The sequence below is a fragment of the Anomaloglossus baeobatrachus genome, chromosome 4, assembly GCF_048569485.1.
Source record: "Anomaloglossus baeobatrachus isolate aAnoBae1 chromosome 4, aAnoBae1.hap1, whole genome shotgun sequence".
NCBI classification, from domain to species: Eukaryota; Metazoa; Chordata; class Amphibia; order Anura; family Aromobatidae; genus Anomaloglossus; species Anomaloglossus baeobatrachus.
The window spans coordinates 214,494,672-214,638,850 of record NC_134356.1 but is presented as its reverse complement, the minus strand read 5'-3'; positions in this window follow the sequence as shown (position 1 = coordinate 214,638,850).

Below are 144,179 nucleotides of genomic sequence, written 5' to 3'. Positions count from 1 at the left end.
ACTCAATCTCTTATAGCTCGTCCAAATCTTCTCCCCCATCTGATAGGTGAGGCATCCTGGATAACGCATCGGCGTTGGCGTTCTTGCGACCAGCCTGATACTTGATGGTGAAATCATAGTTTGTTAACCAGGCCACCCAATGTTGCTCCAGTGAACCCAACTTTGCCGTATGCAGGTGGGTAAGAGGGTTATTGTCTGTGAAGACGGTCAACTTTGCAGCTGCCAGATAATGTTTAAACCGTACGGTGACAGCCCAGACCAATGCTAGTAACTCTAACTTGAATGAGCTGTAGTTCTCAGGGTTTCTCTCAGTAGGACGGAGCTTCCTGCTTGCATAGGCAATCACTCGTTCTTTGCCGTTCTGCACGTGAGATAGCACAACTCTCAATACCACCTTGCTGGCATCAGTATACAGCACAAAGGGTAAGTTGTAGTCAGGATATGCCAGAATCTCGTCACCAGTCAGGGCCCACTTCATCTGTCTGAAGGAGTTCTCTATTCCTTCACTCCATTCAAATGGAGGACCAGAAGTTTTGCCCTTCTTGGCCTGGCCTACCAGGAGTTCTTGCAAAGGCGCTGCCATCTTCGTATAGCTCTTTATTAATCTCCTGTAGTATCTTACCAAGCCCAGGAACTGACGTACCTCTTTGACGGTGGTCGGTCTTGGCCAGATCTTGATGACTGTAATCTTTTCTGGGTCTGGTGCCACTCCTTCTGCGCTGACCACATGTCAGAGATACTGAACCCTGGGTTTTAACAGATGACACTTTGATGGTTTCAACTTCATTCCGTACTTTGATAATACTTCAAATACCTCAGCTAGATGTTCCAAGTGTTCTTCGTAGGTTTTCTAATACACAATAAATAATATCATGTAGGTAAAGCGGGACTGTCTTGAAGTTGCAATGTCCCAGGCAGAATTCCATCAAACTTTGGAACGTTCCGGGTGCATTACAGAGTCTAAACGGCATGCTATTGAACTCACACAGGCCCATTGGTGTGGTGAATGCAGTTTTCTCCCGATCCTCTTCTGCTACAGAGACTTGCCAATAGCCACTGGTGAGATCTAGGGTGGAAGAGTAGTTAGCACTGCAGCCTTCAGTGCAGCCAGGGATTCTTCTATGCGGGGTAGTGGATAGGCATCCTTATGTGTTATTTGATTGATTTGCCTATAGTCCACACACATCCTCATGGTGCCATCCTTCTTTTTGACTAAAACCAGCACAGTTGCCCATGGGGCTACAATTATCACTAATAACCCCAGCCTCCTTCATGTTCCTCAACATCTCCTTGGCATGTGGCCCCCCTGACCTGGTCAGGCACCACTGAGTACTGCACCTATGCTGGGGGCAGTGCAATACAGGTAATCCAGAAGGCTGACTGAGGTGTGACTACACAGGCGCATAGTAATCAGGTCTCACACATCTACCTTTGAGTGGACCCCTGGGGAATCCAGGAGGAGGCGTGGCCTACATCTCCACTCAAGGGGTGTGGTAGAGAGCCTGGTTGCTAGGTTGCGTAGGCAGACAGAATAGGAAGGAGGGAGCCGAGTCTGAAGTGGAGTTAAGGGAGAGCAGACGCAAAGAGGAGACCTGAGGCTGCCACTAGTCAGACAACGTACGCGCAGTGACTACCGATGGGGGAGATTGGTCACCTGGTAGTGCCACCTGAAATCCACCCTAGGCTAGAGAGAGCAAAGGGGTAGCAGAGTAAGGGGACTGCCAGGGAGGTACCAGGCCCGCAAGGGTAACAGGTCCCAGTGCAGAGATTTATTCAATTTTCTCCTGCCAAACCTGCCGGTGGGGGCACTTCAGACCCACGCCACAACACCACAGAGTCCGCAGCCACGTAGCAAAGAGAGGGCCCATCGTCCACAGGAGGCAAGCAGCCGGAGTGACCTGGTCCAGGCTACAAGCAAACGGGCCAAAAGAAGGGGAGAGAGGCATCAGCAACTTCCCTGGGTGACCCCAGCAGGGCTTCAAGTAGGGGTCACTCCAAAACACACAGGGCTAGGAAGGCGAGTTGGTAGTCACCCTCATCAGCCAGCCGGAAGGATATCTGGTTCCAGCCTGGTTCAACCCAGCTACGCCCGGGTTACTCACCCTACCATCAACTGTGAGTAAAAACCCTGAAAGACTGCCTGGACCGTGTTTGAGTCATTCTGCGCCTTGTGGTTCCACCCACTCAAAACGGGCCCTGGGGCCAGCCCTACTCTCGGAGGGCCACACCATCTAACTGCACCTACCAACAACCCCAGGCGTCCCTTAACCTGCAGTGGCGGTCCCCTGACCGCAATACCGAGAGTGGCGTCACGAAAATCCTAAAGAAAAGGTTCCCTACCTGTGACCAGACCATCCCACGTGGAGTCCCTGAAGGTAATGCACCGACACAACACCTGTGGGGCTTCACAGGCACACTGATAATGAATAGGTGGTATAGGTCTGTATCTTTCCTTAATAGGGGGATGATTTTCTGTGGGTATGTGATGGTGTACCCCTTTTATCCTCCCAAAATCTAATGGATGCTTGCTGAAAACTTGTTCATATTCCTGCACTACCTAGTAAACCTTGTGTTTCTGGTGTGAAGGGTTGGAATCAGTAACTACATGTAGTGCCTGACACCAACCCTCTAACTGCTTTTGGGAACTGTCAACTTCTGCCTGTACTGATGGGATCAGGGACACCACTGTCTGGATGGAGTCATCTGTAACAGTGAACAATTGGGCAATGGTAGCATACCTGGGCAATTTAGTTTCATCCTCCCCACAATTTAACACTCGCACTGGTACTCTTCCTTTGCAAACATCAACAACTTTCCCTGGCTGTCAGGACTGTAGACCACTTCTCTGAATATATAGGCTCCACCATTGCCTGGTAATCTTGCCCTTTGAGGCCTATTGCCGCCCAACACTATATCATGATTTCACTTCTTGGGGGTATCATAATGGGACCAGAGTCTATTACCCGTACGTTACTAATTTCCTCACCAGATAGGTTTACCTGTTGTCTCAGCAGGAGGGCTCTGATTTCTCTTTGCAGCACCCTCTGCTGCCCAGCGCCGGCAGTTGCTGAAATCTGTTGGAGTAAGAACAACACTTCCCCCAGACAATTTTCAATCACATTTGTACCCAAAATCATCTGTGGATTCTTATCATTGGCATTAGTTTCGACTACAATCAATCCTTGGCCCTTTAATTCTATCCTCCCTACTTTTATGGTTACCTCCTTAAACCCAATCTGAGTCACTAGTAGTCCATTAACAGCTTAAGTAGTGAGGCCCGAGTCCGGATCGGTGAGCTCAGTATCAGACCAAAACCTCTTGTAGAGTACATATGAGATGGTTGTTACCTGCGAGCCGGTGTCCAACAATACAGATGTGGGGATTCCGTCCAGGGTGATGGACAGAACTGATCATCCTCCCACATACCTGTCGCACCAGTCAGATGGGCCTTGTTATCTTATTCCTGGTGGTTGGCCCTTGGCCCCAGGGGTTGTCGGTTTAAAGGACAAACTCGTGCAAAATGGTCGGCCTTGTTGCAACGACGGCAGATGGGTTGTCCAGATGAGTCGTAGCAATCGCTGCTCCTTCCTCTGGAAGATGGGATCCTCCTTCCTTGCATCAATGGGATGTCCTCAGGGCAGTCGGCCAACTGGATCTTTTCCACCGGCTTGGGTTTTGGCTTGAGCTGCATCACTGTTAGGATCATAGCCACATCCTTGCTCAGCTGTTGCACTTGGGAACACAAGTCACTTGAAGCACCAGGGGGCGCAACCTGTCCATTAGCCGCTACCACAGTTAAGGTGGAGAGCTCAACTCTCATAGGTGAGGTACTGGCTTGGCAGGACTGAGGGGCAGAGTCTGTGGTTGCAGGGGATTTCAGGGCTTGTATGGTATTGGGGTCTTTTAGAACAACAAAGTACACATCTGGGTGTTCCAGGGCCCACAGGCGCAGCTGTTTACGGTCCTCCACTGATTGTAACCCCTGCTGGAACTGTTCAATCAACATCTTGTTCCCTTCTGGAGCACTAATGGGGTCTACATGTTTCAAGGTCCGCAGTGCTGCTTGTAATCGTAAAGCATAGTCTCTGATACTGTCCTTTGGCCTCTGTCTGCAGTTGTAAAATCCCATTCTCAGCTCTGCTTTTGTATGGGTTTCAAAAGCAATTTTCAACTTTTCAAAGATGGTAGTCACTGATTCCTGGTCCACGTCTGACCAAGTCTTTACTTCCAGCTTTGCTGCACTCGTTAACTGTCCTAGCACAACAGACGCTCTTTTCTTGCCAGTCATTGCATACATGTCCAATACGGTGCATATTTTCTTTTTAAACCCGAGTAAGGCATCCGGTTTGCCATCTTACTGGGGCAGCCACGCTGCTCCTGGGACATACGGCAGGGTGATCGGCATGATCAGTGCCACTGCTCCGGGCGCTGCCGCTTCCACGGCCAGACCAGGCCCCGCTGCATCCCCGTCACCTTGCGCCTGCATATTTCCATCCCCCTTGGTTTTTCTTACCATTTTCTGCCGGGACTGGATCACTTCGGGAGCTTCCGGATCAGGTCACTGCCCCCTTCAGTCCGCGCTTGCCAGAGTCATGGGTGGGATCCCCTTTCACGCCTTTTTCGCCACTGCTGTGACGCAGTCAGTTTTTCACACACAAAAATGTAGCAGTTTCACATATCATAAACACAGTCCATAAGGCGCATGTCACTCGGTGTAAATTGGTCTAGTCCAATCCTGTTTGTGACGCCAAAAGGCTGACGCACCCCAGGGCTATGGGGTACTCGGTCCCGGTCAGTATATTCACTGGGACATTTCCTTGAGTGGCCGTTGCACGGTTCCGTGACCCTTAGGGTCACTTGAAAGGGGTTATGTACATGGGAATGATAATAAAGTTTTTGTCGTGACGCCACTTGTAGGTTGCGGCTATTTAGATGGAGCCACACAGTTTCTCACTACTGGGGCTGATGTTAATGGCAGCCTGGATGTTGGGCCCTCCCTCCGCAAGTAGGACCAGGCCCCAGGGGATAGATGATGGTATTGGGGTGCGGAAAGAAGGTAGGTCACACAAGGGATTGCAGCGTAACTGGTTTCTTTACTCACAGCGTTCTTATGGCTGGCAACCCAATGAAGATTGGTCCTCACCGCTGGTCTCCTTAGTTCCAGTGCCGTTGTGGTGACCTGGTGGCTGTCTTCCCCTGCACCTGTCTCTGGTTGGTGGGTCCCTGTGGCTTGGAGCGTCTGGGGGTCCCCTCCTGGTCGTCTTTCAATCTTAGTCCATATTACAGGTCGCTTGAACCATGTGGGGTTGGTTTCTCTGTTCCTGTTTCCCGGTTTTCCTGTTGCTACTGTGTCCCGAACTTTACGGTCGGTGAGGTCCTGGATGGTCCCCTCATTGTGCAGATTTTATCAGGTCTGCTTGGAACGTTTTCCTGACCTGGGGCTCTGTACCCCGTCGGTGCTATGGTTCCGGGAGTACTCCGCCGTACTCCACTGGCAACCATACGCCTGAGCCTACAGGTCACCACTACTCTCTCCCATCAGTGCGGTTACTTCCGTCTTCTCTCACTTCCATTTACTGACTGCCTGACCCCTCCCCCCTGGTTGTCGTCTAGGGGACTGGATCGATTCCACCCCTAAGTGGCCATCCATTGGGTCCAACCCTAGCCTGTCACCAGTCTTTGGGAGCGAGAAAAACAGGGATTAAAATGAATATTTTGGTGTAAAGCCTGCTTTACACCTTACAATTTCGCATTTGATATCGTATGCGATCGTAACCGCCCCTACCGTATGTGCGGCACGTTCAATTTGTTGAATGTGCCGCACATACGAGTAACCCCCGTCACACGTACTTACCCATCCATACAACCTCGATGTGGGCGGCGATAGTCCACTTTCTGGAGTGGGAGGGACGTTCGGCGTCACAGCGACTTCACACGGCAGCCGGCCAATAAAAGCAGAGGGGCGGAGCTGAGCGGGACGTAAACATCCCGCCCACCTCCTTCCTTCCGCATTACCGGCTGGGAGCCGCAGGACGCAGGTAAGATCTATTCATCATTTCCGGGGTGTCAAACACTGCGATGTGTGCTACCCCGGGTACGATGAACAATCTGACGTTCAATTCATGAGAAATGAACGACGTGCGTGCGATGAACGTTTTACCGTTCAATCGCAATCGCACGTAGCTGTTACACACTGCAATGTACCTTACGATGCCGGATGTGCGTCACTTACGACATGACCCCGCCGACACATCGTAAGATATATTGTAGTGTGTAAAGCGGGCTTTACCGGCACTGGTCTTCTGGATCCCTAAGGGTAGGCCCTGCATCCTTGATAGGATGCAGTTCGCTGGAGCTCCTGATGGCTTCAGGGGCGCTACAACTGCAGAAACTTGCATAACTGAAAATATGTACCATACATCTGAATAGAGGTTTTTTGTAGTTTGTGTATGGACTTGTGCAAACCTAATTCAGATGACTAAGCTATATTAACTTTGAAACCAATTTGCCATGTGAGAATTAATATCCATCAACAGTGAGAACAAATGCAATACACTGAATAGGCAAAGGCATGTTTACTAGGGGAGAAAGTACTATACCGCTTTATAAAGCACCAGAGTGATTGGATCATGAGTATTTCGGCACCAGTTCACAAGGATAAAAATATCAAAGTACTGGAGAGAGTTCAAAGACGAGCAAACAAATGAATGCCAAGTAAAAAAAGATCAGTTATGAAAATAGAGTATCAAAGCTAATAAAGCAAAACCCCTGCTTAAGATTAAATAAACTACAATTTCACTGCAAAGTTGAAATGGACAACTTCACTGTCTTAATAAAGTTATAGTACGTGTTCTAACAGGGTTCGGTATTGTTTCAGAGAGTGGGAAATCTTAATGGGGTTGAGGATATTGATGGCCTATTCATACTCCAGATAGACCATTGTCATCAAAATCAGATTGGTGCAGGTGTTATAACCTCCTTGAACAACCGCTAGAAGATCTGTCAGCAGATTGGATGACGTTTAAATATTCAATATTGCCAGAAAATTGTTACTTCAACCAGATAGCTTTTTTTTCACAAGGATATCAGGAAAAATGTACCATAAAATGTATTGTTCAATTTCTCCTGAGTACGCAGGTAACTTATTTGTGGAAATCAATTGTTTGGGTGCACAGCAGGGCTCAGAAAGGAAAGAGCGCCATTTGACTTTTTTAAAGCAAAAGTAGCCGGAATCATTAGTATATGCCATGTCACATTTGGAGACCCCCTGAAGTGCTTAAACAGTGGAGCTCTCCCACCAATAACCCCATTTTGGAAGCTAGACCCTTCAATGAATTTATTTAATGTTTGGTGATCCACCTTGAACCCTAAGGGGCTTCACAGAAACTTATAATGTTGAGCTGGGAAAATAAAAAAATATAGTTTTACCACCAAATTGTTACTTCAACCAGATAGAATTATTTCACACCAGTATCAGGAAAAAATGCACCATAAAATTTATTATGCAATTTGTTCTGAGTACGCTGATATGTGGTGGAAATCAACTGTTTGGGTGCACGGCAGGGCTCGGAAGGGAAGGAGCGTCATTTGACTGCAAAATTGACTGGAATCATGTCGCCCCTGATGTGCCTAAACAGTGGAGCTCCACCACAAGTGACCTCATTTTGAAAACTAGACATCTCATAGAATTTATCTAGATGGTTGGTGAGCACCTGCACCCCCAAGGGCTTCAAAGAATTTTAGAACGTTGAGCTGTAAAAATGAAAAAAAATACATTTTTAACCTCAAAAATGTTGCGTTCACGCCAACTTTTTCAAATTCACTAGGGTAACAGGAAATAATGAACCATACAATTTGTTGTGCAATTTCTTCTGAGTATACCAGTACCGTATATGTGGTCATAAACTACTTTTGAGGTACAGTACAAAGTGAAGAAGGGAAGGAGTGCCATATTGGAACGTAGATTTAGTTGGGATGGTGTGGTGGTGCCATGTCACAATGGCAGAGCCACTAAAGTGCCAAAATAGCATAAACTCCCCACAAGTGACCCTATTTTACAAACTGTACCCCTCAGTGAATTCATCTAAGGGTGCAGTGAGCATATTAACACTACAGGTGTGTCACAAACTTTAATATTAATGGGCGGCAAACAAAAAATAATTACATTTTTACCATTAAAATGTTATTTTAACCCTAGATTATACATTTTCACAAGGGGAATAGGTACAAAAGGTCCCATAATGTGTTATACAATTTCTTCTGAATGTGGTAATACTTCACATATGACTGTATAGTACTATTTGGCTGCACCACAGTGCTCATAAGGGAGGGTGAACCATTTGATTTAAAGAGCACAGATTTTCCTAGAATAATTTGCAGACTCCATTTGCAGAGGCCCTAAGTTCTAGAACAGAAGAAATACCCCTCAAGTGACCAAATTTTGGAAATTACACCCGTCTGGGAATTCATCTATGGGTGTAGTGATGTTTTAGTCACTGGAAAACATACATGGTGTCAAACACAGTGAATGTTGCAGAATTAAAAATTGCAAATAAGTTCTTGTGTCCAGTACATTTTAGTGTCCTTACATTGTGCCCAGCTATTGCTTCTGTAAACCTTGCCCCCGTACATTAAAGCGGGCTCTCCTCACTACAACAATACCAGAGAATGAATGCTAACTGTGGTTTAGGGACATTGTGGGGCTCAGAAGAGAGAGGCGTATTTGGAATTGGGAGCGCAGATTTTGCTGGATTTCTTTTTTTTATAAAGGGAGCCATAGTGTTTTTTGAGAGTATTGGGCTAGCAGTGATGTGGAAGCCCCCTATATTTCTATTAACCAATTACGGACCTGAATGGGACTTGTGTTTTTGTGGGTTGAGTTGAATACTATTTGGTGACGATTTTGGTACTGTTCATTTTCGATCCGTTCACAGTTATCTTGTGCTATATGCTGAGCGCTTACATCAGGGTTTCCATCTACATCTCCGAAATACTTGATTCAGGTGAAACCCACAACAGACCCAATCACTAATGAGGCAGCAGAGTTAGGGGTACTTTGCACACTACGACATCGCTGTCGACATCGGAGTATGTGAATCGTTTTTACTATGATTAATGAGCGCAAGAGCGTTGAAATCGTATGATCGGTGTAGCGTCGGTCATTTCCATAATTTCGGAAGGACCGATGTTACGATGTTTTTCCTCATTCCTGTGGCAGCACACATCGCTGTGTGTGAAGCCGCAGGAGCGAGGAACCTGCATCCCAGCTGCCATGAGGAAGGAAGGAGGTGGGCGGGATGTTTACGTCCCGCTCATCTCCGCCCCCCTGCTTCTATTGGCTGCGTGCCGTGTGACATCGCTGTGACACCGCACGACCCGCCCCCTTAGGAAGGAGGCGGTTCGCCGGCCAGAGCGACGTCGCAGGGCAGGTAAGTGCATGTGAAGCTGACGTAGTGATAATGTTCACTATGGCAGCTATCACAAGATATCGCAGCTGCGACGAGGGTGGGGACTATCGCCCTCGGCATCGCTACCATCGGCTTGCGATGTCGTAGTGTGCAAAGTACCCCTTACTCCGAACTCCATTTGGCCTCTGCTCAGCGGTGTCCGTGACATGCCCACGGGGCAAGGGGTTGCACTCGTCAACGGGCCGGCGGTGATGTTACAGTGGCCTTGCCCGACTTCGTGGCCCCAAGGTGTCAATAAAGATGCAGGGGATGGGGATGCTGGGAGTAGTTGCCACCTGTGGTATGCTGCTATGAGGGGAATCGCCGTTGCGGGATGTCGCTTGCTTCTGGGGGTGATGGTGTGACGCAGCTCTGGTGTTTCAGCTTCCCATAGGTAGAGCTATGGCCCCAGGGAGGATGATGAGTGTGGTAGTCTATAGCTGCGGAGCACAGGGGCGACGGCGATGCCAATGACAGAGACGACATAGGGGCTGCAGTTCACGTTCTATACCCACTGTGTTTGTACTGCCAAACGCAGCGCTTTGGATGCAGCGAAAACATGCTGTGTCCAAAATGCAGGTATTCCTGATTGTGGGAATGTACCCGTACACATATGCCCGATGCAAGCGCTCAGCATAGAGCGCAGGATAAATATGAGCCACGCCGTACCATGATCTTTTAGAGGCATAATGAACAAATCAATAGGTCTTGAAAAATAGGCTTTATTTATTTATTTTTTTACACAGTTCACTATGCAGTATAGGTGATTAGGCGGCTTTATTACTTGGCTCAGTACAATTACTGCGATATCAGATTTATATCTTTTTTTTAGATTTGGCAATTATCACACTAAAAACGCTTTTTACAAAAGAAATGTTTTCTGCATCACCGAATTTTGACGGCTATTATTTCTTTTTATTTTTCTACCAATAGAGTATTATGAGAGTTTGTTTTTTGTGGGATGAAATTAAGTTTATATTGGTACCATTTTTGGCCTTATAATACATTTTTTATCTCTTTCTATTCCACTTTTTGTTAGGCAGAATCAAAAAAAATAGCAACTCAGTAGTAGTTATGGGTTTTTTTTCACCGTGTTATAAAAGACAGTTTTATTCTTCAGGTCAGTACGATTACAGCGATACCAAATTGATAATGTTTTTTCACGTTTTGCAACTTTTACACCATAAAAACTATTTTATAGGAAAAAAACTCTGTTTTTGCATTGCTGCATTTTGAGAGCTATAACTTTTGTATTTTTCTGCTGATGGAGCTCTATGGCAGCTTTTTTTTTTGCAGGACAAGATGACATTTTCAGTGGTACCATTTTTGTTTATATATGACTATTTGATCGCATTTTATTCCACTTTTTTGTCATCTATATGATGAAAAGACAATTTTGGCAATGTTTTTTATTTAATTTTTTACAGTGTTCACTAAAGGGATAATGCACAATTCTTCTTTTTAACAAAGAAAAAAACCTGCTGCAACCGGAGAGGACGCAGACCTAATGTAACCATTGGCTAAAATTTCAGCAATATATCAATATACCACCTGATGTCCACACCAGGTGGGGTGGAGCCAGGCGGTTGGCCCCACCCACCGAGGAGTTCACAGTCCTGGAGGCAGGAAAGGACAGTTGTTGAGTTAAGGAGAGTGAAAGTGAAGGAGTAAGAAAGTAGTAGTGGAGAAGCAGTCTGACCGTGTCCGGGTATGTGGCCCAGGCACATACAGCAAGGTTGGCAGACGGTGGTGACCGTCTGCAGGAGGGGCCGATCGACGTGGAACTGTAGGACCGGGGATGGGCGGTGGCCCGCCGGTACGAACCGGGGAGCGAAGAGAAGCCAGCACCATTCGGCAGAGCCTACGGACCCCGACCAGGCTTGGAGTCACCGTAAAACCGGTCAAATCCGTTAGCGATGGGAACCTCCGGGGTTTCCCAGCAGCAAAGACTCAATTGAAGGCAACCGCTCAACCGTGAAGGGAACTACAGTCACCGCCAAGGCTACAGTTCCCAGGGCCAGAGCCTGCGGGCAAAAGGGGCTCCCTCGGCATCTATCTACGCTGGGGAGCGGAATACCGGTGGGAAGCCATCGGGGCCGAAAACACACTACAGGTGCAGGGAAAGGCAGTCACCGCCAACCTACCGGGAGTGATCACCGCAGCCGTCTGCGGAACCCGTCCATCCAGCCGTTTGTTTTACCAGAGACTCCATGTACGTTACTGGCTGAGTGAGTACCACAGTGCCGTCTGGCACCGCGCTGCCCCCGCGACCCTGTACCTCACCAAACCCGGCCATCCACTATCCAGTTACCCTCACCAGACCCCGGGACCACCCAAAACACCCCCCTACCCACGGAGGGGAGAGAAACATCTCGGCTGCTCCCTGTCATCGCTCCCGGGATCCCCGTCCAGAGCAGCGGTGGTGTCCCAACATCACCACAAACCGTGAGTGGCATTACAAACCGACTTCCCCAATCCCAAAAACTACCCCCTTTCACTCACGGGCGAGGAGCGCCGCTCGAGTCCCCGGATCCGGCCCACCGCTCGAGCCACCGAGCAGCGAGCAGCGAGCAGCAGGCTGCAGCAGCGCCGAACCCGAGCGCCAGCGAGAGCGCAGCAGCGACAGCCCCCCTCCCCGCCCGCGACACTAACAATAGGGATATTTCCACACCACAAAAGCTGAGAAAAAGGAGCACAAATAGGGTCTTACCAGATATAAATTTGCAATATGTACAATATTACACTCACCTAATAGGGTTGTAAAAGTCACAACCTGTAATACTTATTCTATATTCTGAGGATTTCGATAGCGTAGGGCAATGACAATCAGAGACGAGTTCCGGGTACAAGATGTTTTATAGTATGTCACCACGGTAGAAACAGAACAAACACAACAATACAATAACACATACAATACTTTCCGGAATAGACGCGCAGGGGACTCCCGGGACCACGCACCGGACTCCCCCAGGGAGACCACCGGAGCGAACCCCTATACAGGGACTGTCCGGCAATCTACCCCGGAAGGCCTAAATGCGCAGCGGCCGGGATAAGGAGCAAGCGGTAAAGTCAATGAGTGTCCGTACGGAAATGTTTATCCAGGATGGTTACGAACCAAAAGAGAACCAGGCGGAGTGCTGACCGAAGATGGTAAACGGAAACCGGGCACAGCCTTAAGAGCCGGGTACAGTCCTGAGACAATCGGTAGGTAGTCCTTTAGGGGAATCCCGAGGCAATCCGGAATAAGCAGCAAACACAGCAGGAGCACACAGCAGGCAGTATACTCAGGCACTGAACTGGGCTGGGAGGCGGCCTTTTAAGCTGCTGGACAGGAAGTAGGGCAACAGAACGGTAACCTCCATGTTAACCGAGGGCAAGGGCAGTCAAAAGAGAACTGGAAAACCTGGAAACCTGACATTACTCCCCCCCCCAGAGACGGCCTCAGGACGGATCAGGGCCAGGTTTGTCCGGGTACCGGCGATGAAACTGAGCAATCTTCCGGGGTGCCCGAATGTTACCCACCGGTTCCCAGGAATCGTCCTCGGGGGCGTACCCCTGCCAACGTACCAGATACTGAAGTCGACGACGATGGAGCCGGGAGTCAATAATGTCCTCAACCACGAACTGCTCCTCGCCGTCGACCATCACAGGCGGAGGAGGAGGCACAATACGACCATGAAAAGTATTAGGGGAAACGGGTTTGAGGAGAGACACATGAAAAACCGGGTGTACCTTTAGATGGTGCGGTAACCGTAGCCGACAGGCCACAGGGCTCACGATCCCGGTGATTTTGAACGGACCGATGAATTTTTGTCCCAGTTTCTGCGAAGGAACACCCAATCTCAGGTTTTTGGTGGATAACCATACAGAGTCCCCTACCTTGTACATGGGTGCCGGTTTCCGGTGAGTGTCCGCCGACCTCTTGTAACGCTCCTGGGCCGTAGCTACGGTGTTCCTTAGAACCTCCAGATTTTGTCGTAGTTCTGTCACTCTGTCCTCCACCGCTGGTACCGAAACCGCAACCGGTGACCTAGGCAAAATAGTCGGATGGTAACCCAGGTTAGCGAAAAAGGGCGTTACCTTAGTGGAGCTGCTCTGAGTGTTGTTGTAGGAGAACTCCGCCAACGGAAGCATCTTCAACCAATCGTCTTGGAGATGGCTGACATAACAGCGAAGATATTGTTCCAGGGTTTGATTCGTCCGTTCGGTTTGTCCATTTGTCTGAGGATGGTATGCAGAAGACAAACAGACATCAATCTGGAGTGCCGTACAAAACCCCTTCCAGAATCTCGACGTGAACTGCACGCCCCGATCGGAGATGATCTCATCCGGTACCCCATGCAATCGGAATACGTTCTGGACAACCAAATCCACTGTCTCTGCGGCTGAGGGAAGACCGGTACACGGAATGAAGTGAGCAGCTTTAGTCAATCGATCCACCACCACTAAAATGGTATTATGCCCGCCTGAGACCGGCAACTCCACAATAAAATCCATGGAGATAGACCCCCAAGGGCGAGATGGCACGGGTAACGGTTGGAGGAGTCCCGTAGGAGCCACACGAGGGACCTTGCACCGGGCACAAACCACACATGAGTGGACATAGTCCTTCACGTCCTTTAAACAGGTAGGCCACCAGAAAAACCGGCTCAGAAATTCCTGCGTCTTCTGTACCCCCCTATGACCGGCCAACACGGAGTCATGAACCAACTTGAGAACCCGAAGTCTTACGGCCTCCGGGACATAAATGCGTCGTTCTCTTAACCACACACCATTCCGAAGAACAAGAGTTACATCATTCGGGGGGGCAGCAAGAAATACATCACCATCATAGGCCAGCTTGATGTCCTTCCACAAGTCCTGGTCCTGGATTACTCCAACGAAATTGGCATCTGTTAACACGGTCTGCGACGGGGTTCCAGGCACGGAGTCCACGGCAGGGATTCGGGACAAGGCATCGGCTTTCCCATTACGTGAACCTGGACGGTATGTAACAACAAAATTGAATTGGTTAAGAAATAGGCTCCAACGGGCTTGTCGTGGAGACAGGCACCTGGCAGACTTGAGAAACTCCAGATTACGGTGATCTGTGAGTACTATCACTTGCTGCGCGGCTCCCTGTAAGTGGTGTCTCCATTCCTTGAAGGCGGCAATAATCGCCAATAATTCCTTATCCGCAATGTCGTAGTTCCTTTCCGCAGGGGACAACCTGCGGGAGAAGAAGGCACACGGATGCAGGAGACTCTTGTCCCCGGTCCTTTGAGAAAGAATGGCCCCTAATGCGTAGTCGGAAGCGTCGACCTCCACGATGAAGGGAAGTGCGGGATTCGGATGCACTAGTATGGGTGCTGAGGTAAAACATCCCTTGAGACGATGGAACGCTTCCTGAGCCTGGGCGGACCATACAAACTTCTGTCCTTTCTTAGTCAACAGGGTGATGGGACGAACAATCTCTGAAAAGTTACGGATAAAGCGTCGGTAAAAGTTGGCAAAACCGACAAAGCGTTGTACCTCTTTGATGTTTCCCGGTTCCGGCCAGTCGAGAATGGCTTGTATCTTGCTAGATTCCATGTTCAGTCCCTGAGGAGAGATGACATAACCTAAGAATTGTATTTGTGAGCAGTGGAACTCACATTTCTCCAGTTTAATGTACAGGTGGTTGTCCCTCAGCCGGGTAAGTACGGTCTTGACGTGCTCCTGGTGTTCCTGGAGAGAATCAGAAAAGATTAGAATATCATCCAGATAGATCACCATGAATTGGTCCATGATATCCCTGAAAATATCATTAACTAGATGTTGAAATGCCGCAGGAGCGTTACAAAGTCCAAAAGGCATCACTAAATACTCAAAATGTCCGTACCGACATCGGAACGCGGTCTTCCACTCGTCTCCGGGACGTATACGAAGCAGATTATATGCCCCACGGAGGTCCAATTTGGTGAATATCTTTGCCTGTTGGACTCTCTCCAATAGCTCCGGAATCAACGGTAACGGATACCGGTTCCGGATGGTTATTTTATTCAGTTCCCGGTAGTCAATACAGGGTCTCAGAGTCCCCTCCTTCTTTTTCACAAAAAAGATGGGTGCCCCTGCGGGCGAGGTAGACGGGCGAATAAATCCCTTGGCCAGGCTTTCATCAATATACTCCTTTAGGGCTTCTAGCTCAGGTGCCGCCAACGGGTAAACATGACCAAACGGGATTTCTGCCCCTGGGAGTAAGTCTATGGGGCAATCATACGGTCTATGCGGAGGAAGCCGATCGGCCTTTCTTTTGTCACATATGTCAGCGAAGTCACGATAAACCGAGGGTAAAACGGGTACCTGTACCGTGCCTTCTGCATGTGGTGTTACCGGAACCGGAACAGTTGGACAAATGGCCGGATCACTCTGCGGTGGGAAGGATATCTCCTTAGTTTCCCAATTGATGACCGGATTTGTAGACCGTAGCCACGGAATACCTAGAATAATCGGAAAATGTGGAGAAGAGATCATCATGAAAACAAGAGTCTCCTGCTGACCTGGTTTCATCACGCATTCTAGCGGTACTGTTTCCCGATCCACTGGTCCAGATGTTAACGGAGATCCGTCTACCGTCTCCATGGTAACCGGTAAGGATCTTTGCTGAGTCCGGATACCGTGTTTACTAGCAAAAGAAAAGTCCATGAAATTTCCCCCTGCCCCAGAGTCTATCATTGCAGAGGTAGGAATTAGCTGTCCCTCCCACCGGATCTGAATGGGGAGTGAACAATGGGTATATTTCCCTTCTGAGTCCTTCGGTGAGGTAGACATTACCGTCAAGGGAAATACCGCATCCAAGTGTCCACTTGCCTCAGAGATATCAGACTCTGCGTCCGTGTTATCACACTCTGCCATGGCTGCCAATACCTTATTTGGGCGATTCGGACGTTTCGGGCAGTCGATTAAAAAATGGTCCGATTGACCGCAGTAGAAACACAAACGCTCACGGAGCCGGTGTTCACGACGTTCGTTGGTCTCTCGCTTTTGTAGAGAGTCCACTTGCATAGGAACGTCCTCAGCCTCCCGTGGCGTCCTGAAAGCCGGTTCTCTGGAAGGAAATGTATTATTATTTATACGGTTTATAGCTGCCCATTTTTCCTGTCTACGTTCCGTTAAACGGGTATCTATGCGCACACAGTGCTGGAGAAACAGGTCAAAATCCCCTGGGGATTCGGAACGGGCTAACTCGTCCTTGATGGTACCGGACAAACCCTTTCTGAAAACGGACAATAATGCATTGTTTCCCCAGTCGGTGTCTACCACTAACCTCCTGAACTCAGTGGCGTATTCAATGACAGAGCGCTTTCCCTGACGTAAGGAAAGGAGAGCAGATTCAGCGGTAGCACGGCGATTCGGATCATCAAACATCTGCGCCATTGCGTTCAGAAAGTCATCTAGGTGATTTAAACGGATGTCCCGGTTTTCTATCATCGGATTAGCCCAAGCCAGTGCTCGTGAGGTTAATAACATGATGATACATAACACCTTTGACCGGTCAGAACGGTAATATTCAGCATGTACATCGAAAAACAGTATGCATTGGTTAATAAATCCACGGAACTGACTACGATCACCATTAAAACGGAATGGGGGTAACCTAGGCATACCGGCAGCTGGTACGGACGTAGTGGGGACGGCTTCCTGAGCCTCCACTCTGACTTGCAAATCCTGTATAGCCGGACCCAGTACCTGGTGATCATGGCCCAGCTGTGCCTCCACATCTCTAAGCTTAGTCTGCACCACCTCCATCTCCTGCTGCAGGGAGTTAATCATGGAGAACAGCTGATCTACTCGTGTCTCAGTCATTGCCCCAGCGAAATCCTCTAATGGCCTGAGTATAATGTAATACTTATTCTATATTCTGAGGATTTCGATAGCGTAGGGCAATGACAATCAGAGACGAGTTCCGGGTACAAGATGTTTTATAGTATGTCACCACGGTAGAAACAGAACAAACACAACAATACAATAACACATACAATACTTTCCGGAATAGACGCGCAGGGGACTCCCGGGACCACGCACCGGACTCCCCCAGGGAGACCACCGGAGCGAACCCCTATACAGGGACTGTCCGGCAATCTACCCCGGAAGGCCTAAATGCGCAGCGGCCGGGATAAGGAGCAAGCGGTAAAGTCAATGAGTGTCCGTACGGAAATGTTTATCCAGGATGGTTACGAACCAAAAGAGAACCAGGCGGAGTGCTGACCGAAGATGGTAAACGGAAACCGGGCACAGCCTTAAGAGCCGGGTACAGTCCTGAGACAATCGGTAGGTAGTCCTTTAGGGGAATCCCGAGGCAATCCGGAATAAGCAGCAAACACAGCAGGAGCACACAGCAGGCAGTATACTCAGGCACTGAACTGGGCTGGGAGGCGGCCTTTTAAGCTGCTGGACAGGAAGTAGGGCAACAGAACGGTAACCTCCATGTTAACCGAGGGCAAGGGCAGTCAAAAGAGAACTGGAAAACCTGGAAACCTGACACAACCCCTATAAAGGCTTGAAAAGAAATGGCAGCTGCCACAGCCCCATGGGGTTTAATAGACATTGCTGGAGAGGAAAAGCGGGGTTAATGCTGTGCTGCCGCCAAATGAAGAGATTGTTGATTATTAATAATTTTCTTTATTTCATAGGTCTACGCATTTCAGGGCTTAAGTCCCCTTCTTCAGGACCAAAAGGAGGAATCAACAATACATGAACACACAGAGATTGACAGTCATATATACAGTGCCTACAAGTAGTATTCAACCCCCTGCAGATTTAGCAGGTTTACACATTCGGAATTAACTTGGCATTGTGACATTTGGACTGTAGATCAGCCTGGAAGTGTGAAATGCACTGCAGCAAAAAAGAATGTTATTTCTTTTTCTTTTTTTTTTTAAATTGTGAAAAGTTTATTCAGAGGGTCATTTATTATTCAACCCCTCAAACCACCAGAATTCTGTTTGGTTCCCCTAAAGTATTAAGAAGTATTTCAGGCACAAAGAACAATGAGCTTCACATGTTTGGATTAATTATCTCTTTTTCCAGCCTTTTCTGACTAATTAAGACCCTCCCGAAACTTGTGAACAGCACTCATACTTGGTCAATATGGGAAAGACAAAAGAGCATTCCAAGGCCATCAGAGACAAGATCGTGGAGGGTCACAAGGCTGGCAAGGGGTACAAAACCCTTTCCAAGGAGTTGGGCCTACCTGTCTCCACTGTTGGGAGCATCATCCGGAAGTGGAAGGCTTATGGAACTACTGTTAGCCTTCCACGGCCTGGACAGCCTTTGAAAGTTTCCACCCGTGCCGAGGCCAGGCTTGTCCGAAGAGTCAAGGCTAACCCAAGGACAACAAGGAAGGAGCTCCGGGAAGATCTCATGGCAGTGGGGACATTGGTTTCAGTCAATACCATAAGTAACGTACTCCACCGCAATGGTCTCCGTTCCAGACGAGCCCGTAAGGTACCTTTACTTTCAAAGCGTCATGCCAAGGCTCGTCTACAGTTTGCTCATGATCACTTGGAGGACTCTGAGACAGACTGGTTCAAGGTTCTCTGGTCTGATGAGACCAAGATCGAGATCTTTGGTGCCAACCACACACGTAACGTTTGGAGACTGGATGGCACTGCATACGACCCCAAGAATACCATCCCTACAGTCAAGCATGGTGGTGGCAGCATCATGCTGTGGGGCTGTTTCTCAGCCAAGGGGCCTGGTTATCTGGTCCGCATCCATGGGAAGATGGATAGCACGGCCTACCTGGAGATTTTGGCCAAGAACCTCCGCTCCTCCATCAAGGATCTTAAGATGGGTCATCATTTCATCTTCCAACAAGACAACGACCCAAAGCACACAGCCAAGAAAACCAAGGCCTGGTTCAAGAGGGAAAAAATCAAGGTGTTGCAGTGGCCTAGTCAGTCTCCTGACCTTAACCCAATTGAAAACTTGTGGAAGGAGCTCAAGATTAAAGTCCACATGAGACACCCAAAGAACCTAGATAACTTGGAGAAGATCTGCATGGAGGAGTGGGTCAAGATAACTCCAGAGACCTGTGCCGGCCTGATCAGGTCTTATAAAAGACGATTATTAGCTGTAATTGCAAACAAGGGTTATTCCACAAAATATTAAACCTAGGGGTTGAATAATAATTGACCCACACTTTTATGTTGAAAATGTATTAAAATTTAACTGAGCAACATAACTTGTTGGTTTGTAAGATTTATGCATCTGTTAATAAATCCTGCTCTTGTTTGAAGTTTGCAGGCTCTAACTTATTTGCATCTTATCAAACCTGCAAAATCTGCAGGGGGTTGAATACTACTTGTAGGCACTGTACTTGTGATGGAAAAGAAAGGCTGCCTACTGAAAGTTCAAAAAAATCAGCGGGCAATCATGGCGCAGTAATTTACAACATTCAGAATTAACAACCAGAAAAAGACATCATATACTGTAAGGTAGGTAAATCAGTTTTTATCCAGGGACTACCTAAATTCCTATATATAAAAGCACATCTTTATTTCATATTCTTTTAAAAACAAAGTCACAAACAATCCCACACCGTGAACACATAACCCGATAGGACCAGGACCACAAAGAGTGTTAGTCAAATATAGATACTTGAATAAAGATATTTCATATCTATATGATATATGGGATAATAAACCAATATTCATTAATAATAGATTCTAGGAGGACCCTCGCTAGTTCTCTTCGCTACCTAGAAATGGAGATATAACTGATGTTACACGCACCCTAAATGTAAATTGGTGCCCCCATTGCCCGGCGGCTGTCCCTCGGTATCTATCCCTATATCTCCCTCCTTATTGATCAGGATACATAGGATGATAAATATGATACCAGAAAAAAATAGTACTTATCTCAGACGTTTTCAAGAGAGCTAGTTCGGGTCCCATCCTCAATGGTGCTGCCTGGTGATCCGTGACCTGCCTCCTTGCACTAAGTTTACTTCTCTGTTGGTCCCGGTAGTATGGAACTTGCTCCTCACTATGGCTAAGTGTGGTAGCTTGCTCTCAGGGTTCACGCTTGGGATTTTCTGGACCGTTTTGAGTGGAAAGTCCTATCCCCCTCGTTGCGCTAGTACCCCGATTTTGGAGCAGGTGGAGAGTGGATTTTGAAGGCTCCGTTCTCATCGGGTAAATTGTCAGGTTGCCTGATGCTACTCCCTGACCTAGGGTCCGCGTACCCCATTGTGCCCTGGTCCCAGCCTGGTGATGGTGCAAGGCCGCCGGCTGTCCTCCTCGACAGTTCCGTGCCCCTTTCAACGATCCCCGGCGACCGGGGGTCCAGCTCCTCTAGGCCCAGACCACCATCTGCCACCTAGATATCTTCCTAGGAGTCCTACTCCTGACCTCCTCTCCCTTTCACTTCCAAACTACAACTCTCTTCTCCTGACACTTCTGACATCCCTTCTCCAACCCCCCAGGTGGGCGACTCTATTCCACTCAAGCCGTCCACTGGTGTGTTTGGTGGGTGTGTGCAGAGTGTTCCTAGGGTTTTGATTAGCTGATGTAGGCAACACCATATAGTTGGTGACCCATAACCAAGAAGGAAGTGGATACTGCATGGGAGAGCAGATTGTGCAATACCCTGTGACAACCTGATAGTCCAGGGGCATCACACCATTATCTATCATGCAATAATACATTGTGCTATAATATATTGTGTCATGTGTGTGTATTAGATAATGCAGTACAACTGTAACGCCTGCCTGGAACTACATACTCAGACTGGCTGTAACGGATGAAAGCCGTTAACAAAGCAGGACCCCGAGAACCTTGAAACCCCTTAACCCCTATACATGGATTTAGAATTACACAGGGCCCCAGAGATCACTACCTGTGGAAAGCTGCAGTCCAGATGAGAATAGTTGTCAGGCAGGGTCAAACCAGTAGGGACAAAATCAGGTAGGCAAGGACATAATCAGAAAACTAGGCCGAGGTTAAATCCAGATTGGGCTGCAAGGTACAAAAACAGCAGGCAAGAGGGTAGTCAGAGAACAGGCAGAAGTCAAACACAGGAATCACAATATAGAACAGACCGAGAGCCAGGAATTCAGAACTCTGTCTGCCAGAGACCAGCAAACAAGAGGGGGAATTAGAAGGGTGTGGTGTCTTCCCATTGGCTGTAGCTGATTGGTGGTAACTTCAGCTAGATGACACACACCACTAACAGTCAGCCAGTCGTACTGCAGGACCCAGGGAAACCCAGCTTAGTGGATGAGCGGAGCCTGCGCTTACCAGAGCCACTGGCACCAACTGCTCTCCTATCACCAGCACTATCCACAGCGGGAACATGGCGCCGCCTGGTGATCACAGCAGAAGTCGCAGGAGCGTATTCTGGTGGGGATGTGACAACAACTAAAAAAAAAAGCATGTTTATTTTATTATCTGACATTACTTACCTGTCACGGGCACTGTTGAACTGCCATGTTAAACTGCAAAACTCTTTGAAAATATTGCACTCAAAATTATATAGCACGCATGCTCTCCCCAAGAAAGATCTGAATATATAGCAAGTATCTGAAAGGCTCTAAGACCAATTAACCTCGTTAAAACATTAAGCACTTAACAAGAGACCAGAGCAGACATTATTATGCAAGATAAGCAAACACCCATGCTGGACAAAAAAACATAAAACATCAAGTGGTAAAGAAAACTTTGAACATTTATAAACCGCTACAAGGACAATTAGTACATACCAAAGACAAAATCTTGCAATATCAGGGAAGATCACACTTGACAAATGTTACACAAGAAAATCAGTGAGTATATACCTGTGTGAAGAGAAGAGAGATGAGTATTAGCTTCATGCCATGTTAAACTTCAATGCATTTTGAAAATACTGCACGTACGGTAGAAAAATATTGCACATGTGCTCCCCACCACACAGGCTCTCTCTAAGCCAAATCTGAGTTCAAGGAAAATAAAAACTTTAGGCTTAAAAAAAAAGTGGCAATCGATAGTGTAATGTAAAAGTAAAAAACTCACAGCATCTGGCAACCAGAATGTGAGATCCGCCATTATTAACAGCAGCATCACCTCTGGCAGCAGTCATCCTGGCTGTAATACTACAAAAACAAGGTTTAGTTAAGGGGAGAGTAAGCAGAGGACATTATGGAATATTTGGTACATCACTTGTTTCAATCCAAAAAAGGCTGATGTTACTTCTGACAGTGACACCATCATGATTGCAGACTTTTAATTTTGTCAAAGATATCTCTTTTTTTCTCTGACACACACGTACGCATAACAAAATGCACATGTTCAAGGTTCCATTTTGTCTATCCATGTGGTTATCTGTTACGCACACCGGTAATGAGACAGCAAGCGGGCATGGATCCATTGGACCACGGGGGACTCGGGCTTACCCAGGACAGGTATGGGAAGGCAGGCACAAGAAAAGGTGGTGGACACAGGTAAGGGTAGCAGGCAAAAGATAATTGGAACCTGACAGCAAGCTAGCAAGCAAGACACTAAACTAACTGAACAAGTTGCTCAGGCACCTACCATAGTAGGAGGCTGCTCTAACTACCTAGGCTGAGAGGCAGTTATGGGAAATGGTGCGCTGGCCCTTTAAGAGCAGGCATGGGACAGGAGGAGAGCACATGAAGGACTCAGGCGAGACAGAGGAGTATGCAGACTGGTATCAGCGGTATGTTGGTGTTCCTACAGCAGGGGAAAGGTTGGATACCCTCCTTACACCCCTTCTTCATTTGGCCTGAAGGAAGTTACTTCTCCAGCAAGATGTCTTCCGAGTTGGTAGGAATGACTGTTGTAAAGGGTAGGCCAGATGTCTGTTGTTTGGGAGGCTGCTTCCCAGGTCTAAAATGGCAGCTGGAACTGATTTCCAGGATAGTCATCACTGAAGCGTCAGGGGGACCAGACACTTCTTGTGGCAATTCTACCCCCAATGGAGTACCACTCTGGATTTCTAGTCCAGAACAGGCTTGTGGGAATGGAGGCAAGGCAGGCACAGGAGACGTGGACAGGACAAGTTTGGAAGCACCAAGAAAGAGATCTTCTCCGAATGTGAAGCTCCCACCCGTGGCTTCACTGGTTTGGACACAAAGGTCACCATCAAAAGACTCTGGTGGTGTTGAATGGGAATCTGATACTGATCCACCACAGCTTGTTGAATGAAGTTCCCAGCAGATCTGGAGTCAAAGTTGGCTGTGTCAGAGAACAGAATACCTCCATACAATACAGACACATACAGTGTCAAATAGGATTTATTCTCGCCTAAGATGGTGCCTTCTACTGACCCCAGGCAAAAAAAATACCAGCCTCATGGGACATGCATGGATGAAGTGTTCCACACCTCAGCAGTAGAAAAACAGACCCTTGGCTCTGCAATGTTCTCAACATTACTCAGACATCTTGATATAGTCCCCCTGCATAGGAGCAGGAGTGGCAACTAGAAACTGGAACACCAGTAGCCTCTGGAGGGATGGAGCTAGATGTAAAGATCCCCAATCATGTGTCACCTCCATGAATCACTCTTGGAACCTGAGATCGACCCAAGTAGTCAAGGAAATCAAATTTTCCAGCGTAGCAGAAATATCACATCCTGCCAGTTCATCCTTAATTCTCCTTGATAAACCTTACCAAAAGGCGACCATTAGCGCCTGATTATTCCTGCCAAGTTCAGAGAAGAGGTTACGGAATTGAACTGCATACTGTCTGACAGTCTGAAATCCTTTAACATCTTTAACACATAGAGAAAACATTATTTCCTAATGCAATTAACTCTGGAATGTGTCACATGGATGTCATCCGTGTGCTGTATGTGTTTTTCATGGAACCATATACTTTTCTTGACCTTTTTTATCCATGCAGATGGTAAACAGTGGACATGTCTCCATGTGGATTACAGGGGTACAGGAATGATTCACACAAACACATTGACTGTGTGAAAATACAGATGTGTGAAGATCAACTGACATTTACATGAGTATGCATGTGAGCGTGTCTCCAGTATGTGTGAAAATCAGGCACTACACCTACTGGAAACACTGATGTGAGAAGGGGCCTAAGTCACAGCACTCCAGATTGTAAGGAAGAAATATCCAGTTGATAAACTTCATGAGAACATTTGTCATGGCTTTAAAAATAAGCCATTGTTTCCATAATTACTTATTTACTGTCTTTGACACTTTTTGTTAAAAAGTGGATTTTTTTTATATTGGCTGGTGTTATTGTCACAGGTGGGGGCGCCGGCCACAGCCAGGGGGGAGCTACTCGAGACGCTTGGATCCGGGATCATGGCTGTGGCTCAACTGGCAGCCGGATCCGGAGCTCGTGCATCAGCCCATCGCCCACAACTCAATAAAGGGGTTATTTACAGGGGAGAGTTTGTCAGTGACGTCACACATGGGTTGCGGTGATAGTTTGGTGACACCGCCGCTGCCTTGGCATGGGGGCAGCCGGGGCTAATGGAGCGGGGCAGCAGGATGGTATTCCCTCCTCGGGTAAGGGAGGTGTAGTCCCAGGGCCCAGGTGTAGGTGGAGTAGAGTGCTGGGACACAGTCTGCAGGCTGGACCGGATGATACCGGTGTACTCACTGTTGTTGAATAATTCACACAGAGTCCAGCAGCAAATCAAGTACCGGATACCGGTAGCCTCCGGAGGGGTGTGCTCGGGTCTCGCACACCGGTGAGCAGAACAGGGGCCCTTCCTTCTGCACTCTAGTTTGGTGTCTCGTGTGTTGATTAGTCCGCATGGAATGGGAAAAGTCCACTTCTGGTGTCTTTGCTGTGGGAGCTGTCGCCCGCGAGATCTGACCCTTGGGATTTTTGCAGGCACTTGCAGACACCCTATCCCCCGCTTTGGGCTTCCGTCACTCTATCTGGGCTGCTACTGGGACAAGATCTTGAATCTTGTCCCCTGCTGGTTAATTGACAAGGTGCTTGCAGCTGTCCTCGCCCTAGGGTCCAGGTACCCCGACTGTGCATGGCCTCCGGACCGGAATCCCGCTGTCGGCAGCGGCGGACTACAACCCTGCCCCGGTCCACTTAAGGTCTCCCGCGACCGGATCTCTGTCGCCTGTGGCCCTGCTCTGCCGTCTGCCACCTAGTCAGCTCAGGTAGTCCGGTAGTTCGGGAGCTACAACCCCTGACTACCACTTCACTCCTCTCACTTCCTCTGTCCAGACTAATCTGTCTTGTTCCCTCCCCTGACACCTCAGGACCCCTAGGTGGGTGTCACCATCTGCCTGGCCCCGCCCACTGGTGTGTCCCTATTGTCCTGGGGGGGTGACTAGGCTTTGTGGCTGGTGTTTGTACCTGTGTGTGGGGTTGTGTTGGAAGGACAAGGAGGAGAGAGTCCTGCATCTGGAAGATGGATGCAGTCTCCTGTGACAACCTGATTTTGTCAGGACGGCACATTATTTCCCTGGGGGGGTCCCTGCACAGGACTGCTATAAAAAAATTAAGATTGTTTTCTTAATATTAATTAATTAATTAATATTCATTGTTTATAAATATGGGCATTAACCTGTGTAATTTTCTCAGCGCAGCGATTGAACCCCTGTGTAGAACTGGACACAAAACTGGACACAAAACAAAAAATAATAACAATAATATTAATATTAATAATGGAATGGGGTTTTTTTTATCCATGATTTTTTTTATCCTCTTTATCATTTTTGGTAAAAATGAGGATGATCCCCACCAGGCAGTTTTCCATTTTGGAGATTTTGCTCTTAAATCCCCTTCCAGCACAGCCCTGCCACTTGTTTTGATTTGCTGATATTGCTCTTTTTGCAGTGTTGTAGGGGCCGGAAAAGAAAATCAGTTACTGAGTTCAGATTATTTTTTTCTCACTACAGTGTTTACTGATGAAATTAATACATTTAATATTTTCATAGATTGGACTTATACGGATTTGGAGATAGCAAATGTGTGTATTTTTTTGTTTTTATTTTTAATGTTGGAATATTTTAAAAACTTTTTAACTTTTTACTGTATTTTGTAGTGTGACGCCCTGGGCAAGCCAGGGGTCACAGGTCATGCACCAACACACCCTACATCCCAGCTAGGAACACCCAAGCTAAACTAAAATCCTTGTTGCCTTCCTCCAGGGGCTGATGTTCACACCAGGGGGTGGGTCAGGCGGTTGGCTCCGCCCACCGAGGAGTACACAGCCCTGGAGGCGGGAAGTACCAGGCAGATTAGCCCAGGCGGGGCTCGAGTGAAGATTAGCTCAGGGAGAGCTTGAGTAAACAGCTAAGATAGAGAAAGGAGGAGGAAGTGAGAGGAGTCCAGCTAGGGACAGAAAGGAGTAAATAAGGAGTGAAGTAAAGGAAGTAAAGTGGTAAAGGAGGAAAGCAAGAGTGGTGACAAGAAAGAAAGAGAGTGGAAAGCCTGAAGTTGGTCCAGCTGTGTGCAGGACCGGGTCAGCAAGGTCAGCAACGACGGTGACTGTCCAGAGGGGTGACTGTTCGGGAGTTCCTGGAAGGACCGCGGACGGGTAGTGACCCGGCGGTCTGGAGCAGCGTGCAAAGGACAGTCAGCACCAGGGCAGGGGCCTCTCGGACCCCGGCAAGGCTAGGAGTCGCCATAATTTGCCGAATCCGTCAGTGAAGGGGACGTCGATCCCCCAACAACCAAGTCCCGATTGAAGGCAACAGTCCAACCATTAAGGAGGAACACCGCCACCGCCAAGGCACCAGTTCCTCAGGGCCAGCGTCTGCGGGCAAAGTAGAGCTCCTCCGGTCCAGCTTGAAGCCGGGGAGTGGGTTACCGGTGGGGACCCATCGCTACCAACTTAGAAACATCAGGTGCAGGTCAGAGGGACATCACCGTTACCTACTGGGAGAGCAAGTGCAGCCGTCCGTGGGAACCGTCTTTCCAGCCGTGTGGTTTACCGTAAAACTGTGTCAACGTCTCAGGCTGAGTGAGTACCACAGTGCCGCAAGGCACAGCGCTGCCCCCGCGTCCCTGTGCCCACCAGGCCCTGCATCTCCCATCTCATCACCGGGCCCCGGGATCACCAACCCCTACCCACGGAGGGGCAACGCAACACCTGGCTGCTCTGCATCACCATCCCCGGGATCCCCATATTGAGCAGCGGTGGTGAAATCACCACAACCGTGGGTGGCGTCACGGACAATAAACTATCCCCACACCAAACAACCCCCCTTTCACTCACGGGCGAGGAGTGCCGCTCGAGAACCCCCGGGATCTGGCCCACAGCTCGAGCCACCACTGAGCAGCAGCCGCCGGACCCGAGCAGAAGGGGTGAGCGTAGTGTGCTGACACCCTCCTCCACACCCGCGACAACTTGGCGTCACGAACAGGATCTTACCGCTCTGCCGTTTGGTAGAGGTGCGCCTTGTTACCGCCGGAGGTATCCGGCTGAAAAATTTCAGAAGTCGCCATCTTTGGCGCGAAAAGTTCCCGCTCGAGCGTCTTCTTGAGTAGCAGAGGCGCGAAGGCCAAAACCCCGCCCCGAGAGAGGAGGGGCCGGAAAGAGCTAAGGGGGACGAAATGGCGGCTGGCCGCATGTGAGCGCGGCTGTGGAAGCAGGGACGCCAGGACCCCGCGGCCATTTATTGGTTCCTGGAAGAGGCCGCTGCTAAAGATGCTGAGTCCGACCAACAACACTGTGGTTCCCGCGCCCGGCATGGCGACGTGGGTGGAAGTCCGGACCGCCCAGCTAAGCCGCCGTCTGCAGGTCCGCCTGCAGCTCCTCCTGGAGGAGTGGGAGGACGACATGGTGGAAGTGGTGGCTGCTATGCGGAGATGTGAGGTGGAGGAAGATTTGGAGGAACGGGTAAGAGACCCACGTCCCTGTATTCCCGAGGGATCGGCCGCTGCAGCTGAGGGGCCCGGCCTACACCCGTTCACCCTGCTGCCTCTCCCGCTACCCGCGTTAGCTGCTGCTGCCCCGCCACTAGGCCCGCTACCACCACCACCGGTAGCGGTACCCTGCCAATCCGCCCCGGCGGACCGACCTGCAGCAGAAGCTCATGACCACCCTGAACCGCTTCTATGGAAGAAGCCAAAGGCTGAGCCCGTCAGCAAAGATGCACCGGAGGCACGGCGGGGATGCAGCTGCCAGGAGGCAGAGGAGGCCATGTCACAGCGGGGTCCCTCATTACTGAAGGTGCCGGTTGTAGCCGACACGGAGGGACTCTGGCTGGGTCCATCCCCTGCACACGCTGAACCGGAGCAAGCAGAAAGTACTCCCGGCTGGGAGCGGCGGCAACAGCAGCTGCGCAGGGAGATCGATGCCCGAGAGGGGTGTAGAGCGGATGTGCATGCCCGCATGAATATGGAAGAAGATCGCCTGCAGCGAGCTACCATTGGGGTCCAGAGCGGTGCACCATGTGAAGGTGGCACTAGAGCCCCACGAGTGAGAATGGACTGTTGAGCCGCAAAAGGGCAGCGGAGCGCCGTTGTCCAGTCCCCGTTGGGACCACCAGTGTGTTTAAAAGTTTTTGTTTGAAAGTTCTGCTGATGATAAGATGATTACAGAAAAGTAACCTGATTGTCTGCTTGATTTGCAACCGGCCGGAGCCGGCACCGTTGTCCCAGTGGGAACCGTTTAAAAAGTTTGCATGGGAACTATCCATGGACAAGCCCGTGAACTTGCAGGGCAACCACAAACGTTAGTGGCTTGTAAATAAGTTGTTTGCCGTTACCGTTTTCCGCAATGCCGCCTCCGTAGAGGCAGGTTGGAGGGAGGGCCCTCAGCAGAGCAGGCTGGGGCCCAGCCACCACAGGAACCGGTGGCTACCCTCTGGAGGGGAAGGACAGATCCTGCTCCGGTAATTTGTGCTGGACTGTGGGTCAAGGGGTGCTGCTGGGCTTTAGGGGCAGCATCAGGGCCAGGTTGCTTGGGTGGGAGAGAGCGGAAACCGTAACCGTAAACCGTTTGCAACGTTTAAGAAATGTGCCTCCCGTTATGGGAAGAGTTATTAAAAATGTATATATGTTACCGTTTACAATGTTATATTTTGCAGAAAAATAAAACCGGTGTTGGACGGGCAGCCCGCGGACGGTCTGCATTTTGCTAAGGGGGAATGTGACGCCCTGGGCAAGCCAGGGGTCACAGGTCATGCACCAACACACCCTACATCCCAGCTAGGAACACCCAAGCTAAACTAAAATCCTTGTTGCCTTCCTCCAGGGGCTGATGTTCACACCAGGGGGTGGGCCAGGCGGTTGGATCCGCCCACCGAGGAGTACACAGCCCTGGAGGCGGGAAGTACCAGGCAGATTAGCCCAGGCGGGGCTCGAGTGAAGATTAGCTCAGGGAGAGCTTGAGTAAACAGCTAAGATAGAGAAAGGAGGAGGAAGTGAGAGGAGTCCAGCTAGGGACAGAAAGGAGTAAACAAGGAGTGAAGTAAAGGAAGTAAAGTGGTAAAGAAGGAAAGCAAGAGTGATGACAGGAAAGAAAGAGAGTGGAAAGCCTGAAGTTGGTCCAGCTGTGTGCAGGACCGGGTCAGCAAGGTCAGCAACGACGGTGACTGTCCAGAGGGGTGACTGTTCGGGAGTTCCTGGAAGGACCGCGGACGGGTAGTGACCCGGCGGTCTGGAGCAGCGTGCCCCAACAACCAAGTCCCGATTGAAGGCAACAGTCCAATCATTAAGGAGGAACACCGCCACCGCCAAGGCACCAGTTCCTCAGGGCCAGCGTCTGCGGGCAAAGTAGAGCTCCTCCGGTCCAGCTTGAAGCTGGGGAGTGGGTTACCGGTGGGAACCCATCGCTACCAACTTAGAAACATCAGGTGCAGGTCAGCGGGACATCACTGTTACCTACTGGGAGAGCAAGTGCAGCCGTCTGTGGGAACCGTCTTTCCAGCCGTGTGGTTTACCGTAAAACTGTGTCAACGTCTCAGGCTGAGTGAGTACCAAAGTGCCGCAAGGCACAGCGCTGCCCGCGTCCCTGTGCCCACCAGGCCCTGCATCTCCCATCTGATCACCGGGCCCCGGGATCACCAACCCCTACCCACGAAGGGGCAACGCAACACCTGGCTGCTCTGCATCACCATCCCCGGGATCCCCATATTGAGCAGCGGTGGTGAAATCACCACAACCGTGGGTGGCGTCACGGACAATAAACTATCCCCACACCCAACAACCCCCCTTTCACTCACGGGCGAGGAGTGCCGCTCAAGAACCCCCGGGATCTGGCCCACAGCTCGAGCCACCACTGAGCAGCAGCCGCCGGACCCAAGCAGAAGGGGTGAGCGTAGTGTGCTGACACCCTCCTCCCCGCCCGCGACAGTAGTACCTCTAGGGGACTTGGATCTGCTATCATTTGCAATGCAATAATATTGCTGTGTATAGCAAAAATTACTATCTCATATGAACGCCTCCCCTTGGCGATCACAACAATCCATCTTACCCCCATGATCGCACCGATTAGTAGATAGAGCAGCCTCCTCCAGGTGGTGCGCTGTAAATGCCACTATCAAAGAATGACAGCAACATTTAACAAGTTAGCAGCTAAACTCCACTCACTGCTGCTAGAAGCAAATAATGGCTGAATAGTATAGACCTCATCTGCCAGGAAAGGCGCGGGCTCTATTCCTGAGCCTCCATCAAAGTAAGGAAGCCTATATTTGACATATAAGAATGACATGTCAATAATAGGTTAAATTCTGCACAGGATCAGGTCCTTTCTTGGCATGGTATATACCATTTCATTGTTGACCTACATTATCTACATAAAATATTTTGGACCACAATGATGCACCACTGCAACAATACAAGGTGCAACTGATACCTCCAAGTTTGGGCAGATCTGGTTTCACTACCATGCATTGTACCTGCACGGTTCTGGACTGGGAAAAGTGTGTCAGAGCAGTATGCTATTAAGCTGGCTGTTTTTTTATGTCTGAAAGCCTGTTTACTCATTGCCCTGTAAGTTGAAGGCACTCATTTTGACATTACTAAGCCTGTGTTTGTATTAAAGAGTTTGACATGGGTTGGACAAAGTCTAGTAGACCGAAGCGTGTCATACACATTGTTTCAGGCCAATTGAAGGCTATGGTGTACTTTTCAGTAAAATTACAGGATTATGTGCTGTTGAGAATGTTGCTTTTTTAACCAAGCTAAAAGTTCATTTCACCAGATAGATGATATATAATCAGCAGTCTGTTTACACTGCATTATTACCAGTAGGCAAGCATTTCTTGGAAAGCTTTTTCCTGGAACACGTATTCCCTATAATCATTCAGTCTAAAAGCACTGTAAGGCACAATGACTTTTTAAGTTTCAGATGAGGACACTCATTTTTACATTACTAAGGCTTTTTGAAGTAAAAAACTTGAAAGAGGTTGGATACAATCTGGTAGATGTCAGGGCTTTATAGACATTATTTCAAGACAAGTTCACTGACTTCAACTCAAGTGATTTCATGGAGTTCATTTGAGGTGAGTTTAATGAGTGCATTGAGTTCACCTGAGTTCACAGCTGGGTTACCGTGGGAACAGCCAATTATAACCTCAGGTGAACTCACTGATGTCACCGCTCACAGCTGCGGCTCAGTCAGTGTGTCCCTGACATTGTAGTGCTTGGTCACTTTTTCCAATGGGACCACTCATGGTGACCTCAGTTGTAGGAGAGCTGGGATCATCATAAGACGTCATGCCTGGGGATTACAATGGACATATTTTTAGGCTGAGGAGGGCCTAATAACCATGGGCCTTCCTAGCCTGAGAATACCAGCATCCAGGTGTCTGCTTTATCTTGGCTGGGTATCACAACTGGGCAGGGTCCTGTGATGACTCAACATTTGGCCATTTGTGTGGGGGGTGAACTGTTGTTAATTAAGCCAGATGAATGGGTCTGTTGTTTGTTAAATTTAGAGAAATTAGTCATTGCCTATTATCTGTAAATGTGTATTCCCTCAGCCCTTTAGACTACATATTTCAGAGGAAGATTATGAAGTTGGATTGATCTTTCGACCAATAAGAGAGCAGTCATCTCCACCCATCCTGTAAGAGAACTGAGTGGTATAAAAGGTCTTTGCATCTGTCACCAGGGATAGATTCTACATGACCCCAGCCGAGAAGCCTTGGTTCCAGCTGGGGGAATCACAGAACTGCTTCACTTGAGATATTCTAGATAACCTTAGCTGAGGAGCTATGGTTCCAGCTGTGGGAGATCACAGAACTGCTTCAAGATTCATTCCATTCGGTAAGTATTATTGTCCTCCTTTAAACCCCAGTTTGCCTTTTTTTTAATCTGGGTGGCCGAAACCAAACAATAACACGAACATCCCTGAGAGGGTCCCATGCATGGACACCAGATGTCTGGTACGGACTACAAACTATACAGTTTGGGTTTACCCATCGCTAATTATCGCCAAAACCAAATTGTTTTGGAAATTTTTGGTGGTGGTGACGGTGACTAAACATTTAAAAAATGTGCTTATCTATAGACAAAGTATAACAAAATATTTTTTGTATACTTTTGTACTTCCAATAAAATATTTACTGTAGGTTACAGCTATTCAAAAAACAATGTTTCCTATCTGTACTTCACCAGGACAAATAGTAAACAGATATTATTTGCAAAGATTCTCACCAAAATGCATTCAAATTGTTAAACATGCAGGTCTATCGGATGCAGATTTCAGATGAAAGGAATTGTTTTCAAGGCTCAAGGGTGCTTTACACGCTGCGACGTCGCTAACGATATATCGTTGGGGTCACATCGTTAGTGATGCACATCCGGCGCCGTTAGCGACATCGCAGCGTGTGACACCAATGAGCGACGATCAACGAGCGCAAAAACGTAAAAAATCGTTGCTCGTTGACACGTCGTTCATTTCCTTAATATCGTTGCTGCTGCAGGTACAATGTTGTTCGTCGTTCCTGCGGCAGCACACATCGCTATGTGCGACACTGCAGGAATGACGAACATCTCCTTACCTGCGTCCACCGGCAATGAGGAAGGAAGGAGGTGGGCGGCATGTTCCGGCCGCTCATCTCCGCCCCTCCGCTTCTATTGGATGGCTGCCGTGGGACATCGCTGTGACGTCGCACGAACCGCCCCCTTAGAAAGGAGGCAAATCGCCGGCCAGAGCGACGTCGCAGGGAAGGTAGGTCCATGTGACGGGTGTTAGTGATGTTGTGCACCACGGGCAGCGATTTGCCCGTGACGCACAACCAACGGGGGTGGGTACGCTCGCTAGTGATATCGGTACCAATATCGCAGCGTGTAAAGTACCCTTTACTATAGCCTCTGGAATATGTTTTGCCTTTGTTGCTGCTTCTTTCTATGTTTTGGAGATTCGCCATTTTCTCAAATAAAATTTAACTGAGATACTATTTGGCCATTTTAACTACATGTAGAATTTACAACATGATAGTGACTTGCAGAACCACATACAGCATTATATACTAGATTCATCAGCATAAAACATTTTTATATCTGTGTTTGAAACAGGAGATTAAGGCTATGTTCAGACAGGGCATCTTTTGTTATGTGCGTTTTGAGTGCATCTAGAGAGTGCATCTCATTTTCTGAAAACGCACCCGCTGCAAAAACGGAACAAAAAAACGTTTTTGATGCATTTTTTCCCGTTTTTACTGTGTTTTGCCCAATGCGTTTTGTAAGTGAAATCTATTGACTAGAGGGCACAAAAATGCAGTAAAAATGCAAAAAAATAGACATGCTGCATCTTGAAAAATGCAGGCAAGATGCAGCCAACAAAAGATTCCCAGTGCGGAAAGCTAAATCAAAATCTCATAGACTTTGCTGGGAGAAGGAAATGCATGCATTTTGGTGCATCTTTGTGACCTCAAAAATGCACCAAAAATGCAGCAAAAGATGCCCTGTGTGAACTTAGCCTAAGTAATTTCCCCATGCACTTTAACAAATGAACAAAAAATAGCCATAATACGACGGTGTGCATTAGGCTTTAGAGAGGACCTTTCACCAATTTTTCATGTTGAACTGAACACATGATGTAAAAGTGGCTACAGAGCAGAATAAAAAAAAAATTCCCTCTGTTTCAGAGATATTAGGAATTTTAATATTTTTGGCATCTCAGGAGTTAACTTTTGATAATTTAAAGGATTTGTTATCAGATAGTTTTCACTTAGAGCATGTACTTCTTTTTCCTGTACGATGCCATTGCTGACCAATTATAAGCAGGCAGCAACATGCCCTCACAATAACTTAAAGCAAGTTTCTCAGTGTGCTCAAGCAACTTGTAATCACTCTGTAGTGTGGTCAGAGGAGGGTGTCATTACATCTCACACAGGAGCAGTCTGTTCTGATTCTGAAATATGTTCAGATCTGCAGCCACTGTTATATCCTGTGTCCAGTTTAATATGAAAAAAAAAAATGGTGAAAGGTCCTTTAAGGTAGGTTTACACCAGAGCTGGACAAAGTGTGGCCCGCGGACTACATCTGGCCCTTTGGTTGTTCCAGTTCGGCCTAAGGACTGTGACAGCCAAGGGACAGAAATCAGTGGTACGCGGGCAGCCCCATGCCATCCTCAGGATGCAGATAGCGGTGAACACATTGGTGCACGAAGGGCTGCTGGCTCTGTCTTCCACCAAACAATGTGAAGCACAGCAGACTCGATTTCATCAGATCATCTCGTGTGCTGTGTGGAGTGTCAGCACACAGGAGGCCAGAGCAGATCAGCAGGGGAACGTGGTATTTTTTTAGTATGTGGTGTTTTTTTATTCATGTGTATGGGTTGTTTGCATGTATGTAGGAGGCTGTTCCGGGGCTCATACTCATATAGTATATGAGGCTATGTTAGGACTCAAAAATTAAATATGAGGCTCTATGGGGGCTCATAAAGTAAATAAGAAGCTATGTGAGAACTCATGCTGTATTTAGGAGGTTATATTGTGGCTCAAAATGTATATCTTAGGTTATGTGGGGCTACATAATATATATATGAGGCTAAGTGGGGCTTATAATATATATGAGACTATGTAAGACTCATAATGTATATAGGAGGCTATTTTGGGCTCATAATGTATAGTGGAGGCTATGTAAAGGCTCATACTGTATATAAAAGACTATATAGCCTCCTAAATACAGTGTAAAGGCCGCTTTACACACTACGATATCGGTACCGATATCGCTAGTGTGGGTAACCGCCCCCATCTGTTGTGCAACACGGGCAAATCGCTGCCTGTGGCGCACAACATCGCCCAGAGCCGTCACACATACTTACCTGCCTAGCGACGTCAATGTGACCGGCGAACCGCCTCCTTTCTAAGGGGGCGGTTCGTTCAGCGTCACGGCGACGTCACAGCAGCGTCACTGAACCGCCGCCCAACAGCAGAGGAGGGGCGGAGATGAGCGGGACGTAACATCCCGCCCACCTCCTTCCTTCTGCATAGCGGCCGGGAGGCAGGTAAGGCGAGCTTCCTCGTTCCTGCGGTGTTACACGGAGTGATGTGTGCTGCCACAGGAACGAGGAACAACTTCGTTACTGCTGCAGTAACGATATTTGAGAATGGACCCCCATGTCACCGATGAGCGATTTTGCACGTTTTTGCGACGATGCAAAATCGTTCATAGGTGTGACACGCAACCGCATCGCTAATGCGGCCGGATGTGCGTCACAAATTCCGTGACCCCAACAACAACGCATTAGCTATGTCATAGTGTGTAAAGCCCCCTTAAGCCTCCACATTGCCTCCTTTATAAATTATGAGACTCACTTAGTCTCATATATACAGCATGAGCCCTCATATAACACCCCAATATTCAGAATGAACCCCTCATCACCTCCTATGTATATTTATGAGCCTTCCCCTAACTCACTATCTACATTATGAGACCTACACAGCCACTTATAACATATAGCTGAGATGATTTAGGAAAACCTGCACTTACAGAAGGTTAGACCCAATGGCCCCTGAAGTCCCTTCCAAATCTACCATTCTATGATTCTAAATTCTAAGGAGGTTACAGGCTGCTATTTTTAGGCTGGGAAAGACCCAATAACTATGGACCTTCTCAGCTGGATAATACCAGACTGCAGGTGTCTGTTAACCTTGGCTGGATATAAAAAAATGTGGGGCACCCCACTTTGTTTTTTAAATGAATTAACTTATTTATAAATACATAATTTAAAAACAAGCCTGGGTTCCCCTCTATTTTGTTAACCAGCCAATGTAAAGCAGACAATTCTCCTTTACCCTGGCTGGTTATCACTTTTTTTAAATGCTTTAAATTTTTACTTACCAGCAGCAACCTGGGAGTAAGGGATGCGTCCTGGTGCATTCCCTTCCATTTTTCTGGCCTCTTAGTTCTCTACCGTGGTTTGCCGGAAAAATGCTTGAGCTCCCCATAGACTTCCATTATACTTGTTTCTCGAATAGATGAAAAAATGGAATCAAAAAGGCTTCTCAATGTTGTCATAGCTTGACTCCAAGGTCAGATCATTAACCTCTGGTTGTATAGTCAGTTTCCGTATCTGTTGGACCACAGCCTGTTTTGTCTCTGTCTAACTTCTGTTAGTTCTCTTGTATTTCCTTTCCTTTGCCTTGTCTTTCTGTTCCATTTTTATTCAGGTGTGTTCATTTTCTTGATTTGTTTACCTTATCAAATTTTGGGAGGGGCTATTTATACTCGCAAAGCACATGCCTTCAGTGGTGGCTATATTCCAAGGTACTGTAGATGGATGTTTGGAGTCCCATTTCCTCAGTTTAGGATTATCTTTCTGAGTTATCACTTTTGCTTTTCTCTGTGGTTTGTTTGTGTTTTTCCCTTTCCAGCATTCACCCATTCTGTTTCAATCAGGATTTGTAGGGATTCCACTTATTATGTAAGTCTTTTGGGGTTTCTTTCAGTTTCCTCTGTCTTTCCTGTACTACTATGTGAACACATCTTTAACCCTGAGTCTCACACTCAGCCTGTGTTCTTTATAGTTTATCTTTATTGGTGTTTTGTGTTAGGGGGCTTTACACGCAACAACATCGCTAATAAGATGTCATTGGGGTCAAGGAATTCGTGACGCACATCCGGCCTCATTAGCGACGTTGTTGCGTGTGAAACGCACGAACGACCGCTAACGATCAAAATTACTCACCTGAACGTTGATCGTTGACACGTCATTTTAATCCCAAATATCGTTGCTGTTGCAGGACGCAGGTTGTTTGTCGTTCCTGCGGCAGCACACATCGATATGTGTGACACCGCAGGAACGAGGAACAACATCCTACCTGCGACCGCCGGCAATGAGGAAGGAAGGAGGTGGGCAGGATGTTCCGGCCGCTCATCTCTGCCCCTCCGCTTCTATTGGGCGGCTACTTAGTGACGCCACTGTGACGCCGAACGAACCTCCCCCTTAGAAAGGAGGCAGTTCACCGGCAGGTAAGTACGTGTGACGGGTCCTAGCGATGTTTTGCGCCACGGGCAGCGATTTTCCCGTGACACACAACCGACGGGGGCGGGTGCTTTCACCAGCGACATCGCTAGCGATGTCGCTGTGTGTAAAGAGGCCTTTACACTTGCTTTGTAGTTCAGGGCTCAGTTAAGGACACTCTGGGTCAGACGACAATAAGTGGTGTGACATTAGATAACTTTAGGGTGCCAAACCCCGCAGGTTGGGCAGGGACAAAACAGGGTCATGTTCAAGTCTGTAGTCTGTATATAGACCAGTGGTTAACATCTCTTCTGGCGTGTTTATCCCTGTATGAGTGAAAAGGCTCACTCGAGTCGTAACAAATTTATTAATTATCAAACATGTATGCCACGTGCAGAAATGCATGCACCATACACACCTTGGTATGCTATCAATGAGGATCTTAATGGTTGGGTAAGAAATATTCTTCCACACTGAAAAAGGACAGACACAACACTAAAAAATAGTAAGCGACTTTTGTCACATACATGCATAGACACATAGGAACCTTATATTGAGCTGCTTGAAGGCCAAGGGCCCATTTTTTGTCCTTACACAGAGGTTCTCTTCTGTTTATGTCCGCCCATGAAGTTGAATGCTATTGACCATGCAAATAATTAAGATCTGCTGCTGTCTATTCCCTTTACAATTTCTAACCAATAATATCGTAAATGTACTTGATAGGAGATGACTACTGAGGTGCTGTAGGCTATGGTAGCACATTTAGGCAATGCAGGCTGTTCACAGTAGCATGAGCATCATGCATGCTATCATCATGTTGAACTAAGGCTCCTGGGACATTTTGAATAAATGACCATGTGGCGCCCTGGACAAGCCAGGACGTCACAGGTACTGCAACAACACACCCCACACCCCTGTTAGGAACACCAAAGTCAGACACAAATCCTTGCCGGCAAGTTGTCCCCGTAGGGACCCTTTGCACCGTGCGTAAGGAACTACTTACGGACAAGCCCGAGAATTTGCAGGGCAACCACAAACTTGTGGCACGTAAATAAAAATGTTGGCTTTTACCGTTACCGCCTCCGGAGAGGCTGATTTGGGAGGATGGACCTGGAGGAAAGGGATGGCCCAGGCCCGCCACTACCGTAACCGGTGGCGATCCTCCGGGGGTCAGGGGCCCCCCATGGACACGGGGTCCCCTGAAAGAGACCGTACCCGCTCGGGCAATTTGGTTCTGGACTGGGGCAAGGGGTGCTGCCCACTTCTTAGGGGCAGCATCAGGGCCAGGTTGTTTGGGCGGGGGGGAGAGCGGAAGCCGTTACCGTTAATAAAAAAACTGTTTAGTAACGTTAAAGTACAGTGCCTCCCGTTATGGGAAGTTTTATAAAGAAATGCATATGTTGATGTTTATGTGTTTTCTACTTTTTGCAGTTTAAAAGAAAATAAAACCGGTGATGGACGGGCAGCCCGCGGACGGTCTGCGTTTAACCAAGGGGGAATGTGGCGCCCTGGACAAGCCAGGATGTCACAGGTACTGCAACAACACACCCCACACCCCGGTTAGGAACACCAAAGTCAGACACAAATCCTTGTTGCCTCCCTCCAGGGGCTGATGTCCACACCAAGTGGGGTGGAGCCAGGCGGTTGGCTCCTCCCACTGAGGAGTTCACAGCCCTGGAGGCGGGAAAAGCAAGTTAGTTGAAGTTCGGTGAGGGAAAGTGAAGGGTGGAAGTAGTAGTTGAGGAGCTGGAGCAGACTGACCGTGTCCGGGTACGTGGCCCGGGCACCTGAGAGCAAGGTTGGCAGACGGTGGTGAACGTCTGCAGGAGAGGCCGATTGACGCACAACCATAAGGACCGGGGACAGGCGGTGGCCCGCTGGTACCGGATCGGGGAGCGAAGAGAAGCCAGCACCATCCGGCAGGGCCTACGGACCCCGACCAGGCTTGGAGTCGCCGTTAAACCGGTCATATCCGTCAGCGACGGGAACCTCCGGGGTTTCCCAGCAGTAAAGACCCGACTGAAGACAACCGCTCAACCGTGAAGGGAAATACAGCTACCACCACAGCTAGGGTTCCCAGGGCCAGCGCCTGCGGGCAAAAAGGGGCTCCTCTGGCAAACACACCGCTGGGGAGCGGGCTACTGGTGGGAAGCCATTGGGCCGAAAACACAACAAAGGTGCAGGGAGAGACAGTCACCGTCAACCTACCGGGAGTGATCACCGCAGCCGCCTGTGGGACCCGTCCATCCAGCCATCTGTTTTACCAGAGACTCCGTGTACATTACTGGCTGAGTGAGTACCACCGTGCCTTCTGGCACCGCGCTGCCCCCGCGACCCTGCACCTCGCCAAACCCCGCCATCCACCTTCCAGTCAACATCACCGGGCCCCGGGACCACCAAAATTCCCCCTACCCACGGAGGGGAGAGAACCATCCCAGCTGCTCCCTGTCATCGCTCGCGGGATCCCCGTACAGGGCAGCGGTGGTGTCCCAACCTCACCACATATCGTGGGTGGCGTCACAAACCGACATCCCAAACCCCAACAAACCACCCCTTTCACTCACGGGCGAGGAGCGCCGCTCGAGTCCCCGGGACCCGGCCCACCGCTCCCGAGCGTGGTGAGCGCTGCGGCACCCCTCCCCGCCCGCGACAACCATACTACTGATTCCAAGACCAAATCAATGTGACACTGAGCTGTTAGTGTGGTAGAACATTCCTCAGATCACCATTAATAACCACAGTGATAATATGCCAAGATTTGTAAGTGCGAGTATTTATAATACTGGAATACTTGAGACATTTTGAATATGTTGTTTCCATTTTTTAATCATTGCACATCATTACCATGTCTATGTGTAGGGGAGTGCAGCCCCTACCAAGGACATTGTTTTACTGTGACTTTAAGACTGTGCTTCACTGTGGCTTTAAAAAAGTGGGGCTCCCCTACAGAGGACAATGAAATGGCCTGAGTCTCCCCTGCTGTTTTGTGTTTATTTAGTCTGCCCCATTGTGAAAGTGCAGGAAGAAGAAGCAGGGAGTGGGAGAGAAAGCATTCTGAGAGGCCCAGAGGCAGGCACATCTAAGAGAGTCGGTATCCGGTCTATGAGAAGACCTCACCTGATGAGACCAGTTGTCCGGAGGTGCTGAGGGAAAAGCCCAACTGTCCAAAGGAGCCAATGGAAAAGCCCAGCTGCCCAGGGAGCTGAGGGAGAAGTCCTTCACCACATGTCTTGAGGGAAGTGCGGACGAACGCACCACAGAGTGGGAAAGCACCGGTTCTGTGAACTGTCCCATGAGTGTGCACCTGGGTGCAGCGGTTAGAGAATAGTATAGGCCCAGTAGGCAGAGTGCGTCATGCGCACGGTTCCCTCTAGGGAAGGCCAGTCAGGTTAGTGGAGAGAGCAGAGTTGTTTACTGTAATCTATTGTCTGTTTGCTGTTATACACATATATATATATATATATATATATATATATATATATATATATGTATATATATATAATATGTAAAACTTTGGATGTTGTTATAGTTGTGGCGATCTGAAATGCCTCAGCTAAGGAGTTCATTTGTGTACAGTGGGTTGTTTCCAGGCTTTAACCTTCCTTCCCAGCTGCTGGCAGCTTGTGTTGGTAACCCACTTTTTGAATAGATATTTCCCCTAGTTTATCTGTCTACTCATCTGATTCCTTGACTTGCTCTGCCCTGCGGTGGTCCCTCAGTCATCCCTTCATATGGATCCGGTGACTTCCATAATGTCACGCTCCCCGGGTCCTCGGTTCCGCTCCCCGGGTCCTCACCCCCGCTCCCCGGCTCACCTGCCACGCTCCCCGCTCTCCAGCCTCCGGTGCCCGTCCTTCCCAGGTCCCCTGGTCTCCGATCCCGGCGCCCGACGGCTTCCCAGGCCCTGGCCGGCTCCCCTGCGTCCTCCTCTCAGCTTCCTTCCCTGGCTTCTGGCACCCGGGCGGCGCGCATGCGCATTAGGGCGCGCGCGCGGTCACTGACCCTTTCTTAAAGGGCCAGCGTCCATTAACAGGAAATGAGGCTAAACAGGTACAGGGTATAAAGGGGGTTATTGTCCAAGGGGGCGGGGCCTGATCTTCGTGTTTCCTAAGCTAGGAGTCAGGTCTCCTGGTGTCTCTGTGCATATACTCACCTATCTCTCTTGTAGAGCCGTGCCTGCCTCGCCATCCGGTCCTGCCATATCCTGAACCCCGAACGCTGTCCATCTGCCATCCTGACAGTCCGCACCATCTCGGATCCCTGCGGTGACCCGTCATCTCGCTCCAAAGGTTCCGGACCCCGCCTGACATCATCTCGGCTTCCGAACCTGAGCTGCGTCACCCGGACTACCACCCGTGACTCCGTGGTCCCAGGGACTTCTCCGCTATCCTCGTGTGCACGGACTGTTCTGCTGTTTATAGTGTTCCAGCTACCGGACTCTTTACTACCATCTAGGAGTTCGGCCCAGTGGATCCACCTCCTGGGTCTGCCCGTCCACCTGGCCGTGACAGTAAGATCAGGCCATGGATCCCGCTGCAGCACTAGCAGCCGTACAGGAGGAACTCCAACGCCAGCGTGAAGTCCAGACCCGCATGCTGCAATTCATGTCTTCTGTGGACGCCCGTCTGAACACGCTACAAATGGCAGTTACGACTTCAACATCCCGGGCTTCCACTAGTCAATCCACGGATCCAGCTCCTGTGGCGACTTCTTCAGATACCACCAGACTTCGGTTGGCTTCACCACCCCGGTACGCCGGAGACCCCAAGACCTGCAGGGGATTCTTAAACCAATGCTCCCTCCATTTCACGCAGCTGCCGCATTTGTTTGCCTCCGACCAAGCCAAGGTCGCCTTCATCATGTCCCATATAGAGGGTGAGGCACTGGCGTGGATGAACCCCTTGTGGGAGAAGGGGGATCCTGTGACCACGAACATCCAGGACTTCCTGCAGGCATTCCGTGGTACTTTTGATGAGCCCGGACGCGCCTCCGCGTCTGCTTCGTCTCTTCTCCGGTTACGTCAGGGGACTCTGACGGTGGGTCAATACGCGATCCGGTTTCGCACCCTGGCCTCAGAACTCGGGTGGAACAACGAGGCCCTAACCGCCGCCTTCTGGGAAGGACTCTCAGGGCGAATTAAAGACGAGCTGGCGGGTCGTGACGTACCGACCACCCTGGATGCCCTGATTGCCCTAGCGACTCGAGTGGACATTCGCTTTCAGGAGCGATCCAAGGAAGTGTCCCGTGAGAGACGTCCAGTACGGCATTCCTCTCCTCCGCAGAAACCCTCCGTACTTCAGTCATCGACAGCTGGGGCTCCCGTCCACGAGCCCATGCAGATCGACCGAGTGCGTCAGTCTGAACAACGTCGAGCAGAGCGGCTCGCCAAGGGTCTCTGCTTTTACTGCGGTGAGGACACACACCTGCTACGCTCCTGTCCAGAGAGGCCGGGAAACTCCAAAGCCTAGGGTTGGTAGGAGAGGCCACCCTAGGTGCTGGGACTCTCTCTGACCCGGTTACATGGACAGTGCAAGTGACAACGGGAGAGACGCGGTTCACGGCTGATGCCTACCTCGATTCCGGGGCAGCAGGCAATTTCATCCAGCAGGCCACGGTGGACAAGTACCGGGTGCCTGTTATTCCACTCGACAAGCCCCTAGTGATTGCCTCGGTGGATGGGAGACCCCTCTCTGACACCATCTCCTGGATCACCAGGCCGGTCGAACTGCGTATCGGTGCTCTTCACACCGAGAACATCGCTTTCTACGTTCTCCCACACATGTCCCACCAGATCCTGCTGGGACTTCCATGGTTGCGGACACACGAACCATCAGTTAGCTGGGGCACTGGCGAAATCACCCGATGGGGCTCTTCGTGTCATGAGAGGTGCCTAAAGTCCATACAACCCATCCGACGACCTCCGGTTCCAGAGAACCTACCGGGGCTGCCCTCGGCCTATTGGTCCTTTGCAGATGTCTTTGATAAAAAGGAATCCGAGGTACTGCCGCCACATCGTCCATACGATTGTGCCATCGACCTGCTCCCAGGAACAACACAACCACGAGGACGCATATATCCTTTATCTCCAGCCGAAACAAGGGCCATGTCTGCTTACATCTCAGAGAGCCTGGCAAGGGGGTTCATTCGGAGATCCTCCTCTCCTGCTGGAGCAGGTTTCTTCTTTGTCAAGAAGAAAGAGGGCGACTTACGCCCATGCATAGACTACCGGGGTCTGAATCAAATCACCGTAAAAAACAAGTACCCTCTGCCGCTCATTCCCGAATTGTTTGACCGGCTTAGAGGAGCTCGTGTGTTCACCAAGCTGGATCTTCGGGGTGCTTACAATCTGGCACGCATCCGCTCTGGTGACGAATGGAAAACCGCGTTCAATACGCGCGATGGACATTATGAATACTGCGTGATGCCCTTCGGCCTGTGTAACGCTCCTGCCGTCTTTCAAGAACTGGTGAACGACGTGTTCCGGGACCTTCTCTACATCTGTGTGGTAGTGTATCTAGATGACATCCTTGTCTTCTCTCCGGACCTCCAAACCCACAGAGAAAACGTACAGCTGGTTCTACAAAGACTGAGAGAGAATCGTCTGTACGCAAAGTATGAGAAGTGTGTCTTTGAGCAGTCTTCTCTCCCCTTTCTGGGGTACATCATCTCTGATACTGGACTGCAGATGGATCCCAAGAAGGTCTCCGCCATTCTCAACTGGCCTCCTCCTTCTGGACTGAAGGCAATCCAACGCTTCCTGGGATTCGCCAACTACTACCGCCAGTTTATCCCTCACTTCTCTGCCTTGACTGCTCCTCTCTCCGCTTTGACTAAGAAGGAGGCTAATCCAAAGGACTGGTCACCTGCGGCTGACGCCGCGTTTGGCTCTCTGAAGCGGGCTTTTGCTTCCTCTCCTGTACTCCACCGTCCGGAGTTAAACCGCCAGTTCACCTTGGAGGTGGATGCCTCCTCCTCAGGAGCCGGAGCAGTGCTCATGCAAAAGTCCTCCTCCGGGAAGATGGTGACTTGCGGATTCTTCTCCAAGGGCTTCTCAGCGCCTGAACGCAACTACACCATCGGTGACCGAGAGCTCTTGGCAGTCAAACTGGCTTTGGAGGAATGGTGCTACCTCCTGGAAGGTGCAGTGTACCCCGTGATTATTTACACGGACCACAAGAACTTGGAATACCTACGGTCCGCTCAGCGTCTGAACCCACGGCAAGCCAGGTGGTCCCTATTCTTTGCCAGGTTTGATTTCCAGCTTCACTTCCGACCCGCGGACAAGAATGTACGCGCTGATGCCTTGTCCAGGTCTTTCATGCCCATGGAGCAGGAGGAAGAGACTACCCAACCCATCATTTGTCCTAGTAAAATCATTCCGGTGGCCCCTGTCACCCTGGCCCAGATACCGCCCGGGAAGACCTATGTCTCCGAGGTAGACAGGGAAAAAGTGTTACACTGGGGTCATGCCTCGAAAACAGCCGGTCATGCTGGTCAGAAAAAGACATGGGGTGCGATTGTACGTCATTATTGGTGGCCATCCCTTCGCACGGACGTCGCTGCTTTTGTATCCGCCTGTTCCTCTTGTGCCAGGAACAAGACGCCCAAACACCTCCCATATGGCCGTCTTCTGCCTCTGCCGATACCCTCAGTTCCGTGGCAACACATAGCAATGGACTTTATTACGGACTTGCCATTGTCCTCCGGACACACAGTCATATGGGTCGTGGTGGACCGGTTCTCTAAAATGGCCCATTTCGTCCCTATGGCTGGACTGCCCTCTGCTCAGGAACTCGCGGACGCCTATATACAACACATCTTCCGCTTGCATGGCTTTCCATTACACATCGTATCCGACAGAGGAACTCAGTTCACCTCCCGCTTCTGGAGGGCTCTCTGTAAACATCTGGGAGTGACTCTGGACTTTTCATCTGCATACCATCCTCAGTCTAATGGCCAGGTAGAGAGGGTCAATCAAATCTTGACCTCTTTCTTACGTCACTATGTTAACGCCCATCACGACGACTGGTCCGCTCTTCTTCCTTGGGCTGAATTCTCCCACAACCACCACATCAGTGAGTCGTCCTCCAGCTCTCCCTTCCATGTCGTTTACGGACTTCAGCCTTCCATCCCATTGCCTGTATCCCCTTCTTCGGATGTCCCTGCTGCAGATACAGTAGCCCGTGACTTTGCAACCATTTGGGACTCTGTCAAAGCGTCCCTTGGGCGTGCTTCCCTGCGGATGAAAAGACACGCAGACAAGAAACGTCTGGACCCTCCGTGTTTCTCTCCTGGAGATCTCGTCTGGCTTGCTTCCCAGTACGTCCGCCTGAAGATACCATCATACAAGCTGGGTCCTCGCTACATTGGGCCGTTTAAAGTCCTCAACAAGATCAATGAGGTCTCCTACAAGCTACAGCTCCCGGCCACGATGAGGATACCCAACTCATTCCACGTCTCCCTGCTCAAGCCGGTTGTCCTTGGTCCCTTCTCCGCTGCTGCCAGTCCGGCTCCTCCACCTATTGCCGATGACGACATCTATGCGGTAAGGGATATCGTGGCCATGAAGACCGTACGAGGTCGACAGTTCTTCCTGGTGGACTGGGAAGGGTATGGTCCTGAGGATAGGTCCTGGGAGCCCAGGGAGAACGTGGGCACTCCTCTGATCCGTGCCTTCATGTCCCGGTTGCGGGGAGGGGGGCGTGGGGGGGGGGGGTACTGTCACGCTCCCCGGGTCCTCGGTTCCGCTCCCCGGGTCCTCACCCCCGCTCCCCGGCTCACCTGCCACGCTCCCCGCTCTCCAGCCTCCGGTGCCCGTCCTTCCCAGGTCCCCTGGTCTCCGATCCCGGCGCCCGACGGCTTCCCAGGCCCTGGCCGGCTCCCCTGCGTCCTCCTCTCAGCTTCCTTCCCTGGCTTCTGGCACCCGGGCGGCGCGCATGCGCATTAGGGCGCGCGCGCGGTCACTGACCCTTTCTTAAAGGGCCAGCGTCCATTAACAGGAAATGAGGCTAAACAGGTACAGGGTATAAAGGGGGTTATTGTCCAAGGGGGCGGGGCCTGATCTTCGTGTTTCCTAAGCTAGGAGTCAGGTCTCCTGGTGTCTCTGTGCATATACTCACCTATCTCTCTTGTAGAGCCGTGCCTGCCTCGCCATCCAGTCCTGCCGTATCCTGAACCCCGAACGCTGTCCATCTGCCATCCTGACAGTCCGCACCATCTCGGATCCCTGCGGTGACCCGTCATCTCGCTCCAAAGGTTCCGGACCCCGCCTGACATCATCTCGGCTTCCGAACCTGAGCTGCGTCACCCGGACTACCACCCGTGACTCCGTGGTCCCAGGGACTTCTCCGCTATCCTCGTGTGCACGGACTGTTCTGCTGTTTATAGTGTTCCAGCTACCGGACTCTTTACTACCATCTAGGAGTTCGGCCCAGTGGATCCACCTCCTGGGTCTGCCCGTCCACCTGGCCGTGACACATAATTCCAAGGCTTTTCCTTCTTTGTGTTGTAATTTCAGTGTTACGTTAGAAAATTTGTAGGTGAACGAGCTTTCTTGCTTTACTTAATGACATATTTCGAATACAGTTATTTGACATTACAGGTACAATATATTTTAGGACGATGTGTTTCATACGCTGCTAGAAGATCTACAAGGGAAACTCCATTCCGTGGCCCTTTCTCTGCAAGAATAATGAAAGTGGATACTGATAAATGGGTAGGCAGACGTGCTCATTACCTCTGCACTGGACAACCACAGCAATGTTCTGTAAGTCTGGCTGGTAATGGCTTTGATTGATGTCCTATGTCTTGCTGGGGATGAATGTTTGCTAATTATGTGAAGAGGGTGACACCTGTGCCCTCTGTGAGCAAAGCTTCCACCCGCCTTAACTCCTACTTAATATTAGACTTACTGCCAGAGGGCTCTTTATTATCGAAAGCGGAGGAGAGGTTAAAGGTTCATTCCCACATCAAAAAACACATTGAATTTGCAACCGAGTGAATGAAATCACCCATGCAGTACCGTCTCTACTGCTTTTAAAATGATTTTGGACTGCCGGCTGCTCTTAATTAATATGTATTGTAGCATGCAGAATGGAAATAAACAGGCCAGATCATTCATACCTTGCTTACAAGAGCTATGAACGATAAGAACGCTTTCAATATCAAACCAAGCGTATTCAAAAGGCAATTACCATTGATAAGTATTTAATAGGTTTGGGAATTATCTTCAGATTGAAGATTGAACATGGAAACTTTTCGACTATTTATAGGTAAAGTTTATTTCCCATTTCCAGTAAGACATATGGGAAAATGATGTGCGTAAGATATTTTAGTCAATTAGAACTGTCTGTTTCGAAATAGTTCTGGCTTTTAGTAGACAAATGTAAGATGACCTTACCTCTATAAATGCTACAGTAAAAGGAAATCAAAGTGGAGAGCCACCATTATGCTCACATAATTATATAGTACATATATAACAGTCGTACATATAATAAACTTGAGTCCTTTAATGGATGCAGTCAAAGTCAATAAACGCTTTGGTCTAGTGATGCTTTTTTAGCCCTAGTAATCCAGAGCAGATTAGATGCCACCACACATTGTCACCTCTAATCATATTCTTGTAGTGGCCATCTCTGTCAATGCCATACGCAGAGATTTGTTGACCTTCCTCTCTCAGAAAGGATTTCTAACTTATTTCTTAGTAATTTTGACAATTAAAATTTAGGATGAATGGTAGGATCCACCTTCAACAGCTTTAATCTAGGACATTAGATCAGCACAGTTCTAGAGGCCACTTTACACACAGCGACATCGCTAGCTAGCTGGTGAAAGCACCCGCCCTCGTCGGATGTGCGTCACGGGCAAATCGGTGCTTGTGTCGCACATTGCTAACACCCGTCACACATACTTACCTGCCTAGCGACGTCACTTTCGTGCAGCATTACAGCGGCGTCACTATGCGGCCGCCCAATAGAAGCAAAGGGGCGGAGATGAGCGGCCGTAACATCCTGCTCACCTCCTTCCTTCCTCATTGCCGGCGGCTGCAGGTACGATGTTGTTCCTCGTTCCTGCGGTGCGATTTTGTTATTGATGGGGTTGCGTGTAAAGCCCCCTTAACAGCATAGTTGATTGCCAACATCAGGGGGCAATTTAAAAGGAATCTGTCAATAAGATTTCACACCCCACTTCAAAGACAAGTTCAGCAATATCTTTACATGGCCAGTCTATGCCTCTGTTACAGAGAAATCAGCTTTTGAATTGATATGTAAATGACACTAAAGAGCTATTTGTAGATCTGAAGCCTCTGTCACTCCAGCTCTATTCCCTACTCAGCTCCACCTTCTCTAGCTTGCTTAATTGCTCCTTTGCCTGAAATCACTTAACATAAAAATTTGTCAGTCAAGCAGGATGAGGCGGGGAATAGAGCTGGAGTGACATTGGCTTCAGATCTTCAGTCTCATTTGCATATCAATTCAAATGCGGATTTCTCAGTAACAAAGGAATGTTGTTTGAGAGAGCTACATGTGCACATTAATAGTTTAGGGTGAAATCTTGATTATAGATTCCTTTAGAGGATTTCCACAAAACCTTTGTAGCTAAATATGAGAGAGGCACTTCTAATCCCTTATCCTGCTGTTCAAGGTCATGTGCATAAAGACTTGTTCTACTGCCATGTAGACTCAGCTGTATAGATGATGATACCTACTATATGTGGGCTCAATATACAGTGAAGTACAAAACAGAATATATTTTCCTATCACAATGCAGTAAACTAAATACATTATAAGGACATTATGTTCCCTCACCTTCATCTTACAGCTGCTTAATACCATCCACGATCTCCTATTTGAAAAGAAAGGGTTCAACCTTTATTATTTTTTGTGGTTGATATGTAACCAACTGCCACATGTGCATTGTTTATGGAGTAGAGAACACTGAGCCCTTGTTACTCCACCAGGAATGGGACAATGAATAGCAAGGGTAGACATTGGCCTGGGGAGCCATCTCTTGTCTTCTTGAGGGGGCATAGTTTTGAAAAAAAAAAAGAACAAATTATTAGTGTTGTGTCTGTGGCCTCCTTGCACCTTCTTCTGGGTGTCAGCGCACAGATGGCCAGGGCGTAGGCACCCAGGTGAGCAGTGTCAGTGAGTCACACCGTTCATTGCCTATGACCTGGCTGGTATTTCCTTCCGTGCTCAATTGTATTTGTGTCTTTAAGGTCTCGCTCCCACAAACGTATAAGGTCGACTAGTGCAATCCAATAAAAAAGAGATTGCACTCGGACCAATGTTATCGATTGAGGCAGTGTAGATCTGCGTATTCTTCTCAGCTCTATTCGGCATGAGTAAAAAAATTGCCTCATGCTGTGATTTAACTCCAAAATCAGTACAGTGCTAGAAAAAAATTGGATGCTATTTGCACCATCAGGATGGTATCCAATTTTTATGGGTGCATTACAATTCTGTAAAATGGGAAACTGTAAATAGTCCTGTACAAGATTAATAACTGCTGAGTATAAAACGGATTGTATACAGACAGCTCATGGATGACAAGTTTAAAAAAAATCACACTTTTCTGGATGAGAATGTGACTAATTTTTAATACTCTATTGAGCCCAGTCTAGGCACCCATACACACAATATACCCCATACAGTATTGTGACCCACACAGTCTACCATACAACAAGAGGGCAAGTGAGCCCTATAAGGGCGAACAAGCCAATTGTGGCGTCCTAGACTAGCCAGGTCATCACAGGTACTACAACACACACCCCCACCCTGAGACAGGCACATCAGCCAGACACAAAATCCTTGTTGCCTCCCTCCAGGGCCTGATGTCCACACCAGGTGGGGTGGAGCCAGGCGGTGGGCCCCACCCACTGAGGAGTTCACAGTCCTGGAGGCAGGGACAGTAGGGAGTTGAGTTCAGGGAAGTGAAGGAGAGAGGAGTGAAGTAGCAGTGAGGAGTAAACTGACCGTGTCCAGGTGCGTGGCCCGGACACATACAGCAAGGTTAGCAGACGGTGGTGGCCGTCTGCAGGAGAGGCCGATTAACGTGGAACCGTAGGTCCGAGGACGGGCGGTGGCCTGCCGGTACCGAACCAGGGAGCGAAGTGAAGCCAGCACACACAGGCAGGGCCTGCGGACCCCCACCAGGCTTGGAGCCGCCGTTAAAGGTCAAATCCGTCAGTGACCGGAACCCCAGGGGTTTCCTAGCAGCCAGGATCCGATAGAAGGCAACCGTCCGACCAGAGAAAGGAAATACAGCTACCGCCACAGCTAGAGTTCCGAGGGCCAGAGCCTGCGGGCAAAAGGGGCTCCTCCGGCACCTATACGCTGGGGAGCGGGTTACCGGTGGGAAGCCATCGGAGCCGAACACATAAACAGGTGCAGGGGAAGACAGCCGCCATCAACCGTCCGGGAGAAGTCACAGCAGGCGGCTGCGGGACCCGTCCATCCAGCCGTTTGGTTTACCAGAGACTTTGCGTGTATCTGTTGCTGAGTGAGTACACCAGTGCCATCCGGCACCACGCTGCGCTGTCCCCGCGACCCTGCACCTCGCCAGCCCTGCTTCCCTGTCACCTCACCGGGCCCCGGGACCACCAACCCCTACCCACGGAGGGGGAAAACATCTCAGCTGCTCCCTAACAACGCTCCCGGGATCCCCGTCACCAGCAGCGGTGGTGCCCACCTTCACCACAAACCGTGGGTGGCGTCACAGACCAAATCCCCAACCCAAACCACCCCTTTCACTCACGGGCGAGGAGTGCCGCTCGAGTTCCCGGATCCGGCCCACCGCTCGAGCTACCGAGCAGCCGTCGCAGCAGCGCCGGACCCGAGTGTGCAGCACGAGCAATGGCGCACCCCTTGCCCACGACAACTTGGCGTCACAAACAGGATCTTACCGTTCTGCCGATTGGTAGAAGTGCGCCTTGTGTTCCCCGCCGGCGGTGTCCGGTCGAAAAATTCCAGAATCCACCATCTTGGGCGCGAAGATTTTCCCGCTCGAGCGTCTTCTCGAGCAGTGGAGGCGCGAAAGCCGAAGCCACGCCCCTGAAGAGGAGGTGCTGAGAAAAGACTAAGGGGGAAGGATGGCGTCCGGCCACATGTAAACCGAGTCCATAAAAGCAGGGACGCCAGGACTCTGCCGCCATATTTGGTTCCTGGAACCCTGAAGCCGCGACACCATGTCAGCCCTGCCTGCACTGCCTGAGGCCCAGCAGCCCGCGCCCGGGACCGTGGCGTGGGTAAGGGCCCAAGTAACTGAGTCTAACCAACGTCATCGGAATCGGATACGTCTCCTGGCGGAGCAGTGGACCACCGAGGTGGAAGCACTGGTTGCGATTGCCCAGATGCACGAGATGGGAGCCGACGTGACGGAGCTGGTGAGTGACCCACACCTCCATGTCCCACAGGGACCAGCTGCTGCGGCTGGGAGACCCGGTCCGATCCTGGCCCTTGTACCGTCCCTGCCACTACCCATGGGACTCCCCAGCGCTAACCTACCTGACCTGCTGCCCCGTGCTACGGCGGTGGGGCCCGAGATGCTGAGAGCCGAGGGCCCGGAGGTCGGAGAGCCGGAGGAGGCTGCAGGCCCGAATGCTGCTGCGACTGGTAACGTCCCACCTGGTGCAGAGGAGAAGAAAACCCCGGCAGTCCGCCTGGCCCTAGAGGGAGCACCTGACCGTGAAGAGGTTGGGAGTCATGACTCCGGACCCGATACAGAGCCAGTCTCGGAGTCCGAGGAAGCGGGTGAGAGTCTTCATCCCGGCGGTGGGCCGGTAGCTTTCTATATCCCGCGCGCCGGTGGAAATGGATACTGGGCGCCCCTTTCCCAACGGGCCTGCCACCGCATGTTTGAAATATTGGCAGCGGAAAGGGAGGCCGCCTCAGAGGAAGAGTCGGAGTATGGCAGCGGTGCCTCCGTTGCACCGTTGTCCCCCGTTGGGACCACAAGTACTGTTGCAAATGAATGAAAGCTAATTAACCGTTGTTTACCTGATTGACACTGTGATTGACCCGGCCGTTGCCGGCAAGTTGTCCCCGTAGGGACCCTTTGTTACCGTTGGCATGAGGAACTCTTTATGGACATGCCTGAGAACTAGCAGGGCACCCACGAACTTGTGGGATTGTAAATAGTTTGAAACCTGCTTTCCGTTACCGCCTCCGGAGAGGCAGATTTGGAGGATGGGCCTGGAGGAAAGGGATGGCCCAGGCCCGCCACTACCGCAACCGCATGGACGTGGGGTCCCCTGAAAAAGCCGTCGGGTGCGAGACACCGTACCCGTTCCTGCTCGGGCAGCCTGGATCTGGACTGGGGTCAAGGGGTGCTACCCACTTCTTAGGGGCAGCATCAGGGCCAGGTTGTTTGGGTGGGAGAGCGGAAGCCGACCGTTATTAATAAAAATGTGTTTGTAACGTTAAAGTACAGTGCCTCCCGTTAAGGGAAAATTTCTAAATATGCTTTTGATGAAAGTTTTCACATGTTTTATATCTTTTGCAGTAGAAAAATAAAACCGGTGATGGACAGGCAGCCCGCGGACGGTCTGCATTTAAGCAAGGGGGAATGTGGCGCCCTGGACTAGCCAGGTCGTCACAGGTACTACAACACACACCCCCACCCTGAGACAGGCACATCAGCCAGACACAAAATCCTTGTTGCCTCCCTCCAGGGGCTGATGTCCACACCAGGTGGGGTGGAGCCAGGCGGTGGGCCCCACCCACTGAGGAGTTGACAGTCCTGGAGGCAGGGACAGTAGGGAGTTGAGTTCAGGGAAGTGAAGGAGAGAGGAATGAAGTAGCAATGAGGAGTAAACTGACAGTGTCCAGGTGCGTGGCCCGGACACATACAGCAAGGTTGGCAGACGATGGTGGCCGTCTGCAGGAGAGGCCGATTAACGCAGAACCATAGGACCGGGGACGGGCGGTGGCCCGCCGGTACCGAACCGGGGAGCGAAGTGAAGCCAGCACACACAGGCAGGGCCTGCGGACCCCGACCAGGCTTGGAGCCGCCGTTAAAGGTCAAATCCGTCAGTGACCGGAACCCCAGGGGTTTCCTAGCAGCCAAGACCCGATAGAAGGCAACCGTTCGACCAGAGAAAGGAAATACAGCTACCGCCACAGCTAGAGTTCTGAGGGCCAGAGCCTGCGGGCAAAAGGGGCTCCTCCGGCACCTATACGCTGGGGAGCGGGTTATCAGTGGGAAGCCATCGGAGCCGAATACATAAACAGGTGCAGGGAAAGACAGCCGCCATCAACCGTCCGGGAGAAGTCACAGCAGCCGGCTGTGGGACCCGTCCATCCAGCCGTTTGGATTACCAGAGACTTTGCGTGTATCTGTTGCTGAGTGAGTACACCAGTGCCATCCGGCACCGCGCCGCGCTGTCCCCGCGACCCTGCACCTCGCCAGCCCTACTTCCCCGTCACCTCACCGGGCCCCAGGACCACCAACCCCTACCCACGGAGGGGGAAAACATCTCAGCTGCTCCCTAACAACGCTCCCGGGATCCCCGTCACCAGCAGCGGTGGTGCCCACCTTCACCACAAACCGTGGGAGGCGTCACGGACCAAATCCCCAACCCAAACCACCCCTTTCACTCACGGGCGAGGAGCGCCGCTCGAGTTCCCGGATCCGGCCCACCGCTCGAGCCACTGAGCAGCCGTCACAGCAGCGCCAGACCCGAGCGTGCAGTGCGAGCAGCGGCGCACCTCCCGCCCGCGACACCATGACAATCTGGAGGGGGCTAGGGTCTGAAGGGTTAATGTTTGGAATACAGAAGTGTGCATTCTATGGGGTTATGGGATTGGTGGAAAGGGGGCAGTTGTGATTGGGGGGATAGGGTAAGAGGCTGGCTGATCAGGGGGGTATATAGGTGGGGTGAGGGAGTGGTTACCTCCTCTTGCAGCAGGAAGATCAGCATGGCCACTTGCTGCTGGAAGTGCTGGTGGTCATCATCATCATCGGGAGAGCTGCAGGATTTCTGCCTTGGAGGCCCTGATGGAGATGGTTCGGGGAGCCTCTGGAGTGCTGGGAGTCGAGGCACTGCGTGAGCAGCTGGCTGCAGTGTGCGCTCCCGGTCCGGCGGTGCCTGATCCTGCACCTCGGCCTGAGCTGCGCACTCAGGCTCGCGGCCACTGGAGCGCTACTCCCCGGCTGGGGGAATTAGAATGCAGTTACGGCGCTCCCTTGGGGACCCTCCGGGACAGGGGAGCCTGCGGATGTTCCCCGGTTCCCATCCGGTCACCGGGAGGAATCCACGTCTGTGACCCCGCGAGCCGGAAGTGGGCGGAGCTACACTGAGGCCTACTTCTGGTTCGCGGCCTGCAAGGACCCGGACCAGCCGTACGGCAGCCCCCGGTGACGTGCGGGCCGGGGTGCAGAGCCCAGCTTGAGGTGGCAGCAGTGGAGACTCCCTGCAGGCCGCAGGGGAGCCACCTGTGGTGGAATCAGCAGTGGACTGGAGAGAGCGAGAAGCCAGAGGACGGCAGCCAGGGAGGAGGGGATGGTGGCTCCTGCAGTCGGCAGGGCCACAGACTGCGATCAATGGTGACGGTCCCCTCCAGTGGGGATCTGGCTGGAGGGCGGACCCGGCAGACGGCGGAGTGGATACGGCCTTCCTGCAGCCGGCAGGGAGGGAGACCTCTGAGGACAGCGAATGGAGAGGTGGCTTCACAGACGGGCAGTGATCCGGCGAGGGCTGATGGCGGCAGGACGCCGCGTCTGTTAAAAAGGCAGACGACCAGCAGGAGACAGTTGGCGGAGCAGGGGCGATGACCGCGGGGGTTGATGGCCGCCAGGAGCGGTTTGTCCCTCCGATGGTCCCCCCCTGAGGATGCCACAGACTCCGCCGATGAGGAACGTCGAATGGACGCATCTGGAGGAGAGGAGCGACAGCAGGAATATCGCGTCACGGCTGCTCCAGGATTGAACCAGAGGCAGCCCGGTGAGAGATCATCGATTGTACATAATGTTGTGGGTTCTGGGGGTGGGGGGTCGGTTGAGGCTGTAAGTACATGTTTCGGGGGTTGGTGGCAAAGCGATCAGGAGCAAGCGGGTCCGTGTTTCTGGCGGGTGCATGAGTGGGCCCCACTGGGGCTGGGCAATCGGTTGCAGTGGTACAGGAGGAAGGGGTGCAGGGAGCTGGAGTTGCGGTTGCGGTGGAATTCAGCACAAGTGGCTGGGGTTGCGGCTGTGGTTGAGACGGCGAAGGAGAAGGATGCAGACAAGGAGAAAGAGGTTGAGGTAGTTTGTTTAGATGACAGGGCGCGAAGCGAAGTGTATGTGTGCTTCGAGAGTCCGCTGGGGGTCCATTTGAAGAAGGAGGTGAGGGAAATAATTTAGAAGGGGGAGTATGGGAAATATATTCCCCCTGTGCTAGTCTGTCTATTGTAACGTGTACATGTATTCTGTATGTAACCCCCTCATGTACAGCACCATGGAATCAATGGTGCTCTATAAATAAACAATAATAATAATAATAATATATTCCCTGCTCCCCCTGGGGAAGTTTAATCTCGATTAAAGTTAAACCAAGCGATTCAAAGAAGGAAAAAGAGGATGAGGAGATATAGGTTCATCCCCAGAACCTTTACTAATTGGCTGAAAACGTTTGCCATACTAGCTAGTATCATCAGGGAGAAGGAGCTGGAGCATTGCTCTGCTCCTTTTAGGCTATATGGATTCCAGTGGGGAGGCATATCGAGTGTACGGAGGTTTGGGGTGGTTAAGATATGATGAGCACTTTCGGCAATGGAAGGCTCTGCGTCCTGGCCTTAGATGGGACCACAAGGATATATCCTTGTGGATGCGGTTGAGGACGGCTCTGGCTCAGCCCTTTCGTGGGGGTGCCGGGATCCCGGGTATGAGCAATGGGTCGCCGGCTGGCAAAAGAAAGGGCCTCGTGTCGGTTCAAGCACGAGTGTTCCGGTTGCTGGGGTGCCCACCCGTTGGTCAGGTGTTTTAAAAAGAAAAGGGGAAGTCAGGGGAAGGGACTGGAAAGAGGGAGGATGCCAGTGAAAGTAGAGGCGATGCTTCCCTATTTAAATAGGTATCCGGATGTGCAGGTGGCAGGGTTATTGCGGTACGGTTTTGGTTGACGGTTGCAGGTTCCCGTTTGTTTCTAGGGCCCCAGTTTTTCGCCCAGGTAATTTGAGGTCTGCAACGGAACACCCGGAAGTTGTGAGGGACAAGCTAACTAAGGAGGTGGAGCTAGGGTTCCCTAACCTCAGGATTTCGCCATTGGGGGGTTGTGCCCAAGAAAGAGCCGATGAAATTCAGGCTCTTACATCTCTTCAGGCTCTTACATCTTACCCGGCCGGGTTGTCAGTTAATGATGGGATCTCACCGGATCTGTCCGCAGTTTCTTGCATTTCATTTGCTAGGGCGTTTGAATTAGTGCAAGCGGCAGGACAGGGGGTGTTGATGGCAAAATCAGATGTGGAAGCGGCTTTTCGCTTGCTTCCGGTCAATCCAGATAGCCATCATTTGTTTCGGTGCATGTGGAATGGAGAATATTATGTGATCTCTGCCTGCCCATGGGTTTTTCTATTTCATGTGCTTATTTTGAAGCATTTAGTTCCTTTCTGGAATGGGTAGTGCGGGACGTGGCAGGGGTTCATTCAGTAATTTACTATCTGGATGAATTTTGTGCGTTGGGTCGGCGGGTTCCTCGGTTTGTTCCTTGTTATTGTTTACTTTGGAGCGGATTGCGCTGAGTTTTGGTATGTCGTTGGCAAAAAAAAACAAAAAAACGGAAGGACCAGCGACGGTTTTTATGTTTCTTGGGCATCAAAATCGATACGGTTGCCATGGAGTGCTGGCTGCCAGAAGAGAAGTTGGTGGAATTAAAGCATCTGTTAAGGCGGCTTTGCACGTTGCAACATCGCACGTGCGATGTCGGTGGGGTCAAATCGAAAGTGACGCACATCCGGCGTCACTTTCGAAATCGTTGTGTGTAAATTCTAGATGATACGATTAATGAGCGCAAAAGCGTCGTTATCGTATCATCGGTGCAGGCTCCGACTTTTCCATAATTATGCTGCCGCGACAGGTACGATGCTGTTCCTCGTTCCTGCGGCAGCACACATCCCTGTGTGATACGCCGCAGGAGCGAGGAACTTCACCTTACCTGCCGCCGGCGGCTCTACGGAAGGAAGGAGGTGGGCGGGATGTTTACATCCTGCTCATCTCTGCCCCTCCGCAGCTATTGGCCGGCTGCCGTGTGACGTCGCTATGACGCCGCACGACCCGCCCCCTTAGAAAGGAGGCGGGTCGACGGCCAGAGCGACGGTCGCAGGGCAGGTGAGTGCATGTGAATAATGTTCGCTACGCCAGCTGTCACAAGATATCGTACCTGCGACGGGGCGGGAACTATCGCGTGCGATGTCACAACATGCAAATCCCGCCTTAGAGCGTTGTATCAGGCAAGAAAGGTAAGGTTGAGGGTTTTGCATCCGGTGCTAGGTAAATTGAATTTCGCATGTCGCATTATGGCAATGGGGTGGATATTCAATAGAAGATGGGCAATTGCGACCTCAGGTGTCGTATCGCCAAATCACTTTGTTAGAGTGGAAAAGGTGATGAAAGGGGACTTGCTGGTTTGGGACTCCTTTTTTGACAAGTACAATGGAAAGACGTTATGGATGAGTATAACAATGTCCAATAGTCAGCTGGAACTGTTTACGGATGCTACAGGAGCGGTGGATTTTGGAGGAATTTTCAGACTCACTAGGGTGTTGGGGAGTGGCCACGGGTGTGGAAGGAGAAGGGGTTGGTAAAGAATCTGGAGTTGTTCGAACCCTTTCCGATTGTAGTGGCAATCGAGTTGTGGGGTTCAGAATTTGTTGGAAAAAAGGTTTGCTTGCAGTGCGATAATATGGCGGTGGTGCATGCTATTAACACTTTGTCAGCAAAATCACCCCAGTAGTGGGGTATTAAAGGCATTTGGTGCTGCGTTGCTTGGATTTCAACATTTGTGTGGTGGCAAGGCATGTGATGGGGGTACAAAATTGGGGTGGCTGACACACTGTTTTGATTTCCATGTCGCAGGTTCAGGAGACTGGTGCCGGGGGTGGACGAGGATGGAGAACAATGTCCAGGCTGGCTGTGTGATCTGGCATCGGTGTCCCTTTCGAACGGATTAGGAGATCGGTGACCAAGGTCACTTGGTGCCGATATCAGTCGGTGTGGAAGAAATGGGAGGAATTGGAACGAGAGGGTTTAATGGGGCCTGGTTACAATGGACGGGTGTTGGGGGTTTTGACGTTTGTTAGCGGAGATTTTTTGGCGGGACAATCAGTGTCGGTGATGGGACACAGGTTGGCGGCACTAGTGTTTTTTTTTAAATTGCACGGGGTTACAGATGCTACAAAAGATTTTCTGGTGCGGCAAGCCATGAAAGGTTTTAGGAAAGGGCCGAGGGCTCGGGACACAAGAAGACCAATTTTTATTCACTTGTTGGCACTTATGTTGCGTTGTTTGGGCAAGGTGTGTTCATCACAGTTCACAGTATGACCAGGCATTGTTTGCGGTGGCGTTTGTCGTTTTTGGTGATTTTTGCATTAGTGAATTGATTAGTCCTGCAAAGCAGGTGGCAAGAGGCCTTTTAATAGGGGATATGGGGCTGGGGGACGGTCGAGTTGAATGTACTTTGCACTGGTACAAAACGGATCAGATGGGTCGTGGACATTTGACGGTGTTGTATGGCATTCCAGGACACCACTGGTGTCCAGTTGCACAGGTGGCAGGTTTTAAGAATGCGCGGGGGTTACCCTGGCTTCTTCCTGAGGCATGAGGACGGGTCATCGTTGTTCAAATTTCAATTTGTAGCAATATTGAAGTCTTGTTTGGCACGGGTGGGAGCAGTGCCAAGGAATCGAGTGAGGGCCATAAGGGATGTTTAATGGCTGTGCGGCATGTGGGTTTTTTCTGTTTGTTAATGGTGTTTATAAGCTTATACGTGTGTGTCTTGTCTGTGTACTCGGGCACTCCTACGTGTACTGGGGGGCGTTGCGGGCGGAAGTACATACGGACGGTCGACAATTCGGAATGGCGAGAGAGGAGGCGCGAGTAAAATGGATTGGGATTCGTGGTTTGATGTGGGGGAGAGTATGCATGGAGGTGGCATTTTATGTTAGGGTTGACCAGGATCCCAATGTTTTAATTTACATGCGGGAGGAAACGATTTGGGACTGCGGGCAGCCAGAGATTTGAAGCGGAAAATTAAGTTGGACCTTTGGCAGTGTGGTGAGAGTTTCTGGGTATCGTTATCGTCTGGTCAGATATCGTGGCTCGGATGAGTTGGCGTTTTGCCAGGTCAGTCTAGCGCATGGGTCCCCAATTCCAGTCCTCAAGGGCCGCCAACAGTGCATGTTTTCAGGATTTCCTTAGTATTGCACATGTGATAATTTAATCACCTGCACAGTTGATGATTCCAACACCCATGCAATGCTAAGGAAATCCTGAAACCATGCACTGTTGGCGGCCCTCGAGGACTGGAGTTGGGGAACCCTGGTCCAGCGGATTAACAGGGCGCGTAGCAAGTTGAACAGGGTGAGTGGTCAGTTTGTGGCGTGGAATGGAGGCTTTGTCGTGCGGCACAGGGACTTAGAGGAGTCGTCGGATCAATATTTGCGGCAGGATGGAGTTCATCTTACTGATATTGGTTTGGATCTGTGGATGCTCGGTTTGCAGGAAGGTTTGGAGCACGCAGTAGGGGTGTGGAGGGCCCGGACCATGTAAGGGGTCACGTGGCCGGTCGGTGGCGGGGGGATAGGTCAGTTGTCAGAGGCTGGGAGTACTGATACTCGGTTGGTGGTACGAAGTTACTCAGGGGTAGTGGCTTTGTAAGAAATTGGGAACTTGTGGGCGTAGGTCCTGCAGGTTTGGGGGAGGGGTATTTAACGATGGAACGTTAATACCTCTCACACCTCGGGTCGGTTTTGGTCACGGCCGAGGTGGGCCCTTGGGCTGGTTTTAGGATACGGCCAGGGGATAGGGAGAATTGGTTGCTTCTGGGACGGACCTATCGGTGTTTGGTTTGTGGTGTTTGGAATGTATATATATATATATATATATATATATCAGTTATGGTTTTAATTAAAGGGGCGGCATGTTGAGCTGCGGGAAAGATATATATATATACAGTGCCTACAAGTAGTATTCAACCCCCTGCAGATTTAGCAGGTTTGATAAGATGCAAATAAGTTAGAGCCTGCAAACTTCAAACAAGAGCAGGATTTATTAACAGATGCATAAATCTTACAAACCAACAAGTTATGTTGCTCAGTTAAATTTTAATAAATTTTCAACATAAAAGTGTGGGTCAATTATTATTCAACCCCTAGGTTTAATATTTTGTGGAATAACCCTTGTTTGCAATTACAGCTAATAATCGTCTTTTATAAGACCTGATCAGGCCGGCACAGGTCTCTGGAGTTATCTTGGCCCATTCCTCCATGCAGATCTTCTCCAAGTTATCTAGGTTCTTTGGGTGTCTCATGTGGACTTTAATCTTGAGCTCCTTCCACAAGTTTTCAATTGGGTTAAGGTCAGGAGACTGACTAGGCCACTGCAACACCTTAATTTTTTCCCTCTTGAACCAGGCCTTGGTTTTCTTGGCTGTGTGCTTTGGGTCGTTGTCTTGTTGGAAGATGAAATGACGACCCATCTTAAGATCCTTGATGGAGGAGCGGAGGTTCTTGGCCAAAATCTCCAGGTAGGCCGTGCTATCCATCTTCCCATGGATGCGGACCAGATGGCCAGGCCCCTTGGCTGAGAAACAGCCCCACAGCATGATGCTGCCACCACCATGCTTGACTGTAGGGATGGTATTCTTGGGGTCGTATTCAGTGCCATCCAGTCTCCAAACGTCACGTGTGTGGTTGGCACCAAAGATCTCGATCTTGGTCTCATCAGACCAGAGAACCTTGAACCAGTCTGTCTCAGAGTCCTCCAAGTGATCATGAGCAAACTGTAGACGAGCCTTGACATGACACTTTGAAAGTAAAGGTACCTTACGGGCTCGTCTGGAGCGGAGACCATTGCGGTGGAGTACGTAACTTATGGTATTGACTGAAACCAATGTCCCCACTGCCATGAGATCTTCCCGGAGCTCCTTCCTTGTTGTCCTTGGGTTAGCCTTGACTCTTCGGACAAGCCTGGCCTCGGCACGGGTGGAAACTTTCAAAGGCTGTCCAGGCCGTGGAAGGCTAACAGTAGTTCCATAAGTCTTCCACTTCCGGATGATGCTCCCAACAGTGGAGACAGGTAGGCCCAACTCCTTGGAAAGGGTTTTGTACCCCTTGCCAGCCTTGTGACCCTCCATGATCTTGTCTCTGATGGCCTTGGAATGCTCCTTTTGTCTTTCCCATGTTGACCAAGTATGAGTGCTGTTCACAAGTTTGGGGAGGGTCTTAATTAGTCAGAAAAGGCTGGAAAAAGAGATAATTAATCCAAACATGTGAAGCTCATTGTTCTTTGTGCCTGAAATACTTCTTAATACTTTAGGGGAACCAAACAGAATTCTTGTGGTTTGAGGGGTTGAATAATAAATGACACTCTGAATAAACTTTTCACAATTTAAAAAAAAAATAAAAAAGAAATAACATTCTTTTTTGCTGCAGTGCATTTCACACTTCCAGGCTGATCTACAGTCCAAATGTCACAATGCCAAGTTAATTCCGAATGTGTAAACCTGCTAAATCTGCAGGGGGTTGAATACTACTTGTAGGCACTGTATATATATATATACTTGTTAAATAAAGCTGTGGCCATTCGTCCAATGGAAGTTGTCTTGTCATTATTTATAGATATAGTAATTAAGTGGGTATAATTTATGAAGACAGAAGTATCCCTCATAGAGATGTCATGATGGGCCCCAGATATGAATACAATTGATGTAATTGCAGCCCAGGACAGGAGCTTAGGGGCTGTAGTCAGCCACCTGCTGAGTCGGTAACTCCAGCAAGATGCAGGATACTTCCAGCCTGTGCTGTGTTGAACGATGATGCCATGCAGGGGACTTTGGGTGTTGTAATGACATCACTGCATTGTGCTTTCCACTGCTATACCTGATAGAAGAAAACGGTGGTCGCAGTGAACAGGAGCCTAGATTAAGTGAGTTTATTTATTTTATATTATTTGGCCACTGAATGGATGCTTTGGGGACATCATATTATATGAAGAGCTAGAGGCAATAAAGTGTAGGCTGTGGGAACATCAGATTGCTGTATATGAGGGACTGTGGAGGACATTAGACTGGGGGCTGTGAGGACAAAATACTTTTAATGGGGCTATGGAGGACATTATACTGGGAGATGTGGGAACTATATACGCCAGGTGGCTGAAGTGACCATACTATATAGGGGATTGTGGTGGACATTATAGTGGGGTCTGTGATGAGCATACTGTACTGGGGCTGTTGGGGACCTTATATTGAGGCTATAGTAAGCATACTGTGTAATAGCCTGTGGGGGACATTATATTGGAGGCTATGGTGGTACCTGATGAAGAGAATGGACCATCCTTGAAACACCTAGCCCAATAAATTAATTCATCTTACTATTTGCCAGTCCTCTTCCTCCTTGCAGTGCCTCTTTTTTTCCAGAGATCACTATCCTATCTAGCCCAGCATGCCACAGATCTGTGCTCAGTGGAGCTAATGTGACGCCCTGGCCTATCAGGTCATCACAGGGTATTGTGCAATCTGCCCTTCTGTGCAATATCCACCTCCTCCTTGGTTACGGGTCGGTAACAATTGGTGTTGCCAAGACCAGCTAATCAAAACCCTAGGAACACTCTGAACCACACCCACAAGACACACCAGTGGATGGCCTGAGTGCAATAGGGTCGCCTTCGTGGGGGGTTGGTTAAGGGGAGGTCAGGAGTGTCAGGAAGTAAAAGTGAGAGGAGGTCAGGAGCTTGGCTCCTTGGAACTACTAGGTAGCAGACGTTGGTCTGGGCCTGGTAGGAGCTGGACCCCCGGTCACAGGGGATCGTGGCATTGTCGTGGAGGACAGCCGGCAGTCTTGTACCTTCACCGAGCTATGACCATGGCACAACAGGGTACGTGGACCCTAGTCAGGGAGTAGCTTCAGGCAACCTCACAATTCGCCCGACGAGAACGGAGCCTTCAAGATCCACTCTCCACCCGCTCCAAAATCGGGGTACTAGCTCAACGAGAGGGATAGGACTTTCCACAAATATGGTCCAAGAAATCCCAAGCGTGAACCCTGAGAGCAAGCTCCCTCAGTTAGTCATACTGAGGAGCGGGACCCGACTAGTTTTAGGCTACAGGGACCAACCAGAAAGCAACAAAGTGCCACGGGAAAAGGTCACAGATCAACAGGCAACACCAACAGAAACGGGACCCAAACGTGCTCCCCCTCAGTGGCAGCGGTGTCCAGAACTTTGGATTACTACAGTTGTTGGTGTCAGCGTTATTGGACTGAGTATGCAAGTGACCCTTACCTCCCCAATGGCACCTCCCTGTCACCACCACCGAGTCCCGGGGCATCCCCCTACCCGTGGAGGGGTTAAACACCTGGCTGCCCACTCCATCGCCACCGGGTACTCCCAGCCGCAGCGGTGGTACTCCACCTTACCACACACCACAGGTGGCGTCATGAACTCTCAATAAACCATAACCCCTGTAAATACCCCCCTTTATTCGAGTGGCCACGAGACCCCCGGGTCCGGACGCCCCTCCAGCCACCGCGGATCAGGATCTGAGCAGCTCGGCTGCTTACACAGGGGCGGTACACTAACACACAGGGAGTATCCTTTCAGCCAACATCATTGTTGTGTATGGTCTGCATAATCATATTAGATGAGCACCACAGTCCTCTACCTTTTCCTCCCTGTTTATACCTTTCCACACATGGAGCACTTCTCTAATTTTGTATTGAATTCTGTATTGAGGGCTGTTGGGGACCTTATATTTTGAGCTGTAGTGGTTATATAGAGGTCTTTGGTGCACTTTATATTAAGGGGCTATGTTGAATATCATACGTTGTGGGATGCTGTGGAGAAATTATACTGTAAATAATGGGTTTTGGGGGCCATTATAGAATTTTGAAGACTGCGGGCCGTCATACTGTATGGTGGACTGTGGGAGTCATAATATTGTACAGGGTATATTATATGTATGGGGGCCTATGGTGGACACCATATTCTATATATATAGGAGGCTGTGGTGACCATGATACTGTATAGATGGACAGCGTGAGGAGTGGGCACATTTTGGAGATGGCAATATAGGGGAAATAATGAGGGCATGGTTGAAAAGGGGGCACAGAATGGATATGGACAGGGTGCAGTGTGAAATCGAGGATGAAGTATGAAGAGAGTATAGCATGGCAGGGGCACAGTGTGGAGCTATAGAGAGTGTATGGTAAAGCAGTGGACAGGGGACAGACAAAGTATAAGCTGTGGTTCTTAAGGGTGGACTGTGTGGCAGTTATAGTGCATAATGAGAGACAAAATGGTGGTTATAGCTTATTAAGGTGAACAGTGTAAAGCTGGTGTCACACACAGCGACAACGACAACGACGTCGCTGCTACGTCACCATTTTCTGTGACGTTGCAGCGACGTCCCGTCGCTGTCGCTGTGTGTGACATCCAGCAACGACCTGGCCCCTGCTGTGAGGTCGCCGGTCGTTGCTGAATGTCCAGCTTCATTTTTTCGTCGTCACTCTCCCGCTGTGACACACACATCGCTGTGTGTGACAGCGAGAGAGCGACGAAATGAAGCGAGCAGGAGCCGGCACTGGCAGCTGCGGTAAGCTGTAACCAGCGTAAACATCGGGTAACCAAGGGAAGACCTTTCCCTGGTTACCCGATGTTTACGCTGGTTACCAGCCTCCGCTCTTGCTGCCAGCGCCGGCTCCTGCACTGTGACATGTGGCTGCAGTACACATCGGGTAATTAACCCGATGTGTACTGTAGCAAAGAGAGCAAGGAGCCAGCGCTAAGCAGTGCGCTCGGCTCCCTGCTCTCTGCACTGTGACATGTAGCTGCAGCACACATCGGGTTAATTAACCCGATGTGTACTGTACCTAGGAGAGCAAGGAGCCAGCGCTAAGCGCGGCTCCCTGCTCTCTGAACATGTAACACAGCGACGTTATGATCGCTGCTTCTGCTGTGTTTGACAGCTAAGCAGCGATCATAACAGCGACTTACAAGGTCGCTGTTACGTCACAGAAAATGGTGACGTAACAGCGACGTCGTTGTCGCTGTCGTTTAGTGTGAACCCAGCTTAATGAGTGTAGCTCATGACAGCAGACTGTGTGAATGCTATATACCATAGAAGGCTTATTTAGGAGATAATATAAACATACACTGTATTTTATGCAGATGGCATATTAATAATACTGTTATTTTAAGGACATCATGTCAGGATGTGCTACAGAAGATCAGAGAAATGGGAAACCTTCAAAAATGAGCTGTGGATGTGCAAAATCATCATGGTATCTGGACAAAATGGAGATGAAGATAAAGAGAATTAATCTAATCAGAGAAGATGTCACCTATGAGGTACCTGGATGGAAATGTTTATTTGTGATACTATCAGTGTGTCATCAGTACTGTTGATTCTGTATGGTCCACAATCAGGTCCATAATCAGTGATAACAATGACTCTTAGTATCTCATTACCATTGTTAAAAAACATGCTGGGAGTTGTATATTCATACGATAAAAATGTATATTGGGCTGTCTTGACATTACAATTGATTGCTATACTAAACTTGATTCTTGAATTTAAGTAATTATGATCAATCTTGTGATGTTTTCATTGTAATCATGTACTGATGGTAGTTCTAGTTACATTCATGTACGTACAGTATGGTGGTTCTGGTGATGCATTACTGTACTTGTGGGGGTTGTAGTAATGTATTCATGTACTAATGGTGGTTCTGGTGATGTATTCATAGTATTCATATATTGATAGTGGTTCTGGTGACATATTCCTGTACGTACAGTTGTTCTGTTGATGCATTCAAATTCCGATGGTGTTTCTGGTGATGTATTCATATAGTGATAGTGGTTCTGGTGATGTAAGCATGTACTGATAGTGGCTTTGGTGCCTCAACACATCAGATTATCTGCAACCCTTTCAAGCTTCAAACGGAACTTGAAAACCCATCTCTTCAAAAATGTCTACAGTTTGCAATGACCCTGCTGCCTCTCCACCACTGCCACAGCTTCCGCCTCACCACCACTGGAGCTGCATCGACCCCCACTAAACCTACTGTTTCCTCCCCATTTTCCTATACAATGTAAACCGGCAAGGGTAGGGCCCTCTCCACTCTGTACTAGATAGTCTACTGTAACTTATATCTGCTGTAACTGTTGTATATTGTATGTATGTTGTAACTTTTGTCTGTAATATCTGTTGCAACTTATATCTCCTGATGATCTACTGTACCTTATATCTGTATTTTGTATATAACCCTTTTTCATACACAGCACCATGGAATCAATGGTGCTTTATAAATAATAATAATAATAATTAATAATGTTCTGATGATGGTACTAGTGTATTTAACAATGGAGGTGCTGGTGATGTATTCATGTACTGATGGTAGTTCTGGAGATGTAGTCCTGTACTGATGATGAATCTGGTGACTTATGTATTGATGGTGGTTTTGGTAACTTGTTCATGTAAGGATGGTGGATCTGATGATGTATTCATGTACTGATGGTGGGCTTTTGACAGCTTGATGATTGCCAACCTTGGAACCCTAGTTGTTAAACTGCAAAAATGTTACTTACTGCACACTGCCACTTCAGTCTTTAATTACATGACTACTCTTTAGCAACATGCAACCAGCAAGATGCCAGTTGCAGAGTATCACTTGGCTGATTATCTTCCAGCTTTGGCACTGAAACTTGGCATCGCTTATCTTGAACTTCTCTGCATTGATATTATTTATTACTACAGTGAAATTTCATACCTGCTACTTATCGAAAAATCCATGGACTGCTCCTAGACCTCGTGCCTCCCAGATTATTCTTTACATCCTATTCATTAGGCTGTTCAAACCATGTTTGGATTCACGATTTTATAAGAATCCCCCAATCACTTTAACCGCAGCCCCATAAGGACACCTTTCAATAGTTTTTGCTGACTACCTTTTTTAATGGGTTTATCCCATGGAATCTAGTCGCTACCACCAATTCTCCAATGTGTTCTCTCCACGCAAAGTTATTTTATGGTATTATTTACTTCCCTTAGAAGATCTGAAGGATGAGTAAGGCATAGTTGGCAAGATTATGGTTAATAGGTTGAAACACGTAGCTCTAGTTTTACTAATTTAAGTTGACTTTCTTTTGCTCTTTTAAATATTCCAATAAATGTGACATTTTAGCTGTACAGCTCCTTGTGGATATTGGAACATGCTGCTATATCCACATTCATAGTTGGCAGGATCACTGAATCAGCTTGCTTAGACAATCAGCACATGTCATCTGCAACATCCTGATGTTGCCAACTATGCCAAGTCTAGCAGTCTTGGGTTATCTTAAAGGCAACAAGCAGTGGTTCATTATTGGTCTAGAACAATAAACCCTGTCTTTAATGAAAAATTGTCTTAATATTCCACAAAGAAGGCATTAGTTTATATTAAGTAAAATTCCTAAATTCCAAACTTTTTGATAAACTTTTTTCAATAAACAACTGCAAACGAATCTTGGACTTCACCGAATGAATGAGAAGATCAAGTACTGAATAGATATAACACTATTAATTGAAGAAAACTGATATTTAACCCCTCGGTATCACTACAAATTTTGGCCTCTATAACAGACTAATTTTAAAAACGTTTTTATTGTTACATTACTGAAAACATGACCAATGTCGAAAGACATCAGAATATTAAGCTGCACTGCTGTAATTAAGAATCCTTAGGACCAAGATGAGTTGAATGTTTTTTATTTCCACTAAGCACTTGTGATTTTTTTTTACTTGAAAAACAATTACATCATGCTATCATTAGTCAACTATTCGGGAAGAGATGATCACCCAGCCAAGAGTCAGCAGCAGCTTATAGTTTTAGGCGTTTATAGAAGTTTTGCCTGCAAATATCCTGCTTAGTTGAGCACCTTCCTTTTACTTTCCTAATACCAAAAAAAATATCACCTGATGGTCCTGATGGTACACCTACAATTTTTCTACCATTTCATAAAACATACTTTTTTATTTTTCTGTAGACGTAATCGTATGATGGATGTTTTTGCACGGCAAGCTGTAGTTTTCAATAGTATCATTTTGGGGTACACATGATTTTTTAATCACTTTTTAAATAATTTTTTGATAGGAGGCATATGAACAAAAAAGCAGAATCTAATATACTGTAGTTTTTTTTTTTTGTTTTACTTTTCATGTGGTTCATGTAGCAATTTAATTGACATGTTAATTCTGTGTCAATACAATTACAAGGACACCCATTTTTTTTGTTTTACTACATTTGCACAAAAGTCACTAAATCCTTTTTCTTTTTGGTTGTCATATAATGAGAGTCATAGGTTTTCCATTTTTCTGAGTTCAGAGCTACCAGTATATAAGGGCTCATTTTTTGAACAAGCTGTAGTTTTTACTGGTATCACTTTGGGATACATACAGTTTTTTTAGCACGTTTAAATTACATTTTTTGTGAGACAAAATGAACAAAAATAGCAATTCTTATATTTGTTTTTCAGATTTTTTTTACACATTCACCATTAATTTTATAGCAATGGTTGTAATAAATGCGCAAATACCGAACGTGTTGTTTTGGTGGTGGTTTTGCTTTTATTTTTACAAATAAGCAGTAATTATTTTTTATTATTAAACCAGGATTTGATTTTTTTTTTCTATCTCTCTTTATCTCCACTGATGAGCAAAAGGGTAACAATGTCTTAAACATTTGAGTTTCAGGGTCCATGTCTAACCATCAATAACAGGTTTGAACATGAGACTACCTTCATTTTATAGATAATCATCTTAGCTACCTCATACATAAATTTGACATGTAAATATTTAGTATATGATTAGTTATGCTGATTCTTGTCATGTCATGGCATTGTTACCGTTTTTCTCCTGGTATTTGTTTTTTCACTTCCTGTATACTACAAATTACAACCAGTTCTCACATTCCCTAATAGCTCAGTGTGTTATTAGGTTAATTCCCACTCCAAAGGTCACTGGTTCGGTTTGAGGAGCAGCTATGAACAAGATTTCCCAAAAAAAGAGAAACAGCTCATCATCCCTCTCATGCATAGTGGTGTTGTGACGTTAGTTACATGGGCAAGTCGTGAGGCAGGATAGTCAAGCATCCGTGTCAGGTACCAGGAGATCACGTCAAGATCCCTGGAGGGTAGTGGATCAGAAAAAAGGAACAAGTTAAAAGGAAGGTCAATCAAAGTCAATGGTCAGGCAGCAAAAGATCAATTCCCAGAGCAGCATAGATTCAAGAGGTTAATTAGCATAACTCAGCAGAAGGTTAAGAATGGCAGTGTTCTGGGACTTACTGCTCAGTTAAATAGCTGGGCAATCAGACCGGTCAGGGCACACCTTGGAAACTCAAACCTCCCAGTCTTAGACTGGATGGCTGAGCTGTCAGTGAAAACATCAAGAGCTCAGCACACCCCTGCAGCAGATTGGACAACTGAGCTGTCAGTCAGCATACCGAAAACTCAGCAGTGCACACACAGAAGCCACAGTGAAGCAAACCATCACTTATTATGTTCAAAATCCCCAGGAGGAATTGTGACAGGTCTCTTAGGCAAGAAATTTGCCAAACTGCATTATGTGAGTGCCATGACAGTTGGAAGAATACAAAATTAAAGTTCATCCATCCATTCAAAAGCCAAAAGGTGGATGTCCATCACAAGGTTTATCAGCTCTGGAGCGACAAATATGGCAGTGGAGTTGTCTCTTATACTTTATAATAGTGAGATCATAGACATCCATGCAAGCACTGTGCGATGCATGTTACATAAGTCTAGAATGGTGGCCAAAAAAAGATGAAGAAGACTCGATTTCAATATCATCATAAAAAGCGTCGGCTCGAGTTTGCAAAAAAGTGCAAAAAAAGTACAAAAAGTGGACAATAGAAGATTGGAAAAAGGTGATTTCAAGCATGAGCTGAAACTCAATAGATTAAGCTCTGATGGTCGCAAATGTGTCTGGAGGAAACAAGGAAAAAAAGGGCAAATGGATCAAGAAATTGATGGAGCTCTCAAGTTCAGTGGAAGAAGCCTGATGATATGGGCTTATTTCACAGCCAAAGATATTGGATACTTGACCAGAATTGATGGTGGTCTCAATGCTGAGGTATATGTGAGTATTCTACAAGATGATTTACTTTGTACTTAAGTACTATGTTTATGAAAAGCATGACAGTGTTCAAGCAGGACAATGACTCAAAGCAGATGTCGAGATTGGCAAAGAAATGGTTCAATGACAATGAAGTAGAGGTGCTGGTTTGTCCCCCACAGTCCCCAGACCTCAACACAATTGTAGGTAGAGTTGAAGAAAAAGCTGCATACATACCCAAGTGAGCTGACCAGTATGCACCAACATTGGGAAAGTATTGAAGAGATCAGGGATCAGATTTTGGTCAAGACATGCTTGAATCTGTTTAAGAACATGCCCCGAAGGATTCAGGAAGTGTTGAAAGCCAAGAGAGATTTACAAAATATTAAAAAAATAATACAAATTAAAATGTAGGTTTTTAGAAGCAACACAGTAACAATGCAGTGGCATGACAAGAATCTGCATAACTAATCATATGGTACATAAGTTCAAGTCAAATTAAATTTATGTATGAGATAGCCATGATGATTGTCTTTAAAACACTGAAAGTCAAACATTCAAAACATTGTCACCCTTTTGCTTGTCAGTGTATGTCATAGGGCCTGGCATTTTATCAACTACAGTTGGACCCTATCTAAGCATGCAAAAGCCTAGGAGTGCTGTACCTTCCTATCTATACAGTTTTTATCCTCAGGATAAATCAGCAACTTCAGATGGGTGTGAGTCCAAAGTTTGGCACTGATCGGCTGCTTTCAGTTTTGGTGTCAGTCGAATGAAAACCATGAATGGAACCAAACCAACGCTTCTGCCTTCACTGTGAAGTGGCTGTTGTAGAGAGCTGCAGCTCAGCATCAGTACCCAGGAACAGTTACCACTCCGTGAATGGGGCAGTGCTGTTTTGGCTCCTTTTTCTGTTTACATTCATCCTTAGCTGAAAATCAGCTGATCAGTGGAGTTGGCAGGTGGAGGACCCCCGTCGATCCAAAATTGATGACGTAACCAAATAATAGGTTTTCAATATTATAAAGTCATCTACCCCTTTAATGCTAGTTTTGAAATTTTTTACTGAAATAATCAGTATTTTCTTGAAAAAAAAAACATCCATCAGTGCTCAGGTTATTTTCTACAGAGCATCAATCTCTGTCAGATACTTCTACCACAAGGGCTCTCATCTATATACTCTTGTATATACTTCTTATTGACCTGAATAGGAATGATATATAACTTCCAGTAGAGAAGTGACTTTGTTCTGAAATGTAAGACTAGTGCTCTATAGTAAAGAAATTGAACTGCAAAAACTGACTGAAATGACATAGTTTTTTTTCACATAGTCCACTTCTCGATGAACCTATTTCGCATTATTATGCTTTTTAGAACATGCTCCAACAAAAGCTGGATGAAGTTGAACACAAAACTGCAAAGTAACAGCCCACTCATAATGTAGGTTTTGGTGTAATTTAGTGGTCACCTTACTGAGGGGAAGAGTACATCATTTTGCTTAGTATATGATTTAGACAAAAAGGCTTTTTTTACTGTGTGGTAGGTCCTTGTGAAACCAATTATTACTTCGCAGAGCTTTAAAAACATCATGGTACTTACTAAACAATGAAAGCCAAAAGTCCTGATCAGGTTGGAGGGGAGGAATAAATCTAAATATTCGTTTTGGAATGCCTCTTTTGTCTTACAGTATAAATAAATATAAACTTGTTTATAAAGTTGTTCCAAGATTACTTTGGTCTTGCAATCTCAAGCAATGTAAGTGTAACGCCCATGTCGGTGTCCTCACACTCTGTTGTCCCTCTCCCCCAGCAAGGACATTGATTCCCTCATCTGTCTAAGCGTTCAGCTGCAGTGGTCCCGTCCTCATCTCATGCTGCAGCCTCATGGAGCATCTGTACTCCTGACAGACTCCAGGCCTCTGCCCGTAGGGCACACCTGTGGCCACGCCACCTTTCTTAAAGGGACAGCTTCCTCCTTACCCGGATGTGCCTCACAGGTCAGCGGGGAGGCTAAAAGTGTTTATGGCAACTCTGAAACTTGAGAAGTTGCCTGGGCAATGACTGGGTTGAGTTAGACTCATTGCTACTTGTCAGGTCCCCTAGCACTGTGCTGCTGTCTCTGCTGTTACTCTGTGTTGGTTATGCTGCTGACTCTTAAGGGTGCTTTACACGAGACGATCTATCATGTGATAGATCGTCGGGGTCACGGTTTTTGTGACACACATCCGGCATCGCTTGCGACGTCGGGCTGTGTGACACTTCCGAGCGACGCAGTATCGCTCACAAATTGTGAGTCGTGTACTCGTCGCTCGGTTTCATAATCTCATTTAATTAAAATGGCGCCGGTTGCTCATCGTTCCCGGGCTAGCACACGCCGCTCCGTGTGACACCCCGGGAATGATGAACCGCAGCTTACCTCCGTCCCGCGGCACCCGCCGACTATGCGGAAAGAAGGAGGTGGGTGGGATGTTTACGTCCCGCTCATCTCCGCCCCTCTGCTTCTATTGGCCGGCCGCTGTGTGACGTCGCTGTGACACCGAACGTCCCTCCCCTTCAGGAAGAGGATGTTCGTCGCCCACAGTGACGTCGCAGGGCAGGTAAGTGCGTGTGACGGGGGTTAACGACTTTGTGCGCCACGGGCAACAAATTGCCCGCGGCGCACAAACGACGGGGGCGGGTATGATCGATCATGAAATTACACGATAGATCGTACCGTGTAAAGCAGGCTTTATTTGTATTCCAGTTTTCTGCTGCTGAACTATTAAACCTGCCGTTGCTGCTACAAACTGCCATGTCAGACACTATACCTGCTACCACAAAGCTCCCTTTCCAGCTGCTGCTGATGCACCCATTAGTGCATCCGTTCATCCATCCATCCCAGATGGAACCTCTACACCCGCTGCCGAAAAATATCTTCATCAACTGCTGCTGCCGACTCCATCCGTCCATCCATCCTTCCAGCCATTCCGGATGGAGCCCCGACACCTGCTGCCACTGTAACCTACCTCCTGTGACTGTTGCTCCCTTACCCCTGGGTCCAGCCAATGCAACACAAGTCTTCCTGAGTGGCACCCGGACCGATATCTGAAACGTAACACCTCCGCCATTAGAGACTCTGGAGAAGACCAGGCTTAGGTCCGCAGTCAAGCCCCCTCTGGGATTTCTGTGTGTTGCGGCCTAGTGGGTTCACTAATATCGCTGCTCGCCCGGCTAGCATAACAGTAAGTCATGTCCTTTATTATTTATACTCTATGCTGAATAGAGATAAACAAAATTTTTTGAAATTCAAATTTGTCCGATTTGTCAAAATTTCCCAAAGAAGTCAAAAGCCTTCAACTGCAATAAAAATCATATATTACACTATCCTCTTTTCTTCACACACCCATCTTCTTGATCACAGTTCAATTATGTGATGTGATGTCTTCTCACTGTCCACAATCATTACAAAATGGCTGCTGCATTCCCTACTTCTGCTTTTACACAGGCTATGATAGCTCCTGATTAGCTGTGCTATAACAAGTGATGGGATAGCTGCAAGGAATTATAGGGATGTTTGTTGTAATCTTCTGCAATGTGAAGAATGGTGTCAGTTTAGGGAATTCATGAAAAGTGAATCACAAATTATTCATATTTGTTTGGTTCAGTGAGTGCCTAAATATTCAACCCAAATTTGATTCAGATTGAATTGGTTCTCTAATGCTAACCTTTGTTAAAACAAGGTATTTTTTAATACAGCATGGAGTAGAAAGAAGCAGAGAAGTAACAATGTTGCTATATAGTTGTTTATGTTCCATTTTGGTATTCAATTGTTTCTGTTTACATTTACCAACCACTGAATTACTAATACAGTGCATATGTTGGGTAAAGTAAAATAAGCAACATAAAGCCGTGACATATGTAATTGTATGCTTTAAAGTGCTATGTGCACGGTGGCTCAGTGGTTAGCACTGCAGTCTTGCAGCGCTGGGGTCCTGAGTTCAAATCCCACCAAGGACGACATCTGCAAGGAGTTTGTATTTTCTCCCAGTGTTTGTGTGGGTTTCCTCCGGGTTCTCCAGTTTCCTCCCACATGCCAAAGACAAACTGATAGGGAACCTAGATTGTGAGCCCCAATGGGGACAGTGTTGCAATTGTATGGAAAGCGCTGTGGAATTAACAGCGCTATATAAATGAATAAATATTATTATTATATGTGTTATCCATTAGTCCTCCAATTTCTTTGAGAGCAGTGGTGTGGGAGGACAAGGGCTTCACAAGGGAACATCACACTAATTTTACTCCAAATATTATGGTTTGGAGTTCCATAACGTATTTTAGTTGGACGTCTATAGTCTTCATACCAGAAGCACTAACAGTTTGGTGTTACATTGATTTTGAAATAGCCGTATGGCTATTTCTCCAAAGTAGCCCAGGAGCAATTTTTCAACATGACGTCAGAGTACGTGTTGCTCTTGCTACGGGGAACAGCATGGATGGCCTAAACGTATAACCATTGCCTGCAGCAATTCCAGATTTATCTCCCATCAGACACATTTGCACAACTTTGGTTGGCTATTGCAAAGGGAGGTGCTGGTGTAGCACCCCAGGTGGTCGGGGGTTAAATACTCGTTACTGAGCTGGTAAGGATCAGGGGGATGTCTCGAGTGGCCCTGCACGGTTTAGTGACCCAAGGTGTACACGGAGGGAGAGCGGGAAATAAGGATGATGGTTGAGGTTGATTTCGTGACGCCACCTGCGGTATGCGGCCAATCATAAAAGACTCCTGGAACACCTTTGTAAATGTGAACAGGGTGCTAGCTAAAATATACACAATCTATATGAAGTGAAAGCTGCACACCAAATTCAGAGAAATATGAACAAGCATAAGTGCTTTATAGTAAATAAGGAATGAAACTACAATTAGCCATATGAAAAATGGAAAAAAAAATTGAAATGTGACATTGCATAACTGCTGAGAATTATTTGAAAAAAAAAAGAGATATTTAACTAATGTATTGATCAATTCATTACTGCCCCATAACCAACTTCACGGTAATCTCTTATTTATGGGGTCCCTAACCAAATGTTACCTCTATATGCGGTTAAAACCTGCTTGTGTGCATGGGTACCTAACCAAATGTTACCTCTATGTGCGGTTGAAACCTGCTTGTGTATGGGAAGTAAGGGACCTGGCTATATAGGAAATTGAATAAACATTGCTAGGGATGTAGCCGTCACTGCTGTCGCTGTCCTCCGGGGTGGATGGTAGTAGCAGCCAAGGTGTTTCTGCTCCCCACAGGTGGAGCGGGCCCCGGGGAGGATGATGAGGTTAGTAGTAATGTCGGGCGCCGAAGTGCGGGGCGGCGGCAGCAAGGACAGGAAGACACAGTCTCTGTGGATTCCAGGTGTTTTTACTCACAGTTCTGCCACTCGTCCGGGAAGTACCGGTCACCCGCTGTGATGGGCCCCGTCGAATCCAGACCCTTTAGAGATCAGAGTCGGAGCATTGGTCGGTGGGCCCTTCCTCCTTGCACTAGATATTGGATTCCCATGGCTTGAAGCTCTTGGGGACTCCTGGTTCTTGAAAAATTAATTATTCTCTGCCCATATGCAGGTGCCGCAGTACCCTTGTGGGGCCGACCTTGGAACTCGATCCCGGATCCTATCTGGCACTGCACTCCGGGAACTGTGGGGGTTGGAGGGACATGCAATCCCCCAAGCCTGCAGATTTTGGTGGACAACTTGAAGTATAATCCACCCTAGGATTCTGCACCCTGTACAGCGCCGGTCCTGAGGGAGCAATAAAGCTCTCTCTTCGGCGACTGTATTGACTCCTGCGTCCCACCGGAGTCACTCGTCAAAACCCGACTGCTCTCTTGCTCTCCTGCTGGAGAACTCCTAACTGTTGTGTTGCTCCTCACTTCCTCTAATCATTGCTCCTCCCATCCCAGGTCCCGCCACTAGTGGATTGGGGATCTCAGATGTGGTGGTATCCTGAAGACCCAACCACGCTGGCGACCTCTTTTGACCCGAACCTAACCAGGTCCATGGTAAAGGAGGGCAACCTGGTTGTGTGTATACATTGTGTGGAACCGGCACCGACTTCCTCTGGATCCAGGTTGAGCACTGCACCTTAAGTCAGGTGCAGTACCCTGTGGTGACTGAAGCCTCAGGGGCGCCACACTGACAATGCATCTTTACAATTTGTATACCCAAGTGAATTTCATGTGGGAGAGTGACAAGCATTAATATTGTTACTGGTACCATGCAAAGGCATGTAAGAGCATGTATCTCTGCTTGTGGTGCTCATACTCAATATTTAATAAATCGAGATGTTTTGAAAATTTGATTCCAATTTGTTATCATTTGCATATCGTTAACAATAGAGATGAATGGATCAGTCCTACGGATGATCGAATTCAACTCAAATTTCCTGAAATTTGAGGCTCCATGTGAATTTGAACACTGAGATTTGATTGGTCAGGATTGCAAAAAAATAAAATAAAAAAAACTTACGTGGAACTATTTCCAATACTGCTGAAGAATCAGAAAGCTAGCTATTGATGTTTTGACATGCAGTCTTTCCCATAATGACCTACAGTTATCCCATCACATATTTTATTGAGAGGATTACGATACCTAGTGGCCAGTGCCTGGTTTATTAGAAATCAGAAATCAGAGTTTCTAGGGAAGCATAGCTGGATGCAGTACTGCCAAGTTTGCATGGCCAAGCCTGATTCCATCTTTGCCATAAATGGCGGCAGACAACGCAGCCACTATAAGGGCCATGAGTTAGCGGGGCCCGGTGACAGTGGCGACACCAGACTCCTCTCTCCTGTCATCACACAAAGCAGTGATCAGTGAGAAAGCGAAGCACTCTGCTCCATCCTTCATCATTCTCCCCCTGTGCCTGCACTCGATATCTCAGCACAGAGGAGTGCGGTGATGTGACTATTGTGGAGTGCGGAGACATGTAGGAAGCTCTGACCGGAGCAGCGGGGGAACGAGGAGAGGTGAATACTTGTTTATATATTCTTTCAATCAGTGAGTACACGGTGGTCATAGGAATATGGGGGGGCATTAAACAGTATGTTGGCTGCATTCAATATACATATACAATGGGAGTGCATTATAATACATGGAGGACTATGGAGGCTGCATTATTATACATGCAGGACTATGGGTGCTGCATTATATTACATGGAGAGCTATGGGAGTGCATTATAATACATGTAAGACTATGAGACCTGTATTATAATATATGGAGGACTATGGGATGCAGTATAATATATGAAGGACTATGGGGTGCAGGGCCGTATTTACCATTAGGCACCCGTGGTCCGGTGCCTAGGGCGGCAGATTGTGAGGGGCGGCACCTTCTGGCAGCAAAAAAAAAAAAAAAAAAAAAAAAAAAATTTTTTTTTTTTTTTTTTTTACATTTTTTTTTTGTGGCCGCTGAGCACAGGGAGCTGATTGACCCCGGAACTGCCGGCGCCTGCACTTCCGGGGTCACAGGCACGCGCCAATCAGCTCCTTCCTCTGTGCTGCGTCCACTGCTGTGTGGACGTCACATGCAGAGCTCACAGCAGGACGCAGCGGAGGACGCCGTGATGGAAGCCGGTGTCAGAAGAGGATACTCACGTGAGCCAGGAAGATGGCGGCGGGCACTGGAGCAGGTAAGTGGATTCATAAGGAGCGTGGGAGTGTCTCTAATGCAGACCAGAGATCTGCGCATGCGGGGGGGGGAGGCGGCAAAGGCAGATACTGGAGGGAGGCAGAGGCTGAGACTGGGGGGAGGCTGGAGGGAGGCAGAGGCTGAGACTGGGGGGAGGCTGGAGGGAGGCAGAGGCTGAGACTGGGGGGAGGCTGGAGGGAGGCAGAGGCTGAGACTGGAGGGAGGCAGTGGCTGAGACTGGGGGGAGGCTGGAGGGAGGCAGAGGCTGAGACTGGAGAGAGGCAGAGGCTGAGGCTGGAGGGAGGCAGAGGCTGAGACTGGAGGGAGGCAGAGGCTGAGACTGTGGGGAGGCTGGAGGGAGGCAGAGGCTGAGACTGGGGGAGGCTGGAGGGAGGCAGAGGCAGAGACTGGGGGGGGGCTGGAGGGAGGCAGAGGCAGAGACTGGGGGGGGGCTGGAGGGAGGCAGAGGCAGAGACTGGGGGGAGGCTGGAGGGAGGCAGAGGCTGAGACTGGGGGAGGCTGGAGAGAGGCAGAGGCTGAGACTGGGGGGAGGCTGGAGGGAGACAGAGGCAGAGACTGGGGGGAGGCTGGAGGGAGGCAGAGTCAGAGACTGGGGGGAGGCTGGAGGGAGGCAGAGGCTGAGACTGGAGGGAGGCTGAGACTGGGGGGAGGCTGGAGGGAGACTGAGGCTGAGACTGGGGGGAGGCTGAAGGGAGGCTGAGGCTGAGACTGGAGGGAGGCTGAGGCTGAGACTGGGGGGAGGCTGGAGGGAGGCAGAGACTGGGGGGAGGCTGGAGGGAGGCAGAGACTGGGGGGAGGCTGGAGGGAGGCTGAGGCTGAGACTGGAGGGAGGCAGAGGCTGAGACTGGAGAGAGGCAGAGGCTGAGACTGGAGGGAGGCTGGAGGGAGGCAGAGGCTGAGACTGGAGAGAGGCAGAGGCTGAGACTGGGGGGAGGTTGGAGGGAGGCAGAGGCTGAGACTGGAGGGAGGCAGAGGCTGAGACTGTGGGGAGGCTGGAGGGAGGCAGAGGCTGAGACTGGGGGAGGCTGGAGGGAGGCAGAGGCAGAGACTGGGGGGAGGCTGGAGGGAGGCAGAGGCAGAGACTGGGAAGAGGCTGGAGGGAGGCAGAGGCTGAGACTGGGGGGAGGCTGGAGAGAGGCAGAGGCTGAGACTGGGGGAGGCTGGAGGGAGGCAGAGGCAGAGACTGGGGGGAGGCTGGAGGGAGGCAGAGGCAGAGACTGGGGGGAGGCTGGAGGGAGGCAGAGGCAGAGACTGTGGGGAGGCTGGAGGGAGGCAGAGGCTGAGACTGGGGGGAGGCTGGAGGGAGACTGAGGCAGAGACTGGGGGGAGGCTGGAGGGAGGCAGAGGCAGAGACTGGGGGGAGGCTGGAGGGAGGCAGAGGCAGAGACGGGGGGGAGGCTGGAGGGAGGCAGAGGCAGAGACTGGGGGGAGGCTGGAGGGAGGCAGAGTCAGAGACTGGGGGCAGGCTGGAGGGAGGCAGAGGCAGAGACTGGGGGGAGGCTGGAGGGAGGCAGAGGCTGAGGCTGGAGGGAGGCAGAGACTGGGGGGAGGCTGGAGGGAGGCAGAGACTGGGGGGAGGCTGGAGGGAGGCTGAGGCTGAGACTGAAGGGAGGCTGAGGCTGAGACTGGGGGGAGGCTGGAGGGAGGCAGAGACTGGGGGGAGGCTGGAGGGAGGCAGAGACTGGGGGGAGGCTGGAGGGAGGCTGAGGCTGAGACTGGAGGGAGGCTGAGGCTGAGACTGGAGGGAGGCTGGAGGGAGGCTGAGGCGGAGACTGGGGCAGGCTGAGGCTGGGGGGAGGCAAAGGCTGAGACTGGGGAAGAGAGGCTGATGCTGAGGGAAGATAGAGGCTGATGCTGGGGGAGAGAGGCTGATGCTGGGGGAGTGGGAGAGAGGGGCTAATGCTAGAGACAGAGGACAAGGGATGAGGGATAGTGCAATGACAAAATCGATTGGGTGGGGGGAGTGTAAGGACTCAGAATAAGAGGGGGCAGCATTGGGAGCTCATTGTGAAGAAGGGGCAGCATGTGTGGGATCAGTATGGAGTGGAGCAATGTAGGGGAGTCAATATCAAGAGTGGGGTAGTGTGTGTGTGGGGGGGGTCTCAGCATAAGCGTTAGTGTGGTGGTCTTAGCATGAGTGGGGCAACATGAAGGTCTCATTATGGAAAAGAGGAAGGCAGCATTAGGAGCTCATGGAGAGGGACAGCATGCATGGGACATTGTGAGAAGGGGGCAGCATGCATGGGACACTGAGGAGGGGGCAGCATGCATGAGACATTGTGAGAAGGGGGCAGCATGCATGGGACACTGAGGAGGGGGCAGCATGCATGAGACATTGTGAGGAGGGAGCAGCATGCATGGGACATTGTGAGGAAGGAGCAGCATGCATGGGACATTGTGAGGAGGGAGCATCAAGCATGAGACATTGTGCGGAGGGAGCAGCATTCATGGGACATTGTGAGGAGGGAGCAGCATGCATGGGACATTGTGAGGAGGGAGCAGCATGCATGGGACATTGTGAGGCGGGAGCAGCATACATGAGACATTGTGAGGAGGGGGCAGCATGCATGAGACATTGTGAGGAGGGAGCAGCATTCATGGGACATTGTGAGGAGGGAGCAGCATGCATGGGACATTGTGAGGCGGGAGCAGCATACATGAGACATTGTGAGGAGGGGGCAGCATGCATGAGACATTGTGAGGAGGGAGCAGCATTCATGGGACATTGTGAGGAGGGAGCAGCATGCATGGGACATTGTGAGGAGGGGCAGCATGCATGGGACATTGTGAGGAGGGAGCAGCATGCATGGGACATTGTGAAGAGGGGGCAGCATGCATGGGACATTGTGAGGAGAGAGCAGCATGCATGGGACATTGTGAGGAGGGGGCAGCATGCATGGGACATTGTGAGGAGGGGGCAGCATGCATGGGACATTGTGAGGAGGGGGCAGCATGCATAAGACATTGTGAGGAGGGGGCAGCATGCAAGGGACATTGTGAGGAGGGGGCAGCATGCAAGGGACATTGTGAGGAGGGAGCAGCATGCATGGGACATTGTGAGGAGGGGGCAGCATGCATGGGACATTGTGAGGAGGGGGCAGCATGCAAGGGACATTGTGAGGAGGGGGCAGCATTCATGGGACATTGTGAGGAGGGGGCAGCATGCATGGGACATTGTGAGGAGGGGGCAGCAAGCATGGGACATTGTGAGGAGGGAGCAGCATGCATGGGACATTGTGACGAGGGAGCAGCATGCATGGGACATTGTGAGGAGGGGGCAGCATGCATGGGACATTGTGAGGAGGGGGCAGCATGCATGGGACATTGTGAGGAGGGGGCAGCATGCATGGGACATTGTGAGGAGGGGGCAGCATGCATGGGATATTGTGAGGAGGGGGCAGCATGCATGGGACATTGTGAGGAGGGGGCAGCATGCATGGGACATTGTGAGGAGGGGGCAGCATGCATGGGACATTGTGAGGAGGGGGCAGCATGCATGGGACATTGTGAGGAGGGGGCAGCATGCATGGGATATTGTGAGGAGGGGGCAGCATGCATGGGACATTGTCCTCACATCATGCTGCTCCCTCCTCACAATGTACAGATCATATTTCATAATCGAGGAAGGTGTGGTGGATATACAGTAGTTTATAAGGGAGGGCAGTGTGGTGTTTATTAGGGGCAGTGTCACAGTCACAGTATATAAGTGGGGACGGTGTGGTAGGAATATTTTATACTCATGCTATGTTTTGATGTGCCTGTGGTGATTCCCATTGGGGGGGGGGTTTCGTTTCTTATTGATACTTTTTAAAGTGTGCTACAGAGTAGATCTGCCTTAAACAGATGTCGTGTGCGAAAACTCAGTTTTACGTTGTCACTAAGGGGCGCGACCACTTAAAGTGCCTAGGGCAGCACGAAGGCAAAATACAGCCCTGATGGGGTGCATTATAATATATGGAGACTATGAGGTGAATTATAATACATGGAGAACTATGGAGGTGCATTCTAATATATGAATGCTTAGGTAGGACCATTATACTATATGGAAGGCTATGTGGGGGCCACTATAATTTTTGAAGAGCTATGAGGGAGCCTTTGTACTTTATTGAGGGCCATTATACTGTATGCAAGCAATTATTCACTGTGAAGGTTTATGTGCTGAGGGAAAGATGAATAGTAGAGCATGAGGAAGCTGGGTGCCGAGGACAAGATGGATATCAGAACATAGGAAAGCTGGGTGCTGATAGAAAAAGGGATTTCAAATCATGGGAAACCTGGGTGCTAAGGGAAATAACCAAGTGTCAGCATCACTATCACGTACCCCGAGTGTCGGTGTCATTATCTTGTACCCCGAATGTCGATGTATGGTAGGGAGGGGGCCCAGGTCCAATCTTTGCATCGGGGCCCATCACCACTGATCCTTAGATTCATCAGGTAAATGGATTATATACTGTACATCATATTGAAACAAGCTGTATTGTTATTGTGAGGGCTCTTTCTCTCTCACTCTAATAACTAATAATGTTATACATGTATTTTCCAAGCAATTAGAAGCTTTCCAGTATTGTGATTTGTAGAGGATTCGTTCAGTGTGAATCAAATTTCAAATTTCTTGGGAAAGTCATCGAAGCCAGAGAATTTGAATTTCTAATGATGGAACATAATCAACATGGCGATTGACTTCTCCCTCTTGGTGTTGGAACTTCAATGTTGTGGAATGTATGAATCTATATATAAAAATATATATATATATATATATATATATAGATATATATATATATATATATATATATATCTATATATATATATATATATATATAGATATATATATATATATCTATATCTATATATATATTGTGAGATAGCGACCACCAATGTGGTAAATGGTCGCTATATGTCGCAGTGGAGAAGGTCGCTGCGATATTAAACTGAAGAGGTTGCTATGGGACTTGTAGTTCCACAAAGGCTTGTTTCTGCATCGAAGGGTCAGGTTCCCTTTAATCATGCCTGTGTGCTGTGCAGGTCTGGGAATCACAGACCTCCACCTGTGGGTGTGTCCAGTCTGATTTAGGAGACTCCGTGTGTGTTCTGCAGAGAGTGTGAGAGCAGAGCAGGGTGCTCTGGGTGTATCAGCCTGTGTGGAGGCTGAACACAGGGTTCTGGAATTCAGTCTGGGTTTAGACTGGAAGTAGTGTGCAAGCCAGGCTGGTTAGTGCTGTGGCTACTGGACCAAAGCTCTCCTGGAGTGGAGAGACAGACAGGAGTCTGCAGAGTGTCTCTGGGTTCTTGGAAGGAGCCATAGCAAGTGTTGTTCCCTGGCAGGAGCCAGTGTGTACAGGCGCCACACTTCCAATAGAGACTGTATTGGACTGGAAGCCCACGGTATGTGGTTGTGCTATGTTTTTTACCTTCTCCTTTAAGCCAGGAGAGGCTTCATTGTGTTTTGGAAGGGCAGTTTATGTTGGTTACTAATAAACTGCTGCATTTTTGAGAAAGACTGTGTTGCCTGTGTATGTCTAAGCTACCCTGCATCGCTACAAGTGAGTAAAACCCCCGGGTTGCAGTAAGCAACGTTCACAATATATATATATATATATATATATATTTGTATACATAAATAAATTATATATATATATATATATATATATATATTTATATATATATACACCCCCCCATTAGACCTCTGATGTCAAGGTGGTGGGTCTGAGTGACAATGTGGCAATACAGTGCGTGAGCGACAGGCTTTTGCAATGGGGGGCGAAATATACTATTAAAAAGGAGAAGAAACAAAAATAAAATAAATTAATGAAACAAATAAAGAATTTGTCACGCCAATTGGGATGTTCGGCTGTGCTATGGCCAGGCATTGCTAGAGGGCCCCATGAGTTAGGCGGTGATCTGCAGTGCCAGAGGGTTGTCCTCTTGCCCCCCCAACTAGGGCTGGTTCCTGGGAATATGTTGAGGTAGGGATGGTGCAGCAGGGAATAATTCAGCCAGAGACAGGACAGGGGGCTCTTCTCTTGTTACTGGAGCACTGCAGAATGTTTATCACAGCATCTAATTATGGGGATACTTCCTGCCCTGATGAGAGTGGGCTTCTCTGCTGATGATGATAGTGTACTCTTCCTTTGCTACTATTTCTCTGCCTAGGAATAGGTATCTTGGTATCCTAGGATTTCCAAGAGAATAACAATCTGGATTTGTAATCCTCCCTTCTGGCGAGCAGGTGACTGGAACCCTGAAGGAAGACTCTCTATTTCTTCTAGATGCTTCTAGATTCACATGTGCCACTGTGCTCCCAGGCAATTCACTGCTCCTCAAAAAAAGCTAATACCAATCTCTCAGTTTGCTACTGACATTGGAAGTTCTGGTGGCCTAGGCACTGATACCCTGCCAATTTGTACCTGGTCCCTCCAGATGTTTTATCAGTCACCTCAGGAGAGGACTGTCTCCATATTACACTCCTTACTTCACCTCACAAAAGCGCTGACTGAAATTTACCTCAGAACTAAGCTCCAACCATCTCCATCTAGGGCTCTCTCTCAAGTATTGATTTTATCTCAAGAGAACAGCCCCTGTAAGGGAATGTATGCAAATATGTGTTTTGTGGTGAACAGCAGAGAAAACCATATCTCATCAAGGCTAACAATACATGTTGTACAGCTTTAAATACATATGTAGTTATTATTTGTGGCTACTAAGCACATGGCACCACATTTATATATATTTGCAATGATAGTAGGATTTTAATGACAATTTCTTAAATGCGTTTTACAGCAAAAGTCATGGTCCATAAACAGTTTACAATATAGCAAAGGAATCTTGTTGTTGAAAGTTATCAGTCAGGTCCCTCTAAAGCATGTCATTCTGGCCCAGTAAGTATTGCACTCATAGAGGGAGATGGTGTCACAGTAATTCAGAACCAGTGGGTCCCTTTGGTCGACCAGCGAACTATCAACCATAAAGAAAGAAACTCCTCCCTGATAAAACCCATATGGTTTTTCAAAGTACCTAAACCTTTTATGGACCTGCTACAATCTAAACTTGGCAGACCAGACTGAAGTACATAAGACATTTAGTGATATAGCAGATTATTGCTTATTAATTAATACAATGGATTGGGCAGCACATGATGAGTAGACCCTAAAAGTACACTGACAAGAATAGAGACCTCAAGTAAAAGTACCAGGTTATCCAGAGACCAAAAGAGACATGTATCTGAATACACTTCCAGATCTCAGGGTCCTAGAGAAGACAAATCGATTGACAACGGATATGTTTGTAGCAGCATAAATATCATAACAACTACTAGTGACAGTGAGACTGCAATAATAGGCCAATAACTTGGAGCATCTACTGTACTACTACTCCCAGTCTCAGAGCAAGACTAAGATGAGCCCACCCATAATAGGTACTCATGTGTTGGGGGTCGGCTTCGATGCCAGCCCATGGCAAGCTTTCTAACTGAAACAGAACAGCTGCCTTACAAAGAGGTCTCCAAAACAAACAGGTAGCATTAATTCTCAATGACAAAGTGGCAAGTAATTTATTGAGATGAGATTTAGGCGGGCTTTGCACATTACGACATCGCAAGCCGATGCTGCGATGTCAAGTGCGATAGTCCCCGCCCCCATCGCAGATGCGATATCATGGTGATAGCTTGCGTAGCGAACATTATCGCTACGCCAGCTTCACATGCACTCACCTGTCCTGCAACATCGCTCTGGCCGGCGACCCGCCTCCTTATTAAGGGGGCGGGTCGTGCGGCATCATAGCTACGTCACACCACAGGCGGCCAATAGCAGCGGAGGGGCAGAGATGAGCAGGATGTAAACATCCCGCCCACCTCCTTCCTTCCGCATTGGTGGCCGGGACGCAGGTAGCAGATGTTCCTCGCTCCTGCGACTTCACACACAGCGATGTGTACTGCCGCAGGAACGAGGAACAACATCGGACCGTCGCAACAAGGTAATTATGGTTTATGCCGATGCTATACCGATGATACGATTATGACGCTTTTGCGCTCGTTAATCGTATCATCTAGGCTTTACACACTACGATGTCGAGAGCGACGCCGGAAGTGCGTCACTTTCAATTTGACCCCACCAACATCATAGCTGCGATGTCGTAGTGTGCAAAGTACCCCTAAAAGGGGCTTTACACGCTACGATATCGTTAATGTTTTATCGTCGGGGTCATGTTGTTAGTGACACACATCCGGCGTCATTAACGATATCGCAGCATGTGACACGTACCAGCGACCTTAAGCGACCTCAAAAATGGTGAAAATCGTTCATCATGGAGAGGTCGTCCCAAACTCAAAAATCGGTAAGGGTTGTTTTTCGGTGTGGTTCGTCGTTCCTGCGGCAGCACACATCGCTGTGTGTGACACCACAGGAGCGAGGAACGTCTCCTTACCTGCTGCCGGCCGCAATGCAGAAGGAAGAGGTGGGCGGGATGTTTACATCACGCTCAGCTCCGCCCCTCCGCTTTGATTGGCCGGCCACTTAGTGACATCGCGGTGACGTCGCTGTGATGCCAAACGTCTCTCCCTCTTGAGGGAGGGATTGTTCAGCAGTCACAGCGACGCCGCCGACCAGGTAAGTGCGTGTGACACTGCCGTAGCGATAATGTTTGCTGCGGCAGCGATCACACGATTTCGCTTGCACGACGGGGGCGGGTACTTACATGCTCGATATCGCTAGCAATTGCTAGCAGTATCATAGCGTGTAAAACCCACTTAACTCTGCATATTAAATTGTCCTGTTGTGCACACTCCGGGAGGTATGAAGAAAAAAACAATCCACAGAAATGTGCAGAGGAATTTGAGAATTACACACAGTCGGCTGCTTCATTGCTCCTCATGACTGTTAGGGCGGCTTTGCACACTACGACATCGCAGGTGTGATGTCGGTGGGGTCAAATCGAAAGTGACGCACATCCGGCATCACTTGCGATGTCGTAGTGTGTAAATCCTAGATGATACGATGAACGAGCGCAAAAGCGTCGTTATCGTATCATCGGTGCAGGCTCCAACATTTCCATAATGCCGGTGCCGCGACAGGTACGATGTAGTTCCTCGTTCCTGCGGCAGCATACATCGCTGTGTGTGAAGCCGCAGGAACGAGGAACATCTCCTTACCTGCCGCCAGCTGCTATACGGAAGGAAGGAGGTGGGCGGGATGTTTACATCCTGCTCATCTCTGCCCCTCCACCGCCATTGGTCGCCTGCCGTGTGACGTCGCTGTGACGCCGCACGACCCGCCCCCTTAGGAAGGAGGCGGGTTGCCGGCCAGAGTGACGATCGCAGGGCAGGTGAGTGCATGTGAAGCTGGTGTAGCGATAATTATCGCTACGCCAGCTATCACAAGATATCGTACCTGCGACAGGGGCGGGGACTATCGCGTGCGACATCGCAGCATCGGCTTGCGATGTCGCAACGTGCAAAGCCCGCCTTAGTGCTCCTGACGCAGTACTAGACTCAGCACCAGAATGTGTTAGAGGCCTATTTGTCTGATTTGGGACCAATGACAACACTTTTGGGATAGCAAAGAGTTTTGTGCTCACACAAAATTGTCTGGTCATCTGCAGCGGCAGCTGAGCACATAGATCTAAGGAGGAAAGGTGACCCCCTCAGACTAGTCTGGGTCCTAATAGGGATATGCTGTTGGGTGTCCGGTGGCTCCCAGGACTTTGTGCCCTTTCCTAGTTGCTATGTCACATTGTGTGATGCATGGCTCAAAGGATGGATGATTGAACTGACACATCATAATGGATACCCTCCTGGATTCACCTCAGTTGTAGTTACCTATCAGTCCTGACTAATGAGTCTAAAATTCATTGTTACACAAAAACTCAAAAAAGCTCCTCAGAGATACTCACCGGGAGCATTGTTGGAGTCTGTACTGTACATGTTTAATATTTGGTGCAGAAATTTCTGCACCATTTTTGCATATCTTGGTAGGAAAATGCACCAGTAAAAACGTGTTTTTGGAGCGCTTTTGCCAAGCATTTTTAGGGCAGATTTTTTAAAATCACTACAAGAATTGACATGTAGATTTAAATCTGCACCAAATCTGGAAAGTGAAAATACTTTGTATGTGTGGATGCTGATACAGTTAAAAGCAATAATGACAGGAGTAATCCACTCCTTCTTCCATCATACTTCCACTACTCCTGAGATCTGATAACTCAGCACAGTGAGTGCAATCACGGCACTTCATCGTGGCCTCTGTGCAGAGAAGTGAAGACACAGCTTTAGGCCTAAAACACACTTCCGCAAAAAAAACGTCCGTGTGACATGGTCCGTTTTTCGGGTCCGTGTTCCGTTTTTTTTGGGGCGTTTCTCCGGTACGTATGGCATCCGTGTGATGGCGTATGCGAGCCGTGTGTACGTGTAAAATGTCCGTGCTTGTGTGTAAAATGCCCGTGCAGGTGTACGTGGAATGTCCGTGTGGAATGTCCGTTTGTGTGTTGCACAATGTCGTTGATACATGTCGGCTGACAGCAGACAGAGTTGCGCGATGAGAATGAACTCGGGTGAACTTCACCCGACTTCATTGTCATGCCGCGGCTCTGTCTGTGTGCCGCGTACTGATTAGCGGTCACCTGTGAAGGATTCACCAGTGACCGCTAATCCCCCGAGTGACTGAAGTGAGCGGCCCTCTCTCATACTTACCGCTCCCCGATCACCAGCGCGGCGAGGAACAGCTGTGCAGAGAATACGCGGCAACAATTACTTTGAATATGCCGGCCGCTCATTAATCAATCTCGTTTTCCCTGCTTTCCCCACCCACAGACGCCTGTGATTGGTTGCAGTCAGACACGCCCCCCACGCTGAGTGACAGCTGTCTCACTGCATCCAATCACAGCAGCCGGTGGGCGTGTCTATACTGTGCAGTAAAATAAATAAATAAATAATTTAAAAAAACGGCGTGCGGTCCCCCCCAATTTTAATACCAGCCAGATAAAGCCATACAGCTGAAGGCTGGTATTCTCAGGATGGGGAGCCCCACGTTATGGGGAGCCCCTCAGCCGAACAATATCACAATATCAGTCAGCAGCCACCCAGAATTGCCGCATACATTATATGCGACAGTTCTGGGACTGTACCCGGCTCTTCCCGATTTGCCCTGGTGCGTTGGCAAATCGGGGTAATAAGGAGTTATTGGAAGCCCATAGCTGCCAATAAGTCCTAGATTAATCATGTCAGGCGTCTCCCCGAGATATATTCCATGATTAATCTGTAAATTACAGTAAATAAACACACACACCCGAACAATCCTTTATTAGAAAAAAAACACTAACAAATTGCCTTGTTCACCAATATAATAAGCCCGAAAAAGCCCTCCATGTCCGGCGTACTCCAGGATGGCCCAGCGTCGCTTCCAGCTGTGCTGCATGAAGGTGACTGGAGCTGCAGAAGACACAGCCGCTCCTGTCAGCTCTACGCAGCTAATGAAGGGAATAGCGTGATCAGCTGTATCGTGCGGCTGTCTTCATTAGCTGCGTGGAGCTGACAGGAGCGGATGCTTATTAAATTGGTGAACAAGGCAAGACTGTCCGGGTACAGTCCCAGAACTGTCGCATATAATGTATGCGGCAATTCTGGGCAGCTGCTGACTGATATTGTTAGGCTGGGGGGCTCCCCATAACGTGGGGCTCCCCATCCTGAGAATACCAGCCTTCAGCCGTATGGCTTTATCTGGCTGGTATTAAAATTGGCGGGGACTGCACGCCGTTTTTTTAAATTATTTATTTATTTATTTTCCTGCACAGTATAGACACGCCCACCGGCTGCTGTGATTGGGTGCAGTGAGACAGCTGTCACTCAGTGTGGGGGGCGTGTCTGACTGCAACCAATCACAGGCGTCTGTGGGTGGGGAAAGCAGGGAATACGAGATTGATTAATGAGCGGCCGGCATATTCAAAGTAATTGTTGCCGCGTATTCTCTGCACAGCTGTTCCTCGCCGTGCTGGTGATCGGGGAGCGTTATGAGCCGGGTTAAGAAAAAAACCGAGCGCCAATGTAAGTATGACTGAGAACAGCAGAAAAAAAGGTAAGTATACTGACTTTAATTTAAAAAAAACAAAAAATAAGATTGCTAGTGTAAAAACGCACACGCACGAAACGTGCTGAACACTGACATACTCCGTGTTCGGTACATGCAGGCACGGACCCATAGACTAAAGCGGGTCCGTGTCTGCGTGCTGCCGGCCAAAAACGGACATGTCGTCCGTGTAGAAAAGCGCACACACGTACTTACCACACGGTCACACGTTCCGTGTGATTTTTTACGTGTGTGCCATCTACCCTTGAATAACATGGGTCTCCATGTGTACGTGTCTCCAATACGTGCAAATACGTACCGCACACGTACAAATTAAATGGATGTGTGTTGCGGGTCTTAGAACGCTCCCTAACAAGGCTGGAGCAGCAGGGGGCCAAGGAGAAGTAAGTATTTATTTATTTAATTATTTATTTTTAAATTAGTGAGTACATGATGACCATACTACTATGTGACGCCCTGGCCTATCGGGTCGTCACAAGGGTGTCGTGCAATCTGCCCTTCTGCATGGTACCCACTCCTCCTTGGTTACGGGTCCTGTTCATTTGGTGTTGCTACCAACAGGTGTACATAAATCCTGAGGAACACTCTACACAACACCCACCAACCACCCATTGAGCAGCCTGAAGGGAATAGGGCCACCCAGATGGAGGGATGGAAGAGGGAGGGCAGAGATGTCAGTTGTTGAGTTGAGTAGAGTTGAGCAGTGAGACAGCGGTGACAGTGTAGGTCACGGTGTGGAGCTGGGCTTCTGTACCCGTCCCAAATGCCAGATTTTGGCCTGGTCAGAAGGAGCTGGAACTGCTGTCGCAGGGGGTAGTGACAGGGGGTACAGTGCTGCTGCAGAGAGCAGGCCGGCTGCCTTGTGCTACAACCGGGTAGGGGCCAGGGCACGACGGGGTACGCGGACCCTAGGCTGGGAAGTAGCTTCACGCAGCCCAGTAACTCACCCGACGAGAATGGAGTCTTCAGGAACCGTTCCCCACCCGTTCCAGAATCGGGGTACTAGCGCAACATGGGGGATAGGACTTCCCAAAATCGTCCAGAAAATACCAAGCGTGAACCCTGAGAGCAGGCTCACCTTGATAGCCACGCATGTGAGCGGGACCAAAGTAGTCTTAGGCGAAAGGGATCCACCAAGTTACACACAGTGCCAAGGGACAGGGCTTAAGACCAACCAGCAACACCAAAGGGGCACAGACCCAGCGTGCTCAACCAAGAGACACAGAATATTCAAGAGTTTGGTTTATTTGGTGTAAGCGTCAGTGACTTTGGACTGTGTGAGTACCCGATATCCCTTCACCCCGACGGGTTCCCCACTGCATCCATCACCGGGCCCCGGGACACCAGGCCCCTACCCACGGAGGGATTAAAACATCCTTCTGCTTCAACATCGTCACCGGACTCCCCAACAGTAGCGGTGGTCTCTCCCATTACCACGCACCATGGGTGGCGTCACGAACATTATCCCATTCACCACCCCAAAACACCAATAACCCCTCTTTGTATTTCCGAGGTAGCCGCACGACCCCGCCTCGGATCCGGAGACCCCTCGAGCCACTGCGGATCTGGGTCCGAGCAGTCCGTTGGCTGTCGCGGGGACGGCACAACTACATGGATGACTATGGGCTGTGCATTATGCTAAATGGAGGGCTATGTGCTATGTATTATATATGGAAGTGCATTATACTATATAGAGTACAATGGGTGTGAATTATATATGAAGGACTATGGAGGGTGCTTTAAGTTATATGGAGGACTATGGGGTTCATTATACTATATTGGTTTTGCATTATACTACATGGGGGTTCATGGGCTGTGCATTAGACTATATGGAGGACTATGGTGGGTTCATTATAATTTGCGGAAAATAGTGAGTGTATTATATTATATGGAGGATTAGGGGGTGCATTATACCATATGGAGGACTATGGGATGTGCATTATACTATATGAAGAACTATACGCTGTGCAATATACTATATGGAGGACTATGGTCATGCATTATACTATATGGAGTACTATGGGGGTGCATTACATTTAGAAGAAAATGGAGGGTGCATTATATAATTTGAAGGACTCTGGGCTGTGCATTATTCAATATGAAGGACTATGCGGGCTACATTATAGTATATGGAGGACTGCGGGGGGTGCATTATACTATATGGATGACTATGTGGTGCATTATACTATTATACTACTCCATTATTATGGAGTACTACGGCGGTTTATTATATTGTAAAAAGGACTATGGTGTACATTATACTATATGAAGGACTATGGACTGTGCATGAGGCCTCTTTCACACGTTCGTGAAAAACCACGCACGTTTTTCACGGACATGTCATAGGTGCGTTTTGCCCTCCGTGAACCGTGTTTATAGGCTACGTGTGTTCTCCGTGTGTTCTCCGTGATAACACACGGAGAACGGGAACTTTCTACTCACCTGTCCCTGGCGTCGCTGTCCGTGGGGCTGATCTTCGGTCTCCGTTCTTGCCGACTCCCCGCTGCTGCTACTTCTGGCCGCAGTGAAGTGTATATTCAATGAGCATAATGAGCGGCGGTCGGCAGCAAGTGACAGCAGCGGCAGAGACAGGAGGGCTGGAGAAGGTGAGTAAAGTTTGTTTTTTTTTTCTCACAGACACATGTCTTTTCTCCGGTGCGTGTCACACGGAACACATCCGTGTGACCCGTTTGCATTACGTGTGACACGTTTGCATTCCGTGTGACACCCGTGATGCTGGAGAGAAAACGGACATGTTGCCGTGAGAAACACACGGACACACGTAAGTACGGAATGGACACACGTTCCGTGCGAAAATACTTACGTGTGTCCAAAACCATAGGAATACATAGGTCTACGTGTGTACGTGTCTCCGGTACGTGAGAAAACTGCCAAACACGTACCGGAGGCACGTACGTGTGAAAGAGGCCTTATACAGTGTTTTTGAGGTACTTTTGTTGGCATCATGCTTTATGGGTGCAATGAAAGGGGAAACTAGGGGCTTCAATACAAGGCAAATTACTTTCAAAGGCCTGAAGAGTTGTGAGATATTCTATTATATGAACCAGCTGAATATTTTTTGAGTTGGGCCCAATTAGAACTTCTGCTATGGGGCACCATGATTTCTATGTTCACCTCTGGTTTACAGATATTGTTAGAAAGTTTTGTAAGAAGTTATTCTATAGATAGGATAGGCTAACAGAAATGAGACACCTCCAAGTCTCCTGCGCAAGAATTAACCTTGAGAACTAATAATTGTAATGTTTCCTTTGAATTGATGAATTATTTCATCTGAGCATGAGTTGAAATTTCATGGCTTTGAGCCAGAATTTTTAAATCCCTCTCACTTATTCATAAGGATTTTATATTCTCTTTAATTGTAACTTTTATTTTAAATACATACATTTTATTCAAATCACCTGTGAAGATAGATGTTTTTCTTGAAATACATATTTATAATGTATAAAAAAAATTCAAAGCATCAGCTATACAATGGAATACTGTGAAGACTGTCATCAAGAAGTGGTTTAAATTTAGCACGACAGGGACATTATTTAGAATTGGACATCCTTTAAAAATGTATGAAAAGACAAGAAGAAAATTGGTCCAAGAGACTGCCAAGAGGACTACAACAACATTGAAGTGATTCTATGAAAATAAGATAAAGTAGCATTGCTGACATAATTTAATCAGTCCGGTCTGCAGACTAAAGACATATAGCTCCCAACACCTGTGTCTAAATGGACAAGAGCTGTATCACACATAACTCAGTCAGCGGTCAGGAGCATGGCTGTGATGTGCAAAAAATATGTTTTAACCCACGTTGTACTTGACAAGGAGATCTTCAGGTATATTATACTCCTCTGTCAATCTTACAGCTTTATAGCAGTGCACAAAGGCTGACTGCACACAACTGGAAAACAAATAGGCATTGAGGAGGATGAAGCTAGAGATAACCTACATGTGCTCAGTAAGGAACAGATATTTTTATTCACATATCTTAGCCATGCTCCCAACTGCCAACTGAGGTATTTGATGACTGAATGCTGTCTTAAATTCAAAGGGTACATAAACTAAATATTATTCTAAGGTTATGCATATTTATACAACCTCATTATTTTAATTCTTTATTTTTTCTTTTCTAATAAAAAAAAATCAGCATATGCTTCACTTGAACTATACAGATTAGGTGACATTAACTCCTTCATGACAGATATTTTTAGCTTTTTCTTTTAGCTTTGTCCTCCCCTTCTTCCAAGAGTCACATCTTTATTTCTCCATAAATATAGCCATATGAGGGTTTTTTTCTTGAAGGTCAAGCTGTATTTTTAACTGACATCATTTAATCATAGTGTATTTGAAAATGGGAAAAAAATTCAGTGCCTTGAAATTGCCAAAAAAGTGCAATTCAACAATTTTTTTTTTATTTACCATGTTCACTATATGGTAAAACTGACCTTTCAATATGATTCTTCAGGTCAGTACAGGTACGTAAATACCAACCATGTGTAGTTTTTTTTGTAAGTGGTGAAAAAAAAGACAGCATTGCTATGTATGGTAATAGTCATGGTCTCCTATGAATGCGAGCCAGGGGTTGGCTTTCACAGGAGGTCCGTAAAGACAGTCACAGGTGTCATCACAGACCCCAGCTGTCATGTCAACTGAACAGCGTCCTGCAATCACATCGCAGGCGCACAAATGGAATCAAGCAACCTCCTGCTGGCACGTGTTAAATGCTGCTGTTAGAGATTGACAGCGGTATTTAACAGATTAACAGCTCCACTCTACCTGCGGCTTGTAAAGGTACATGATGGATGATTAAACCAGTCATCATATGTGAGGAAAGGTGTGGTCTCAGTGTACAAACCCGAATCAAAGGCAGAAACTTGCAATATGATATAGCTGTACGTTATATTTTGTGAAAGGATTGAAGGTGAAAACATTTCTGAAATGAATGTTTTTGATATTACTTTTTTACATGAAAAAAACCTGGCATTTTAAAAAGGATGCATATACTTTTTCACATCTACTGTGTATACATACTCATTGTGTATACATACAGTACATCTATCTACCTATCTATTGATCAATATACTGTAGGGTGGCAGCTGGTCAAGTCCAGGGAGATCCCCAGAAGAGGTACTTCGCGGTTGAGAATTTCCTGGGTAGTCGAGAGAGTTTAGAATCATCATAATGTGTTTCCCAAAAGGGGGGGGGGGTGTTGAGACTCAAAAGAATGGGACTAAAACTTCATCCAAAGGCCTAAGGAATGTTTGAGCTGCTTCTGACAGACAAGTCCCTTGCTGTGGTCTGCTGGAGGTGTTATGCCCCTGGCTATATAGCCACTCGGTGTCAAATGACCTCGAAGCTGATGGACTGCAGCATAGGCTAGCACTGCACCTACACGGCAGTGTTGCCCCTCAACCTGGCGAGAATACTCAGATGTTCCAGGTGATGGTAGATGGGGTACAAGTAACTAGACTTTTGGACTCCAGAAGTTTGGTGACCCTGATTGTCCCAGAGAAGATAGTCAGTGTCAAGTGTATTGTCACGCTCCCCGGGTCCCCTGCCTCGCTCTCCGGCTCCCCTGCCACGCTCCCCGGCTTCCCTGCCTCGCTCCCCGGCTCCTCTGTCAGGCGTCCCCTGCTCCACAGCCTCCAGGCCCCATCACCTGCGGTCCCCAGGCGGCCCGGTCCCCGCTCCCGGCGCCCGTCGGCAGCTTTGCTCCAGCCCGGCTCTCCTGCCTCCTGTTCACCGCTCCCTGCCCTGACTTCTGGCACCCGGGCCTCGCGCATGCGCATTAGGGCGCGCGCGCGGTCATTGACCCTTTCTTAAAGGGCCAGTGTCCTCCAACAGGATATTAAAGGATCAGGTACTGGGTATATAGGGGGATCCTTTCCAAGTGGGCGGGGTCTGTTCTTCGTGTTTTTCTAAGCTAGGAGTCAGGTCTCCTTGTGTCTTGTGATATACTCACCTATCTCTCTCGTAGAGCCGTTCCTGCTTCGCAAACCGGTCCTGACGATCCCCGAACCCCGAACGATGACGGTCTGCCATTCCGTCAGTTCCTACCATCTCCGATCCCTGTGGTGACCCGCCTTCTCGCTCCATTGGTTCCGGACTCTGCCTGATGTCATCTTGGCCTCCGAACCTGAGCTCCGTCACCCGGACTACCATCAGAGACCCCGTGGTCCCAGGGACTTCTTCACTCCACTCCTCTGAACGGACTGTCCTGCTAGTGCTCCGGCTACCGGGCACCTTGCCCTTGGTGAGGTGGATCCACCTCCTGGGTCTGCCCGTCCACCTGGCCCTAACATGTATCCATGGGGATACCAAGAACTATCTTATGGCCCAGTCAACATAATTACAAACTGTGGTATCATAACCCTATTAAGTAGAAGTCATCAAGGACATACTACACCCAATGATAATCAGACTGGACTTTATTTTGGGGCTTGTGGGGGGGGGGGAGTAATTTAGCTGGGTAGTGGCCAAAGAGTTTCTGTATTCTGTGCTTGTTGGCAATGAGGATGAGGAATCATTCCTGGAAGCCAATGTCCCTTAGCTGGAGGTGTCCATGGACAATTTTGGAACCACCTAACTAAGGGACGTATCTTTGAAAGGTGCTTTTAAGAATGTGCTGGTGTTAGATGGGTTTTCTCAGGAGCTATGAATGTTGATGTTACATTGTTTGACTAAGCAAAGGGGGGAGTGATAGAGTTGTCACTAGTGCCAGGGCCCTACATACGCAGGGTATTAGTCATGGCTCATACACCTGTGTTAGATAATAATAAATTTCAACGGTCTTGGGCCCAATTGCATTGCCTGCCTGTGTGAACACTACCATCTACCAAAGAGCCTGATTCACTACAATATAAATATATACAGTGCTTTGCAAAAGTATTCGGCTCCCTTGATTTTTTTCAACCTTTTCCCACATTTCAGGCTTTAAACATAAAGATAAAAAATGTAAATTTTATGGTGAAGAATCAACAACAAGTGGGACACAATTGTGAAGTGAACGAAATGTATTGCTTGTTTTAAACTTTTGTAAAAAAATAAAAAACTGAAAATTGGGGCGTGCAATATTATTCGACCCCCTTTAAGTTAATACTTTGTAGCGCCACCTTTTGCTGTGATTACAGCTGCAAGTCGCTTAGGGTATGTCTCTATCAGTTTTGCACATCGAGAGACTGAAATTCTTGCCCATTCTTCCTTTGCAAATAGCTTGAGTTCAGTGAGGTTGGATGGAGAGCGTTTGTGAACAGCAGATTTCAGCTCTTTCCACAGATTCTTGATTGGATTCAGGTCTGGACTTTGACTTGGCCATACGAACACCTGGATACGTTTATTTGTGAACCATTCCTTTGTAGATTTTGCTTTATGTTTTGGATAATTGTCTATTTGGAAGACAAATCTCCGTCCCAGTCTCAGGTCTTTTGCTAACTCCAACAGGTTTTCTTCAAGAATGGTCTTGTATTTGGCTCCATCCATCTTCCCATCAATTTTAACCATCTTCCCTGTCCCTGCTGAAGAAAAGCAGGCCCAAAGCATGATGCTGCTACCACCATGTTTGACAGTGAGGATGGTGTGTTCAGGGTAATGAGCTGTGTTGCTTTTACGCCAAACATATCATTTGGCACTGTGCCCAAGAAGTTCGATTTTGGTTTCATTCAGGGCCGACATTGAGGAGCGTGGGGGGGGGGGGGGGGGGAGTGCTGGTGCCGGTGGAGAGAGTGGACGATCATGTGAGCACAAGTATGAGATTTGTACACTTCTGGCCACATTCTGATTTGATGTGTCCAGCCTCAGTCCATTCATTTTCATTGAGCATGTCTGTTCAGCACGTGACCACATCTATGTAAATCGCATACTTGCAGCTACGTAACCTCCCACTCTCACCGCCGGCACCAGAGAATCCTGACAGCATGCAGTGAGAATTCAGAAGTCTGCAGTCACAGAGTGACACAAGAAGTGACTGAAGACTCATCACAAATTTGGACAACCCCTTTAATGCTCCTAACAGCATAAATAAAAACATAGTAACCCTTAACTTGTCAGACGGCACAAGACTTTATTAAAGAGATTGTCCACTACTTTAACATTAATGACCTTTCCTTAGGATAGGTCACCGATGTCTGACTGGTCGAGGTCCGGCACCTGGCAACCCCGCCAATTCCCTACTCTAGGTGTCGGTGGTGGCAGGTGGCCGGAAGTGCTGTTCTGGATCTGCTCCGTCTTCTGATAGTGGCAGCAGTCTCCTATTAAATCAATGAGGTGGATGTGCAGCACCCGGCCGCGGACACCATCAGAGGATGGAGCAGATCCAGAAATAAGCATTTCCGGCCACCTGCACCATAATCAGCTGATCAGTGGGGGTCCCATTGCGCTCACATCAGAAGCAATGCGCAAGTGGGACTAAGGCCTAATGATAAGACATTGTCAGTATCACAAATAAATATTTACATTCAGGTACCTTATAGATGATGTTGTCTCTAGTCATTTCTTTCTATTCTTCATCTTGTCCTGACGCAATGATGACTTTTCACATTCACATCTCGTCTCTGTAGATTTCCATCTTCTCCGGTCTTCTGTAACACATCCCGACACGATGCCCCTAAAAGTTGCAGAATGATTATAATACTTCTACTTAAAAATATCTGCCCTACACTGTGCCCCAGAATAAATAATGGCCCCTCACAGTATTCTCTGCACAAAATATGACCCACACTGTCCCTCTTATGGTACAAGCCCTCCATATTCCCTCTTTCCAAACTGAGCCTACACTTTACAGTGTCCGTTACACTGTGTCCCCTTATACTGCCAGTCTTTATACTGTGCCTTCATCACACTCCCCCTCCTTGCTATAACCTCACACTGTCCTCCCATTCTGCCCCCTCTCCATACCACCCCCCTCCACTACCCAGTCTTTATTCTGTGCCCCTCACATTCTCATCCTCTCTGTCCCCATACATTACCCCTCATCCTCTCTGTCCCCATGCATGAAACCTTATCCTCTCTGTCCCCATGCATGAAACCTCATCCTCTCTCTCCCCATGCATGAAACCTCATCCTCTCTCTCCCCATGCATGAAACCTCATCCGCTCTCTCATCATGCATGAAACCTCATCCTCTTTCTCCCCATACTGTGTCCAAATATACTTCCCCCTCCCCGTCCTCTTTTCCCACCATACTCTGACCACAGATAGTTCTGATCCACTCTGATCCCTGGAGGCTACAACATCTAAGGAAGCCATTATGCCACTATGAAAAATGAATAAAGAAAAAAATCTCCTGATGAACTTCGTTCACTATTTAGATGGATTGAAACGCGTCGAGATCTTTTTGACTTGAAATATTGGATGTTTCTAGGCACCCTGCTTTAAAGAAATGACAGATAAGTGCTAAATTACGTTAAAGTCCTATTGATCATATATATTGAAAGGTCTTTGTGACTAATGCCCTGTGATTAATAATAGGGACTATAGGACATTTTTAGGGCTAGCCGCCGAGGAATGGGGGCACCAAAAAAATAAGGGTGTACTCCATTGCTAGGTAGGTGAAAGAGAACTGAGGGATAGTCCAGTGGAACTTTATTACAAATTATTACATCCTGAATGTTCCTATATGGTTTTGTATATTCTTGTATTCCCTTATATGTTAATTGGGTGCCAAGAAACATTAGGGTGTTTCTGTTATCACTAGAGAGGCCTTTAAACTATAGTCTGAGAGGGAGAGTTAGAGGTAGAAAAAGGGAGAGCCGCCGAGGAATGGGGCATCGGTTAAGTAAGGATGTGCTCCGTTGGTAGGCAGGAATACACCCTGTTAGGGTGAGAATAAGGAAAGGTATTTTTCTCCCTGTTCCCCTTTCAGTATAAACTGTCTGAGACATTTTTTGACTAAAAAAGTCACCTACTCTTTACCTCCTAAGTGCCTCAATTAGTGTGATAAAGAAACTGATACCCTGGTAATTTTTACCTTGTAGAGAATCATTGTTGTGTGTTTGTCTTTGTTTTTTGAATTTTTTTTTATTGTATATTAATAAAAGTAAAAATTTTAATATTAGTCTATAACAGTAATTAGGTATATTCTGAAACAACGTTAAGATTGTATACTGATTATGAAAATTTCCCTCTGCACTCTTCCATAAAGGCCAGATTTGTGCAGTGTACGACTGATTGTTGTCCTATGGCCAGACTCTCCCACCTCAGCTGTAGATCTCTGCAGTTCATCCAGAGTGATCATGGGCCTCTTGGATGCATCTCTGATCAGTCTTCTCCTTGTCTGAGATGAAGGTTTTGAGGGACGGCCGGGTCTTGGTAGATTTGCAGTGGTATGATATTCCTATTTCAATATGATCGCTTGCAAAGTGCTCCTTGGGATGTTTAAAGTTGTGGAAATCTTTTTGTAACCAAATCCGGCTTTAAACTTCTCCACAACAGTATCACGGACCTGCCTGTTGTGTTCCTTGGTCTTCATGATGCTATCTGTGCTTTAAACAGAACACTGAGACTATCACAGAGCAGGCGCATTTATACGGAGACTTGATTACACACAGGTGGCTTATATTTATCATCATCAGTCATTTAGGACAACATTAGATCATTCAGAGATCCTCAATGAATTACGGGAGTGAGTTTGCTGCACTGAAAGTATAGGGGCTGAATAATATTGCACGCCCCAATTTTTAGTTTTTTATTTTTTCAAAAGTTTAAAATAAGCAATAAACTTCTTTCCACTTCACAATTGTGTCCCACTTGGTGTTGATTCTTCACCATAAAATTTAAATTTTTTATCTTTTTGTTTGAAGCCTGAAATGTGAGAAAAGGTTGAAAAAAATCAAGGGGGCCGAATACTTTCGCAAGGCACTGTATTTATATGATTTTCCTTGCAGGAGCCAAGTGTACAGAAAGTAGAATTGACAGAAAGTCTGTGTGTTATGCTTGCAGGGCGAGCACGGTATTAATGGGTCCACTGGACCGAAAGTTCTGTTCATTTGCCTGGAGGAGCAAACTGGACTGAGTCTTCACTACTGCCACCAGAAGTGGCAGCAAGTACACACGCTGGAAAGCAGCTTGCAGAGGGCTGCCCCAGGGGATCTGCGGTACCTCGGCAGCTGGCAACACGGATAAAGTACAATCTCTTGAAATAGCAGCAGCAGCCTGTGTCGTGGATTCATCAGGTATAGATGAATGGATGGACGGATAGACAGATGGAAGTATGTGGTAGCAGCGACCGGCGTGAACACAAAGTGGTGGGTATCGTGGTAGCCAGCCAGCGTGGATGGTTGTAGCAGCAGCAGCAGATAAGAAAATTGGTAGGGCACTGAAACACAGATACAAGTCATTACTTACAGCAAAGATAGAACTGCAGATGTACATTACCTAGGCCAAAAACTACTACTCCAGCAGGATACAGCTAAGCCCCCACTGGGTGGAGGCATCACAAGTGCAGGAAGAGCAAATAACACACACGCTTCCAAAATATGGAGGGGGCGATTGCTGGATGGTAAAACTGCAAACTGATGGCTTGCATAGAGCGCTGTTCACACTTTCAGATGCACAGTCACAAACCCGCAGCCTATTAGGTTACGCCCATACTGTTAGATCAGGCGGGCTGCCAAGCCGACTCCATCTGTGCATTGTACAGGGACAGGAACTCTAAAATGCAAAGCCTAACGAAAAGGGGCCTGGCGGTATCCTTTACAAAAAATATGAGGTTTATAGTTGGTGTTATGGCCATAAGATCAACTAAAAACCTCATATTTCTTTGTACAGGATACAGCCAGGCCCCTTTTTGTTAGGCCTTGCATATTAGAGTTCCTATCCCTGTATGATGCACAGATGGAGTACAGCTTGGCAGCCCGCCTGATCTAATAGTATGGGCGTCGCCTAATAGGCTGCGGGCTTGTGTCTGTGCATCTGCAAGTGTGAACAGCGCTCTATGCAAGCCATCAGTGTGCAGTTTTACCATCCAACAATCGCCCCCTCCATATTTTGGAAGCGTGTGTGTGATTTGCTCCTCTTGCACCTGTGATGCCTCCACCTAGTGGGGGCTTAGCTGTATCCTGCTGGAGTAGTATTTTTTGGCCTAGGTAATGTGCCGCTGCAGTTCCATCTTTGCTCTAAGTAATGATATTTATTCCTCTTTTTTTGTTGCTTTTTTATACAGATACAAGTCAGCAGCAGAACACAGCACAATAACAGCAGCAGTACAATGGGACCTGAGAACTAGCAATGTAGGAACTCTTTGTGCAGGCACCTCCCTTAAGGGGAAGGTGCCTTAAACACCTGAATCTCTCAGTTGCCCTGAGAGGCACTTCCTAGTGCCAGGGGCGTGGCTGCATGCACACACTAAGGGAATTCCCAGGAGGCCTTTATGATGTCTGCAGGCCCCGGGGGACAGCAGCACGAACTGAGGATGGGACAGCCACCGCAGGATGGCTCGGCAGGTGAGAGAACCAACGTCCCCGCCGTGAGAAGAGGCAGGACAGCGCGGGATGCTGGTATGGGAGTTACACTGTGTATAGCATTTGCCATTCCTGGTATACATCACGAGCGTTTCCTCAGCAGAGGAAGTGTTAAACTCACATGTTGGAGCTATAAGGAGTAATTTTGGGAGTAGTTGGGCATAGTACATGGGATAGTAAAATCTGTAACCTCAGCTTCTACGACACATATTTAGCAGAATAAGTATATACCTAATTCCTGCATATTCTGGCTAGCAAAATTATGGCTATTATAATTAACCCTTTCAACTTGTTTTCTAAAATAATTACATTATATGATTGCTCCACAAACAGTTAAAGCTTTATTTTTTGTTGTTCAACAAGCATGTTTATTTTTCCTTTCCGCATGTCTGTGCACCTGTATCTTTGCTGTCTGTACATTTTACTAATAGTCTACCTGCACATATTGTCCACTCATGGGAGTTGTTCTCAGTGCTACATTTACAATGCAGCACAGTGTCTTAAGGGATCTGCGCGTTCTCAGCCTCCAGGCATTCCTAAGGCAGTTTTCAATGCTGCTCCTCACAAGGGTGTATACTGGCTGATTGATGGGAGAACTGAGTCTATGGGGGATTGCATTTGGATGACTTCTGGTGCTCTGGGCATCAATTAGGTGCTGGTTTGGAAATGTGACTAATGTGATGTGTGTGGGGTCTGCAATGCTTTATGGCAGTGAGGAGCACCATTCTATCTAAGGAACTTGCTTAAACATAGCAGGTCAACTTGTTAGATGCAGATGTTATATTCATAGAAAATCAGCATTTCCAACTATATGCTGCACATTTTCAGGCTAACCTGCCAGCTTGTCATTATTATTCTTTTTCAGCAGTCCCACCATAATCTGAAGCATATACTGAAATGGAAAACAACCCGAGGGCACTGCCTTCTTTGGACAATCCCTTTTTTAAAGGAGGTCTCCCATGAATAAGCTGATTATATGGTATTCTGCATCAATGTAATCCAGAAACCAGGCTGCGATCTAGTGCTGGACCACCATGAATAAAATCATTGTTACCTAATTTTATTAAAATTAATATGCGAGAGATTATTCCTATATATATGACACTAAGACAATAGTAATTTCTGCTCAGCCTATACACATGCTCAGAATCAGCAGCAGCATGGAGGACATTATACAGCAGTATTGAATTGTGTTGTTGTAAACCAAGGTCTTGGGTAAGCTAAACCATTTACTGGAAAACAGTGGTACTGTCTCCTTCATTCACTCTCGCTCTGCTGCTCCCTCTCCATAGACATCAATAGGTAGCTGTAACCTGATGCCTCAGTTACATGTCCGTCATGTCTTGAAGAAGGATTTTGGCAATATTTCTGAGTGATTGAGCATACTTCCTTGATAAGATATATTACAACTATCATTATTCTGCTCAGCAGTGCTCTGCTCTCCTGCAGAGAATATGCAGAGCCTCATATTTTCCCCAGTCCCCTGTCAAGTTCTGTGTGATGTGGGAGTGGTCTGCTCTTTGGAGCCTCGTTCCGGGTGATTGCTCCCTTTCTGGGATCTGTTTCACCCGGAACGCTGCCAGTGATAGTTCCTGTTTTGCAGTGCACATCTCTGATTCCTGTAAGTGTCTGACCTGATCTTGTCCCGCTACCTTGTTCCACTGTTACCTTCCTCCTCTCCTTATATATAGTCTTGATTTCCCGAACTCCTTTACCTCGACTCGTCCCCTGACTCCGGCTCTGCTCGCTTCTTTTATCATTTACGTTATCTCCTGGCTTTTGACCCCTGGCTTGTTGGACTGCCCCTCACTAGGTGTGTCTAGCAACACCTAGTGTACAAACCCAGCAGACCCACTTCACTAGTGTGCCTGGTGACACCTAGTTGTTTGGTGTCTTATTTCACCTGGGTTCTCTTCATCACAATAACATTCCTTAATTAATGTATGCAAAAATTTATGTTACAGTGACAGTGACCATTTACTAAAATGGACGTCAATGCAAAACTTACCGTGAGAAAGATATGCTATTTATATAAGCTCAAGGGTCACCTTTTATCCCAAGACTTCTGAAAATCTCCACATCTAATAGGATCTGTATTGGAAAAGAGGGGAGAGCTGCAGGCCAGGTCTTGGTGTATGACCTTTGTCTTAGCGCTTAGATATCTGCAGACGTCCCAGGTAAGTGAATTCATGGCTGGAGACATTTCCAGCGCTGGAGGGCAGATAAATATGCATAAGGGCATTCATCTAGTACAGTTGTGTTATTCTTAGGACAGGCCACCCTAAATGTTAGCAATTAAATCTATTTTTATGTAGACGGACCAGGCTGCAGCTCTGCCTTGATAAAATAAGGAAAAGCAAATATCAACTAAAAATTCAACCCACCGAGTAGCACACTGATCCCCTCCTTCATTTCTTTTCCTCCCCGGCAGTATGCTCATTCCCTCCTCCTAAAGAACATGCTGACACCTCACTGATTTGTTTTTATCTCTGCCTGAATGTCACACAGTACAGTTCAGTGCTCAGGGGCTTGTGTCCTTCTGCCTGCCTTCAGTCACCCCATCACGGGCTACCCTCCCTTTACTGCCTATGGTAATCCATCCCCTCTGTCTATTTCGATATCATTATGTCTTCTTCTGGCTGCAGTATATCAGCGTCTGTCTATAACCTGATATGGGCACTACGTGGTCATTTTCTATCGTCTTCACATGCATATCAAAACTTCTTGCGTTCTACAACCATTGAAAGAATCCTTTAATTATGGCTATATACCTTCGGTCACTAAAGACGTCCAGGGGTTTACCAGCTGATGGATGAGTATTTCTCTTTCCCTGTCCTTGTCTGCCTTGCTTGTCATTGTCACACCACTTCAACAGAATTAACAAAGTACATCTTGTAGAATGACCTGCGAGTACACAAGCAGGTTGTGAAAAGTGTAAGTCCTTATGGACGCTAAAAGCACAGCCGGGTGGTTTATTTACACATAAGTGGTGGTATTCAGGGACACGGGAACTATTTCTGGAAATTACTACAAGCACTGTAAAGAAAAATAAATTATATACCATGCTTTATAATGGACTGTCTTCTTCTCTTTGGAGTCTAAGGAAAGAAGCAAAATATGGATGTTTAACCTGAGCTTGAAAAACGAGACAAGTTGCATAGTAATAGACATATTTCATATTTCAAAAAGAACATAGCAAAATAAAGAACTGAGAGAAAAAAGAGTGCAGTAACAAAATAAAAGAGATTAAAAATTTTATCACTACTATGGTAAAACTAATTAAACAGGGTCAAGATTTGTGGTGAACCAGAGTAATTCGAGCATTCGAGGATCAATGAGGCTTTGGAAAATCATTATGTAAAAATAACTACAGAACAACTGATGGAGATGGTGGTTTCTCAAGCTTCTTCTAAGGCCCTCTTCACACATCCGTTAAAAAAACGCACTTGTGGCATCTATGTTTTCACCATCGGTGTGGACATTCATGTGTGTGCATCCGTGTGTCATCCATGGCCTATCTGTGTCTACGGTACGTGTACGATCTATGTGACATCCGTATGACACATAGCAGAAAAAAATGCATGACACTGAAATTAATGTTTTTTTTATGTGCTAAAGATGTGCAAAGCTAGATAGATAAATAGATAGATCGATAGATGATAGATTTTTCAGCAATTAACCTAATAAATAAATAAATAATTAAAAGAAAAAAAATTGAAGTTTAGTCCCCCAATTTTAATAACCAGCAAAGGTAAAGCAGACAGTTGTGGGCTGATATTATTATCAGGCTGGGAAGATCCATAGTTATTGGGCCCTTCCCATACTCAAAACAGCCGCTCCAGGCGTGGCACATCACATTATTCCAATTCTGGCACTCCACCTTGGCTCTTCCCCATTGCCTTAGTGTGGTCAGGATAATGGTTTAGGGGGTTGCTGTCAACTGTCACCAAGCCCTGGTGTAGTAATGGAGAGGTGTTATTTTCAGACACCCCATTACTAACTCAGTAATACCCGAAAAAAACACACACACAAAAAAATAATTTATTTCATTAAACACTCCCTAAAACAGTCCCTTGTTCACCATTTTATTAAAAAAAGAAACTCATGCAGTCGCGCCATAGTCCAAGGAATCCACCGTAGTCCAAGGAATCTACAATAGTCCAATAAAGTATATCTGAAAAAAACCCACAAACATAAAAACACAGGGAAATAAAACACGACGCTTACACTCATTCACCACTTTATTCAAAAGCAACAAAAATCACAGCTGATTCGACATAGTACAGAGGGAATCCGACAAACAAAGTCTATGAAGCATCGATCTGACACTCCACAGACTTTGCTTACAGGCAAATCCGGGTCACGCTGCACTGCATGAGACCTAGCCATTTTAAAGAGCGGTGACATAAGTAACGTTACTGCTGTTCACTGTTGCTAGGTCATGCTGCACGAGACCCGATGCCTCTGAAGAGCGGTGACATCAGTAACATTCATCAGAGTCGCCATGCCTCACACACAGAGTAGAGTGAAGCGGAGTGAGTTAGTGACCCGAAGACTCTGCTGAGTGTTTCTCAGCATGCTGCGTGCTGGTTTTTTAGAACCTGAGAAAGGGCCAATAACCTTGGACCTTCCCAGCCTGAAAATATCAACCTCCAGCTGTCTTCTTTTCCTTTGCTGGTTATTTAAAATAGGGAGACCCAAGGTCGTTCTCTTCTTTTAATTTATTAATAGCTGTAAAGAAAGTCAATCAGTCAGTCTGTCTTTGCACATCTGTAACAGATAAAAAAACATTAATTTCAGTGTCATGTGTATTTTCCAGTACATGTCACATAGATGTCACACGGATGTCATCCATGTGCTGTATGTGTTTTTCAGGGACCCATTTACTTGTATAGGTGTGTGCTGTCAGTTAAAAATGAATATGTTTCAGTGTGGATCACACAGACACACGTGTGAATTCTTGGAGGTGCGAAGATTGGCATAGATATTAATGAAGATCCATGTGAACGTTTCTCCAGTATGTGTGAAAATGCATGCCACATGTACCGGAAACATAGACGTGTGAAGGGGGCCTTACAGACATTTTGGATACACTGGTCTCTACAGGCAGGTTCCCACCAATAATGATGCCATACTGTATCAAGTGCAATGTTTTAAATCATTTAGTGAAGAGGTGAAACAAGTACTGTAGTTATCAGTGTTTAGAAACTGTTCATAACCAACATTACACTGAATATATGCATTCTTTTTCTCTTGAAAACTCATTTCTCACATTCCTCTCCAGCCTATAATTTTCTTTGTCCTAATTTATCACACATTGCTTCCGTGCTTCAATTTGTTCTTTACCTCTCAAACCTTCACATTTATGTTACAGTAACATATTTCAACACTCTCTGCCTTTCTACCTGTCTAAATTCCTTTTACATGGGCTTCCTCAGTATCATAAATGTTGAAAATTATTATTTATTTATCTATAGAGCCGCATTGATTCCATGGTGCTGTAAATGACAGGGGGTTACATACAAAATAAAGATATAAATTCCAATAAAAAAATAACAACGACCAACTGGTACAGACGGGAGTGGGCCTTGCCCTTGCGGGCTTACATTTTACGGGATAACGGGGAGGGAGAGAGTGGGTTGAGGGAGGTTGGTTAGCAGTTGCTCTGGTGGGGAAAGAGTGGTAAGTGGTCATTGCAGGTTGTAAGCTTTCTTGAAGAGATGAGTTTGAAAGTTCCGTATGAAGGTTCTAAATGTGACAGATAATCAAACGTGTTGGAGCACAGAATTTCAGAGGATGGGGAGTAATAGGGAGAAGTCTACAAATATCCCAAAAGGTAGTCACATTGCAGAGGGAACCACTCTATTCTCATTAGTACAAGGAAGTAGAAGAAGTAATCGGATGAAACTAAAAGGAAGGAGATTCAGAATAGACATTAGGAAAAACTTTCAAACAGTGAGAGCAGTCAGCGAGTGGAACAGGCTACCATAGGAAATAGTGAGCTCTCCATCAATGGAAATCTTCAAGCAGAAACTGGATAAACATGTAACGCTGGTGATTTAGGAAAACCTTCATTCGCAAGAAGTTAGACCCGATGGCCCTTGAGGTCTCTTCCAATTCTACCAGTCTATGATTCTATGATTAAAGTCTTGGAGATGATTGGATGAGGAATGAGCAAGTGTGGAGGAGAGGAGGATGTCTTGGGAGGACCAGAGTTTACATGATGGCCAATATCGGGAGATTAGTTCGGAGATATACAGAGGAAACAGATTAAGGACAACTTTGTAGGCCATTGTTAATACCGTGTTTTCCCGAAGATAAGCCAGGGGCTTATATTATTTTTTGCTCCGAAAGATGTGCTGGGGCTTGTTTTCAGGGAATGTCTTATATTTTCCCATCAACAAGAATCCCCAGTTATTCTTGAACCAAAATTCAACATTTATTCACATATTATCATGTCATCACATTCTGGAACATTTTGTGGTTGTCCTATTACTGGTTCACATGTACATTTTTTTTATCTGATCTGCTATTCTCATGGTGCAGAACCAATCCTATAGTGGTGGGTACATGCCATATTTACAATGGTTTAAATTACCTGCTTAAATCTATTATTCTCTATATACTGCTACGTTTACCCCCAAAAGAAAGCAGACACTGCCCAAAAGAATCGCACTTACCAGACTCCAAACAATTAGGGGTACTTTGCGCGTTGCGACATCGCTACTACGATATCGTTGGGGTCAAATCGAAAGTGATGCACATCCGGCGCCGGTAACGACGTCGCAACGTGTAAAGCCTAGGAGAGAAGATGAACGAGCGTGAAACAGTCAAAAATCACTGATCTGTGTCACGTCGGTCATTTTCATAATGTCGGTGCATCCGCAGATACGATGTTGTTTGTCGTTCCTGCAGCTCCACACATCGCTGTGTGTGAAGCCGCAGGACCGACAAACATCTCCTTACCTGCGCCCACCGTCCACCGTCAATGCGGAAGGGAGAAGGTGGGCGGGATGTTTACATAGTGCTCATCTCCATCCCTCCGCTTCTATTGGCCGCCTGCCATCGCTGTGATGCTGCACGACCCGCCCCCTTAGGAAGGAGGTGGGTTGCCAGCCAGAGCGACGTCGCAGGGCAGGTAAGTGCGTGAGAAGCTGCCGTAGCGCTAATATTTGCTAAGGGAAGTTATCACAAGATATCACATGTGCAACGGGGGCGGGTACTATCGCGCTCGGCATCGCTATCATCGGCTAGCGATGTCGCAGCGTGCAAAGTACCCCTTGGTGTTTGTAACTGAATCGGTTCTCACATACAAATCTGCGTTGATGTCAGGTCCCTGTGTGATCTACAATGGATAGCTTCCCTTGGTGACTGGAAGTAGTATCACTTGCGCAGAGTGATACTGGTACCCGATCTGTTTGTGAGAGCTGCTGTGCAGTGCAGCTGGAACAGCGAAGGACCTGAGAGCGACATGGATCACTGTTTGAGTGCCCATCCATCATCAGCACATGCCAACTCTAATTGTTTTGGGTCTGGTAAGTGTGTTTTTTTTTCTTTTGGAGGTGTCAACTTTTTTGGGGGAATGTCTTTGTTGTTTGATGAAAAGTCCTGCTATATTTAAAGGGAACCTGTCATCAGAAATTTCGCCCAAAAGCTAAAAGATTCCCCCTCTGCAGCTCCTGGGCTGCATTCTAGGAAGGTCCCTGTTATTATTGTGCCCCATGTGAGACCAAAATAAAGCCTTTATAAAGTTCTACCTTTTTGTATGCAGCTTCTGTAAATCCGACACGGGGGCGGGCTCTCTGCCGTCCGTTATTCTGCCTCCTGGTCCTGTATGCCGCCCCCATCGCTCCTTTCCATATCTGATGCACCGCCCACTGCTCCAGCCATCCCCGTGCATGCCCAGTGCCAGTCTCACAGGACTGAGCACTGTGACTGCTGGTGATGTGTGCGCAGGCAAGTGATTATGGACGGGGCTGTGACTGTTATCAGCAAGTACCCGGCCATAATCTCTTGAGCGCGCAAACCTCTCCAGCGTCACACTGAGCTCAGTGTAGATGCTAGACTGTATGGGCTGCTTCCAGGGATGACGTCCCTTTGTCATGTGATAGGGGCGTGTTCGAAATACTATCACATGACAAAGGGACGTCATCCCTGGAAGCAGCCCATACAGTCTAGCATCTACACTGAGCTCAGTGTGACGCTGGAGAGGTTTGCGCGCTCACGAGATTATGGCCGGGTACTTGCTGATAACAGTCACAGCCCCGTCCATAATCACTTGCCTGCGCACACATCACCAGCAGTCACAGTGCTCAGTCCTGTGAGACTGGCACTGGGCATGCACGGGGATGGCTGGAGCAGTGGGCGGTGCATCAGATATGGAAAGGAGCGATGGGGGCGGCATACAGGACCAGGAGGCAGAATAACGGACGGCAGAGAGCCCGCCCCCGTGTCGGATTTACAGAAGCTGCATACAAAAAGGTAGAACTTTATAAAGGCTTTATTTTGGTCTCACATGGGGCACAATAATAACAGGGACCTTCCTAGAATGCAGCCCAGGAGCTGCAGAGGGGGAATCTTTTAGCTTTTGGGCGAAATTTCTGATGACAGGTTCCCTTTAACTCTTGGATCTTGGATTCTTCCTTGTGGAACCACAACTAGGGTATATTTTTAGAGCAGGCTTATATTTTTAGCATACTCAAAAAAGGCTCAAAAATCCTATTACGGATTATTTTCGAGGTAGGTCTTATTTTCAGGTAAACAGGTAGTATGAACTTGATACATTGGGAATTTGGAACCAAGGAAGGGATTTGCATAGGGAGAAATGGAGGATTAGCAAGGAAAGAGGTGGATTAGTAGGGCACCAGAGTTAAAGATGGACTGGAAAGGTGCGACAGAGTCTGCAGTTACTCCGAGGCAGCAGACTTCTAGTACAGATGATAGCATGATGTTATTTATTCTGGTAGATATATGGGTTTGGAGAGCTAGGTAAGTTGGAGGAAAGATGATGAGTTCAGTTTTGTCCACAGTGAACTTTAGAAAGCGAGAGGAGAATAAGTAGGATATAGCTGATAGACACTATGGAATTCTCGACAGCAAAGAGGTAACGTCTGGGCCAGAGAGGTAGAGCTGACTGACATCATTGTATAGATTGTACTAGAAGTCATGGAAGTTTATGAGTTGTCCCAGACAGAGCTATAGATAAAGAAGAGTAGAGGTTACAAGAGAGAGCCTTACTGGACACCGACAGAGAATGGGTGTGGTGAGAAAGTAATGTGGAAGTGGGCGACACTAAATGAATGGTTGGAATGAGTTGAAATAGTATGAGAAGATCAAGGAAAGGGCAAAGTCTTTGATCCCAAGGGAAGAGAGGACTTGTAGTAGGTATAAAGTGGTCAACTGTGTCGAAGGCAGAGGACAGGTCTAGAAAAACGAGTATAGAGAATTGTCTGTTAATGGTGGTAAGTCATTAGTAATTGTGGTCCTGGCAGTTTCACTGGAATGGTGAGGACGGAAGCCAGATTGTAGGTCATCAAAGAGTGATTTAGATGAGAGGTGGGGGAAAATGCAGCATAGACATGCTTTTCTAGCAATATGGTGTTATAGCTAGTGTAACTGTGGCGCCCTGGACAAGCCAGGTCATCACAGAACAACACCAACACACCCCACACCCCGGTTAGGCACATTAAAGCCAAACAAAAAATCCTTGTTGCCTTCCTCCAGGGGCTGATGTCCACACCAGGGGGTGGACCAGGCGGTTGGTCCCGCCCACCGAGGAGTACACAGTCCTGGAGGCGGGAAAAGGAAGAGCAGTTTTCAGATTAGTTTTGGAGAGGAGTTGAGGAGGAGTGAAGTGAAGTGGTAGTGGAGCAGTCTGAAGGTGGTCCGGGTGTGTGGCCCGGATGGTACAGCAAGGTTGGCAGACGGTGGTGATCGTCTGCAGGAGAGGCCGATTAGAGTGAGCCGTAAGGACCGTGGACGGGCGGTGGCCCAGCGGTACCGGACCGGTGAACAAAGAGAAGCCAGCACCATCCGTCAGGGCTTACGGACCCCGACAAGGCTAGGAGTCGCCGTTGAAATTGTCAAATCCGTTAGCGAAGGGAACCTCCTGGGTTTCCCTGCACTCAAGACCCGATTGAAGGCGACAGCTCAAACCGTAAAGGGAAACACAGTCACCGCCAAGGCTACAGTTCCCAGGGCCAGAGCCTGTGGGCAAAAGGGGCTCCCTCAGCCTCCATCCAAGCTGGGGAGCGGGTTACCGGTGGGAACCCATTGGAACCGTACACATTACATAGGTGCAGGGAAAGGCAGTCACCATCAACCTGCCGGGAGGAGAAACACCGCAGCCGTCTGTGGGACCCGTCCATCCAGCCGTTTGTTTTACCGGAGACTTTGCATTCATCATTGGCTGAGTGAGTACAACCGTGCCGTGCGGCACCGCGCTGCCCCCGTGACCCTGCACCTCACCAGGCCCCGTAACCCGCCTGCCATCCTACCCCTCACCGGGCCCCGGGACAACCAACCCCCCTACCTACGGATGGGACAACCAACATCCAAGCTGCTCCCTGTCATCGCTCCCAGGATCCCCATCCAGAGCAGCGGTGGTGTCACCAATCTCACCACAAACCGTGGGTGGTGTCACGGACAATATCCCTAAAACCAAACCACCCCCTTTCACTCACGGGCGAGGAACGCCACTCGAGTCCCCGGGATCCGGCCCACCGCTCGAGCCACCACCGAGCAGCAGCAGCAGCCGGACCCGAGCAGTGGGTGAGCGCAGCGTCCCCTCCTCCGCCTGCGACAACTTGGCGTCACGAACAGGATCTTACCGCTCTGCCGTCTGGTAGAGGTGCGCCTTGTGACCGCCGGAGGTGTCCGGCCGAAAATTTGGAGAAGCCGTCATTTTGGGCGCGAAAAGTCCCCGCTCGAGCGTCTCCTCGAGCAGTGTAGGCGCGAAAATCAAAACCCCGCCCCTGTAGAAGAGGAGCCGGAAAAAGACTAAGGGGGACGGATGGCGTCTGGCCGCATGTAGCCTGCGACTATAAAAGCAGGGACGCCAGGACCCTGCGGCCATCTTTTTGTTCCTGGAAGAGGCCGCCGCAGCGATGTATCAGCCGTCCCGCAGCACCGTAGCCCCCGCGCCTGGAACCGCGGCGTGGGTGGAGGTCCGGACCGCCCAGCTCCAACAGCGGCTGCAGATTCGGATGCAACTCCTCTTGGAGGAGTGGGAGGCTGACATGGTAGAGGTGGTGATGGCCATACGGAGAAGCGAGGTGGAGGGAGTCTTGGAGGAGAGGGTAAGTGACCCACGCTAATACCCCTAGTGGGTCGGTCATCACGGCCTAGGGGCCCGATCTACACACACTCGCCCTGCTACCTTCCCCGCTACCCGTGTTGGCTGCTGCTGCCCCGCCACTAGGCCCGTTACCTTCCCCACCGGTAGCGGTACCTCGCCCATCCGCCCAGGCGGACCGATCTGCAGCCGAGGCCCGTGACCGTGCAGCACCGCTTCCTTGGAAGACGCCGAAGGCTGAGTCTGTGGTTGAAACTGTACCGGAGGCACCGCTGATCGTGCCTAGCCCCGCATCGGCCCTGGTAGCCCGTCTCATGCAGGAGGAGGCGGAGGTCCGGCGGGAGAGGACCCCTGTGCCCATTCCCCACACCTCGGCTGAGGTTGCGCCGGGTTGCCGCTGCAAGGCAGCACCCCAGGCCAAGGCACCGCGGGACCTTCCACCCAGATTGCCAGTGGTGGACAGTGTCCAGAAGGTCTCGCGGGGCCCGACCCGTGCGCAGGGGCCCGCAGTGGCCCCGTATTGGGACAGGGAACCGACACCGCTGGGACTGGAGATTGCCGAGAGGGAGAGAAGGAAGGCGGAGCTGGTGGCCCGCATGATTCAGGAGAAAGAATGCCTTCGCCAAGCAACCTTCCTTGTCCGGGGCCCGCTCTATGAAGGACAAGTGAGGAGGTTTGACGTCCGTCGTGGCTATGGTTTTATCTATGAACCGGGCCTGGAGGCCGAAGTTTTTGTGGCCCGACGGGACGTCAATGCTCATTTGCCAGAGGATCACCCGGGCCGCAACCTGATGCCGGGAGACTTGGTGCAGTACACCAGGCACTGCGGGGAGAGGGGATGCTTCGCGTTGGATGCGAAGCTGAGGGGCAGTCAAGAGGCCCGAGTATCTACCGAGCCTCCTCCCCTGGCCGACACCGAGGAATAAGAGTGATGGCAGCGGAGCCCCGCTGCAAGTTGTCCCCGTTGGGACCACCAGCATCGTTAAAAGTTTTGTGAATGATAAAAATGATTAACCGAAAGTTCACCTGATTTACAACCATGATTGAACCGGTCGTTGCCGGCAACTATTGTCCCCGTAGGGACTGTCTGCAAACCGATGCGTAGAAACTGCTACGGACAAGCCCGAGAATTTGCAGGGCAACCACGAACTTGTGGTATGTAAATAAAAATGTTGTTGGGTTGAAACCGTTACCGCCTCCGGAGAGGCTGATTTGGGAGGATGGGCCTGGAGGAAAGTGATGGCCCAGGCCCGCCACTACCATAACCGGGGGCGATCCTCCAGGGGTTCAGGGGTCCCCATGGACGCGGGTCCCCTGAAAGAGACAGAACCCGCTCGGGCAGCCTGGTGATGGACTGGGGTCAAGGGGTGCTGCCCATTTGCTTAGGGGCAGCATCAGGGCCAGGTTGCTTGGGTGGGAGAGAGCGGAAGCCGTACCGTTAATAAAGACAACCGTTTAGTAACATTTAGGAAATGTGCCTCCCGATGTGGGAAGATTGAAAAATGCTTATGTTTTACATGTTTTACCGTTTTATCTTTACAGTTAAAAATAAAACCGGTGATGGACGGGCAGCCCGCGGACGGTCTGCATTTTACTAAGGGGGAATGTGGCGCCCTGGACAAGCCAGGTCGTCACAGAACAACACCAACACACCCCACACCCCGGTTAGGCACACCAAAGCCAAACACAAAATCCTTGTTGCCTTCCTCCAGGGGCTGATGTCCACACCAGGGGGTGGGCCAGGCGGTTGGTCCTGCCCACCGAGGAGTACACAGTCCTGGAGGCGGGAAAAGGAAGAGCAGTTTTCAGATTAGTTTTGGAGAGGAGTTGAGGAGGAGTGAAGTGAAGTGGTAGTGGAGCAGTCTGAAGGTGGTCCGGGTGTGTGGCCCGGACGGTACAGCAAGGTTGGCAGATGGTGGTGACCGTCTGCAGGAGAGGCCGATTAGAGTGAGCCGTAAGGACCGTGGACGGGCGGTGGCCCGGCGGTACCGGACTGGTGAACAAAGAGAAGCCAGCACCATCCGGCACGGCTTACGGACCCCGACAAGGCTAGGAGTCGCCGTTGAAATTGTCAAATCCGTTAGCGAATGGAACCTCCTGGGTTTCCCTGCACTCAAGACCCGATTGAAGGCGACAGCTCAAACCGTAAAGGGAAACACAGTCACCGCCAAGGCTACAGTTCCCAGGGCCAGAGCCTGCGGGCAAAAGGGGCTCCCTCAGCCTCCATCCAAGCTGGGGAGCGGGTTACCGGTGGGAACCCATTGGAACCGTACACATTACACAGGTGCAGGGAAAGGCAGTCACCATCAACCTGCCGGGAGGAGAAACACCGCAGCCGTCTGTGGGACCCGTCCATCCAGCCGTTTGTTTTACCGGAGACTTTGCATTCATCATTGGCTGAGTGAGTACCACCGTGCCGTGCGGCACCGCGCTGCCCCCGTGACCCTGCACCTCACCAGGCCCCGTAACCCGCCTGCCATCCTACCCCTCACCGGGCCCCGGGACAACCAACCCCCCTACCCACGGAGGGGAAAACCAACATCCAAGCTACTCCCTGTCATCACTCCCGGGATCCCCGTCCAGAGCAGCGGTGGTGTCACCAATCTCACCACAAACCGTGGGTGGCGTCACGGACAATATCCCTAAACCCAAACCACCCCCTTTCACTCACGGGCGAGGAACGCCACTCGAGTCCCCGGGATCCGGCTCACCGCTCGAGCCACCACCGAGCAGCAGCAGCCGGACCCGAGCAGTGGGTGAGCGCAGCGTCCCCTCCTCCGTCCGCGACATAACGCTCGCAGGTGCAAGCAGGGAATGGACCCTTTGGACCAAAGCACCATATCTTTGACGTGGAATCATAGGGGATATGGATAGGCTTGCACTGGTAGGAAGGAATGATGAGCAGCACCAGAGGATCTCGGTACTTTGACAGCTGGCACCAGAGACACGCACACTAATAGTCTCTGTAATGGCAGATGCAGTCAGGACGGCTGATGCAGCAGGCTCAGCTGGTAAGGAGGAATGCAGCAGTAAGTTCAGCGGATACTGCTGGTATAGAAAGTTGCAGCAGTGGTTAAGCAGCTATAGCTGGTAAGGATAGTTGCAGCAGCGGGTTTGGCAGATACAGCTGGTACGGATAGCTGCAGCAGCGGTTTCATCAGGTACTGAAACGCAGATGGGTATTAGTAATGCAGCACACATCAATACAGCACAAGTGACCTGTCAACTAGAAATGTATAGACCACATTGCCCAGGTACCTCCCTTAAGAGAAGGGTGCCTTAAATACTTTGAGCCTCTGTGCCATAGGCGGAAAGACACTTTCAGGTAAGGGCATACTGGCCTTTTAAGAAAAGGTGTGCACACGCATGCATGACCTAAAAGTGCTCCCTGGAGGCCTGTGTGGTATGCCCAGGCCCGTGTGGGGACGCCGATAACAGTATTACAGTACTCCACCTTACCCCCATTTTTCTAGGAATCTCTTAAAGAGAAGAGGGGCATTAATATTCTCCTTGCCTCCTATGACCTCTCCTCAGTTCCAAAAGCCTTCCAATTTACCAAGAGAGTCCTACCCTTCACTCTCTTAATAACAAATATGTCTTTTACCTCAAAAAACTCTTCTGCCGTGACCAATTGAAGCAGGGTACCAGGGTTCTTGAAATTGCAGCTCAGGACAACCGGCTTGAGGAAAGAAACATGGAAGGAGTTGAAAATGCGCAAGGAGGATGGAGGTTTCAGCTTGTAAGATATGGCATTGATCTGCTGGAGCACCTCAAAAGGTCCCAGCTTGTAGGCCAGCATCTTAAGACCGACGTACTAGGAAAAGAGCCATACCTAGTCTCCAGGCGGGAATGAAGGAGGATCAAGGCGCCTCTTATCTGCATGCTTATTTATTCAGATGCAAGACTGCTCCGGGGAGGATTTAGTTTCTGCTCAGATTTTGGAGAAGGTCTTGACAAGAGAATCCGCCACAGGATTGCTGGAAGTGATAGCCACAGGAAATGTGATCTTGGGTTGCTGCTCATACACAATACAAAACGGAGACTAAAGGGGGCTTTACATGCTGCGATATCGTTAATGTTTTATCGTCGGGGTCACGTTGTTAGTGACGCACATCCGGCGTCATTAACGATATCACAGCATGTGATACTTACCTGCGACCTTAAGCGACCTCAAAAATGGTGAAAATCACTCACCATGGAGAGGTCGTCCCAAAACCAAAAATCGGTAATGGTTGTTTATCGATGTTGTTCGTCGCTCCTGCGGCAGCACATATCGCTGTGTGTGACACCGCAGGAGCGAGGAACGTCTCCTTACCTGCCGCCTGACGCAATGCGGAAGGAAGGAGGTGGGCGGGATGTTACGTCCCGCTCATCTCCGCCCCTCCGCTTTGATTGGCCGGCCGCTTAGTGATGTCGCTGTGATGCAGAACATCCCTCCCCCTTGAGGCAGGGATTGTTCGTCAGTCACAGCGACGCCGCCGACCAGGTAAGTGCGTGTGACGCTGCTGTAGCGATAATGTCCGCTACGGCAGCGAACACACGATATCGCACACACGACGGGGGCGGGTGCTTACACGCTCGATATCGCTAGCAATTGCTAGCGATATCGTAGCATGTAAAGGCCGCTTTAGTGGAGGACTCACTCAAGTGATTATTATAGGAGAATTCCATCCGTGAAAGCAGCTTGACTCAATCGCTGTAGGGCTCATTGACGAAGTGTTGCAATAAATTCATCAGGATTTGGTTGACTCGATCCACCTGGCCAGTGGACTATGGATGGTAGGCCGATGAGAAATCCAAGGTGACATTTGCAACTTACAGGTAGCCCTCCAGACCCAGGTGGTCAACTGGATGCCTCTGTCTGAAGTGCTCAGAAGCACTGGCGCGTGGGCAAATTGTAATGCTTGCAGGTGTGAGCAGGGACTGCATCTACTGGGCCAAGGCACCTATTTGTGACCTGGAGGAGTGTACCTGAATGGCTACCAAGATTTCTCTAAACCACAGGAGGTGGGGATAGAATTGTACTGGTAAGTAGCCACCAGAGACAGTGCCAGTGCCTAGTTTGTTGTAATCATACTGTTATGACCAGCCTCTAGTCACAGTGCAGTCAGTGGCTTTGTCACATCCAAGCATACCAGGTTATCTGCCGCAAGTATTGAAAAACCTTATATTTTTGAAAATCAATCAGACATGGAACAATGCCAACTTTCATTCACCTACGGCTGATGCAGTAATTAAAACATAAATACTATCTGCTTGCCTGACAGTCAGTTGTCTGTCTGCTGATGATGTTGAAATTATTATTATTATTATTATTATAGCACCATTTATCCCATGGCGCTTTACATATGAAAGGGGCATACATAATAGGACAAGTACAATAATCATAAACAATACAAGGCACAGACAGGCACAGGAGGAAAGAGGTCCCTGACCGCGAGAGCTCACAGTCTACAAGGGATGGGTTAGGATACAATAGGTTAGGGTAGTGTGACGCCCTGGCGCCGCCAGGCGATCACACAGTTTAGGCTCCCGCACAACACCTTCCCTCACAGGGTTAAACCTTGCCAACCAAATCCTTGTCACCCCCCCAGGGTAGGAAAGGCACTTCAGTGGGCCGGACCAGGCGGATGAAAAATGCCCGCCTAGGGGTCTAGAGAACCCGGGGCGGGAAAAACAGTTGGATAAGTCAAGGTCAGTGAAGTGGTAGTAGGAGTTTTGAGGAGAGGAGAAGCAGGAGACAGGCTTAGCTCAAGTTCACTGGCGCTGGGGTTGGAGCCCCGACATATTGGCTAGGTGGCAGACGGTAGTCCGTGTCTGACAGGAGACGGAAAGACGGCAGCCAGAGATCCGAGGTGGACCGGGGCAGGGTTGGAGCCCGCCGGTACCGACACCGGAGACCCGACTCGGAAACCGTGCACAGAGAGGGTACTTGGACCCTGAAGCCAGGACCGGAACCAACGGCCTTGCTAATTAACCAATTGAGGGCAGGATTATAGGTCCTGTCCGAACCAAAATCCCAAAAGCAGACAACCACCCACAGAGAGGAATAGGGCATCCGCCAGGGCCCAGGAGATCCCACGGGTCAGCATCAAGGGGCACAGCTCCCGACCAAAATACCGGGAGCGGACTCCCGTGTTCCACACCGGGAAGTCCCTTTTACAAAACACAGTGCAGTGGAAAGTGACTGGACCATCATCCCGGGTGGGGGACCCGAGTACACCCGGCCATGGCGGCCGGCCACCAGCACCTTGGTTAACCATTGGACTTATATGATTTCTTTAATCGTGAGTAAACTGAGACTCCCTGGTCTGACCAGGCGCGCCTACCCCTGCCATCACCGTCCCCTGCAGCGAGTCACCAGGCCTCGGGGCAACCATCCCTACCCACAGAGGGGTTAACATTCAGCTGCCATCCCATCGCCCCGGGTGCACCACAACCGCAGCGGTGGTGTCCCACTTCACGACACACCGTGGGTGGCGTCACAAACTGACTACGGCAAATCCCGTACAAACACGTCCTTTCATTTGAAGTGTCCGCGTGACCCCCGGGTCCGGAGAATCCCTCAAGCCACACTACGGGTCCGGATCCGAGCAGCCCGGCTGCTACCGACGTGCGGGTGCCACAGTAGATCTGGTCGTGTGGCTATATATCAGACTGAGGGTTACGGCAGGTTGTAGGCTTATCGGAAGAGGTGGGTCTTCAGGCTCCTTTTGAAGCTTGTCAAGGTAGGAGAGAGTCTGATATGTAGTGGCAGAGCATTCCAGAGTATAGAGGAGGCACGGGAGAAATCTTGGATGCAATTGTGGAAAGAGGAGATGCGAGGGGAATAGAGAAGGAGATCTTGTGAGGATTGAAGGTTATGTGCAGGGATTAAAGGTTATGTGCAGTAGAGAAGGAGATCTTGTGAGGATTGAAGATTATGTACCTGGAGACTAGGTCACATATGTAAGGAGGAGACAGGTTGTGGATGGATTTGTAGGTCATATTTAGGGTTTTGAACTGGAGTTGTTGGGCAATGGGAAGCCAGTGAAGGGATTGGCAGAGAGGAGAGGTCGGTGAGTAGCAGGGGGACAGGTGGATTAGTCGGGCAGCATAGTTTAGAATAGATTGTAGGGGTGCAAGGCTGGTAGAAGAAAGGCCACAGAGAAGGAAATGGGCATCTGCTCCCTATCCATCATTTCATATATACAGTAGTACTGCTGTGCCAGGATTGCCATTGTTAGCACACCTCCTTGCCTGCCCCACCATAGATCTCTACCTTGCATCTTCTGTGACAGCCGTTCCACAGTCATGCCAGTTACATATCTCCTGGTTGCACACTGTGATTCACAGTGCTTGACAGTACTACTGCTGCTGAACAATCAAGAGAATGGTTGAAAAGACCCTGATGGCCCTATCTAGGCTTGCACAAGATTGATCTTCCTACAAAGTGTTCATCCATCAAGTCGGCATCACTCAAGATCGAACTGAAGGTCATTAAAAAAAAAATCTCAACCAAGCCAGGATAAACAAAAATAATTTCTCAAATCTCTAAAGGCCCCGTTACACGCAAAGACATATCTAACGATATATATCGCCGGGGTCACAGATTCCGTAACGCACATTTGGCATCGTTAGCGACGTCGTTGTGTGTGACACCAACGAGCGACTGTTAACGATGGAAAATACTCACCAAATCGTCCATCATTGACAAGTCATTCATTTTCAAAAAATCGTTGATTGTTGAGGATGCAGGTTGTTTGTCGTTCCCGTGGCAGCACACATCGCTATGTGTGACACCTCGGGAACGACGAACTACAGCTTACCTGCGGCCGCCGGCAATGAGGAAGGAAGGAGGTGGGCGGGATGTTACAGCCACTCATCTCCGCCCCTCCGCTTCTATTGGACTGCGGCTTAGTGACGCCACTGTGACGCCGAACGAACTGCCCCCTTAGAAAGGAAGCGGTTAACCGGCCACAGCGACGTCGCTAGGCAGGTAAGTCGGTGTGATGGCTCTTATCGATATTGTGCGCCACGGGCAGCGATTTGCCCGTGCCTCACAAACGACGGGGGCGGGTACGCTCACCGATATCGTTGTGTGTGATGGGGCCTTAAACTAAATCATGCATTTTTATAAATGGTTTTTGGTTTCCTTGATGCCTCTTCACTCTCTTACTCCACCATTATAAACTCATGCTTTACTTTTTCATTACTACACCACTATTAGTATTCTCTTTCTGTCCTCCATATTGGTTATTATCAAAAATCAGTGCCCACATGTTAAGCATTTAGGCTGGGGCTACATTGTGACTTTGGCTGCAACAGAGGTCTTCCATTCAAAAATTGTTGTATCCTGCTGCTACAGTAGATCATAGCATTATGATAGTGAAGGCACTCACATTGTTACCCACAAGGTACTCTAACTGGAAAAACTAACTGGCAAAAAGATGAAACCAGTTGGACTTTCTTGTCGCGGTCGTGGCACCTTGAGGGTTGCAATGCAACAACATGCTCTGCTGTGATGTAGCAGCTGCATATAGCAATCTTTTTCTGCATGACCTGTGTAGACCCAGTCATATATTCACCTTTAATGACCTAATGTCTATTAAGGTCCCTTGCCTTATACTTTTATACACACGTAGGATGACGGCATTTTAACACTGGCATTTTTTTAAACTTTTTCTATTATTTTCTACTTCAGTGTCATTTTAATCAATGCTGTTTAATGCAGCAGTTAAAGTGTCCAGAGCTTTTTTATGGTATGACAGTTCATTAATGACGAGCTAAAGCAGAGTGGGAGATTAAAGCACTCACTGACTCGGGTAGGTGATATAACGTGGAGGTCTATGAAAAAGCATTTCACATAAGAGGTTTTTCTACTCATCTGAGATGATTTTTTTTGTTATAACATTTAAATATTATTCTAAGGCTTTTGAGTTTTAAATGCCACCTTACAGCAGCTCTGCATTGATTGCTATGGAATACACAATCAGATGATTCATAATCTTTCAACCGCAAGCACAGAAAACAAGCCTGGTGTCACCAGACAATCAGTGTCTTTTTTATGTTGTAATGAATAGACTGACCCATACCCCAAATCAATTGTTCTCTTTTACCAATAATTACTGCTCTGTGCATATTAATCAAAATCAAAACATTCATCAAAATCTGCCACGTAGATGCTTAGGACTCTTGAGACCTAGAAATCAAAGTAGTAATAGGTGATGCGGAGTTGACACGCTCGGGCCTTGGTGACGGGGTGCCTCTGTGTGTATGTCATCTGGCACATAAGAAGACTATAGTGCAATATTTAAAGGGAACCCGTCACATTGTATATTGTGTCTGATCTGCAAGCACCATGTAATAGACCCGAAGGAATTACTGTTTGTAGTTCGATCTACATTTTCTGTTAAAAGATTCAGCTAAAGGGTTTGTTCAGAATGTCTATGTGTAAGAGAGGTGGACTGTTACTGTCATGCTCCTGCCCCTGAAGACACTAATTGCGTCATGTACTGTAATGTGAAAAATTTCTTGCGTCTTTTGGAAATATTATGTCATGTGGATTGTAATGTAACCTGTATTATATAGCTTTAGTAATGGGATATGTAATGTATAGCATTTATAAATGTGGTTGCCATACTGTAGGGTACGGAAGTAGTTAAGTGTTCAGACTAGATCACAATGGGAGGGTTTAGCTGATAGCGCAAGGGACAGTTCCTTCAAGAATATTAGTGAAGACCCAGTGTGTAAGAAAGACGGACGTATAGTCTGTAGGCTGTCAAGGCTGTATGCAGTAGGTAACTTGTGACTGGGAAAAGAAGTAGACCAGAATAGAGATAGAGTGATCTTTGAGTGTCGGCTGAGAAATTGAGTGGAAACAACAGTGAGGCTGGAGACCAATCCTTAAACGCAGCAGCTTCAGACAGAAGAACCCAGAGGATAGGAGTCTACTGTAGTGGCCAGGCCCCTATCTGTCAAGGTGACATGTTGATATCAACTGGTATGGAACAGTAATCGATTTACCCTGGCAGTATCTCCAATAAGCATCTGAAGAGCCAAGTCTCTGCCCCACCATAGTGTCACCATAGAGTCACAAACTCTATTGTTGTGGTGGACTGGATTGCATTGGGACTCACAGGAACAGTGGGAATGAACTAAATCAATCCAGTGGAAACCAAGACTGTGTTTGAAACTGCTATGTACAAATGAAGCTTGAAAGTCATATGCTCACTTTCTCATGTATCAACTTGTTGCTCAGGAACTGTTAAGTAAAGAGTTGTTGTTTAAGATGAACCAGTGGCCTCCTGAGTCATCATCTGGTTCTATCCAGCCAAAACAAGCGGCAGGATGCAAAAGGCCCACACGACACAAGTCCATACACCCAGCCAGGACCGGGATTTCATGTTGCATGTCGGGGCATCTGGAGTCAGTCTCTAGTCCACTACTACTGTCCCGTGAAACCCTATAATTGGCATAGTCGTCAGGATCAAGCATTGCCTTTGGAAGATTCAAGCGTTCCATGAAAAGCATGGGCTTCTCTGACGATGACAACTATTGTGTTGTTAAAAATGGCCCCAAACATGAAATCTAAAATATAATAAATTCAGGAGAAGGAACCGTTAGTCTTGCCGCGGTATCAGTACAACCAAGATGTAACTTAATTATCCCATGTCTTTATTCTTTATGCACAGGTCAACGCGTTTTGGAGATCGCAGTGTCCTTCTTCAAGACAACAGACATTATTGCCTGTTGTCTGAAGAAAGAGACTGCAATCTCCGTAACGTGTTGACCTGTGCATAAAGAATAAAGACATGGAATAATTAAGTTACATCTTGGTTGTGGTGCTAGCATGGCAAGAAACCCGGTTCCTTCTCCTGAATTTAATATAATATGCTGGGGGCTGCTGCTTTTCGCCTGTGCATTACGCTAATATTGGAGTTGTGATCTTCACAACTTCTCTAGGTGAATTCTTCACTGTTATTAACCCATTGTGTTACCTGGTAAGACCCTATTGCACTTTCTTCCACAATTCTATCTTCTATATGAAATCTAAAATGGCAGATGGTGTCGCATATCTAAAAGAAATCCTTCCCATTGTGGGCAGCAATGGAGTGAAAGGTCACAAAGATCCATCCAGCTTTCAAAAGGTTGTGTCTATCAGAGGGAGCACCACATTTGGAAATGCCAGCCTATGTTATGGAGTGCCCACCCCCAGAGAGCAAAGTGGAGACAGAAGGTCCACCCATTGCAGATCAACAGCAAAAAACGGGCACAGATTTGAATGAAACAGGACAGCCAGCTAGAAGAAACCTCACCCTGTCTGAGGTGGAGCTGTGCAACTGGCTGTCAAGGAGTAAACAAGATGGCACCATTTTGTGAGGAGAAGTCAGTCCAATTCAGAAGTCGGGCCTATATTCCATCTCTGCCTCTGCCATGCACATGGGCTGACTAACTGAAAGTCCTGCTTAATCAGTGTCTGGTGTGTTCCTATTGGCCCCAGCAAAGGCCTTGTCCCTTGTCCATACTTCACAACCATCAGAGGTCCCAATCCCAAAGGACACCCCTACTCCCCAGCTGGACTGACCTGGTTGTGAAGAGTAAGAGTAACGGAAGACAAGGGGCACCGTCATGTACTTCAACCAAAAATGGGGCTTCAGCTTTGTGATGAAGGAGTGGACTAGGTACAAAGTCTATGTTAAAGCCAGTTCCCTTTGGTATAGACCCAGCCTACAAGAAGGTGAGAAAGTGCAGGTCATAAAAGACCGCAGGGCTGGTACATGGTGGACATCACCTGACTACAGGAGGTGATTGAGGACTTGTTCTTACCACTTTAACTGCAACGTAGGGTGATGCCCCATGACCCTCTACATCCTTGAACCATGACATTTGCGAAAGGACAGACAATGGAGAAAGGCCTCTGGAGGAAAAGACACCAAAGGACTGTTGGCGTCGTCAGCTCATACGGTTGTGGTATAAGTGGCTCAGGGTGCTCACTTGCCCATTTATTTACATCTAGTTGGGGCCAAGAAGACCTGGGCGTGAGCACAGATGGGTACTGACATGTTACAAAATGCAGTCTGATGCTTGGAAGCTCTTGTAGTGCTGATTACATCCTTGATGTGGACAATTCTTAAGTTCCTGATTAGCCTCATATCTGGGACTCCTTGCTGTTGGCAGTGGATGTCCAAAGTTCTCTCTTGCCCCCTTCCTTGTTTGTTGATGTATGTTGAGCATTCCCCTGCTAGATTGAGGGACTTTGAGACGCGAAAAGGTCCTACACCCTTCTCTCTGAACTTTGCTCAACAAGTCATGGATTATACCCTAAAGCCGCCCTGTAGACTTTGCTCCAGCCTCATTATTAACTGTACCCTTTATAGACTTTACATCATCCAAATTTGGCCCTCATGGACTGTGTCTTTGCCAGAGGATTATTATTAGGGGGAATGGGGGTGAATGGCCTGATGTCCCAACCTATTTGGAGATTAACGGACTGTGCCTACATGACATAAGTCCTCACACCCAACCAGAACCAGGTATTTCATTTAGTGTGCCTGGGCATCCAGAGTAGAGATGGGTGGACCCAAACTGTAGAAGTCCAGATCCGCGTGGTTTCAAAGTTGCCCGGGTGCTGGACCCGAGCCCGGGATTCCAGCTGTTTGATCTAGATCCGGCAATAGAGTAATTAAAAAAATATAGTGAAAAATAAAGAAAATAAGAATGAAGCAAGCGCTTCATATTTATTAAGGCTCTGACTCGGCAGTCAACTGCTCCTGCGCGCTGTACGCTGCTCCTGCGGCCTCCGCTCATCATTGCTCAAACATATGCACAGCTTTCTCCACCCACCCTGGTCTCTGTGATTGGTTGCAGTCAGACGTGCCCCCAGTCTGTATGACAGCGTTTGCCCTGCAAACAGTCATCGTTCATCGCGGCTTATTCATTCTCTGCACTCACAGTGGGCAGACGTGCTCTATGGCTGCGCATTGGGAATAAGATGTGGCAGAGCTGGATTCGCCGTGGGACCTCATGTGAATTACATTAGACCTGTAGGGGTGTGTTGGGGTTAATAAAGTGGTGAAAGAGGGTCCTTTTTTGTATTGTATTCCAAATATAGGATTTTTTCGGTGTCTGTGCTTATTTACTTTCCCTTACAGATTAATGATGCGGGTGTCATTGACGCCTGCCATTACTAATCTAGGACATAGTACCAGCTGTGGGCTATTATTAACCCCTCATTACCCCAATTGCCACTGCATCAGGGCAATAAGGAAGAGCCAGGTAAAGCACCGAGCTTGTTGCATCTAATGGATGTGACAATCTCGGGCAGCTACAGGTTGCTATTTCTAGGCTCGGGGGTGGCCAGTAACCATGGCCCTCCCCAGCCTGAGAATATAACCCCAGCTGTCAGGCTTTATCAAGGCTGGGTATCAAAATCATTTATTTAAATAAAAAAAAAAGCAGCGGCAAAAAAAAGCATCAAACAACCGTGTTTTTTTGCCAGAAGGTGAAGATTGGGCGCAGGAATATGGTGTACAAATTTAATCACCAAATTTGCTTCCTTTGGCCCAAACATGCAAAACAACTTTTTTTCTGCCAGGAGGTGCAAATTTGGTGCTGAAACCTGGTGCGATGATTTCAGCACCAAATGTGCACCTCCTGGCAGAAAACCGTGGCAAAAATTGCAGCAAAAAAATAAGATTGCCCCTACGCCTTCGCTTTTCCAAACTGAATACTGCATTCCACCCATTCCTCTAATACCCTTGGTTGCTATTTTCTGCACCCGCTCTAGTTCAGCTATGTCCTTCTTATATACTGGAGACCAAAATTATACACAGTATTCTAAGTGTGGTGGCACTGGTAAGTTGTATTGGGGTAAAATGATGTTATGCTCATGAGCATCGATGCCTCCCATTATTTTATTAGCCTTGGCAGCAGCTGCTTGACAGTGGTCAGTAAAGTTGAGTTTGCCATCCACCCATACACCCAAGTCTTTTCCAGTTACAGTTTTACCGAGTGTTTTATAATTAAGTACATAGTTGTATATTTTATTTCCTCTGCCCAAGTGCATGACCTTTCATTTATCCACATTAAACTTCAACTGCCATTTCTCAGCCCAAGCCTCCAGCATACACAAATCCCACTGCAATATTAAATTATCCTTCTCTGTATTAATTACCTTGCATAATTTAGTATCATCTACAAATATTGAAATTCTACTCTCAATGACCCCTACAAGGTCATTAACCCCTTCACGACCATGGACGGATCTTTCCGTCATGGATCGTGTCCCAGTAAGCCACGCCCCCTGCCGCGGGCAGGCAGCGTGGATCGGCACACATATCAGCTGTTTTCAACAGCTGACATGTGTGCCTACATGTTCCGAGTGGAATCGCATTCCACCCGGAACATTAACCCCTTAGATCTCGCTGCCAAAGTCTGGCAGCGAGATCTATGTGCGCGCGGCCATGTTTATAACTTACCGCCGCCCCCTCCGGACGTCACGTGAGTGATCACATGACGTTCGGTGGTTGCCATCGTAGCACAGGGTCATGTGATGACGCCTGCTGCTATGAAGTTTCACTTTCATTCTTCCTCGGCACGGTGCAGAGGAAAAAAGAAAGTGACTATTTCTGCTGTTTACAGCGGTATAGCTGTGATCAGCAGATAGCGATCAGCAATCGGATTGCTGATCGCTATAGCCCCCTAGGGGGACTAGTAAAATAAAATAAAAAAAGTAAAAAAAAAGTTTTAAAAAATTAAAAAAAAAACTAAAAACCTAAAAGTTCAAATCACCCCCCTTTCCCCCCACTGAAAATGAAAGGGTTAAAAAATAAATAAATATACACATATTTGGTATCGCCACGTTCACAAATGCCCGATCTATCAAAATATAAAATCAGTTAATCTGATTGGTAAACGGCGTAGTGGCAAAAAAATTCCAAACGCCAAAATTACGTTTTTTGGTCGCTGCAGGTTTTACGCAAAATGCAATAACAGGCGATCAAAACGTAGCATCTGCGCACAAATGCTACCTTTAGAAACATCAGCTCGAGACGCAAAAAATAAGCCGTCACTGAGCCATAGATCCCAAAAAATAAGAACGCTACGTGTTTCGGAAAATGGCGCAAAACGTGCGCCACTTTTATTGGACAAACTTGTGAATTTTTTTAACCCCTTAGATACAAGTAAATCTATACATGTTTGGGGTCTACAAACTCGCACCGACCTCAGGCATCATACCTACACATCAGTTTTACCATATAGTGAACACCGTGAATAAAACATCCCAAAAACTATTGTGCCATCACACTTTTTTTGCAATTTTTCCACACTTGGAATTTTTTTGCTGCTTTCCAGTACACCATATGGTAAAAATTATGGTTTCATTTAAAAGTACAACTTGTCCCGCAAAAAACAATCCCTTATATGGCAAGATTGACGGAAAAATAAAAAAGTTACGGCTCTCGGAAGAAGGGGAGCAAAAAACAAAAACGCAAAAACGGAAAGTGCCCTGGGGCTGAAGGGGTTAATAAGTATGTTAAATAGAAGACGGCCCAATACTGATCAAATTGTACCCCACTATAAACTGTGACCCAGTCTGAGTGTGTCCCATTATTAAACAACTTTTGTTTCTTATCACTGAGCCAGTTCATAGTTTGGTTATTTTAACTGGGTTTTTTTATGAAAGTTTTATTGATATTTATTTATGTCTATTTTTTATTGGGTAACCCTATCAATAAACATTGTGGCCTATTCAATCCACAATTTCTAGTGTTTGTGTAATTTTATGTGTGAAGGTGTTGTGGGTATTTCAAATTCGGGCTTGTGATACCATAGTATAGTTGGACTTCCAGTGACCACTAAAGGAGAAATATAGGAACAAATCTCAATCATTTAGACAGAGAGTTGCTTCATTTGGTTCAAAAAGGGGAGTGATAAACAATAGTGATCAGCGGGCACTACCATACTAGGGTGCTCGGTACTCATAACAAGCAGAGGATGCTCGAATGGGCGTGGTGGGAGTATTGAGTATAATGGAAGTCAACGGGGGATTTGACCATTTTTCCTGAGAATATTCATGCCAAGCTGAGCATCCTATTGCTCTTTACAAGTACCAAGAACCCAAGCATGGTAGTGCTCGCTTATCACTAGTAAGCAGGTCACCCTTCCTCTCTATGACATCCATATGCCCTAATAAGACATATAGACCCTCTGTTACACAACCCATTTAAAGTGCTAAATCCTACAGCTACAGTACTGCTCATTATTATTGGCACCCATGAAGTTTAAGTACATGTGGAATATCTCCTCGTGTTAAATACAAAAGAGCAAATGACAACAATTTAAAACAAAAAACAATGGGAGGGAAAAATAGAAAAATCTAAAGCTGCTGTGACACTGGAATTGGCACTAGAGATGAGCGAGTACTGTAACATTCGTAATCTCTACACTGGTAACGAGTACTTTGTAATAATTGAGTACAATACAAGTCAATGGGAAATGCGATTAATTTTCTGCTGGACCTCACAAAGAGGTCTGAGGGCCTGACGAAAAGGCTGAAATGGATGAGAAAGTGATGAAACTGAATGGGGAGAGCCTGGAGAATTCTCTCACTCCACTTCGCTCCCCAGTCGCACCCTTGGCTCCGCCCCCGGTAAGTATGAAGCACAGCCAGCCAATCACACTAATGCCACAAACAAGATGACTGTGGCATTACTATGATTGGTTAAGAAACCCAGTATGTTTAGTAACTGCAAATCAGACGCCAAACCGGCTGGGCGGGACATACAAATATAGTGGTGCGAATACACAAAAACTCACCTTATAATGAGTAACCCGAATACTGTACTATCTGTGCAATTAGTGAATAGTAATGATTACACTCACTCATCACTAATTGGCACCCTTTACATTGAATTAGAATGGAAACACATTTTAACTCCCCTGTGGTAAATCACAAAGGAGAATCACTTGTGATAAATTGTTGGTGCCCATGTGACATGAATTAGCCAATGAATAATGACTTCAGTGCTATAAAAAGCCGCATGGTACTCTTTGTTCTTTTGTCACAATGGTGAAGACAAAGTAGCTGTCTGAGGACATTAGGACTGTTATTATTAACAAACACAAAATGTACGAAGGGTATAAGGCCATCTCAAAGACCTTGGTATCCCAGTTTCAACAGTGTGTAATGTTCTTAAAAGGTTTGCCAAGCATGAAACCATCAAGAACCTACATGTACATGCAGAAAGAGGAAAATTGACAAGAGATGTCTTCAAAGATTGGTGCGTCAAACATCCAAAGACCCGAAGGCCAACCCGGAATAGTCTGAGTTCATGGTTTCAACAAGTAGTATATGCTGAACACTAAACCAAGCAGAGCTTTATGGGCTAAGGCAAAGGAAGAAACCATTTCTGAAAAAAGACATGAAAAGGAATGATGGATCTTGGCCAAAGAGTACCTTTACAAATAACAATCATTCTGGGAAAATGTTCTGTTCACAGATGGAACAAAAATAGATCTTTTTGGCAATGCAAAGCAACAGTTTGTTTGCAGAAAATGCAATGAAGCTTATGAGGAAAAGAACACCCAACCAACAGTTAAAGGGGTTGTCCGACATAACAAAAATGTTTGAGTTTAAGCTAATCTGTGCTGTATTGTCATATTAATCACCCCTACATTGTTATTTTTTGTTTTCTAACTTTTGTTCCTCTTGAATTCACCCTTTATTCTCTGCAGCTTCTTGTTTACATTCAGCTCCAGCAAACTGACCACTTCCTGTGCTGAACCTCAGTCAGAGCTGGCACCGCCCGGCCTCAGTGTCCAGCCCCACCCCAGTGTCCAGCCGCACCCTCTGCCCGCCCCCTGCACACACATTCCCTGTCAGTATATTCTGCCCCAGCACTGACCTCTCATCACTACACGGCAGGACACTACAGGGCAGCACACTACAGGGCAGCACATTACAGGGCAGCACATTACAGGACACTACAGGGCAGCACATTACAGGACAGGACACTACAGGGCAGCACATTACAGGACAGGACACTACAGGGCAGCACATTACAGGACACTACAAGGCAGCACATTACAGGACACTACAAGGCAGCACATTACAGGACACTACAGGACAGATCACTACAGGGCAGCACATTACAGGACACTATAGGACAGGACACTACAGGGCAGCACATTACAGGACACTACAGGACAGGACACAACAGGGCAGCACACTACAGGGCAGCACATTACAGGACACTACAGGGCAGGACACTACAGGGCAGCACATTACAGGACACTACAGGACAGGACACTACAGGGCAGCACATTACAGGACACTACAGGACAGGACACTACAGGGCAGCACATTACAGGACAGGACACTACAGGGCAGCACATTACAGGACACTACAAGGCAGCACATTACAGGACACTACAAGGCAGCACATTACAGGACACTACAAGGCAGCACATTACAGGACACTACAAGGCAGCACATTACAGGACACTACAGGGCAGCACATTACAGGACACTACAAGGCAGCATATTACAGGACACTACAGGACAGATCACTACAGGGCAGCACATTACAGGACACTACAGGACAGGACACTACAGGGCAGCACATTACAGGACAGGACACTACAGGGCAGCACATTACAGGACACTACAAGGCAGCACATTACAGGACACTACAAGGCAGCACATTACAGGACACTACAGGGCAGCACATTACAGGACACTACAAGGCAGCACATTACAGGACACTACAGGACAGATCACTACAGGGCAGCACATTACAGGACACTACAGGACAGGACACTACAGGGCAGCACACTACACGGCAGATCATCACAGGACACTACAGGGCAGGACACTACAGGACACTACAGGGCAGCGCACTACAGGGCAGCACACTACACGGTAGGGCACTACAGGGCAGGGCACTACAGGGCATGGCACTACAGGGCAGCGCACTACACTACAGCATTGCAAATAACAGCCCCACATCGGGCTCTGCACCCCACACCACATCGGGCTCTGCACCCCACACCACATCAGGCTCTGCACCGCATACACACACATCGGGCTGTGCACCACATACACAAACATAAATACACACACACACATCGGGCTGTGCATCGCATACACACACACACACACACCACCCCATAGGGAGTACATACTCGCCCGTCATCGGTCCCCGCCGCTCCTGCACGTTCGCGCGCTGTCTGTGCTCTAGACATATCAGCACAGTGGTGACGTCACCGCTGTGCTGAAGAGAGCTCAGACAGCGTGCAAGATGAGAAGCAGCGCTGCGCTGCTTCTCATCAGCACTTTCAAATGTACCGGCATCGGTGATCTGTGATGCCGGTATATTTGAATGTGTGATCCTGAGCAGGGGGGCCGGTGCTGGAGCTGACACCATGGCATCTGCCGCCAGGCCCCGCCCCCAGGTCACGGACCCCCACAGCAGTGCAGGGGGAGGTGCAGGGGAATGTGTGGGAGGGTGCAGGGAAGGGGGGCGGGGCTCATCACACTGTACAGCCCAGCAGGGAGGCGACATGCTGTTTCCACATTTGCATGTCAACATGGCCCTGCCCATGTAGACATGAAATGACCGGAAGCAGCAAAATCGCGGCAGGAGCGGTCACATGACCGCTCTGAGCCGGGGGAGAGGGGCTGACAGCAGGGCAGGTAAGTGGTCTCTATCTACTTACCTGCCCCAATGTAGCCCAATAGGGAAATAGTAAAAAAAAGTAAATTAAGCCGGATAACCCCTTTAAGCATGGCGGAGGATCCATAATGATGTGGGGTTGCTTTGCTGCGTCTTGTACTGAAGGCCTTGACTGTACCACAGGAATCATGAAATCAGAGAATTATCAAGAGATTTTAGAGGAAAATGTCCTACCCAGTGTAAGAAAACATGGTTGAGTTGAATATCATGAGTCCTCCAGCAAGACAATGACCCAAAGCACACATCCAAGTACAAAGCAATGGTTGAAAAAGAAAAAATGGACTGTTTGAAAATGGCCAGCAATGAGTCTTGACCTCAATCCCATTGAAAATTTTGGGTTGAGCTGAAATCTGCTATTGAGAAAAAGAACCCTGCAAATATTCAAGAGTTTGAACAAACTGCAAAGGAAGAGTGGGAGAAAATACCAGGTGAGAAGTGCAAGAAGCTTATAGATAGCTGCAATAAATGTTTGGAGGCTGTCATCAATACCAAAGAGTATTAATTAGGGGTGCCTTTACAGCTCCACCTACTGTTTATTCTGTTTCTTCTTTGAAATTGCAACATGTAAGTTGACAAACAATGTTCTATTGTTGTCTTACTTTGGACGACTAATTAAAAAGTCCTGAGTATATAACTGTGGTATATTTCCATTTATTTCTGAAGATATTGTACAGTGTATGAAAAAAATTAAGGGGTGCCGATAATGGTGAGCAGCATTGTATATCATCTGTTCAAGAGATATGTAAGTAATGCCTCAAATGAGAATTTGCTTCCAGGATCAGTTTTCCACATCTGTATCTGTACATTACATTGTAACAGGAATTCTGCTAGTTTATCTATACTGCTTTTCAATCACAGTATGCCCCATTGTTATAGCTGCTCACTCTTATCCTCCTGTCTTTTACACTTTGGTCACCGTATACTTATCCCTCCAACTATTCTTTTCTCGCTCTAGTCATTGTTGTGTATATGTTTTTCTCACTTGTTCCTACTAAACGTTCATTCACAACCTGACTCTATTATAAGGCTTCATTCATTCTTGCTTATTGTATATCCAAATAGAATAGGTCTCAATAGAAAGCTTATGTTAGTCTATGGAGCAATTCACATCTCCATTTTTTATTCCATTTTTCAATATGTGGAGTGCTCTGTCGCAATTGTTTGATATTCTCCCCATAAGAGTCAATGGTGCTTGAAAAAACAGATTTGTATTTTTCATAAGCATGACTACCCATAGTATGGATCAATAGCTGTATATGCAAGATTGGAGAGAATACTGATGGTAATACAATGTATAGCTAAGAAAGCACTAGAACATATCAGAGATGAAAGGATTTGAAAGGCAGGCTCTTTTATAGAGAAATGTCTGTCTAATCGCCATCAGTCTGGATTCTCTATATACCGACAATCAGGTATAATCTGATTGCCATGTCCATCCCACATATATGTAGCGTTACATGTTGACCCTTCGAATGAACATAGACAAGAAGAGTGCATGAGAGTGGGCGTCATTCTTTGCCCCCATTCCCAACAGTTCATAATGCTTCTTTTTTTTTCATAAATACTACATGTACATGTACCGCCACGCAGGCTCGGCTGCGACCGCCGAGCCGCTCGGATCCGCTCGTACTGCGGGTGGTGGCTCGAGCCTCTCACGGACCCGGGGGTCACGTCGCCATGCAAGGGAGTTGGCGATACACGCAGGGGTTTGAGTGTTTGGTTTGGGATGATAGTTCGTGACGCCACCCACGGGTTGTGGTGATTATGGACACCACCGCTACGATGAGGGTATGGGACTCCCGGGAGCGATGTAATGGCGCAGCTAGGTGTTGACCCCTCCGTGGGTAGGGGATGTTGGTCCCGGGGCCCGGTAGGTGAGGGCCGGGGTGCAGGCTGAAGTGTTGTGGAACAGTGCAGTGCGGTGCCTGATGGCACTGGTGTAATCACTCTGACACTGGAGTCTCTGGTAAACCAAACGGAGTGATGAACGGGGCCTGCAGCTGGCTGCAGCTTCTTCCATACTAGGTTGATGATGTCCGCCTTTCACCTGCACCTGCAGGGACTTGTGTGGGGTAGGTCCTTGAGTCCAGCCCGCAATCAGTTGATTCGACTCGGCCCTGTCGGTTCAGGGCTTTGTACTGGGTCTGAGTACCCTGCCTGGTGCTCCGGTATCCAGTTGGCTCCCCGGTTCGGTTCCGGCGGACCACTACCCTGTCCCGCTCCCTTACGGTTCCACCGGTCGTATTCCCGGTCTCCTGCAGGCGGTCACCACCGTCTGCCTCCTTGCCAATGGTGACTGGGCTCCAACCCAGCCACCAGAGTAGTCTTTGGCAGGCCTGAGCACAGGTCTGCTTCTGGACTCAACCTCCCTCCTTCACTGTCAAAACTACTCTGTACTTTTAACTTGAACGTGACTACTTAGGTTCCCGCCTCCAGGCCTATGAACTCCTCAGTGGGCGGAGCCAACTGCCTGGCTCCGCCCCGCCTGGTGTGGACATCAAACCTGGAGGGTGGTGACAAGGGTTTTAGTTTGGCTGGTGTTACCTAAACGGGGAGGGGGTGTGGTGTTGTGTGTGACTACCTGGGACGACCTGGATAGTCCAGGGCGTCACATACATATTTTAATGTTTGGTACTTTTCAATTGCTAAAACAGACACATATCAGTGGGAAGCACACAGGTATTATGGTGTTGTGATGCTAGCCACTACTTACGGGAAGTATAGGTGGAAGAGTAATCAGGAAAGCCAGGGTCAGTTCACAGAAGGACACGTATGAGCACAAGGAGTACACAGAGGCGTAATCAGGTCAATATCTGAGGGTCAAAAATCCAGGAGAGCACATAATAAGTTCAGGGAGAAAGCAGAGACGTGGTCAGGTTACGGTCCGAGGTCAAAAAGGCAGGAGGTCACGACAGGAACAGGGAGCCAGCAAAGAGGAGTCAAATAATGGTCAAGGGTCAGAGAGCAAAGGATCAGAACACTAGCAGAAACACAAACCAACAGCACAACTGCATAACCAGACTGCAGTGCGAGCAGCCGCGGGGCTGGCACGGAAGCGGGCAACAGACTGCAGGGGCACCCGACGGAAGTCACACAGAAGTGCTTCAATGCGGTTTCCAGGGATTTTGCAGACCCATTGACTTGTATTGAGTCACAGTCCATTATTACAGAACAGAATAGGACGTGTTCCATAATAACGGAATGGACATACGGCATCCAATCAGTTATTTTGTAGGAACTGATGCACAAGGAAGTGGTTTCATGCGCCATCCGATTCTACACAAAAGACATTGAAAAGATGGTCATGTCAGTAGGTCCGCAAAAAAACAGGAACTGAACAGGACAGACGGAATGGTCATCTAAATGAGCCCTAAGACCCGCAACACACATCCGTTTTTTTTGTACGTGTGCGGTACGTAATTGCCCGTACCGGAGACACGGAGACCCATGTTATTCAATGGTAGATGGCACACACATGTAAAATCACACGGAATGTGTGTCCGTGTCGTAAGTACGTGTGTGTGCTTTTCTACACGGACAACATGTCCGTTTTTGGCCGGCAGCACGCAGGCACGGACCCGCTTTAGTCTATGGGTCTGTGCCTACATGGACCGCACACGGAGTATGTCCATGTTCAGCACGTATCATCCGTGTACGTTTTTAATCACAAAATCTGAGACACTTGTTACCAATCTATCAGGTCAATTGATGGCAAACAAAAACACCAGGATCTCATGATGAATGATTAACAATGTTAATTGGGTAAGAATGCGGGCCTTTAAAAACGTACAGCACACGGACAGCACACGTACGTATTTTATGTCAATACGGACATTCCACACGCAAACACGGCTTGCATACACCATCACACGGATGCCATACGTACCGGAGAAATGCCCCTAAAAAACGGAACACGGACCCGAAAAACAGACCCTGAGACACGTACGTTTTTTTGTGGAAGTGTGTTTTAGGCCTAAGGGAAAGATTTACACCTCTTTTGTATTTAGTAACTACTCCTGATTCGGTCGTCTTTGAGTACTTTCACAATACTTTTGCTGTGCAGTATTTATCTGAGATTTTCAAGTAAAGTCCAGAAAAAGGGATTCAGGTGGAACCCTGATGGAGCCATTGAGCATAATGTCCACAATACAGGGGCAGGACATATCATTAGTGCATCCTATACGCCACACAGGGGCCCAAGAGGTAAGGACGTCACTTCTATCTTCAAAGCAGGTGCAATTTTGCATTTTTATTAGCCCTTGGGCTGCAAAGGGCTCATATATCGTTCTTGCACAGGGGCCCTATTCTGTCTGTATCCGCCAGTATCAAAATCTTCAAATATGTACTCTGTTTGATCTCTTTCCAAAGTTCCATCTGAATCCCATTTTTCTGTTCTCAAAGGATACGTTCTACTTTTTTCACCATTATATTTTCATCGACTCAGAATTTTCTAACAAAACTGATGGAACACTCACCAAGAAAACTGATGTGTGAATAGCCTCTATCCGGTAAGTGCTGTATTATTACCATTTGCTTTCACCTCACTAACACATCCTTATCTTATTCTTGTTCCTTGAGCCATCTTCCTCTCATATTCTTGTACATGCTCTTCAAACTTTCACCTTTTTCATGATGACTTCATTAAGATTCTTCTTGTCTCGTATATTATTTTTACTACACTCATACCAAACCACTCTTTTCCCTTTCCTATCACTGTCTACTTTTTTCACCATCATGTTCTCATCCTCTCAGGATTTCATTCGATACGCTCACCTGCCTTTTACATAAGACATTCAACCCGCTAACAATATGTTCCTGTTTCACATATTTGCTTTCTTTTCTCCCTATCATCTTTCTCCCGGTTCAAAATAATATTCTTGTAATCATGTTCCCTCTTCGATCATTTCTTCCTCATCACCCACTCCTCCTTTTCTCCTCTATCACACTTCTTCATTCTCTCCTCTATTGCACACAATATCCACCAATACTCCGTAGCGTCCTCTCCCTCTTCTATCATTCTTCCTCTCATTCACCCTCCCCAGTTCCATTCTCTCAGCCCGCACCCAATGAACATGCTTCAACAGAGAAGACAACAACTCAGTGTTGTAAAAAATTTAAGCTGCATTTTTATTTCCCTTTGTTCTTTTTTAAACACCCTGACTGAATTTCAACCCATTTTACATTCAGCATTATACTTGAGGCACTGATCCAAGCTCCTAGCAATATTCCCACCATATAATCAGTACAAAGGATTCAATAGAACAATGTCTGTATTTTTTATGACTGTGTCAAGTGCTTACACATTTCCAATTGTCTTCTGTATGTAGTGTAAATTCTCTTTTTGAAAAGTGGCAGAATTTCGTATTTGATAAAATATTCACCAATTTAGATAAAACTAGAAAATGTTTCAGAAAGTAATGAGTTCATGGAGATAACTGTCCTGTGTATTACATGTTCCCAATGTTAGCATACAGAGGTTTACGAGCCAGGTAGAATATTTTTAGCAGTAATGTTTTGCATTGATCTGCATACATTTCATCTTTTTGAAATGCGGCTATTCCTAGTGAAAATTGATGGTAGGCACATCATTGAGGAGAAGCATTGCCTTCCAGAGAGTTTAAGAGATGAGCATTACGATAGCTTTAAGTGTGTCCTGTAGCATGGACCACTCGAGAACCTCAAGTTACAAGACAGATAAAATCCTCCCCAATTTTAATCTCCCTTTCTGCACTTTAGGCTTGTCTTAGCCTCCTAGGCATTCCACTTCACTTTCTAGCTACTGATTTGCTCTCTTATAGCACAGCATAGTGGCTCAGTAAGTGGCACAGTGACTTTGTGTCACGATTCCACCAGAGTCTGCAGCTGTGACTTCTGCTCAGACCACCAGGCGCTGCCACATTACCACAGTGGGTGGTGGCGGTGATAGAGGCAGAGTCAGTACCAGTAGCTCTGGTGATTGCAGGCTCCACCTATCCACCGTGCTTGGTAGGCTTGGGACTTGCAGTACCACTGGCTGACTGTGGTGGTGTGTGCCTTCCAGGTGAAGATATCAACTTCCAGCTCCAGCTTATTGGAAGGCACCACACCCTTCTTATAACTTCAGTGGTCTGCTGCTCACTGCCAGATATAGTTTAGTTATCACTGTCTAACTCTGGTTCATACCCTGCTTTCTGTATTTGATTCCCGTGTTTTAACCACTGCCTGCTCTCTGACTACTCTTCTGCCTGCTGTTTTTTTATACTTCGCTGCCATGTCCGGTTTGACCTTAGCCTGATTTCCTGACTACGCTCTTGTCTGCTGATTTTGTCCCTTTTTGTACCTCTTGGTTTGACCCTGCCTGATGACTACTCTTCTTGGGATTGCAGTCTACCATGGGTAGCGACCTGCTGGACCCTGTAGTTACTCCAGATCCCTGTACAGGGGTTAAAGGGTTTCAGGGTTCTCGGGATCTTGCTGAGTGAGTGGCTGGCCTCTAGTCTGTCCGTGACAGCCATCCTGAGACTGTGGTCCTAGGCAGATGTTACATTTTGTCGTTGGTTCAAAACCCACCTAGGAATGCTCCACATATTTACATGGGTTTTTTTTCAGGATAATCTGGTTTCCTTCTACACTCCAAAGAGGGAATCTTGAATGTGATCCCCAATGGAGACAATGATGATCACGTCTGTGGAACACGATGACCACATGTAAAGTAAATAAACGGTACTGCATCAATACTTTATATATATATATATATATATATATATATATATATAAACATTTTGACAGTGTATTTCAGGAGAATGAAGGCTGCGCAACAAATATCACTCACATGCTTCAGTGCACAAAGGTAAGAACATAAAGCACAGGCTAGAGCCCTACGCTGTAGATAACATACCGCACTATATCATCACTCTGAATAAAACTTCACATGTCAATTATAAAACAACAGACAAATGATATCACATGGGAAATAGGAGGACAGAGAGAGGGAGGGGGAATCACTGGTCTGAAGCGATGTATGTTGGCTTCATCAGTCTTGAAAACATGAGACTAGAATTTTAGTCAAGGGCCTGACATACTGTACATGGACCTGTATCTGCCATCACTTTTACATTTAACTAGGGAAGCAAATAGGAACTAGTGAAGAGGGAACTCCATGGGGACTGTCAAAACACTGGACATCACCCTATCTACATAATGTTTGCTTGAACTGTGGATTGTTTAAATTAAGTTGCTTTTTATGTCATGGTATGCTTAATTATGTCATGTTATGCTATGTGATGCTATTAAATACACTCCTCGAAATTGAATTTGTAACATCAATAAGGAAAAGTCAAGAAATTAGGGAAATCAAAGGACCAATAGACATGTTGTTGATATGCAAATGATGAAAAAAGGATGAAAAAATGGAAACAAAATTTTCAAACACCTCAATTTATTCAGCATTGAGTATGAGTGTCACTCTCACACACATCTATCAAAAAGGTATTTAATGTTTTTCTGATGAATATTCTGCCATTAGGACTAGTCCGATGTTTTCTTGTGAAGGCCTCTTTGTGATGTTGCCCTTCACATGGACATACTGTATCTAGGGTAGGGGATTTGTGCGAGGAGACAGTATGGTAATTGGGGAGGAAAATGTGTGAGGAAATAGTATGGGCAGCAGGGGGAGGGAAATGTGTTATCAACAGTAGGGGTACCAGGGAGAGAAATGTGTGCGGAGACAGTATAAGGGAAAACTGTATGCCAGGAAAAAAGTATGAGGTTACATGTTGGGAGAAAAGTATGAGGGGGCAAACTACAGAGACTGGATAGTGAGAGGGTCAGGATAGAGAAAGCAATGTGGTAGAGCAGTGTGATCCACAGCATGGAAGGGACAGTGTGATGAAGAGAGATAGTGTGTGGATGTGCACCATGTAGAGACTGGGAAGGACAGTGTGAAGAAAAGTATGGGAGGAGAGTGTAATGAGCATGTACCATAAGAGGGACAGTGTGGGGGTCACATTTTGTGCAATGAGCAATTATTAATCCAGGGGCACAACGTAAAGCAGATACTTTTATTCAGGAGCATTGCTGTTAGTTTTAAGGGCTCCATGTTGGAATATGCTTCAGAAAACCAAAGAAAAGTCATCATGGCATCTGGACCAAATGGAGAAGAATAGGAGAACGACTCCAATCAGAGAAGATGTCATTTATAAGGTACCTGGATTAAAAATGTTATTTGTGAAAATAACTACATTAGTGCTGTTTTTCCTGTATGATTCTCAGTCTAATGATGGCTGGTAACAACAATGCCCAGTATCTTCTTATCATTTTCAAGAATATACTGGGATTTCTAGGTTCCTTTGAGACAAGTGTATATGGGGCTAACCTGACATTACAGTTGATTGCTGTAGTAATCTTGGTCCTGTATTCCTGTAGTGATGATGGTTCTAGTGAGGTATTTCTGTACTAATGGTGGTTCTGCTGCTGATATGTTTCCTGGTTCTGTGCACAGGTATCAATCCATAACCTGTAAGATTACATGACCACGTTAAAAATGTATTGTGCCTCTGACAAGTTAAAGGTTTACTACTAGGGATGATCGAATACCCTATTATCCGCTCCGTCGAATATCCGACGAATACCTCGCAGCTATTCGAGTATTCGCGAATATCCGACGCCCAATGCAAGTCTATGGGAAACTCGAATAATTTCATGTTGGACCTGTTGGTAACCTGTGGTGACTGAGGAAAAGGCTGAAATGGATGGGAAAAGGCAGAAACAGGACGGGTACAGCCTGCAGAAGGTGCCTCACTGCATTTCTGCCCCTCCCGATTCATCCAAGGTGACAGGAGGCACACAAATGCGCCGCCCGCATTCACCCTTTTCCTCTGATTTCTGTCGCATGTGCCATGACACATGCGACAGAAAACTACTTCCCAGTCCACCTAAGTCTCCAGAGTCATCGTGGGACTTCCAAAATAGATTACAGGGAATTTGTTTTCTTTACAATAAATTGGTGAAAGAGGGAATGTTTTGGGGAGTGTTTTTTCAAATAATTTTTTTTTGTCGTGTATTTTTTTTTCTGCCTTTATTACTGACATTTGGTGAATTCGGGTATCTGATAGACGCCATGACATCACCAACTGCTGGGCTTGATTTTTCAGGTGACATTACATATCTGGTATCAACCCCATTTATTACCTCATTTGCCACCGCATCAGGGCAACGGGATGAGCTGGGGCGAAGCGCCAGGATTGGCGCATCTAATGTATGCACTACTTCTGGGGCGGCTGCGGCATGCTATTTTTTAGGCTGGGAAGGGCCAATAACTATGGACCTTCCCACCTTGAGAATACCAGACCACAGCTGTCCGCTTTACCTTGGCTGATGAAACAATTTGGGGGAACCCCATTTTTCCTTTTTTTATTATTATTTATTTATAAATAATTATAAAAGAGACCCTGGTGGCCCTCCAAATTGGATCCCCAACCAAGAGAAAGATGCCAGCTGTGGTCTACAGGCTGCAGCCATCTGCTTTACCCTGGCTGGCTATCAAAAATGGGGGGGACCCCACTTCGCTTTTATTTTTAATTATTTATTTTTTTTGGCTAAATACAAGGCTAGGCACCCTTTAGTGCCACATGAAAGTCCCTACGGAGTGCCAGCTTAGAATATGCAGGGAGGTGTGACATTTTATATGTGTTTGACATCGGTCTGCCTGTCTATCTATCCATCCATCTATCCTTTTTCATCTATCTATACATTATCTATCTATCTATCTACCTATCTATCTATTTATTTATCTATCCCTCTATCTATCCATCCATCTATCCATCCATACATCTATCTATCTATCTATCCATCTATCTATCTATCCCTCTATCTGTCCCTCTCTCTCATCTCCCTCTCTCTCTCTCATCTCTCTCTCT